A 144,179-nucleotide genomic window follows, 5' to 3' on the forward strand; every position below is an offset into this window, starting at 1 on the left:
CGAAGGTGGAATGAAGGTGGCCAAAGCTACCCAAGTCGCCACCGAGTGGGACCCCTGGCTCCTTTCCTGGCTCTGGTGGAAGGCCCAGGGAGTCCAGAAGGGCCACTGTGATGGGTTCTGCCACTGCGGCAGCCACGGTGCTGGGTAAACCCATCTCTCCCACCACAACCTGGTGTGACGTTATTGATATAATCTGGGACCATATAGATCATTGTTGCAACCAAGGTCCTGTAGTGGCACGCAAATCTTGTATAAAGGGGGTCAAATGGGGTGTCTAAGACAAGGTTATGGTTTACTGGTTATGATTAGGCTGTCTATATGTGTGTATCAATTTTGTAGTTGAAGTCATGAATATTGGCTCTATACTGTCTGTATTTCAAACTTATGCTATGCTGCTGGGTGACATCCCAGACAAACTGGTGTTAGCTCTGCCTAGCCTGCTTGATGGCCCATTAAGGACCATCAGCTATACAATGGACCCATTGAGAGAAGGCAAATATGCCTTGAGCAAAGTATGCAGGAACTTGCCCATGTGACTCCAGACTCCATTTTGCTGTAATTTTCCACAGTAAGAACAAAGAGGTGTTCTTACACCTGGAAAAGACTATATAAGGCTGATGCCTCATCTCCATCTTGTCTTCAATCCTGCTTCATACCTCTGGAGGAACTTTGCTACAAGCTGAAGCTTTGAACAAAGGACTGAGGACCCATCCCAGCGGGGGATGTATTCCAGAGACTTGATTTGAACCTGCAGTTTATTCTATCGCTGCTGCAAGCCTGAACCAAGAACTTTGCCATTACTGTATGTAATTGATTCCATTTAACCAATTCTAACTCTCATCTCTATCTTTTTCCTTTTATGAATAAACCTTTAGATTCTAAAGGATTGGCAACAGCGTGATTTGTGGGTAAGATCTGATTTGTATATTGACCTGGGTCTGGGGCTTGGTCCTTTGGGATCAGGAGAACCTTTTTCTTTTACTGGGGTCTTGGTTTTCATAACCATTTGTCCCCATAACGAGTGGTACTGGTGGTGATACTGGGAAACTGGAGTGCCTAAGGAGATTGCTTGTGAGACTTGCGGTTAGCCAGTGGGGTGAGACTGAAGTCCTCTTAGTCTGGCTGGTTTGGTTTGCCTTAGAGGTGGAAAAAACCCCAGCCTTGGGCTGTAACTGCCCTGTTTGAGCAATTTGTCCTGAGTTGGCACTCTCAGTTGGGTTCCGCCAGAACCGCATTATCACACCTGGACCTCCTGCTCCTGCTCTTATCGGAGAGGTAGGAGTCTGACTACGAGGTCTCTGAAAAAGAAGACCACGGAGGAGCCGTACTTCGGGGCATTGATCGTTGGGAGCTCAGGGACCGACTGGGCTCTCTCTCCGGAGATGCTGGTGCCGGAGGATGCTGTGGAGAAGGAGAGCACCGGGACATCATCGCTAGGGGGCAGGGTGGTGCTGATGGCACCGGTGTCTCCTCCGTCCTAGGGGGCAAGAATGGCGCCGTGAGCCGCAGCAAGTCCTGAGCTGCCTCAAAAGCTTCTGGTCTCAAGGGGAGCAGCAGTTGCTGGCTACTAGGGTCTGGCGAGCACGGTAGGCCTGGACTCAACTGCCTTATCTGGGCAGGAGTCGACGTGGCCCTGCCCGGGAATCTGGTGCTGTGGCCCAACTGGGGCTCACAGTCGTCAGCTCCTTGGATTTGGCCGGGGAAGAATGATCCCTCTCCAGCTTCTTTTTCTTCTGAGGCACCAGTGACTGAGACCGGTGCATACCTGCCGACTGGCCGCGGGAGGAGCTGTGCCGGTGCTGAGTATCTCGGGAAGAGTCCTTTCTTGGCACCAGTTCCCGGGATGACGGCACTGGGGCGCTCCGCGCTGACGAGTATATGCTGGGTGCGGGGTCCCCTGACTCTGGGTTCGAGTGGGGGTGGAGAGCTGCCTCCATAAGGAGAACTTTAAGCCGCTGTTCCCTTTCTTTAACAGTTCTGGGACGGAACTCACGGCAGTTTTTACAACGGTCCTTTTGGTGACCTTCCCCATGGCACCTTAAACAAGCGGCATGAGGGTTGCTCTTTGGCATGCGCTTAGCACAGACCTCACAGTCTTTAAACCTCGAGGACTGCGGCTTACCACGGCTCCGGGGAGTCAGAAGGGGGGTGAAACCCCCCAACTAACCCTAAACTAACTATAAACAACTACTATACAATAACTAACTACAGACGAACTATATACAAATGACAAAGATAAAGGTGCTTGCTAAAGCAAGGGCTATGGGACGTTCCAGCTAACCGTCACTGGCAGTAAGAAGGTACTGAGGGGTAGCGGATCGGCAGGGCTCTATATTGAGCACCATGGAGGCGTGACTCCAGGGGGTGCCCAGGCTGACCCGACGGATGCTGCTATGGGAAAAAATCTTCTGGCTACCGTGCATGTGCATTCGCACACACCTGATTGGAATTCACATGAACAAGCACTCGAAGAACTGTACCTTCCCCTGGGATAATGACTGAAGACTATGCTGAATATTATTTGTTTGGATTTACTCTGATTGAGTTGGCTTAAGGGGAAAGGGATTGATTTATGCTCTAATTTGCAGAAGGATTTTAGTCTTTGTTTTATATTTGACAAAATTACTAATGGGCAAGAAAGGACATCTCCTTTAGGAAGAGGGCTTTTGGATTACAGGACACTTATCTGAATCTCCCAAAAGCTTAGAAACTGGGAAGGAAGGCATCTCATCCACAACGTTTAATGTATAATGCTCAGTGAGTTACAAGGAAGAAATAAGAAGTTGGCAACCATAAAAAGCGAGTCCTAAATCACAAAATTAAACCTGTTACCTGAAACCTTAGAGAGTTTCCTTCAGACTCTATTGACAAAATAACACATTTCTAGCTCCTGTTAAATCTCAGATAACCAGAAGATGGCAGATCTGTATAAGTGGCAATGGGGAACTGAATAATATATATCAAACATTTTTCTGGTGACTTCATTCATCTTTCTCTGCACATCCCCCCAGGGTTTGTTGGGTTCAGGGCAGCAGCTGTGGCACAACGCACATGTGCAGCAGTTCCGCGCTTGTGCATTAGTGTACAGAGCCTGGGGAGGCAGGTTGTTCAGAGGGGTCACAGCACCTGGCTTTGCCCAGCCGGAGGGGCTCTTCTTGGGCTCACATCACTCTGGTCTCCCACCTAGTTTGATGCACGTGGAGGTATGGGGGAAGATAACCCTGCCTGACCTAAATAGCGCCCCTGAAATAAATCCCTTGAGACTGTTGGAGTGGTGCAAGAGGAAATATATGGGACCTAAAAAGTTTCCTTGGAGGATAATGGGAATAATCTTGTCTGGCCTGGAGGCTAAATAGATTTCTTCAGTCAAGAAGAACAGGAGACCGTGCAGGAGACTAAATACCCTATCTCTCCCTGTTGCGGTGCATCCCTGCCCTATAGCACTCCCTCTCTCAGTTTCACTATTCTCAAGGCCCCTCAAGAATCCCACAGAGTAATACCATTTTAGGATCTCTTGCTTAATACCCCTCCTTGGGGCTGGTTTATTACCAAAACGTTATTCAAATAATCCCCAACGTAAGTCCCAATCATAGTCCATTTCCCACATCCAGCATATAGAGTCCTTAAAATCCTGCTCTTCCCAGCGGGAACCTGCACAGTCTCTCTGCTTGAAGATCTTCCTCACTAGGGGTGCAACCCTCACTCCCCCTGGACTTCTGGGTCCAGCTCTCCAGCATGGAGATGTCAGCAGATAAGTCTGCCACTCCCCTGCCTTCAACTCTCTGGCTCTCAGCTTTGGCTGTCCAGGTTAGAAGTCAGCAGGCATATCCCTCTGTTGCTCTCTAGCTTTCAGCAATCCCCCCAGAACCACATACAGTTCAGCCTCTTGGCTCTCATCTGCAAACCTCTCATTCCCAGGCAACTTTCACCTGTCCTTTTCTGACTGACCAGGCAGCTGTCATCTGCCTTTTTCCTAACTGATGCTCAGAGAGCCCCAACCCACCAGATCTGTGTGACCTGTAGTCTCTCCTCTTAGACTCAGGGTTGTACACAGACCTCTTCCTTGGGGCCTGTGGTCTCTGAGAGCTCCACTTCCTTAGGAGAAGTTTTATCTCTGTGAGCACCTCCCTCTAACTGAGCCCTGATGGCCTTTTAACAGGTACAGGTGCTCGTTATTCAATTAACTGCCTAGAAAGTCTTGTTCTCTTTAAATTGGCTCCGCACAGGTAACCCGGGCTGGATTCCCCTTAAAGGGGCCAGCAACCCCATGACACTCCCTTAGTGTTCTTATAGTGGCTGTGCCTAAAACTTTCCAATTTTGCCTTTGATAATTTTACCTCAGTATTTGCAATATTAGTAAGATGGTAAGCAATTAGTCTCTTAGCACAAACACTGTCCATTCACCAAGAAGTGATCTTCCCTGGCTTCGCCTTCCTCAGACTTTATAGCAACTTTAGTAGTGGACTATACCCTTACAACAAGAGGAGGACTGTCTTGCAATCCCTTTCTCTTGTTCTCCCTCATAGATTGACTCAGGAGACAGAGAGGTATGCCTAGGAGAAATACTTCTGCTGTAAACCAACAAAGAGGAGGTAGAAGGCTTTTTGTTTGAGAAGCTGAGGGGACCCAGACACTATTTGTTGAAAGATATATACCTGTGCTGAAGAGGATAAATATAGAGAGATATTCATTATCGGTACCCTACTGGGAGAGACTTGGAAGCCATTATTAATGGTGAGACATCCACAAAAGGAGGAATGTTATGTTTGCCAGTGCCAAAGATCACATCTTAGCTAATACAAAGGAACCACACTTCAGGTCAGATTTAGTTGAAGGAGCAGTGGCTGAGTCAGAAGAACCAAGTCTCTTTAGCCTCCTTTTAGCCAATACTGGGGATGGTGATCAGTGCCAAGTCAAAGGCTTAGACCGATGTACTTTTTCTATCGGAACTGCTGACTGACCCAAGGAGACCTGTATCATGCTCTCAGATGAAGTGTGAGGTTTTTTGGCAACCTATGAGACCCAAGTGCTAGGGGTAATATCCTGGATTACCAGAGCACTAGCCAAATACTACTTGGGACCACCAGAGACTATTTCCATTGAGGGGGCTTCAGAATCAGAAGCACCCTCCATTGACTGCTCCAACAAAAATAATTTCAAAGGAGCTTCTTGGGCTTCGTGTGTGTGTGTTTTGGAAAGACCTGCATATTGAGCATTTGTCTGGAATACAGCCTTCTCCAAGACAAAGACATTTAAGATGTCCATCATTTAAGTACATAGCTATCTCACAAGTAGGAAAAGTTTTAAACCCTGAAGTCTTTGCCTCAGTCGTGAGGCTGATGACTTGGTACAGAAGTATAAACTAACAAAAAATATTTTTTTTAAATATATTGCCAATGGGCTAGAAAAAATATGTAACAAAAAACAGCAACGAAGTGTGATGGATCTTCTAAACAGGGGACTACAACTCCCATCAGCACCCTCCCCACTGCACATCCCTTCCTCTTGGCCAAATAAGGGGAAAAGTCCTACCCAAGGAAGTTGCTGGAGATGATGGCCATGTGGCTAGCCAGGATCTACAGAGAAACTGAAGCAGCAGCCACATGGCAAGCAGGGAGCTGGAGAAAAGCTGAATTCAGAGCGGGATCCCCAGGAACCATATGCAGAGTGGTGTGTGGATGCAATAGCTGGGTGCAGGTCTGTGTGGAACTTATGGGGGAGCAGCAGCAGGGCAGGAAGTCAGAGCAGAAGGGCCTCAATGAGAGAGACGAACTGAGCCTGGCCTGGAAACCTGCAAGTGCCCATTGACTTGGAATAGAGACATGACTGGAGAGGGCACCCCAGGCACCAGGCCTGAAAAGCCTCGACTCTCAGCTGGACTGCCAAAGAGACCCAAACAAGAACTGCTATAGGATATTTTGAACTGTAACTATTTAAGCCTCTGTACCTAAGGTATCTACAACCTTTCCCTCCCAGCTCTAGCTCTTAGCCATGTGTCTGAGTGGTTACTGGGACTCACCAGGGCTAGCACATACAGGGCTTAGCTGCAGTAGCAACTACAGTGTTTTTCTGCGAGTTGTGATACACCTGACATGATACTGGCAACCTAGGGATTTGGTGTACTGAGCAGCTCCAATCATTACAAAACGAACACTAACTAAGATGGAGAGCTATGGGATAGCAGTCAGACACTGTGGAGATTGTCTTGCTGCCACAGGCGTTAAGAAGGAACTGAGAGATGGTTGGGTTTGCTCTGCCATTTATGCCTAAAGGTGTGTATATGAGGGCATGCAGGGAACAAAATGCCCCCCCAAACACTGCTGGGCAAAAGAATCTAATCTTGCATGTGTACGCACAGTCAAATCGTCACTTTGGCTGCTGTGGGATCCCCAGTCTCTTTGTTATTGGGGCAGGAGTAATAAAGTGTTGTTATTCTGGTTATGTAAATCAAGGACAATAGAACTGTACTTGGCATTTTATGACTGAGGGACTCGCCCTCAACTAAGCAGCACTCGCTAGGCAAGGGACATGGGTTCCAAAGCCCAGTGAATTGAGAGAGGCTGGGGACAGGTATTTGTACCTGGTAGGGTGGGGCCCTTCTGAGGGCCCTAAACACCACTTTGACCCCTCCTCTCTCCAGTGTGCAATAACAGAACTAATTTAGACTCAATTAGGAATCTTGTTACATGCTGCAGAGCTGAAATCACTGATACCTAGGTCTAAGCATTAGACCTACTTTGGGCTAGTGGTTCTGATGCAAGAAGACTATCCAGGTGTACCAGCAGTGAGGCTCCCCTACTAACAGCAGAAATCACTGAGAGCTGAAATCACTGACAGCTGTGTTAAGTAGGGGGGGCCTGAAGACATATTGGTGAGCGGCTAGCAGAATGGCTAGTGGAGAGGCGCAGCCAGCAGCGCGGCTGGAGGAGAGGCGTGGCTGGTGGTGAAGACTGGAGCAAAACCCACAGAGAGGCGTGGCAATTGGCCGTCAAGGGCCCGAGCAGCGGAGTGTGAGAGGTGCCTCCATACTTCCCCCCTTCCACCCAGGCTGGGAGGTAAACTCTGCAGCTGAACTTCTGAACTCTGGGCCTGCACTGACCAAGGACAGCAACTGTGAGTTTTGGGTTGCTGGACTCAAGAACCAAAGGGAAAGGACACAGCCCAGTCTACTTAGGGGTGGGGCTTCTGGTTCATGGTTTGTGTTTATGAACCCTAATTGTGGTGTTTTCCCAATTTAATGCTAAGTTGTTTACCTCTTGTTATTAAAGATTTTTTGCTACACCAAGGGTATGTCTACACTACGAAATTAGGTCGATTTTATAGAAGTCAATTTTTAGAAACCAATTTTATACAGTCGATTGCGTATGTCCACACTAAGCGCATTAAGTCGGTGGAGTGCATCCTCACTACCGTGGCTAGCATCGACTTATGGAGTGGTGCCCTGTGGGTAACTATCCCACAGTTCCTGCAGTCTCCGACGCCCATTGGAATTCTGGGTTAAGCTCCCAGTGCCTGATGGGGCAAAAATATTGTCACGGGTGGTTTTGGGTACATGTCGTCAGTCTCCCCTCCCTCTGTGAAAGCAACGGCAGACAATCGTTTCGTGCCTTTTTTCTGAGCAGACGCCATACCACAGCAAGCGTGCAGCCCGCTCAGCTTAGCTCACCGACACTGCCGCTGTTGTGTCCTGGGTGCTGCTGGCAGCAGACGGTGCAATAGGTCATACACCATTGTCATACACCGCTTCCACTGCAACTCTGCTCTGCTGCTATTGCCTCAATAGCGAATTTCTCCATGTTGTCTGCCATGGGCTCCCAGGTACATGTGTTCTTCCTCGGGAAATGTGCACGGTGCTAACCGTCGTCCTCTACCGCTTCCGCTGCAACTCTGCTCTCCTGCTCTTGCCTCGATAGCGAATTTCTCCCTGTTGTCTGCCATGGGCTCCTGGGTGTGTTCTTTCTCGGGAAATGTGCGCGGTGCTAACCGTCGTTCTCCACCACTTCCGCTGCAACTCTGCTCTCCTGCAGACGCCATACCACGGCAAGCATGGAGCCCGCTCAGCTCACTGCTGCTGCTGTGAGCATTGTAAACACCTCACGCATTATCCTGCAGTATGTTCAGAACCTGCAAAAGCAGGCGAGGAGGCAACGACAGCGATGAGGACATGGACACAGACTTCCCTCAAAGCACGGGCCCTGGCAATTTGGACATCATGGTGTTAATGGGGAAGGTTCATGCCATGGAATGCCGATTCTGGGCCCAGGAAACAAGCAAAGACTGGTGGGACTGCATAGTGTTGCAGGTTTGGGATGATTCCCAGTGGCTGCGAAACTTTCGCATGCGTAAGGGCACTTTCATGGAACTTTGTGACTTGCTTTCCCCTGAAGCGCAAGAGTACCAAGATGAGAGCAGCCCTCACAGTTGAGAAGCGAGTGGCGATAGCCCTCTGGAAGCTTGCAACGCCAGACAGCTACCGGTCAGTCAGGAATCAATTTGGAGTGGGTAAAATCTACCGTGGGGGCTGCTGTGATCCAAGTAGCCAACGCAATCACTGAGCTGCTGCTATCAAGGGTAGTGACTCTGGGAAATGTGCAGGTCATAGTGGATGGCTTTGCTGCAATGGGGTTCCCTAACTGTGGTGGGGCGATAGACGGAACGCATATCCCTGTCTTGGGACCGGACCACCTTGGCAGCCAGTACATAAACCGCAAGGGGTACTTTTCAATGGTGCTGCAAGCACTGGTGGATCACAAGGGACGTTTCACCGACATCAACGTGGGATGGCCAGGAAAGGTGCATGACGCTCGCATCTTCAGGAATTCTGGTCTATTTGAACAGCTGCAGGAAGGAACTTACTTCCCAGACCAGAAAATTACCATTGGGAATGTTAAAATGCCCATAGTTATCCTTGGGGACCCAGCCTACCCCTTAATGCCCTGGCTCAGGAAGCCATACACAGGCACCCTGGACAGTAGTAAGGCGCAGTTCAACTATAGGCTGAGCAAGTGAGAATGGTAGTAGAATGTGCATTTGGACGTTTAAAAGCTCGCTGGTGCAGTTTACTGACTAGGTTAGACCTCAGCGAAACCAATATTCCCATTGTTATTGCTGCTTGCTGTGTGCTCCACAATATCTGTGAGAGTAAGGGGGAAGACATTTATGGCGGAGTGGGAGGTTGAGGCAAATCGCCTGGCGGCTGATTACGTGCAGCCAGACACCAGGGCGATTAGAAGAGCACAGCTGGGCGCCCTGCGCATCAGAGAAGCTTTGAAAACCAGTTTCATGACTGGCCAGGCTATGGTGTGACAGTTCTCTTTGTTTCTCCTTAATGAAAACCCACCCCCTTGGTTGACTCTACTTCCTTGTAAGCCAACCGACCTCCCGCCTTCAATCACCACTTTCAGAGCCAATAAAGTCATTATTGTTTCAAAATCATGCATTCTTTATTAATTCATCACACAAATAGGGGGAAAACTTGCAAGGTAGCCCGGGAGGGGTGGGTGAGGAGGGAAGCACTGGGTGGGGTGGTGGATGAGGGGAGGAGGGAAGGACAAGGCCACACTACAGTTCAAAACTTATTGAATGCCAGTAGCTTATCGGTTGCTTGGGCAATCCTCTGGGGTGGAGTGGCTGGGTGCCTGTAGCCTTCCCCCTCCCCTCCCCCGTGTTCTTGGGCGTCTGGATGAGGAGGATATGAAAGTTGGGGAGGAGGGCAGGCGGTTATTCAGTGGATGCAGCAGGGGGTTGTGCTCTTGTTGGCTTTCCTGCAGCTCCAACAGACGCTTCATCATGTCTGTTTGCTCCCCCATTAGCCTCAGCATCGCGTCCTGCCTCCGCTCTTCGCGCTCACTTAATTCTTTCCTGGCCTCTGCCACTGAATGCCTCCATGTGTTAAGCTATGCCCTATCAGTGCGGGAGGACTGCATGAGCTCAGAAAACATGTCACCGCGAGTGCGTTTTTTTTTTTTTTTGCCTTCTAATCTGCGATAACCTCAGGGACGGAGATGATGGGGGAGCGTAGAAACATTCTACGCTCTACGATTCTGGGGGGACTTTGTTTTTTGGTAGGCTTGCCTCAGCTCCTTAACTTTCATGCAGCACTGCTGTGTGTCCCTGTTGTAGCCTCTGTCCATCATGCCCTTGGAGATTTTGGCAAATATATTGGCATTTCGTCTCTGCCTGCACGGATTCTTCTCCCCATACAGCGATCAGATCCAGTACCTCCTGTTCGGTCCATGCTGGAGCTCTTTTGCGATTCTGGGACTCCATGGTCACCTGTGCTGATGAGCTCTGCATGGTCACCTGTGCTGATCAGCTCGCTACGCTGACCAAACAGGAAATGAAATTCAAAAGTTCCCGGGACTTTTCCTGTGTATCTGGCTAGTGCATTGGAGTTCAAAGTGCTGTCCAGAGCAGTCACAATGGAGCACGCTGGGATAGCTTCCGGAGGCCAATACCGTCGAATTACATCCACACTACCCCAAATTGGACCCAGCAAGGTTGATTTAGCACTAAACCCCTCATCGGGGAGGAGTACAGAAATTGATTTTAAGAGCCCTTTAAGTTGACAAAACAGGCTTGGTCGTGTGGATGGGTGCAGGGTTAAATCAACCTAATGCTGCTAAAATCAACCTAAACTCGTAGTGTAGACCAGGGCCAAGACTCTGTGCTTGCGAGAGGGGAACTATTGCCTCTTTGAGGCACCCGGGGTGTGTGTGTAATTTTCCCAGGTCACTGGGTGGGGGCTCGAGCCGGTTTTGCATTGTATTCATAGAATCATAGAATATCAGGGTTGGAAGGGACCTCAGGAGGTCATCTAGTCCAACCCCCTGCTCAAAGCAGGACCAATTCCCAACTAAATCATCCCAGTCAGGGCTTTGTCAAGCCTGACCTTAAAAACCTCTAAGGAAGGAGATTACACCACCTCCCTAGGTAACCCATTCCAGTGCTTCACCACTCTCCTAGTGAAAAAGTTTTTCCTAATATCCAACCTAAACCTTCCCCACTGCAACTTGAGACCATTACTCCTTGTTCTGTCATTGTTGAAAAGGGAACCCCTATGTACTGAACCCGGCCCTTGTTGCTATCAACTCTGCCTGGCAGAAGGATTACACATGCATGGGGTGCATGTGCACCTACAATGGAGTCTAACTACAGTGGACAAATACTTAAAGGAGTGTTGGACTGACATGAAATACTGAGTTTGTTGTTGGCAAGGTCAAATATTTGTGCCTAAAATTGGACAGTGGGATGGATGATTTAAGATTATTAGGAAAGTCTGTACAGTATTGCCAGTGTTATAACTATAGCAATTACAGTGCATATAGCTACTATGTACTGTATAATTGATATAGTTGAATACAAAATTTTAAGATAATTAGTAGGGACTTTGTGCCTGATTCTCCTTTCACTCACACCAGTTTTTACAGTAGTGAAATTCCATAGACTTCAACCATGAGCTGAAACAGGTCCATGCTACTTCTTCTGTCTCCTCAAAAGTTGAATTTTAAGTCTCTGTACTCTTTTCCCACCATGAGCTGGGATGTTCTTGAATGACTTACCCTTCCAAGGATCTGTCCAGAGTCCAATCAGGAGATCGACGGAGGGAACGTTCAGGTGATGATGTCCTTAAAGTAGAGCTTAATTGGTATGTAGTAGTAAGACTCTGGCGACGAAGCTCTTGTACAGCACGTTCCCTAAATCAAAATGGTAATTGATTTTAAAGGAGACATTACCAACTAAGAAGCAAAGCCTCTCTACAAGACTCTACTTTAGACCCAAAGTAGTCTTATGTTATAGTATGGTGTGCAATAAAAAGAGGGTGCATAAATGTTTGTCAGCACAGTTCAATGGACAGCACTCAACCTCTAAACCAGAAAGTTGTAGTTAGAAATACAGTAGAACCCTGTTTATTTGACCCTCCATTATCCGGCTCTCCATATTATCCGAACAACTAGCGCACACAGGTCCAGAAGTGGGTGATCTCTTCTGTGGCCACTAGACAGCACTGTGGCCTCACACTCTCTTATTCTCTGGATCAGAGGTTCTCAAACTGTGGTCCATAGACCACCAGTGGTCTGCGAGCTCCATTCAGGTGGCCCGCGGATAGTTCCCTCTAAATTGTGCCCCTGGGCAGCCGCATACAAGAGAATGAAGGGCCACCCACCTAATTAGTGGAGCCGCACAGGCGTGGCTCCACTAATTAGGTGCCTGGACCCTGGAGAAGACACACATGTAAGGTGAGGTGATGGCCTTGGGGGGGGAATAGGGAGTAGGTGGGATGGGGCATTGGGGCGAGAAGAGAGGATGATGGGAATTTGGGATGTGCAGGGCAGAGGCGGCTAGAGAAAGAGGTGATTTACCCCAGCTCCAGGGCTGTGGCTACCAAGGAGAGATGGCCCTCCTTCCCAGCCTCAGCTCTGTGGCGGGGGAGAGACCCCCCTCCTTCCCAGCCCCAGCTCGGGGGCTGCCGTGGCGTGGGAGGGAGGGAACATCCATCGCGTTAGAAAGGTAAGACTACTGATATTAAAATATGAGTTGTGTGCTTTTATTTGTAGAACAAAAAAGTTAATTATTAAGGGTTTTTTTATATAGCGCTTTTATCCAAAGCACTTAACAACAGTTAGCGAACGGTACAAAGAACATTTAGAAAGATCATTAAGTGGTCCGCCAAGACCCTCAGCAATTTTCAAGTGGTCCGCGGAAAAAAAAGTTTGAGAACCACTACTCCGGATTATCCGAATTTTTGATTAGCCGGTCTGGTACCAGTCCCCCAGTTAGATCAGATAAACGGAGTTCTGCGGTATTCACAGAATCATAGGATATTAGGGTTGGAAGAGACCTCATGAGGTCATCTAGTCCAATCCCCTGCTCAAAGCAGGACAGACACTAACTAAATCATCCCAGCCAGGGCTTTGTCAAGCCGGGCCTTAAAAACCTCTAAGGATGGAGATTCCACCACTTCCCTAAGTAACCCATTCCAGTGCTTCACCACCCTCCTAGTGAAATAGTGTTTCCTAATATCCAACCTAGATCTCCCCCACTGCAACTTGAGACCACTGCTTCTTGTTCTGTCATCTGCCACCACTGAGAACAGCCTAGCTCCATCCTCTTTGGAACCCCCCTTCAGGTAGTTGAAGGCTGCTATCAAATCCCCCCTCACTCTTCTCTTCTGCAGACTAAATAACACCAGTTCCTTCAGCCTCGGCTTGTAAGTCATGTGCCCCAGCCCCCTAATCATTTTCGTTGCCCTCCGTTGGACTCTCTCCAATTTGTCCACATCCCTTCTGTAGTGGGGGGACCAAAACTGGACGCAATACTCCAGGTGCGGCCTCACCAGTGCCGAATAGAGGGGAATAATCACTTCCCTCGATCTGCTGGCAATGCTCCTACTAATACAGCCTAATATGCTGTTGGCCTTCTTGGCAACAAGGGGACACTGCTGACTCATATCCATCTTCTTGTCCATTGTAATCCCCAGGTCCTTTTCTGCAGAACTGCTGCTTAGCCAGTCAGTCCCCAGCCTGTAGTGGTGCATGGGATTCTTCCTTCCTAAGTGCAGGACTCTGCACTTGTCCTTGTTGAACCTCATCAGATTTGTTATGGCCCAATCCTCCAATTTGTCTAGGTCACTCTGGACCCTATCTCTACCCTCCAGCATATCTACCTCTCCTCCCCCCCCCCCCCCCGCAGCTTAGTGTCATCTGCGAACTTGCTGAGGGTACAATTAATCCCATCATCCAGATCATTAATAAAGATGTTGAACAAAACCAGCCCCAGGACCAACCCCTGGGGCACTCTGCTTGATACCGGCTGCCAACTAGACATCAAGCTGTTGATCATTATCCATTGAGCCTGACAATCTAGCCAGCTTTCTATCCACCTTATAGTCCATTCATCCAATCCATACTTCTTTAACTTGCTGGCAAGAATACTGTGGGAGACCGTATTAAAAGCTTTGCTAACATCAAGATATATCACGTCCACCACTTTCCCCGTATCCACAGAGCCAGTTATCTCATCATAGAAGGCAATCAGGTTGGTCAGGCATGACTTGCCCTTGGTGAATCCATGTTGACTGTTCCTGATCACATTCCTCTCCTCCAGGTGCTTCAAAATGGATTCCTTGAGGACCTGCTTCATGATCTTGCCAGGGACTGAAATGAGGCTGACGGGTCTGTAGTTTCCCCGGGTTCTCTTTCTTCCCTTTTTAAAATATGGGCGCTATATTTGCCTTTTTCCAATCGTCCAGGACCTCCCCCGATCGCCACGAATTTTCAAAGATAATGGCCAATGGCTCTGCAATCACATCAGCCAACTCCCTCAGCACCCTTGGATGCATTAGATCTGGACCCAGGAACTTGTGCATGTCCAGCTTTCTAAATAGTCCTTAACCTGTTCTTTCACCACTGAGGGCTGCTCACCTCCTCCCCATACTGTGTTGCCCAGTGCAGCAGTCTGGGAGCTGACCTTGCCTGTGAAGACTGAGGCAAAAGAAGCATCGAGTACTTCAGATTTTTCCACATCATCTGCACAAGGCTAGGACACATACCCAATACACTAAAGAGAAATTGTTCTGCACTATTAGAAATATTTATCTGCTAGAAGAAATACTAAGCAGAAGATTCTTTTGCACTGCTCTGGTGGTTCCTCAGACCAAAGCTAAAAATTTCATAATAGTGAAGGTAATCCCAATCTCTCTCTTGGCTAAATGTTCTCTTTCTTGCATTCCTCAGGGTTCTGCAAGAGCTATTGCAGAGCACATAATGGCTGCTCCAGTTCCCTACAGACAATGCAATATGGGTCTCTAACACATTACTTTATAAAACTACTTAATTGTCTGAATTATGAAAAATATTATAAAGCCCAAATGTTATTCTATTCACTTTACTGTTGCCAAAAGTCAGGATTTCCGGATATAAAATATACTGCTGGCTGTGGTACACAAGGAACAGAACACACCGGTAGATTAATGCAATATAAAACAGTATTAGACAGATATTGGAGGTATGTTGTTCACAAAATGATTTATTAAAGCAAAGATTCTGATTGATACAGCACAGGTTCAGAATTATGGACTCTAGGAGAACTCAGAATAACTGTATTAGGACTAGTTTACCATACTATCCTCATTTTATCAAATTATAATGTCTTCTAGAACAGTGGACCCCAAATTGCAGGGCATGTCCCCCTAGGAGAGCATGGAGGAACATTGAGGGGGGCGCATGTGGTGCCCAGGCCAGTCCCCACAGGGGGAAGGGAAGGAGCACTACCCAGCCTCTCTCTGCCTCCACCCAGCTCTGCCCCCAGCTGCAGCTTCACTTCACCCCCTGCTCTACCCCAGCCCAGCTCTGGCCCCAGATGCAGCTTCACTCCGCCCCTTGCTCCATCCCCAGCCCAGCTCCAACCCCAGCCACAGCTCCACTCCGCCCCCTGCTCAGCCCAGCTCCATCCCCAGCCACAGCTCCACTCCATCCCCTGTCCATTTCCAGCCCAGCTCTGCTCTCATTCCCTCTCTGCTCCCAGGCCAGCTCTGCCTCTCGCCCCAGCTTCTTTCCCATCCCCAGTTCTGCCCTCAGCTCCACCTTCAGCCCCAGCTCCTCTGCTGAGCCAATCGTGCAGTATGGAGGGGAGGTGTGGACAGATTCCATTACTGGGGTGGAGGGAGGGGATGCGACAGGAAAACTATAGGCACCACTGTTCTAGAACAACAAAACTGACTTCAGAAAGTGAAATTATGCAAGAATACCAATATTGTTTCAGATAGCTGAGGCACATGATACAACTGCATAACTTGATATGTTGTCATTGTTTACATAAATGAATTTAAATAAACCTGTGTGTCTTATCAGAAGGCTTTTATTACTGTACTGATTTATCATAACCAGGGACCATGGATTTCTGAGATATTTCTATGTTTCTTTGTGTGGCAAGCTCATGTCCCCAAATCAAAAGACAACAGGCATATTAAAGACATGTTTTACTACTGTAGTGTCAGCAAAAGTAATAAAAGTCAATTCTGTTCCTTTGTTTTCAATTTAAAAATGAGGTTAACCCGTGACTGTGTGTTTTGAAAATGTATAGCCCACGGTCAGTTTTAACTTTAATTTATAAAGAGATAAAATAAAATAAAATAATATCAAAAGGTTGACAACTGCTATTTGCCACACATTTCTTTATAGGAGAAGCTGGTGAATCTTCATTGTTTTTGAAGATTTTTTCAAAATACTTCAGAATTTCCTGTATTCCTTCCCAACCCCTCTATATCCCCATTACATCTAACTCCTTTCCTCCTCCTCTTCTTTCTCTAGCCCTCCTCTCCTCCACGCTCCTTTTTCCTCTTTCTCCTCCTTTCGACTATCTTTGCTCAGATTAGCTAGCACTTCCAAAGTAAAGGTGGGGAGGGCGTTGAAAGAAAGCAACTGAGAACTGTTAGGAGGTTGTTTTGTTTGAAAAGCACTGGTATTGATGGATTAGGATACAAGTGTTACAATCTGATCTATTTTACATAACTATAGTATCAGAGGGGTAGCCGTGTTAGTCTGAATCTGTAAAAAGCAACAGAGGGTCCTGTGGCACCTTTAAGACTAACAGAAGTATTGGGAGCATAAGCTTTTGTGGGTAAGAACCTCACTTCTTCAGATGCAATTAATACTTCTGTTAGTCTTAAAGGTGCCACAGGACCCTCTGTTGCTTTTTACATAACTATAGGAGCATTATGGGTAACAGTTTTTCAACTAACATTTTCCAGGTTCTAAACTAACTTTTTGCAGATTTTGCCGTGGCCTCAGTATCAAAATAAACACGGACCTTGATTTGACTGCCTTTAAATTAATTACACTGTGGCAGCACACAGGCATTGAACCCATATCCCAGGGTATTTCCTTAAATACTCGGCCATCTTTCTTCTCAATTGGTCTAACTAAATTAGTCTAACTACTATATTATACTTCATCTGAAATAATACAGGGAATTAGGAGTAGTACAAAAACATACACTTGCCTTTCAAAGCGCTCTGTCCCCAGCTGCCTTTTGGTGATATCTAGCTCAGACTCTAGCTGAGTTGTTGTATTTCTGAGCTGAGCAAAATCTCGACTCTGGATAGCACTGTAAAGTACATAAAATTGTCATTTGATTCAGAAAAAAGGGGCGATTATAACCTTCCAAATATATGAATATACACAACTGATTAGTTATCAAGGGCAGCATTAGAGTGCAGTTCACATGAACAGTTTTTAAAAGGAGTTAAAAAAAATCTAAAGGGGAAACATATTGTATGGTACAGCTGCTGAATCAAAAGCAGGTATCAACTCTTGGACTTCTTCCATTTTTAAGAAGTTATTCAGGTGCTCTAACTGCTCAAAAATGCAAGTAAATAACCAATATACGTACATAAATCCCAAAGAGAGACAAAAATCACTTCTGCTCAGATAATCAAATAGTTTTCTCTCTTGGTCATTTACTCACAGTTTATTCTCAGCCAGAGAAAGCTGCTCTTTAAGAAGCTGAATTTCAGATTCCTTTTCTTGTTTGGCTATCTGAGACTGAAATTCTTTCTCTCGGTTGGACACCAGCAAAGATTCCAGGTTTTTCATAGAGATTCTTTCATTAGCTAGTTGTTTCCTCAGGAGTTCTACTTCAGAATGAGAAGACTCCCATTCACTCTGCAGCTGAAAGACAAAGATTTTCAGGTTTTCCATTTATACCTATTTAGCCTATTGACCATTCTTTAATATACTGCATTAATTTAAGATTACAGGATGGCTGCTGAAACCTAAATCATCTTTCCAGGTCTCAAATGCCCAACTTTCTACTACCCAACAGTCAAAAACTCCAGTTCCCTCTCCCCTCAATAACTTTTACAATGCAGTTCTATATAGGTCAATACAAAAATCTGCAGCACACTGAAAACTGAAAGTTTGGAAACAGCATAAACTTAATATGAAATAAATGGTATAAGGCATACTGTAATATGAGGAATACTGTAATAACAGTATTATTCATGATCACTTTAATTCATAAAAATTTCCAATTTTGAATATACTTCATGCTGCCATAGAATTTCCAATTTGTTGCTGATTTTTGCAATGGAATGCTGTAAAAAGTAGGGACCTGTGTGGCAGAGTACACATAGCTTTGCGTAAAGTGTACGTTAAACAGTGTGCAAAGCTAGAGACAGTTTCCAAACTTCTGTCCTTCCTCCAAAAACACTTCCCAGAATCTAATATACATTCAAGTTGCTTCCTTCTTTTCTGGAACTTTTCTCCCTCTCCACAATCACTAACAGCCCTCCTACTTGATGAGCTCATGGAAGGATCCAGCAAGTCTGGTAATCTCACATTACATCTCAGACAGCTTCAGTCAGACCTCATATATAGAGGGTAGTCAATAGGCAGACCACGGGCCTAATCCGTAGAGTCCTGCAAATCCGCAGCTATCCGCATTATATCCAAAGACTATTTTTGCGGATCGCGGATTGGATGCAGATACAAATTTTGTATCTTCATAGGGCTCTACTAATCTAGACTGCCAGATGCTTTTGAACAGACCCCAAAATCTTTTTATTTACTTATTATCATAATTTTCTCTGGAGTTTGGACCTTGACCAAGAAATTTGGACCTTGACAAAAAATAATTGACTACCCCCGTCATACAGTATAAGGCTTCCCCTGCACATCATATCTGAGTGTCCATTTGTTCTTTTGCTGGGGGCCTGAAGGACATTCACCAACTCACTGCTATGGCAATGTGCTGGCTATCAAACTTAGATATAAATTTGTAGTTGTTGCTACCTACCTACATCATACAAAAGAAGAAGAAGAAGAAGGCTTCCTCTATCAGAAGCATCTCAGAATGTACTGCACACTTATGATATGAAAAGCCTGCAGAACATGCAAGATTTGACTAGAACAATTGACCTATAGCCCAGCAAAGAGACTACCAGACCTCACAATGTTATCTTCAAAGGTAGCGGGTCTGTTATGGAGGAGAAGAAAGATAAAGGAGAATGCTGGAAGTCAGGGAAGGAAAAGAGGAATGATCTAGTGGTGTTGGAAGGAGGGACAAAAATAAAAATAAAGAAAGGATGATACAGGGAATGACACAGAGGAGGAATTATACTGAAAATATTTGAGTAGTATGAATAAGTGTCCATATTCTTCAGAGCTTATCCAAACTGAAGCTTTTGAAGTTTGTCTATCACCAACTTTAACTTCACAATGCTTGTGAAAATCAGGGCCAACAGAAACATACTATAATTATCAAGCATACTAAATAACCTTAGGGACAAGACAGCCTATACTCTACATCCTACAAGAGTCAAGTTTGGGCATCTCAACATTCCCTCTCGGAAACTTCTGTGTTAGCAGCCAGCTACTCCAAAGGAAGATGACACCAGGTGTACGGATTTAAAATCCAAGGCTCACATTATCATAAGTGACTAAGTGATTTTAGCTGCCTCAATTTCCGAGGTGTCCAATTTAAGACACCTCAAAGGGGCCTGATTTTCAGAAAGTATTGTATTTTCAGAGTATCTTCCCTCTGAAAACCTTTGGACATGCTTCAAGTCATCACCAGTCCTTTTGAAAATTTAGACCCAAGGCACCAAAAAAAATTTCTCTCTCTTATAAACTGAAATGTAATTTTTACATGTAAACTGTTCTTCCAGTACATATTATTTTACATACCCTTTCTACTTCTTGTGCTGTAGAGTTTAGTTGCCGATTTAGTAACTCTTTGCTAGAGTCTAATTTAATACAAAGCTCTTGTGTAGATGTGAGATCTGCAAGTATGGAGACTTTCTCCAGCTGCACATTCTGAAGCTCCTCTTCCATTTTCATAAGAGACTTGTTTATGGTAGAAATCTGTGACTTGTAGGCTTTTTCTGTTGTTAAGTGCTGCCAAAACAAATGGTCTAAGATAAGTAACAATTTGTACTGAAAATTATTTAACACTATCCAAAAACCTGATCTTATTAGAAAACAATCCATACTGTTTTTGAGAAACTTCCTATGGAAAATGAAAAAAAAACATGCACATTCTTTTGTAAAACGTCAGAACTTCTGAAAGATTCTAGAGTAAGTTTTAAAATAAACTTTTCACACCCCTTGTATCGAATAACTAAAAAAAAATCTTGTTTCTGATCATAAAGTTGTCACTGACATTTTGGAATCCCTATTTGGGATTTTGCAGTGCCTGTTGAGTGGATATCTTTAAAATTCTGCTTTCAGCCTTACATTCAGTTTCATAACAGAATCACTTATCTGAACAATAAAATAAATCCCGTCTTTCTATGTATAGAAAACAGACTGAAAAGGGAAAAAAAATCAATGATTATTTAAGATATTGTGAGTAATACTTACATTGCTGTCACTTGTAAAATGAGGCACTCCTATAGAAGTGACCAAAAAAAAAAAAATCACACCAAAGAAGCATTCCCAAGATGACAGCCACAGGTCTTCTCACTAACATCCTTGTTTAGGGCAAGCACATCCTGGTTTACCAGGTATGTCCATGGACGGTGCATGAATCGCCGGCTCAGGGAGGCTAGCTCTCAGCCCCACCCCTTCCGCCCACCCAAGGCCCTGCCCCTTCCACTCCCACCGGAGTCCAGAGGCTCTCCCCCCCCAAGTGCGGTCAACATCCCAGTCCTGCCCCAGGCTAGCCCCCTAGCCCCGGAGCACCAGGAAGGCGCGCGGCCACAGCCTCCCCAGCTTGGGAGGATGGGCAGTCCCAGCCCCAGAGCGTGGGAGGGCAAGCAGCGCACCGTCACAGCCTCCCCAGCCGGAGCACTGGGAGGCTGGAGCAGTACTGGAGCCGCTACACACAGGGAGCAGGGGGTGGGGCCACGCCTGGCTGTTTGGGGAGGCACAGCCTCCCCCAGCCTATGCAAACTGCCACCCATGGGTATGTCCCAATCTGAGGAGGCAGTGCCAGTGTCCTGCCCAGTTCTAGTGGAACTGAGATTTTGTTCCAGTTTTACTGGATCACCCAAACATTTGGTCCCACATTGTTAAAGGTATTTAGATGTTGCTACGCTCAGCATTGTAACTCCTAACTGATTTAGGAGCCTAAATCTCATTTTCAAATGGGAATTAGGCTCTTAGGAATCTAAATTCCATCAACAGCCTCCTAAATCAGTGGCTAACAGAATTCCAACCCATGCTACTACAAGATACAACACGGTCCAGGATTCTTCATAAAATTGTGTCTCTTATCCCACCTGTCCTTTGCAGTATGCAGTAGAAGTAGGTATTATACCAAATCTTTAAACAACTGCAGAGTTAAGATATAGCCAGGCATTGTTTAGGTTAGGGTGATTTTTAAGATACTATGCCACCTTACTTGCTCAATCTCTATTTCAAGGGACTCCATTCTTTCTTTCAGCCTGCGGCTCTCAGACTCTGTACTGAGGAGCATCAATCGGACAGAGCTGCAATCTCCCTCTGCTTGGTGGAATTTTGTTTCCCAGCTTTCTGCCTGTTCACTGGCTCTGTGGTAGCTCTCCGAAAGTTCAGAGTTCTCTCTCTCCTAAAATACAGAATCTGATTTTTTAAACTGATCTTCTGCATTAAGTAGGACAAAATAAATATGGGAAGCATAGTATCTACAGGGATGACACAAAGAGTCTGCCCTTTCAGCCAAGACATCAAATAAAAGGTTTCTCAAGAGGCAGAATGTTTTGTATCTGCTTACATTTATCTACTAGCTGCATTTTTAAGTTAAATGATAAAAATGAATTTCTTCAATACAGTGATATGCGTCATTCATGTTTTAAATTAAAAATTCCTGAACAGACAAATGATTGGAATAATTCCCTATTCCTGCAGATAAATGATTTTCAACTCTGTATACTGAATCCTAGAAATACCATTAAGTTACAAGTTCTAACATTTATAGATATTATTGAAATATACTTGGAATAGTTCATAGTGAGAAAAAAATGTAGTGAATTGTTACCACTTCATGGACTAATGTCAGCACTATTACTAATGGGGGCTGTGTGCCCATTCTGTTGTGTACAGCACTCCCCAAAACAATGGAGGCAAAGAATACCATGGGAGCACACAGATGATTGAGTTCAAGCATTCGCAAAAGTCCCTGGACAGTGATTAGATGCTACATTTCAGTCACTATTGATCCAATCTGGTATTAAACCAATGACCTGGAGATACAAGACACCCAGTCCCTGCATCATATAGTACCCCATCTTATGAACTTTGAAAAAAACCCGAACCACAAAAAAAACAGTAAAGTACACTTCTTCCTTGCTTGCCTAATGCAAAAGAAGTAAAACTGCAACTCAGCTTTTGTTACCCATATAGCTTTTTCTATCTGTCTCACCTACATACAAACACTTACTATAGAATTCAATGTGCTCTTCAGTCTGGCAATATCTGAGCTTGAATCCTGCGCTTTCAACTTCATATCATCAAGCTCATTATGACACTTTGCAAGTTTTTGGTGTAGAATCTGTGAAGAAAGATATAGTTTTTCCACAAGGTTAACACTCTTTATGCCTTTAGTTTCTTATTCCATTTTACTAGCAGGTAAATAGTGAATATTGCTTTGATGCATAGTTTTTTATGATTAAAAGTTGCAAAAAAATTATAAACTCAAACATTTCAGCTGTGCAAACACATATCAGAAAAATATTAACATGATGATTAGACTTCTAGTTAATCTTCACAGATTAACTTTTATAAAAAGTTTAGGAGGATATTTGAATCTGTTACAAAACAACATTCTGCAAAAAACATACATTAGCCAACTAAGACAAAAACAATTATTTATAAAAAGGAGCAGAGGTAACTGGTGCTAAAGCTCTTCAGCAAAAAGGTAGGGGAGAAGAGGTCAGCTCTTTGATAGGATTTTAAAAGGTTCTGATTTATTTGTGAGAGACAGTCCAGGATGAAACTGTTCCATAGGGCAAGAGCAAAATGATTAAAGCTACAAAGCACTTCCTGCTGGTCCAATAAAAGTTGACCGATTACATAATGCTGGCTTTCTTCCTTACTTCCAACTGCTTCCACAGGCAGCCTGACTCATCACTGCAAAGAAAAACCTGGAGCCCTGTAAAAGTAACTAGAAACAAGAAGGAGCAGCAAGCTTTGCTGTCTGTCAGTTGGTCTACACACAGAAATTACACCAATTAACAACACTAATAACACAGCCGTTTAAGAATGTCCACAGAAGGAGGGGTTGCACTAATTTAACAAAATCAATTTGGAAATATATTTAAATCAATGCAATTTCTGTGGGCAGATTAGGCCTACGTTAAACCACTGCTACTTAAGAAGAGAAGAGGAAACAGGAGCCTCCTTCAGCTCCTTTCTATCAAAACTATCTAGCACAAGCAAAAATAACTCTGCAGTGAAGGGGAAGAGGAAAACACTGAATGCTGGAGATGTCCTCTCAGCCATGGAGGAAATGGAGTTCCAGAGATTCATAGCCCCTTTAAAGGAATCACTGGAAGTTTACAGGCGTGAGCAAAAAGGCAAGAAAGAAGCAAGGAAAAACAAAAACAAGAAGGCAGACTTTGAGGAACAAGACAAGAGCAAAGAGGAGGAGAATGATGATGATGATGATCAGATGGAGGAGGAGGAGGAACAAAATGCTGATGAAGAGGAGGATAACTGAGCTTCCTGGAGAGACAGACATGCACATAGGTTGGGCTCTGTTCCTAGGGATATAAATACTGTAAATAAAAAGAAAGAATGTCAACAAGAGAAAAGAATAAAACGTTCAAGACATCAGAGAGAAGAGAACACCAGGTGACTGGGCAACATACCTAGAACAGTGAACCAAGTTGCAGGAAAGCATCTGCAGAGCAAAGAGGACAACCAGGCAACAGGGGAGAAGATGACCATACATGAGACAAGCATGTGCAAGAGAGAAGAGGAGCTAAAGGAACAGAACACTTGGGAGGGAAAGAAAGATGACAGTGTAATACTTATTTTTAAAAGGACAAAACGTTTGTCACCTTAAAGGCAACTAAAATACCAAATATTTTCTTAATATTACTTTTCCATGTATGCAATTGGTGTAGTGGCTCCTCAAGTTACCTCTCTGTGATCCACCCTATGAAAAAAATTGAGAATCCCTGACCTAGAAACTTATTTCACACCACTTGCAGATGAGGTATAGGAGAAAACAGGACAGACAGGACAGAGCTGAGATTAGAAACCAATCAGAAGATCTGAGTTTAGTTCTTTTGCATATAATAGCACAGAAATTACATGCAACACTTTGGGAAATATGCAATTTTACCTTTCAGCCTAGGTTTCTGTACATAGATATACCTGATTTTCCTTCTTAACTCTATGAAGTTGCTCCTGCAACCTGTCATTCTCCTGAGCTAATGATTCTCTGTCCCTGCCAGTCTGAGCAAGTTCATCATTGGTTTCATCCAGTTGTTGACGCAATCTGGTGATATCCTCCTCACAGATGCATAGAGCTTCAGTAGACTGTCTATGCAGCAAATAAGGCAGGATGTAATAAATATTTCAATATAACAATAATAATTAGCCTAACAAGAGTGATATATTTCCAAGGAGTCAAAGAGATTACAAATAAACATTAAACAAAAACAGGTATAAAATAGAAAGTCACATTTAATAAGGTAATAAACTAATAATAATTTATTTGTTAACACATTTAGATTTCAGTGGCTAGTGTGATACAGCAGGGCCAAAGAGCAGCAGGAGAGTGATTTTTTTTTTTAAAGTAGCTCCACATCCCACAGGAGAGTGATCTTATTGGGTGCTGGGAAGTGGGTGGGCACAAGCTCACCCTCTGCTAAAGGCCCCTTCCCCAGCCTGGGGAGGAGCTACGGAATCCAACTCAACTAAATACAGGGGACAACGAAAAAACAAAACAGGAACAGGTGTGGGGGTCAAAGGGCCAAAACTAGGGAACCGGAAGGGGACACTGAGCAGAGAACCCTGGACAGTGCCCACTGCTCCTCAAAAGTGTCCAAAGGAGCTAGCAGACGCCACCCAGAGGAACTCTGCCCGGATGCGTGAACGGATAAAGGAATGAAAACAGGCCCCACAGTTGCAGAGCCCCCCCCTCAGCCAACCTCCTCTGCCTGGTGTTATAAATGGCCACCTTGGCCATAGCTAGGAGGAGGTTGACGAGGAGGTCCCTCGACTTCATGGGGCCATGGATGGGGTGTGTATAAACAAACAGGTGCAGGGAAAAGTGCAGCCAGAACCTCAACAAGAGGTTTCTGGAGGTGCTGGAAGAGGGGCTGCAACCTGGCACACTGCAGATAGACATGCGCCACGGTCTCCCTCACACCGCAAAAAGGGCAAGCATCGGGAACAGGGGTGAACCACACTAGGTACATGCCCGTGCTCACTGCTCCATGAAGGAGCCGTCAGCTAACGTCCCTGGCGGGCCATGGAACCAAGATGGAATACAGGCTGGCCCACTGGGGTCCCTCATCCGAGACAGCTGGTAGAAGGTCCCGCCGCTTGATGTTGGGGTGGGACACGAGTGTAAGGAATGAAAAGTGTGGAGCACAACTGTGTAAAGATGGTCCCATGGTGTGGTTCGGAAGCGAACCAGCTGCAAATCGTGCAGCCGGCTCGGGGTACAAAGGGGTGGGGGCTGAGAGGGCTCAAGGGGCAGGGGCCTGATGAAGAGATCTGGAGGGCCTGGGGTGAGGGGCAGGCGGGGGATACCCTCTCACAGGACCCGCTTGAGGAAAGACCTAGAAGTGGGCTATAAGGCTCCCTCCACCTCCCAAAGTATGCGCCGGGAGGTACCAAGGGTGGAGAGCCCCATGCTTCTGCCGAGCGCATAGGGATCCACCCAGTCCCCCCGGTCGTAGTCCAGGAGGTCTCCGATTGTGGTAACTTCTGCCAGACCAACCTCTGGCACACTGAGGGTGACACTGCCACCTGCACATGAAGATGAAGATCTGCCCCCCTCGGTGGCCGCCACGGACCTGGTAGCTGAAACCAGCTTCCAGGTCCAGAGGAGGTCCTGGAAGAAGCCCGGCAGCTCGGAGAGGTCTCGCGGAAGACCTCTCGGATAGAGATAAAAGAGCTGACAGTCATATTGGAGCCCTCGGAGGTGGTGGTGCAAGGCGTGTGCCAACGTACTCCACGCCGAGCTATCTGCACCATAAAGGAGTCTCTGCAGGGCCTGGAGGCGGAAGACGTGGACCTGGTGTGCCTGCGCAGACCTGTCCTCCCTTCTCCAGGGGAAGATGCAGAACCCCCGCAGAGACCCAGTGCAGCCCTGGGCCAAAAAAACTCCAGAACCAGCTTCTGGAGCCGGGCCAAGAACCCCAGGGCTGAGTACAGGGTGTTGAGCCAGTGCCAGAGCATGGACAGGACTAGCTGATTGAGCACCAGTGCCCTCCCCGAAGGGAGAGGCACCGGAGCAGTCCTGCCCACCTCCGTAACTGCTCAACCACTCTGCCCTCCAAATTGTGCCAGTTCTCCAGCGCAGAAAATTAAACACTGAGATAGAGCAGTGGACCCGCGCCCCACCGAATGGCCTGAAGCGAGGGTGGGAGGGAGCTTGCCTGCCACCCGACCATCAGGCCAGAGCTCTTGACCCAGTTGACCCGGGCGGAGGAGGCCGCCGAGTACAGCTTGGCAGGCCTCCACCCACACCAGGTCGCCTGGGTTCTGGACCATGAGGACCATGTAATCGGCGTACGCTGACAGGACCAGCTGCATCTCTGGCTCATGGAGCACCATCCCTGTCAACCTCTTTCAGAGGAGGTGGAGGAAGGGCTCAGCTGGCCTGACAGTGGGCAGCCTTGACGCACTCCTCGCCGGAAGCTGACGGGTTTGGTCAGGGTCCAGTTGAGCCTGACCAAACACTCCACAAAGGTGTACAGCACCTGGAGAAAACCCACAAATCGGGGCCTGAAGCCAAACACCCACAGACTGCCCAGGAGATACCCATGGTCCATCCGGTCAAATGCCTTCTCCTGATCCAAAGACAGGAGGGCGAACAACAGACCATCTCTACGCCCAAGCTCAAGGAGATCCCGGGACAGTGTAGGTCTGGTCAGGATGGACCACGTCCGCCAGCACAGACCTCAGTCGTAGCGAGATGACCTTCGCCAAGACCTTATAGTCCGTGCTGAGGAGCGAGATGGGATGCCAATTTCTAAGCTCGCGGAGCTCCCCCCTTTTCGGAAGCAAGGTGAGCATGGCTCACCTGCACGACAGAGAGGGGAAACCCACTCCCCAAGGACTCAGCCCAGACGTGGCAAGGTCCAGGCCAAGGACATCCCAGAACATGCAGTAGAACTCCATGGTCAGCCCGTCCATGCCCGGAGATTTATTGGTGGGCATGAGATGGAGGGCTTCCAAGAACTCGACCAGAGTGAGAGGCAGCTCCAGCCGGTCTCAGTCACCCACGCTGGCTGTTGGGAATTTGTCCCAAAGCACCCTGCAGTCATTGGAGTGGGTCAGATCCACGGAGAAGAGGCTGGCGTAGAAGGCCCTGGTCCTCTTACGCATCTACACCGGATCCGTGAGGGGGGCACCGTCCTCCGCCAAGAGGCGCATGATGTGCTTTTTCGCCCCCCTCTTTTTCTCCAGGGCGTAGAAGAAGTGGGAGCTGCGATCCATCTCCCACAGGAGACAGATGCAGGATCGAACAAAGGCACCCTGGGCCCGACACAGGAAAGTGGTATATAAAGATGGGAGGTATATAAACCCCAGGATGATCAGAGCCTTATTCCCTGTGGACTGCGGAGAGATTACTACAGGTTAATTAGAGCACCTGGAGCCAATTAAGGCCCTGCCAGAGGCCTAATAAAAAGCCCTGCTTCAGTCAGATATGAGAGGGGAAGGAGAGCTGACTGTAGTTTGGAGGAGTACTGTTGTTGACCAGAGGATCAGAGCACCAGGGGAAGGGAAACCCTGCTCAAGCAGAGCAGGGTGATTCCCCAGGCGCAGAGGACCAAGAGAAACCCTGCCCAAGGGGAGAGAGGTCAGGAAGCCTGGGAAGCTGAAGGGGAAGAGTAGAAGCTAGCCCAGGAGAAAGAATTACAGCTTCAAGTGCTTAGTCACTGTCCATAGGGCCCCTGGGCTGGGACCAGGAGTAGAGGGCGGGCCCGGGTCCCTTCCCCCCTCCTTTTCCCTCTCCCATCAGGGCACTAGCGGAACCATCAACGCCCAAGAATAGGGTTCAAGAGGTGGTGCCCTGACGCATCACACAAAGGAAAAGCACGGGACCCACCATAATAGCGTTGACCATTTGCCACACTAGGCTAACAATGCAATATTTTCACAGATTTTATAGTAGTCAGACTAAAACCTCTATGATGTTGTAACTGGAATCTGAGACTTACTTTGATGATTGCTCCATCTCAGAAATGAGATCCCTCAAACCTGAAATGGTCTCGTCCTTGAAAAGAGATTAAAAAGTTCAGTAAACCTGTTTCTCCCCAGTTAATAAATGAAAAGGATTGAGCAAAATCAGAAATACTGCTTTTCTGGCTCAGTTAGCTCTTCAGTATTTCAGTGCTTGATGTAATTGTCTACACTGAAACTCATTCTGGTTTTGCAAAACTTCACCTACTTGCCACTGGGGAGTGGAGGAACCAATAATATTAACTTCTGCAGAATCTAAACTTTCTTTCCTTTTTTTTTTAGAACTTACATTTCCTCATCCTCCATGGTTACAAAGATAATCTCCTGAATGTGAACCAAATGCTAGCAGACACAGTGCTGTCTTCCCAAGACTGCTGACAATTAGCACTATCTTCTCATAGCTTTCCTATAGTGCAGCTAAATGAAAACTAACTAGAGTGTCAGCTTTTATTGCTGCCATTTAATTCTGCTGACAGCCCGGAAAGCAGGGATACCAACAATAATCAAATCAATTTCATTTTGCTGCAGAAAGAGGAGGCTTGGAAAGAGGACCCAAAACTGGATGGAGACACTTTCCCATATTGGAGCAAAACATGATGACCTTGCATGCTGATTCACTGGTACAAATTCATTGATGATTCAGGGGCCCCATTCTCTTCAAAGAGAAACAATTCTTAAATGAACAATCCTTTTTCATAAAGCTTTAATGTCAGGAAAGTTGTTGCCTATGCTGTTAGCTTACAGACCATTCTGCAAGGTACTGAACATCCTTAAAATGATTTAGTTAAAACTGGTGCAAATCCCTGTGTAGACAACTTTATTATACTTTAAGAGTGATTTATTTCAATTTAGGTTAAACTGATGCCAAATCAACTTAAACTAAACTGAACACGTCAAAACTGAAATAAGAGTGTCCACACAGAGGTCTGCACCAGTTTTAATTAAATCAGTTTAAATTCATACCTTAAATTAAACCAGTGCAATTTTCTCATATAGACAAGCCCTTAGGGTGCAAAGGATGTTGTTATTCAGAGCCAACTGCAATAAAAGAGGGCAATGCAATTTTGGGCTGAATAAACAAAGGCACAATTCATGGGAGAGGGAGGAAATAGACCCTTTCTATATGGCTCTGGTATAAACAAAGCAGGAATTAAGTGTTCAGCTAGTCAATCCCATCTTTTGGGGGGGAGGGATAGCTCAGAGGTTTGAGCATTGACCTCCTAAACCCAGGGTTGTGAGTTCAATCCTTGAGGGGGCCACTTAGGGATCTGGGGCAAAATCAGTACTTGGTCCTGCTAGTGAAGGCAGGGGGTGGGACTCGATGACCTTTCAGGGTCCCTTCCAGTTCTATGAGATAGGTATATCTCCATATATTTAAGTGTCCAGAACTGGAGGGAGTTTAGAAGAGAGCAATAAAATGATCATGGTGCTGGAAAGAGTTAGAAGGAAAGTTTAAAAGAGATAAATATGTAATACTTGGTTACATAAAACTGAGAGTATGTGATTGTAGTTCAGACATACTCATGTGAGCTTTACCTGAGACTAGCATTGCTAAAAATAACAGTGTAGAGGCGGTGGTATGGGTTTCATTGCCCCACCTGGAAGAGAGGGTTACTCACCTTCTGCAGTAACTGAGGTTCTTCGAGATGTGAGTCCCTGTGGGTGCTCCACTTTAGGTGATTGTGCGCCCTGCACCTATAGTTGGAGAATTTCGACAGCAGTACCTGGCTGGGCTGCACATACGCTCTCCCTGTCTCGCGCCTGCAACGGCAATTAACTAGTGCTGTGCAGCTCCCCCACCCAGTTCTCTCTCTATCGCAGAGGACTTACTTACAACTCTGAAGTAGAGGGGAGGGTAGTGGAGCACCTACAGGGACTCACATCTTGAAGAACCTCAGTTACTGCACTATGTGAGCAATCCTCTTCCCCCTCCCCCCCCGAGTGGAGTCCCTGTGGGTGCTCCATTTTAGGCGACTGTAGAGCAGTGCCCCTCAGGGGAAAGGAGGGACTTCGGAGTTAGGTCTGAATGGACGATAAGACCATGTGGAGTGTGTTCTAACACATGAGGGGGGTTATAGGTCATGTTGTTGGTAACAGAGCTGAATGCAATCTGAAATCCATCTGGAAAGTCTGTGCTTAGAGATGGGTTTGCCTTTGGAGCGGTCCACGGTGGAAAGGAACAATCTAGGAGTTTTCCTGAACAATCTGATCCATTCAAGATAAAGAACTAGCACCCTTCTGACGTCCAGGGCATGGAAAATTGCTTCTTGCCTGTCCTTGTGAGGTTTAGGGAAGAACGTGGGAAGATGGATAGGTTGATTGATGTGGAAGGAAGAAGGGACTTTCAGCAAAAATTTGGGGTGAGGTCACTGACCTTGTTTTTGGAAAAAAACTGTATAGGATGGTCCAGCCATAAGAGCACCAATTTCTCCCACGTCTCGCAGACATGATGGCAACTAGGAAGGCCACCTTCAAGGAAAGATGTAGAAGAGAACACGTGGCCAAAGGTTCGAATGGGGCAATTGTGAGAGATCGAAGCACTAAAGTCAGGTCCTATGGGGGCACTGGGGCTCTGGATAGAGGTTGCATACTCCCTGGAGGAATCTTTTGGTAACTGGGTGAGCAAAGACTGAAACGCCGTCCACTTTGTCATGGAATGTTGTAATGGCTTCCAGATGCACCCGCAGTGAAATCATTAAAAGGCCGGCTTTCTTAAGGTACAGCATGTAGTCCAGGACCACTGGTATGGTAGAGGTGGTGGTGCTGATTTTTTTATTTAGGCACCACATGTGGAATCTCTTCTGTTTGTGGAGGTACGCAGCCGGTGTAGAGGGCCTTCTGCTGTTTAGCAGGATGTCTTTAATGTCCTCAGAACAAGTTGTCTCCTCGCCCTGGAATCATTGAGGAGCCAGGCTGTGAGATGGAGTGACCCCAGGTTTGGAAGCAGAGTCTGACCCGTGTCCTGAGAGAGGACATTTGGAAGAAGCAGGAAGAGACGTGGGGGGCATGATGACATCTGTTTCAGGTATGGGTACCAGGTTTGTCTGTGCCATGCTGGTGCTATCAGAATGACTTTGGCTTGATCGATTCTGATCTTGTGCAGGACCCTGGACAGCAATGGGGTGGGAGGAAAAGCATACAGGAGGGGTGCGTGCCATGAAATGAAAAAATGTGTTGCCGCTGGATCCTGATCCCAGTCCCACGCTGAAGGAAAAAGCTGGACATTTGCTGGGTTTTTCTGGCATATAGGTCTATTGCGGGGCACTCCCATAGTTGAAATATGACTGGATCACGGAGGTGTTGATTTCCCACTTGTGGTCGTTCGAGAACCTTTGACTTAATGCGTCGGCCATGATATTCTGAGACCGAGGCAGGGAGGTGGTTGATATGGTGACATTGTGTTGTATGCACCATGTCCAGAATTTTATGGCCTCCGTACATAGGAAGTGGGATCTTGCTCCTCCCCATTTATGTGGAACATGCAGGTTACATTGTCCGTCATGATCTGTATGTTTTTGTCTTTGATCAGAGGCATGGAGTGTGCACAGGGATTGTGATCTGTGCGTAGTTCCAGTACATTGATGTGGAGTGTTGATTTGGAAAGAGACCATCTTCTCTGTACTGTGAGCTTGCGTAGGTGGGCACCCCCACCCCAGTAGAGAGGCATCCATTGTGATTATCAATTCGGGAGGAGGCTGAAGGAAAGGGACACCTGTGTAGATGTTGTGCGGGTGAGTCCACCATTGTAGCGAGTCCTTGACCTTCATTGGCATACTCAGAATTTTATTCAAATTGTGTTTGTGTGCCATGAACACTGTCTTGAGCCAACTCTGCAAGCAGTGCATGTGCAGCCTGGCATGTTTCACCATGTATGTGGTCACCACCATGTGACCTAATAGCTGAAGACTGGTCCTGGCCAATATCCTTGGGCTGTGCACTGAGGTACTGATGAGGTTCATTAGAGTGGTGAATCTCTGAAAAGGTAATGATGCGGGTATTTCTAGAGAATTTAGGTGCACAATGATAAAGTCCAGTTTCTGGACTGGCATTAATGTGGACTTTTGGATATTTATTTGAGACTGGTGAAGAATGACATTGTCTGGTGCATGGCTGCGACGGCTTCTGCCCAAGTGTGAGCCTTGATTAGACAGTCATCTAAGTAGGGGTATATCATGACCCCGTGCTTGCGAAGGTGAGTTGCTGCCAGAGCAAGGACTTTAGAAAATGCTCAAGGAGCCGTGGAGGATAGTACTGTATATTGGAAATGGTCCTGTCCCAGTACGAACCGAAGAAATTTCCTGTGTGTAGGGCATATAGTAATGTAAAAATATGCATCTTGCAGGTCGGGGGCTGCAAACCAATCCCTTTGCTCCAGTGCTAGAATGATTGTAGCTAACGTAACCATCCTGAATTGTTGTGTTCTGACGAATTTATTTAGCTTCCTGAGATTGAAGACGGGTCTCCATCCTCCAGACTTCTTTCAGGTTAAAAAATAATGGGAATAGAAGCCCTTCCCTCTGTGATGTACCGGAACTGGCTCTACCGCGCCCATTTGTAGGAGATGCTCCACTTCCTGTCTCAGGAGGGGCTCCTAATAGGGGTCCCTGAAGGAGGACGGGGAGGCAGGGTGGATAGAAGAGATGAAGAGGAACTGGATGGCATAACCAGTCTTGATGATTTCCAGTACACATCTGTTGGAGGTGATGGTTCACCAGTTTGGTTAGAACGGTGTTAGACAATTGATAAAGGGATGGTTGGTGGGAGGTAGCGTTGGCAGCAAAAGTTGGGGGAGGTCTGGCAAGCCCTTGACCAAACCTTCAAATCTGCTGTTTAGAGGTTGATTGTTAAGCTGTGGTGGCTTGGGAGGAGCTTAGTCTGCGTCTGGGTGGTCTCTGTCTGTGCCTCTGGTTATCCTATTGTCTCGGCTGCTGTGTGTATGGGGCCTGTCTGGGGCGCTGTGATGTATAATACCTGCCTCGTTTGCGTTTTGTTGCAGGTGTACAGATGCCAAGAGACCTGATCGTGGCCCTCAAATCTTTCAACGAATGGAGCAACTTGTCGGTCTTGGCGGCGAACAGTTTTGGACTCTCGACAGAAGGTTCTCCACAGTGGCTTGGACCTCCCTAGGGAAGCCTGACAGATGAAGTCAAGAGGCTCGGTGCATTACTATGGCGGTGGCAATGGTCCTTGCTGCTGTGTCAGCAGAGTCCAAAAGAGGCTTGGAGGGCAGTTCTAGCTAAGAAATGGCTCTCAGAAATGAACAATGTAAACTACTCTTTTGTCATCTAGTATGTAGTCAATAAAGTCAGAAAATTTTTAATAGTTTATATGGTCATACTTCGCCATAAGGGCTTCATAATTGGCAATCCAGAAGTGGTGTCGCTGATTAATACGCCTTGCGACCAAGTAAGTCCAGTCTTTTCCACTCTTTATCATAAGGGGTGGTTCTAGAGTAATGCTCTTTGCCCCATTCGTTAACTGCATCGATTGCCAATTAATTTGTCTGAGGGTGTATGAATAGAAATTCCATCCCTTTTGAAGGGATGTAATATTTTTTGTCCACTCTCTTACATGTGGCTGGGATGGTAGCAAGGGTCTGCCAGATATTTGCGGTGCATTCCATGATTGCTAAGTTAATCGAAAGGGCAATCTTGGAGGAGGTGGACATGTGGAGTATGTCCAAGAGCTCGTGGATGTGACCCTGAGACTTCCTCTAGGGTTATCTGGAGCATCGTCGCTATTCTTTTGAAGAGCTCCTGGAAATTCCTGAAATCATCTCCAGCAATAGGCGTAAGGGGCATAACAGTCTCATCTGGTGAGAATGAAGTGCAGGTGGCAGGAGCTGCCTCCTGAGCTAAAACTTCTTCCGTCTCCTCAAGGCTCTGTTCGGGAGGGGCAGCTGGTGGCACTGTGGATCTTGGTGAAGAGTGCCTATGTACCTCGCAGTGCCACTTAGGGGTTTGGGGTAAAACTGTCTATAAGCTGCCCCTGGGTCCCAGAATGCCCATTGAGGTGGTAAGGGCATATATGGGGGCCCCAAGGGGTGACCATACCACCCTTGCAATTCAGACCCTGGCGGAGGCTTAGGACACTCCTGATGTGCGGACTGAACTCTGCCTTGCATAGGTGAAGAGTGTTGGGAGGAGAGAGCCTCCCCTTCCTCCTCCTCACTAGAGAAAGGAGAAGTGGCTCTAGTTGGCGGAGTGAGCAGTAGTGAAAGTACCGAAGCAGTATCGGAACTGAAGAGAAGTGATTCCGGTACCGGGGCAATTTTCAGATCCTTCAGAGCAAGGAACTGTTGAGGCTGTGGTACCATTTGAGGTACCTGTGTGAAAAGTGGTATAGAGAATAGGGGACCTTGTGGTACGGGTAGGAAAGGAGCTGACAGATAGTGTGGCAATGTGTGGTGCAGTGTCTGTGCTATTCAACATAGGGCCAGCAGGTGGTGCTGTTGCCTTTTGTACTGCAGAGTTGCTCCATACCAAGCACTTTTTCTGTGCTGCCTGTGCCGAATGGAGGAGGCGGTCTTCTGCCTGCCCTTCTTCTTAGAGCCTGCCCGCTTAGGGTCTGCGGCTGTGACGGTACCACCAGTACCGGAGGTCCTTGCTGACTCAAAGGTACTAAGCTGCGGGGTGGTTGGTACCGATCTAGTGGATAGAAGTGGGGAACGTTCCCTCTTTGACGTGGTCTTGGTAGGGTTTGTGTTAGTTCTCCTCTTTCCAAGTACTTTAGGAGACAGGTCCCTTTCTTGTGGTGTGGAGGAGAGGGGTCTGTCGGAAGCCGCCTATGGTGATAGGGCGGCAGGAGAAGTTTGTTAGCTCGGGCCTGAGGCAGGACAGAGGGACTTCTCCAATAGGATAAATTTCAGTTTAAGGTCCCTCGCTTTCCTAGTCCATGTCTTAAGATTGTGGACTGGCAATGGGTGGACTTCTGGGGCACATGAGTTTCCCCCAGCCACCGAACACATTGCAAGCGTCTGTCAGAAAGCAGAATTGCCTCACAAGAGGAGAGGCAGCGTTTAAAGCCAAGTGACCCTGGCATTCTGAGGGAAATTAATGTGCCTTAAGGGGACGAAAGGAAAAAAGTTTTGGATTTTTTTTAAAATGGGGATAAAAAGAAATAAAAGGTTCTTAACCAACTAACCTAACTGCACTAAACTACTTGACTAAACTAAATCTGAGGTAAAGCGAGTACACACGCTGCTGGTGCTCCGACTCAGACCACGGGAGATTGAGAAGGAACGGGCGCGGGGGAGGAGCCACACATCACTAGTTAATTGCCGCTGCAGGTGTGAGGCGGGGAGAGCACATGTGCGGCCCAGCCAGGTAGTGCGGTCGAAATTCTCTGACTAGAGTCGCAGGGCACACAATCACCTAAAGTCGAGCACCCACAGGGACTCCACTCGAAGAAGAATTCTGGGTACCTACTTGCATTGCGGACACATCTACACTGCTACTTTTAGCAATGCTAGCATGGGTATATCTACCTGGGTTGCAATCACACCTTGGACTGCAGTAAAGACACACCCCAAGGGGAGATGTTGAATGCTTGAGCCCTGTGAAGGGCCCATTTGTACTACAAACTGGAAATATACGGTAACCATTTCAAGGGATAACGAAGTTGTAACTACATCACCAATTTGGTTGTATTTGTTACATAAATGGGCCCTAGAAGAGAAAATAAAGTCTGAATTTCAAGAAAAAGTTTCTGAATGTGAAACTTATTAGCCTGTTAGTCTGCTTCACCCAAGGAAAGTGGTGAAAATCCCATCTCTTGGCATTTTTAAAATTAGACTGTACAAAACACTAAGAATGGGGAGCTCAACACTGGCCTAACTCAGTTGCTATTGAAGTCAATGGGAGTTTTTTATGGACTTTAATGGGAGCAGAATTTAGCTAACACTGAGCACTTTTGAGGATCCCAATGATGAGGTGGGGGATCCTAAAGGGTCCTTTGCATATATAACTATTATGAAAAATGTTTTAAAACTAATGAATCAATAATAAATTATATAGAAATTTACTTGCAAGAACATACTTTCATTGCCAGGGTTTCTTGAAAGGAAGAAATTTTCTCATTTTTTTCATCCACACATTCTTGTAAAGAGTCCTTTTCTGTATCCAGTTCAGCAATAGTTTCTTTGAGAATATGGACTTCTTGTTGTTGTGCAAGATTTTGTTTCGAAAAGTTATCTGCACATATAATCATAAAGGCCTCATTTTTATTAACTCAATTTAAAATAATTATTTTCCATTTCACATAGCTTGATACACTTCTAAACCACAAGAAAACACAACTAAGGCCAAGAACCAGCAAAGCACTGAAGCATGATGATAGGGACAGAAATAGTCCCACTAATGTCAATGGGACACCAATGTATACCCCAAATTAAGAAACATGGTAAAAAAACTAAAAAAGAGCCACCGTGGCTTAACAACTATGTAAAAGAAGCAGTAAGAGATAAAAAGACTTCCTTTAAAAAGTGGAAGTCAAATCCTAGCTAGGAAAATAGAAAGAAGCATAAACACTGCCAAATTAAGTGTAAAAATGTAATAAGAAAAGTCAAAGAGGACTTTGAAGAATGGCTAGCCAAAAACTCAAAAGGTAATAACAAAATGTTTTTTAAGTACATCAGAAGCAGGAAGCCTGCTAAACAACCAGTGGGGCCCCTCGATGATAGAGATAGAAAAGGAGCGCTTAAAGACGATAAAGTCATTGCGGAGAAACTAAATGAATTCTTTGCTTCAGTCTTCACGGCTGAGGATGTTAGGGAGATTCCCAAACCTAAGCCGGCTTTTGTAGGTGCAGGGCCGGCTCTGGCTTTTTTGCCGCCCCAGGCAAAAAAGCCTCCGGCCGCGCCCCCCCCCCCCCCCCGAGTGGGGGGGGGGGGCGGCCGGAGCCCTGGGAGGAGGGCGGAGTGCCCGGCTGGGGCTCCGCTCTCCCCGGCGGCCAGAGCGCCGGGGGGAGGGCGGAGTGCCCGGCCGGGGCTCTGCTCTCTCCGGCGGCCAGAGCGCCGGGGGGAGGGCGGAGTGCCCGGCCGGGGCTCTGCTCTCTCCGGCGGCCAGAGCGCCGGGGGGAGGGCGGAGTGCCCGGCCGGGGCTCTGCTCTCTCCGGCGGCCAGAGCGCCGGGGGGAGGGCGGAGTGCCCGGCCGGGGCTCTGCTCTCTCCGGCAGCCAGAGTGCCGGGGGGAGGGCGCAGTGCCCGGCCGGGGCTCTGCTCTCCCCGGCGGCCAGAGCCGGAGCGCTGCGCCGCCCCCTTCCAGGTGCCGCCCCAAGCACAAGCTTGGTGGGCTGGTGCCTGGAGCCGGCCCTGTGTAGGTGACAAATCTGAGGAATTGTCACAGATTGAAGTGTCACGAGAGGTGGTTTTGGAATTAATTGATAAACTTAACATTAACAAGTCACCGGGACCAGATGGCATTCACCCAAGAGTTCTGAAAGAACTCAAATGTGAAATTGCGGAACTATTAACTAGGGTTTGTAACCTGTCCTTTAAATCGGCTTCTGTACCCAACAACTGGAAGTTAGCTAATGTAACACCAATATTTAAAAAGGGCTCTAGAGGTGATCCCGGCAATTACAGACTGGTAAGTCTAACGTCGGTACCGGGCAAATTAGTCGAAACAACAGTAAAGAATAAAATTGTCAGACACATAGAAGAACATAAATTGTTGGGCAAAAGTCAACATGGTTTCTCTAAAGGGAAATTGTGTCTTACTAATCTATTAGAGTTCTTTGAAGGGGTCAACAAACATGTGGACAAGGGGGATCCAGTGGACATAGTGTACTTAGATTTCCAGAAAGCCTTTGACAAGGTCCCTCACCAAAGGCTCTTACGTAAATTAAGTTGTCATGGGATAAAAGGGAAGGTCCTTTCATGGATTGAGAACTGGTTAAAAGACGGGGAACAAAGGATAGGAATTAATGGTAAATTCTCAAAATGGAGAGGGCTAACTAGTGGTGTTCCCCAAGGGTCAGTCCTAGGACCAATCCTATTCAACTTATTCATAAATGATCTGGAGAAAGGGGTAAAAAGTGAGGTGGCAAAGTTTGCAGATGATACTAAACTGCTCAAGATAGTTAAGACCAAAGCAGACTGTGAAGAACTTCAAAAAGATCTCACAAAACTAAGTGATTGGGCAACAAAATGGCAAATGAAATTTAATGTGGATAAATGTAAAGTAATGCACATTGGAATAACCCCAACTATATATACACAATATGATGGGGGCTAATTTAGCTACAACAAGTCAGGAAAAAGATCTTGGAGTTATCGTGGCTAGTTCTCTGAAGATGTCCACGCAGTGTGCAGAGGTGGTCAAAAAAGCCAACAGGATGTTAGGAATCATTAAAAAGGGGATAGAGAATAAGCCGGAGAATATATTATTGCCCTTATATAAATCAATGGTACGCCCGCATCTTGAATACTGAGTAGAGATGTGGTCTCCTCATCTCAAAAAAGATATACTGGCACTAGAAAAGGTTCAGAGAAGGGCAACTAAAATGATTAGGGGTTTGGAGAGGGTCCCATATGAGGAGAGATTAAAGAGGCTAGGACTTTTCAGCTTGGAAAAGAGGAGACTAAGGGGGGGATATGATAGAGGTATGTAAAATTATGAGTGATGTGGAGAAAGTAGATAAGGAAAAGTTATTTACTTATTCCCATAATACAAGAACTAGGGGTCACCAAATGAAATTAATAGGCAGCAGGTTTAAAACAAATAAAAGGAAGTTCTTCTTCACACAGCGCACAGTCAACTTGTGGAACTCCTTACCTGAGGAGGTTGTGAAGGCTAGGACTATAACAGCATTTAAAAGAGAACTGGATAAATTCATGGAGGTTAAGTCCATTAATGGCTATTAGCCAGGATGGGTACGGAATGGTGTCCCTATACTGTTTGTCAGAGGATGGAGATGGATGGCAGGAGAGAGATCACTTGATCATTACCTGTTAGGTTCACTCCCTCTGGGGAACCTGGCATTGGCCACTGTCGGTAGACAGGATACTGGGCTAGATGCACCTTTGGTCTGACCCAGTATGGCCGTTCTTATATTCTTATGGACTACTCGCATACTTAAAGCCTGTGCTTGAGTGCTTTGCTGGATCAGGGCCTAAGCTACTAAAGACTCGATGCAAATTTACCCCCTTTTAGGGTGTTTTTTTAATTGCAAATATTAAGACAATAATTATAATAACTCAATAATGTAAATTGAAGTGCCTAGGAAATAGGTTTAAAACAACAGAGCAAAATGGAGTGCAAATTACAATATGTAAAGCTGGGTATTATTAAACTTTCTTGTCCATGCGCAAAACATTGGTCTTCTCTGTTATGTTAAGAGAAAGGCGTTTACTTAAGAGAGAAAGATCTATAAATGCTAATTATAAACCAAAAAAGGACACTGAGTATTCCACACAAGAGTATTCAGAATGAGTGACTAAAGAAAATTAACAAATTAATAATAAAATGTCATGTAAATACTGCAAGACACTTTTAGTAGGCTGTAACTGAATTATATGACACTAAGGGTAAGTCTACACTGCAGATGGGAGCATGCGTCCCAGCAGATAGACAAATGCTACTCAAGTTAGTCTCTAAAAATAGCAGTGGGGCCACGGCAGCATGGGCTAGCTGCCCAAATACAATCACCCCAGACCCCCTGGGTATGTACTCAGGTGGCTAGCCCAAACCACCTCCTGTGCTACTGGGTCCACACTACTATTTTTAGCGTGCTAACTAGAGCAGAGCTAGCGTGTGTCTCTCTATTAGTTCTGGAAAACACGCTCGCAGCTGCAGTGCAGCTACACACATACATACGTACTCTATGTAAAGCAAACATAGATCATGCTCTATCTATAACTTGTGAGAAATTATCAAAAGTTTTAGTAGTTAAGAAATAACTAATGAAATGTTTTTGACACAATGAATGCCTACATGCATATGTATTACACACAAGGCAACTAAATTAAAAAGAAAAGTATTGAGGCTGCAAAGTCAAGCACTCAATACTCCTGGGGGAATTCTGCGCCAAAAAATGCAAAATTCTGCACCAAAAAATGCAAAATTCTGCACATTTTATTTGTTAAAATAATGCAATATAATCACATCAGTTCCACTTATTTTGGTAATTTATTTAAATTACCATACAGAAAAAAAAATCACAATAACTGTTCAGCATTTCCTAAACACATGAAAGTTAAATTACAAATACTTGGTAACCAAGACCCTGAATTCCAGTTATAATCCTGAATTTTCATTTAAATTGCATTACTTTTATTTTGGTGTTCTGTAAAGTAGAATGTCACTTTAAATTGCTCAGACTTCCACACAAGAAAGTCGTACAGTTTTGCTAATCATTGTCCTGCATTTTTTTTAATGGATAAGTAAAATAGATCCTGAGCTGTAATCTAACCCAATTGTGCCTCTCTGGCAAAGGAAAAAAAGCAAGAAAGCACTTTGACCTTCCTAGCTGAGGATTACATTACTGTCATTTAAAATAAATCTCCTTTACACCACTCTGGCAAGGTAAAGGAGCCTTAATTGACTAAGAATGGGAACATTAGCAGCAGAGGTGAAAGAAAGCCGGTCCGGTATGGCGTACCGGCAAGAGCCAGTACGCCGTGCTGGACTGGACTGGCTTCCCCAGGCTGGCGATTTAAAGGGCCCGGGGCTCCTTGCAGTGGCTGGAGCCCCGGGCCCTTTAAATCGCCTCCCGAGCCCTGCTGCCGGAGCCCTGGGTTAGCAGCAGTAGGGCTCCGGCGGTGATTTAAAGGGCCCGGGGCTCCGACTGCTGTGGGGACCCCTGGGTATATAAAGGCCCCGCTTCTTCTGGTTGAGGCCACGCCCCTGCTCAGGACTCCAGAGTACCGGTAAATCCTTTAAGTTACTTTCACCCCGATTAGCAGCCTGCCTGTTTAGTTGTTACATTTTTGCTCTGCCTGAGGGACAGAGCCTGCTTCACACAACCCTATGTCTCCAAGCCCAGGATGCAGCAACAGCAACGAGAGGGACACAGTGAGTCTCTCTCACCCATTCGCACACAGACAGGTGCTCAACCCCACCCCCTTAATGTCTCTCCATGGACTCATGCCCAGCATCCCTCCTCTCCCCTGCGGTGATCTGCTCTCTGCTGCCAGCTGCTCCCAGCAGACGTGCCTGGGCTGCTGCTGAAGGGGCGTGTATTCCCCACAGATTTCTTTGCTGTCCCATTTTTCTGCGGGGGAGCCAAGAAATGAATTCTGCACCCCCGCAAGGCGCAGAATTCCCCCAGAAGTAACTCAAAAGTTATGACAGACCAGAATTAAGGTTGCCTGTGCTACTTTAGTTCAGTCTCCTTATGCATACATATTATCATACATCATTTAGTTATATTATTACAGTTTTTCCCCTGCTTCATTCAGTGTACAGAATAAGGGGTGCTCACTCAGTGAGCTGCTATTCAGTATTTGTTTTCTCCTTGTTGAACAACATGTGCTCCCAAGACTGAATTACTGCATACTATTCATACTCTGCTTTGAAGAAATTGTTATTAATTTCCCCCTGAGTTTTTCTATGGCGCTCATCACTACAGTATTCGAGTGCTTCAAACATTAATTTATTTTTACAACACCCCATCTCAGCACCTGGCAGGATTGGGAGCTACAGTTTGTTAAGCAAATATTACTGATGAGCCCAAACAAATCAAATGGGTAACAAAACTTATTGTTCAACTAATAATATGAGTAGTTTATCAGGAATAACTTTATTGATAACCATCTTAATTATGCTGGTCTGAGAGACGGAGAAAAAACCTTCTAAAAACAGAAGATAAGTTATTTGCTTTTTGTTGATGAAAGTAAGAAAAAAATTTGTTGATGTACCCATATGCTTTCCTCTAGCCATAAAATATAAAACTACTTTAATTTTGAATTTCTGGTGACGAATTAATTGTTTTGCCTTTGTACTACTGGAACACTTAAAATAGTATAAAATAAAATTGTTGATTAAACATTACTTTTTATATAACATGGAGGAAGTGAGGAAGAGAAAGCAATACTACCATTAATTTTAACTAAATATCTAACTCACCAATTTTTTCATCCAAAACCATAATTTTCTCCTGGGTAAGTTGTAATTCATATTTTTTTTTAGCAAGATGTCGCTGCGTCTCTGAAAGACTCTGTTCTGTCTTTTCATTTAATAAGCTGTAGAAGTATTAAGAGTGACAGCTTTAATGCAAACGTATATTAATATGGCTTTTCTCACATTCTGTAATGTCACCACAACTGCCAAAGTTAAGTAAATCAGCATTTCTTGAGATATTTCAAGTAATCTCGGATATTGCACCAACATTTATCTTAGTCTATCTTTAATTATGAACGCTGGTCTATTCCTGTGAAGAATCCCACAGAATTAGAGGTGTTTTGAGAGACTGGACAGCTCAAAGGATTAGAATAAGATAAAAAAAGCTTTTAATCAACTATAAGCTCTGATTAGAAAATGCCTAAGACTGGGATGGGCAAAGTTACAAACTGTTATAAATCATGACTGAGATGCACTGATAGAGCTAGATCAGGGATAGGCAACCTATGGCACGCGTGCCGAAGGCGGCACGAAAGCTGATTTTCAGTGGCACTCACACTGCCCGGGTCCTGGCCACCGGTCTGGGGGGCTCTGCATTTTAATTTAATTTTAAATGAAGCTTCTTAAACATTTTAAAAACCTTATTTACTTTACATACAACAATAGGTTAGTTATATATTATAGACTTATAGAAAGAGACCTTCTAAAAATATTAAAATGTATTACTGGCATGCGAAACCTTAAATTAGAGTGAATAAATGAAGACTCAGCACACCACTTCTGAAAGGTTGCCGACCCCTGAGCTAGATAGTGAAGCTTATACCTGCTCATACTGTGCTTTGGAACTGGAAAGAGCTATTAGTGCTACTTTGAAGGTATAACAAGAACAATCTTAAAAATAATTGAAATTAAGATAAACAACACAGATTTTTTTTTTATGGTGCTCATGAAGCTGAGATACTAACAGGAAGTAGCAGTAACTTTAGAGCAGGGTTTCTCAGATGTTTTCATAATATTGGGCCACATCTTAAAAGAGAGAGAGTGTATCATGGGCCAGCCCCACTCGCATTCACAGTTCTGTGGAGCAGCTCTCCTGTCCATCACAGATCTATATGTAACAGTGCAACATTCACATGGCAACTACAGCAATTACTTGTAAGTAACAGTAGACATGTATCTGAAGTATGTTTAAGGGGAGTAGATTTTTTACCGTCTTGGAAAAGAATCACAAGATCTTTCCTTCCAATGTGTTCCCCTCGCTCCTGTACATGCTTCTGTGCCACCTTGTCCTCTTCTTCCCCAATTCTCTGCACATGCTTCCTTTTTGTTGATCTTTCTCCCTTGCCACCTGATTCCCCTCTTCCCTCCTGCACATGCTGCCTAAATTGCCTTCTTCCCTGTAGTCCTCTCCTGAGGGTGGCTCATGGCTCTTGTCCCACTAGTGGCTCTTAGTAGTGGCTAGAAGTTTCAGTCAGGCTGGTAGCTCCAGTCCTTGAAAGAAGCTCCAATATCATTTCCTCCTCTTGGAGCCTCTCTCAAGGACAGAGAGAGGACAGCTTGAGGAGGCTGAAACCTGGCTATTACATGAAATGTATGTTTGTTTCTGTATTTACTTCAATTTATAGAAGTAAAGAAAGGTCTTAAGGGAGTTACAAAACTTAAATATAAAATTAGCTGCTGGCAATATCCAACAAAATGTAACCCTTAAACACTCCTAGAAAAATCCCTAACCCCACATAAACCTCAATCCCCATCAAATTTCACCTTTTGCAAAAGCCAGAGAAAATAGATATGCCTTGCAGCATGCTCTGAAGGTCAACAAACCTAGGCTATATCAGACCAAGGTGAAGGCTGGGGAAGGGAGGAGAGCTGATTACAAATCTGAGGGCCCCTCATGAGAACAGTCTGTCACAAGCTCCTTCTCCTTTAAACAAACAGAATAGCTTTGACAAAACAGTGGATATATGCTTATTTTATAATTGCAGTAGTTTTTATGTATATGCTTTTATTTACCTTAGTGAAGCACATTCTGCTTTTTGTCTGCTGAGCTCACTTTCTGAATCCAGTGCCCTTCTTGCCAATATTTTCATCTCCATTTCCACAGAATCTATGGTCTCTTTCATCAGTGCTATCTTTGATATTTGTTCCAAACGTTCACTGTCAAGCTATAGGAGTAAAATGACTAGACATTAAGAACTGCCGGGAAAAAAATAGTTACTAACCTTCTTGTAACTGTTGTTCTTCGAGATGTGTTGCTCATGTCCATTCCAATTAGTTGTGTGTGCGCACGCGTGCACGACAGACGGAAGATTTCCCCCCTAGTATTATCCGTAGGGTTGGCCTGGACACCCCCTGGGGTCATGCCTTCATGGCGCTCGATATAGGGCCCTGCCAACCTGCCACCCTCTCAGTTCCTTCTTGCCTGCTACTCTGACAGAAGGGTAAGAAGGTGGGGATTGGAATGGACATGAGCAACACCTCTCAAAGAACAACTTTTATGAGAAGGTAACTGTTTTTTCTTCTTCGAGTGACTGCTCATGTCAATTCCAATTAGGTGATTCCCAAGCCTAAATTTGGAGGCAGGGTCGGAGCTTAAATGTTCGCTGACTGCAGCACTGCTTACCAAAGGCTGCATCGTCTCTGGCCTGCTGGGTAATGGCATAATGCGATATGAATGTATGAACAGAGGATCACGTCGCCACTCTGCACATTTTCTGGGTTGGAACGTGTGCCAGGAACGCTGCTGATGAAGCCTGTGCCCTGGTGGAGTGTGCTGTGAGCGGAGGCGCAGGTACCTTCACCAGGTCGTGGCATTCCCAGATGCAGGACGTGATCCATGACAAAATCCTTTGGGAGGAGACTGGAAGCCCTTTCATTCTGTCTGCTACCACGATGAACAACTGAACGGACTTCCGGAATGATTTGGTTTGCTCAATGTAAAAGACTAATGCCCGGCGAACGTCTAGCAAGTGAAGTCTTCGTTCCCTACTGCTTGTGTGCAGTTTAGGGTAGAAAACTGTGAGAGAAATGTCCTGGTTGACTTGAAACTGGGAAACAACCCTAGGGAGGAATGCTGGCTGGGGTCTGAGCTGAACCATGTCCTTGTAGAACACGGTGTAAGGAGGCTCTGATGTTAAGGCCTTGAGCGCTCCTGGCTGAGGTTATAACTACCAGAAACACCACCTTGTACGAGAGGTAAAGCAGAGAGCATGTTGCCAGCAGTTCTAAGGGCGGCACCAGATTGAGGTTCCAGGCCGGGACCGGCTGTCGGACATGCGGATATAGCCTGTCGAGACCTTTCAGGAAATGGTTGACCATAGGGTTGGCAAAGCCCGACCAGCCCTTTCCACCTGGATGGAAGGCAGAGATGGAGGCCAAGTGAACCTTTATTGACGACATGGACAGCCCCTTCTGCTTAAGATGGAGAAGGTAGTCTAGTATAAGGGAAATAGACATGAGCGTCGGAGACAGATGGTGTTGCACTGACCAGATTGAAAATCTCTTCCATTTGGCCAGGTAGGTAGCCCTAGTGGAGGGTTTCCTATTGCCAAGGAGGATTTCTATGACCGGGTCCGAACAGAAGAGCTCCATCGGGTTCAAGCCATGGAGCTACCACACCGTGAGGTGCAATGACTTGAGGTTCGGGTGCTGGAGACGGCCATGATCCTGAGTTATCAAGTCTGGGAAGAGGGGCAACGTGATTAGGGCTTCCACGGACATTTCCAGGAGAGATATGTACCAATGTTGATGGGGCCAGGCTGGGTCTATCACTATCACTGAGGCCTCTGAACTTTGAGGAGCACCTTGTGAACGAGAGGGAAGGGAGGAAACGCGTAGAGGAGGTGGTCCCCCCAAGGAAGGTGGAATGCATCCATGATGGAGCCTGGGCTGTGATTCAGGAAGGAGCAAAACTGCTGGCACTTCCTGTTGCGTTGCATGGGATGAAAAGGTAAGGCAGGATGGATCCAGTCTTTGTACTGGTGCGCGGTTCTCGTTCGCACCTTCAAAGGGCCTGCTTCTGGCCTGATGAGGGTTTCAACTGGCCAGAGCCCTGACCAAACGAGGGATGAGGTCTCTTCCTGGAGTTCCTATTTGTCCTCTGCAAGCTCTCCTGCCTATTCTGCGGGAGCTGAGGCCTAAAAATGTTTCTGCTGTGTGGCGGGAGTGAGAGTACACCTTTCTCCCGAAAAGGTCCAATTTTTTGGCCTCTCAATTTTTTGCGGAGGGCCCCTGGTATCCCTGGTGCTCGCAGTGGTTGGCCGCATCCACTACCAGGGAATCCGGCAGGGTGTGTGTATAAAGATGTTAAACCCCCTTGGAGGGGACAAAATACCTCCGCTCATCTCTTAGCGGTAGGAGGCAAAGAGGCCAGGGTCTGCCACAGGGTCTTAGTGACTTCACTGATAGTCTTTATCAGTGGCAGCGCAATACGGGATGGTCCAGGAGGGGAAAGGATATCCACCATAGGGTTGCATCCTCCACCACTTCCTCTGTCTTGATGTTAAGGTTCTGGGCCACCTGTCTCAGCAGCTGTTGTAGAACCCTGCTGTCCTCCAAGGCCGGAGCAGTCGATGTGCCAACCACTGCCTTGTCCGGGGAGGAAGAGGACGAGAGACTGACTGGAGCCAGAGCCTGCTCTCTCCCGTTAGCCCCTCTGGGGTCCCAAAGAGCGAGGATCTCTGGTACTGAAGCCGACGGGAAGGTTCCTGGAGCCAAGAGCGTCGGTGCCGGTGCCTCAGATGGTATCAGTGCTGGAACAGTCAATGCTGGTATCATGATCAGCTGCATTACCATTGATGTCCCTGGTGCTGAAGGTGTCTGCGGCAGCCCAAAGGATTCTGAGACTACCAACACTGACCTGGATCCCTGGCTCTGGTGATAGGCCCAGGGTGTCCAGAAGGGCCACTGAGGTAGGGCTTGCCACTGACTCGGCCACGGTGCCAGGTAAGGCTGATGGTCTCTGCGGGATGGGGACCTACTGCTCCTACTGGAGCATGATAACTCTGCTTCCGACTCTGAAGTCTCCAACTGGGACAACCACGGAGGTGCAAAACCCCTTGGTGCTGGGGATCGATACCGCGAGCTGTGGGACCGGTACACACAAGCGGCAGGTGCCAGAGAGCAGTACGCCAGGGATGGTGCACATAGACCCATCATCGCCAGCTTGCCCATTGATTGCACCAGGGCCCGAACCAGTGCCAGCGACCTCTCCCACCTTGGAGGGGAGGTTGGCGCCATAAGTGCCAAGAGACCCGACACAGCTTCAAACGCCTCCAGTGTGGAGGGGAGCTGCAGGTCTTCATTGTGGCGGGCTGGCAAGTGATGGGGGTCCGGACATGACTGAACCCCCGCTGGGGCAGGAGTCGACAAAACCCATGGCGGTTGAGCCGCCTGGTCCTTAGGCCTGGCTGGAGAACGACCTCTGTCAGGTTTCTTCTTCTGAGGTACCGGGGATTGTGACCGGTGCCTCACGAAGGTCTGTGGCATGGCTCTGTGCATGGAGCTATGGTGGTGCTGAGGGTCTCTGGAAGAGTCCTTCCTTGGCACCGGCTCACGGGTCGAGGGTGCCGGCGCACTGCATACCAAAGAGGAGGTGCTTGGGGCTGGCTCCAGAGCGCTAGGGTTTGACTGGGGTCAAAGAGCTGCCTCCATGAGTAAAATACGGAAGCGCTGATCCCGGTCTTTTAGACGGGAGAGGTCCTAAGACAGAACCCTCTGCAAATTTTGCAGCGCTCCCTGAGATAACCCTCGCCGAGAGACATCAAGCACAGAGTGTGCGGATCGCTTCTGGGCAGACCTGCAGCAGTCTATACATGCCTTGAAGCCTGGGGACCGAGGCATGCCCCGGTGCTGGGGGATCGTAGTGGGGGGAGAACCCCCAAAGGAAACTTAAGAAACTACCACTAACTACTAATAACTAACTACGACTATATACAATGGAGAGAAAGGACACTGCCAAGAAAACGTGCTTGCCAAGGCAAAAGCTACGGGACGTTCCAGCTAGCCATCACTGGCAGCAAGAAGGAACTGAGGGGGTGGCGGGTTGGCAGGGCCCTATATCCAGCGCCAAGAAGGCGCAACCCCAGGGGGTGCCCAGGCCGATCCTACTGATACTGCTAGGGGAAAAATCTTCAGGCTGTTGTGCACGCGGCACGCGCACACCTAATTGGAATTGACATTAGCAATCACTCAAAAAAGAATATGTCTTATATCGAATATTTCTTCTGCTAGTTCAAATTCTACTCTGATTTGTACTGTAAATCTTTTATTTGAAAGGCAGATCTCCATAGCATCTTCTGTGCTCAGGGCCTGATTCAAAGCCCACTGATCAATGGAAAGAAATTGGAGTGTGCGTCTCATCTTTCTTGTAGTATATCTATGTATCTGACATAGAGCAGCACTGGCAAAACTATACTATTTGCCTGAGACAGATGATAGAAAGAAAGTGAGAGTTACTGGGTCATATTTTTCAGCTCTAGTAGTAGGTTGCCCCGCTAGTGGAAATCTTGGTTTGGTGCTTATGCCCAACCATAAAAGTCATATGGTGCCTAAAAGAATTAAAAATCACAGAGTTGGATGATATAGCACAAGGTATTGTAACATGATGATGATGATGATGATGATAATAATAATAATGAGTGAAAGAATCACAGTGCAGTAAAATCACTGCATCAAAAATGTAAGACATAGCTCTCTCCTGAGCAAAGACACCCAGATAGATTACTGTAGAGCATAAGGCTCCAATTTAAGTTTTATTAAGCTATCCCTGTAGTTCCCTCAGTTCTGTAGTCCAGAAACAAAGAATAATTCCAGAATCTCAATCCCTGCAAACCACCATTAAAATCAGATCACTTCAAAAAGATAACAGGTTGATTAGTAAAAAGTTTCAGCTTAATATTCAAAGAAATCACCTGCTCTAATCTATTTAAAGATTTAACACTGTAAGAAAAAAAAAAAACCTATACAAATTCTCCACCTTCTTCTCTCTCCTAGTTTACTGATTCACTACGTTACTCTAATCAATGGTCAAACCATTTGAGAGCAAATCAATAGGACTCCTGTACATTCAGCAACTTTCTCAACATTAAAATCACAAGACCTGAATATTGAAGTACCAGCCTCCATATTTATCAAGTGAGTTGCAGAAAGAAAAGGGTGTCTATTAACCAAGGGGATTCCCAAGAGAATGAAGAGTACAGAACAACTATTTAAACTTGTAAATCAGGGCTTAAATTCTCAACAATTATTTTCCAGAGCCCCCTCCCCCACCACCAGGGCTCCTGCGGGTCTGAAGCCCCGAGCCACAAGGCTCCCGCGGGTTTGAAAATATTTACCAGAGCTCCGCTGTGGTGGGCTCTGGATGAATTTAAGCCCTGCTTGTAAGTAAATGTTCAGTTACTGGTATATTAGAATCTCACTTTGAGAGCAATACAAGCTTCCATTACATTCTTCAATGTGGATGAACTCAAGTTTTTACTTCAAACACTATAATCTCTGAAACGATATATTTAATATGTACATTTTCTTTATTAATGTTTTTCTTTTATAAATTAAGGACTCAATCCAGCAAACATTTTACTCATCTGAACAATCAAATTGACTTAAATGGGACTATTCAGGCATGTACAGTTACTCATATGTGCATTTTGAAAAACGGGCCCTAAAACTATACCCGCAGATCTTTAACCACAAATGTCACCTTTATGACATTAATAACAATTCTATATGTAAACAAGACATATTTTCCTTACATCTTGAACTGTTGATTCCAGCTCTTCAATTCTCTGTTCCAGGTGAGCCCTCTCATTAAATGCAGTCTCCTGGGCAATCTGTTTCAAACAATAACAAAAAATACATACAAAACGTTACTTTTAAAGTTCATTGCATACATTTAGTTTAACCACATATTGGATACCACATTGCAAACTTAACTATACTACGATGCTATAACAAGCTGGGATAAAAATCAAACCTTTAACCTCTCCCTGAGGCTATCTCGTTCTGTGGTCATCCTTCGGAAGTCAGAAAGAGCTGTATCCCTTTCTGTCTCCACACGCCTTAAGATAGCCTGGGCTGTCACAGTCGTTTTAGGAATCTTGGGGGATTTGATAACATCTCGGCGAAGTCGGGATATTTCTTCCTGTGCCTGTTATTTTTAAACACATGTGAAATGTGAAACAGATAATGTAATGTATTATGGACTACATATTTTACAAATAAGGCTTGTCAAAAATTTTCCATCAAAACTTTAACAGAAAATTGGATTTTTCACTGAATGTTTTTGCAAAAAAAAGTCTGCTTTCTGCAGAAAATTGAGATTTTTTCCATTGAAAAACGAAGCACCTGAACATTCCAATGCTGCATCACCTGCTCTCATCAAGAAAGACTATGGTGCATCATGGGAGATATAGTCTGAACTGGAAGCTTGGCCTATAGAAGAAAATAGAAGCATGAGGCACCAAAACTACAACTCCCATAAGATGCTGCAGTGGCATGTCCAAATCAAACTATTTACATTATTGGCAGAAATATTTCAGTTTTGGATTTTTCAAAAAGTCAACATTTTCACAAAAAATTCTGACCAACTTTAATCACAAGACATGTGACTAGTGATATAAGTGCACCTCAGCAACGTTGTGGGTAATGAGGTCAAAGTCTGAATGCAATGACTCATGTATATATTCTTCGATTCAGGAAAGCATCCTTATTCAGGACAGCATTTATGAATGAGCTTAAATTGAAGTCAAGGGGACTTAAACACCTGCCTAAGTGCCATCCCGAAAAGGGATAAACCTCAACCATAGAATCTTCCAGAGTAGATGAGACCTGAATTTCTAATGCAAGTACAAGACTAAAATATTTTTTCCTTTAAAGTGTTTCAAATATTTTTCCACTATCTTTCTTGCTCCTGTGAATACAATTACCTGATCATAAAGAATGATGATTTTGTCTCTCTCAGCTGTTAGAACCTTGATGTTACCCTGAATTTCTGCCATGTGGCGCTCATATTTTTCCAGCATTGACTTAAGTTCTTCACGTTCTCTGAATATTTTCATAACTTCTGGATCTAAACTCATTCCCTTAAAGAATGTCAAAAAAGTTTAATGATGAGAAACAAATTTGCACACATTTCCTAGTACTTTAGGTTTTGAAACTACTACTATACACACACAATATAGAAAGCCCAGCCCTGAACAGATTCAACACAATCAAAACTAGATGCATATGCATTTTTATCAATGTTATATACTAAATACAAACACTAAATGGAGATTGGAAATCTTTCATGTGCAAAAACTCAGTCTTAATCTGACTCAGTATTCTCTACTCACTTTATATCATGGAACTAAAGGGTTTGATTCACCTTGTTTTGGGCTAGTAATTGCCTAACTATCATAAAACTATTTTTATTAAACACCTTATGAAGTATTTAAATGTAATCACAGTAAGCCTTAAGAAGTGTTTAAGGAGATGTAAATCTAGAACAAGGCAGTGTTTAGCTACGTGTGAATTGCCGGAGGTTGCCATCCATTTTCATAACTAATAGACTATCTTATTACTGAACGTGGATTTGGAGCCACATCCTGTGTTAGGGATTTCAGTACAAAATAAATGCATGACTGCTATACTATAATGTATTCCAAGCTTACCTGGATAGGTGAAGAATGTTTTGAAATGCTGCTACGAGTGGGGCTGTGCTTAGGACTTGAAGATGTGTTTCGAAACATCTTCCTCAAATTCTCAGCTTCACTTTTATAATAATCTCTGTCCTCCTCCAATGTCTTGATAAAGGTATCAAGTCTTGAAGGAGACTTCCCTAGTGTTTTTTCAGATTCTGTTTCTAAAATAACCTTTTAAGTGCCAAAACAAAAAATGTGTTCATTGAAATATAACATTTTAAAATGTAATGCACTTATATTTCAACACAAAGTGGATAAACATACTCTTCAAAATATTAAAGTGAAGTAACTGCTTGAGGATATTGGCACTTTCACATTTTGAAACATTTTCCCAACTATGAGTATGTAATTCTACAGTTGATCTAATAGGATGTTCAGTTATTTAGTTTCTTCCATCTTAACTACTTTTCCTTTTACAAGAGTTCTCCTTGAAACTTTCAGCATCTTAAATATAACAAAGATTGTGTACTTAGATGGCAACTTGAGAATGTTTCCTGCTTAAAAGGTAATCCTGAGCTAAATAAACTCCAAGACAAAATGGGGAAGTGATGATTAACCCTTGATACATTACCACCAAGTTAACAGGAAGCACCATTAAAGTACTGACCTATATAGCAGTGTCTAATTATTATATTATAACTAGGGCTGTCGAGTGATTAAAAAAAATTAATCACAATTAATCACGCGATTAAAAAAATTAACTCGATTAAACAATAATAGAATACCATTTATTTAAATATTTTGGATGTTTTCTACATTTTCAAATATATTGATTTCATTTGCAACACAGAATACAAAGTGTACAGTGCTCACTTTATATTTATTTCTGATTACAAATATTTGCACTGTAAAAAACAAAAGAAATAGTATTTTTCAATTCACCTAATACAAGTACTGTAGTGCAATCTCTTTATCATGAAAGTTGAACTTACAATGTAGAATTATGTACAAAAAATAACTGCATTCAAAAATAAAACAATGTAAAACTTTAGAGCCTACAAGTCCACTCAGTCCTATATTTTGTTCAGCCAATCGCTCAGACAAACAATGTTTACATTTGCAGGAAATAATGCTGCCCGCTTCTTGTTCACAATGTCACCTGAAAGTGAGAACAGGCATTCGCACGGCACTGTTCTAGCAGGCGTCGCAAGATAGTTACATGCCAGATGCACTAAAGATTCATATGTTCCTTCATGTTTCAATCATCATTCCAGAGGACACGCGTCCATGCTGATGACAGGTTCTGCTTGATAACAATCCAAAGCAGTGCGGACCGATGCATGTTCATTTTGATCCTCTGAGTCAGATGCCACCAGCAGAAGGTTGATTTTCTTTTTTGGTGGTTCGGGTTCTGTAGTTTCCACATTGGAGTGTTGATCTTTTAAGACTTCTGAAAGCATGCTCCACACTTCGTCCCTCTCAAATTTTGGAAGGCACTTCAGATTCTTAAACCTTGGGTCGGTTAGAAATCTCACATTGGTTTTGCAAACCTGCAGCGAAAGTGTTCTTAAAACGAACATGTGCTGAGTCATCATCCGAGACTACTACAACATGAAATATATGGCAGAATGTGGGTAAAACAGAGCCGGAGACATACAGTTCTCCCCCAAGGAGTTCAGTCACAAATTTAATTAACACATTTTTTTTAACTAGCATCATCAGCATGGAAGTATGTCCTCTGGAATGGTAGCCAAAATATGAAGGGGCATACAAATGTTTAGCATATTTGGCATGTAAATACCTTGCAATGTCAGCTACAAAAGTCCCATGTAAATGCCTGTTCTCACTTTCTGGTGACATTGTAAATAAGAAGCGGGCAGCATTATCTTCCATAAACATAAACAAACTTGTTTGCCCTAGCGATTGGCTGAACAAGAAGTAGGACTGAGCGGACTTGCAGGCTCTAAAGTTTTGCTTTGTTTTGTTTTTGAGTGCAGTTATGTAACAAACAAACAAAAAAAATTGACATTTGTAAGTTGCACTTTCACAACAAAGAGATTGCACTACAGTATTTGTATGAGGTGAATTGAAAAATACTATTTCTTTTACCATTTTTACAGTGCAAATATTTGTAATCAAAAATAATAATATAAAGTGATCAGTGTACACTTTGTATTCTGTGTTGTAACAGAAATCAATATATTTGAAAATGTAGAAAGACATCCAAAAATATTTAATAAATTTCAATTGGTATTCTATTGTTTAACAATGAGATTAAAACTGCAATTAATCACAATTAATTTTTTGAGTTAATCGCGGAAGTTAACTGCAATTAATCAACAGCCCTAATTATTACTACTACTACTAGGAAAAACATGAGGTGGTCATATCTGGTGTTGGTAATGGATGGTGAATTTTGAGGATGGTAGTAAACTGAAGTGTAGGTAACTATGTTAATTAAAGGTCATCTGCAAAGAAAAAAAACGGTGTGGGTTTTTTTAGATGTGTAAAGAAGATCTACCCATATTTTTCTGCTTGTTTTTTTACTTTAAAAATGCCAGGAATGTCAAGTAACATCTTCCACCTCTTCCTTAGTATTGAGGGGGAGGGGGGGGGGGAGTGTCAAGCCTTTATTTGAGCAGGCAGAGGTGCTGAGTCTTTAACAATGATATCTTTTCTCCCAAGTATTTCTAATTAATTTAAATTTAAATAGATGTTAAACTGAATAAGAATAACTCTCTCTTTCACTCAAGTTTGACCTGATTAGAGTCCTAATAGGTTTATATTACATCAAGCTCCCCAGTCATCTACAGAATCTTTCAGGAAAAAAGGATAGACAAAACCTGATTTTCTAATATAATAGAAATAAAGTGGGGAAGAAGGCCTGAAAGGGTTTTTTAAATATGCACTCATTGTTGTTGGATGATAAACCAAATGTTTAGTTTTACAAGTCACCTTTAAAAATTGTTGAACATTCATGAAATAAGATCTGTACATGGTTTGTGTTTTGGCTGAGAAAAATCCCATTTCAATACGAGTTAATTTTATCGCACAGGTAGATACATGGTGCTATAAATACATGTCTCAATTTAGCACAACTATAACAATACAAAAAGGCTATTTTGCTTGGCAATGTTCAATGACAAGATCACAGGAAAATCTTTCATGGGGCCCAATTCATGGGGCTCTTAATGCCCGCAATTCCTACTCACAGGATCAAAGCCACTAAGGCCCTAATCTGGCAGTGAGATCTGCAGAGGGGTCCTTCTACAGGGAGCTCATTAAAGGACTGGGGTCTAAGAAGCAAGTGTAATTACCAAAAGCCTTATACTGTAGGCATGGAAATTTGTGAAAAAGCTTAATACTGTAGTATGGTAAGAGGTCCATGTGATCTTGATAAATTCAAAAAATTACTTCCCAGTTAAATGAAGGAGTCTATTAATTATACCAATTTAATCTGGAAGCAAATAATATACATCCATTTTGTAACTCAGAAGTTTTTGTTGCTGATAAATTGTTTATTAGACTTTTATACAAGTCTGTGTATATTTCCAAATATCATTGTTCAACGTTATGGTTATCAACATTTGGGGAAAAGAGAATATTAAAATAAATATCTAAAGGATAAAATACTGGCTGTGTGTATTTCACATATATGCAGAATTCTGTTTTAGGAGTATTCAGAGCAGTCAAACATTTTGGATTTTGTAGAAAAGTTAATGAGACTCTCAAAAACAAAAAAAAATTCCAAGTGAGTTGAAAGATAAAGGATATATTATAGTCTATTTAAAGAATGAGAATTACCAATATACACCAAAATGGAAATATTCTCCATAATCTTTCTGTTTTATTGAACCAGTAAAAACCAAAAGACAATTAAATGTACGTATACTAGCATTAATTGCTCTTTGAAAGTAAAAAGCAACAGAGAGTCCTGTGGCACCTTTAAGACTAACAGATGTATTGGAGCATAAGCTTTCGTGGGTGAATGCCCACTTCGTCGGATGCATGCATTCACCCACGAAAGCTTATGCTCCAATACATCTGTTAGTCTTAAAGGTGCCACAGGACTCTCTGTTGCTTTTTACAGATCCAGACTAACACGGCTACCCCTCTGATCTTTGAAAGTAATAACCTACATAAATACATAGCTGTAAAAATACTAAGAATACATATATAACTTACAGATCTAAGTATTTTGATTGTGTGCTCCAACTTTCTAATATTGTTTTGCTGGCATCTAATTTGAGTCTAGAATAAAAAGTAATACAGATTACATTTATTTATTTTCAGGTAGTAAACTGAAAATACAGCATTTTTTGCCCCATTTTCTTATTCTTTTGAAGCATCTAATTGGAACTCTCTTCCAGGTTGGTTGGACTGGAGACATGCTATTTAAGAAGTTGAACCTTTAAGAATTAACTAGAACACAAATGTGCAGTCAATTAGTACTTTGCCTGCATAAATTGTACAGGATCAGGACAAAGAAGGAGCAGTGTCTGTCTGGGTGAGCAAAAAGAAAGTGCAGGATCCCCTTTTACCAGATCTGCATTTTCAATAAACTTTTGGAAATTGGACCAGTTTGAGTATTCCAAGGACTAAGAAGATAAGCATGTAGATACGTTAATCACACATGCATAGTTCAGCCTACCTTCCCTCTGAACACTGCTAATACATCACACTAAATGTACTATCCATGCACAAAGTGTGATTTTTCATCACTCTGTGAAATCAAAAGCAATTTTCACTGGAATACTCAAAAGCACTTTTCTACTACAACTATTACAACTTTTATCCCTCAACCATTTTGTCACAGGAGTGGCCATATAAAAAAAAATAGCAAGGATGTATGCTACTTTCTTCCTCACAGCACCCCCCATAAAATGTTAATTCCAGCCATTTTAAATGGCAATATTCCAGTCATTAATGCCCCAATCTTGCGATCAGTTCCACACAAGCAGACCCTTCAGTGCACGGCACTGAACCCAACAGGACTTCTTACAAGCACAAGAGCCTGCTCACATGGATACAATGCACAATTGGGGCCTTCATGGATTTTCTGGTTCTAAAATAAAATTACAAAATCTGAGGCTCTGGATGTCTTCTCTCATGTGAGATATTCTTCTTCTCCCACCAGACGGGCCCAAAATTTAGTTAAATATTTGGGACTATTTCATCTAATTTACTACAAAAACTCATTCTCTAAATATTCACCCTACGATAGATCTTCAGCTTGTGTAAATTGTCATAGCTCCACTTATTTCAGTTGATCTGTGATAATTTACATCAGCTGAGGATCTGGTCCTCTTTTTAATAAATTCAACAAGCTCTAGAACACTAGTGTTCTCCCTCTCACTTTCATATACAGTTAACTGAAATGGTACTCTTTCCTCATCTGCTGAATAAATTCAAGATACAAGATCTCAAAAGGTTCAGTCATATACTTGAATAATTTATTTAGGGTAAGGAAAGGGTTCTTGTATTGCTCTGGAACGAATTAAGTTTTTTATTTTGAGCTCAGAGAAGCCAGTTTTTCATATTTCAGGCTCTATGGCAGCACTTCCCAAATGTATCATATTGGCTATAGTCTTAACAGATACAGCGGTACTTCCACAAATCATGAGATGTGTGGCAGCCTCCTCTTGACCTCTCTTCCCCCATTTAAACGTAACTCTTGTCCTCAGACATTCAGTTTAACCCATTATACTAGGAGCCCTTTTCAAGACTTATCAGGTTGGAGTGTTCCAATCTTCATTACCCATTACTCCCTCTTTCCTTTATTCATTTTTAAGTTTTAAAATGAGTAAGATTTTACATTAAAAAATAAACAAAAATCATTTACCTTCAGGCAGAAACCATGGCTATAAAGTTTCATCCCAAAAGGTTAAATTTTATAAAACTTACTGGCTCCCCCTATAATATACGTATTCTGTTTAGCATTTAATACCTTTGCTTCCTCAAGCTCCTGGTCAGCAGTATCCAAGACTAATTCTTTTTCTTTTTCCAGCTGTTCAGCTAGTTTGTCAATTACAGCAAGTTCTTTACACAGATACTCATTCTTATTGGTCAAACTGTCCACCTGACTCACCACCACCTGCTTACTATCAAGCAGTTCCATAACATGTTGCTTTAAATCATGGTTTTTCTTCTTCAGATCGTCAATCTACTAGGACCAGGAAGAACAAAGACATTTTACTTTTCTTAATCTTAAAAGATATAAACTGGAGGTATTTCACAGCAGAAATATTTATTTACACTTTGCACTCAGTTTAGTAAGACAGTGACAAGCCCAAAATTTTCATTAATTTACACTAGTAGCATTTTGTAGAGACGTAAATGACTATCCAAGGTAAAAGGCAGTGAAGAAACAGGCTCCTAATTTCCACCCTAAAATTAAGCAATCTGCTTCTGTTTATTTCTCTTATCCATCCTAGTTGATTTCCTTTGATCAGCAGCTCCACAGATTCTTTGGCTGTCCTCTCCATGTGATGTGTAGACCATTTGTTGGTCTCCCAGTGTGATATGTAACCCCCAGTGTCCCCTTGACCACCCTCACAAACTGAGCTGCTACAGTAGCATTCCTCTGATAATGCTGGGAGAAGAAATGGCTCTCATGCTCTGCCTGAATATCAATTAGTCTTCCTCACCAAGGCTTTGCAAGTATCTTTTCCACCACCTGCATGTGGGGTCTATGTGTTTCCTGTGTGGTAAAAGCCAGCAGGGATGTACTAGGTTCATTATTGGTGAAGACTGTTAATATCCCCCTAAAGGGGAGGAGGACAGGGTACCTGATGTTCTTAAGGAAACTGCTTAAGAAACAATAACATGTCAATGATCTTGCCACCTATTAACTTGCTCTGACCCGCTCACTTTTGGGAAAGGTCCCTGAGAAAGTTGTGGCAGACACCCAGGCAATCTCTTGAGTCCTCAGATTTCAGAGATCTCAGTCCATCAGGCTTTAGACCTGGTATGATATAAAAACTGCACTGGTTGCACTGGTGAATGATTTCATAGTAATTGATAAGGATTAAGTGTCCATGCTGATATTATTGGATCTGTCAGCTGCAATTAACACCAATCACCACAATGTTTTATTGGGATATCTGCAGGCATGAATAGCAGTCAACAGACCTGCCCTTGAATCATTCTTATCAGGGAGGTCCCAAAGAGTGGTTTGGGACAAAAGTTTGTTCCTTCTGGAGGGTTCTGTCAAAATTGGGATTTTGCCAGTGCTAATTTTGTCACCCCGTTGTTCAACTCATATACAATATTAACAGAGTTAACATGGAAATATGAGTTGCAACAACTGATGAGATCAGCTTCATATTTCCCCCACAACTGATCCAGATAACCCAATGCAGTTATGAACTTGGAGAATGGATAAAGGTAAAGTGGTTGAGTCTTAAACCAGACAAAACCAAAAGTAGTGTCAGCAAGGGCGATATCTGCACACTTGGTTGAGGGAATACATTATTTTTTTAAATGGCTTTCAAGTTATAACTATAACATGACCAACATTTAAAATTACAAAAATAACAAAGGTGAAGCCAGCTGCTGCTTGACACCTTCATACCTGAAATAATTAACCACAGTAAAAAAATTTCCCTTACCCCACACAAACAACCTATATCATCCCCTTTATCCCCCAAACCCTGGCTAAATAGACAGGCCTTGAAGCATGCTCAAAAGGTCACCATATTCAGGCTGTTTTGGGCCATGAAGGAAAGAAGTGTTCTCCAAAGCTGAGGGCTCTAACAGAGAACACCCTGCTGGCATCTCCCTCTCCTTTATATCAACAGGATTCTAATTTGAGCAACTGTGAGAAAGTGAAATAGGCAGTTTTTCAAGTACACAGGATCCAAACCATTTAGGGTTTTTCATATAAAAAGTAACACCTTACATTCTACCCAAAAGCCAAAAGGCAGATAGCACAGATCACGGAGCACAAATGTCACATGCCCCTACCAAAATTCTGCATTCTGCACCAGCTTCATTTTCCAGGTTGACTGAGGTACAGCCTCATGTAGACCATGTTACTATAACAAACTTGAGATGACAAAGGCACAAAAATGGTAGCAGTCTCCTAGTCATAGGAGGATGGAGAAAAACATTCCTGGGCAATATTACTATAGGATAATTCAGCAACAGCCAGCAGTCCAAAAGCACCTGTAGATTATGAACTCTAGAAACAAATGGCAGGCACACATGCTAAATATGAGGGACAGATATAATATACACAATAGCTTCTGATTTCTTCTCCCAACCGACCAGCATCACTTCAGCTTTGTCCAATTTGAACCTCAGCCAGCAAACTTTCCTCCATGCTCCAATTCAACCCAAGCACTGAGCCAGGAGTTCAACAGCACCGGCTGCTGGATCAAGTGAAACAGGGATATGACGCTGGATATTATCAACATATCAGTACTGCTACCCATACCTCCTCCCAGCTCCAATATACATTGAATAAAAAGGAACACGAGATGGAACCAATTGTGAAACTCCAAATGACATCACCCTAAGGGTTGAAGGGCTATTGCCCTTCACAACTATCAGAGAACACTAAATAAGGAAAAGATAGTATCATCTGAGGAACTGCTTGTCCATTTCCGTTAGTCTGCAGATAAGTTACTACTACTCTGTGATCAACAGTATAGAAAAACAGCCGATAGACCTAACAATATCAGTATGGAGATCTCAGATTATCCATGAGTAGGAAATCTACCACCACCAATACTACAATGGCAGCTTCGGTCTTGCACCAAGGTACATATCTAAATTGACAAGGGTCAAGAAGACTAGGTATTCTGAAGATTGTCTCACTATAACATTCTATCTAATTTTAACCAAAGACAGAAGATTAGCTACTAAACAGGAGACAAATTGTTACATCAAATGCTGGTTTCTTGAGAAAAAGCCAAGCAACAGCTTTCTTAAGAGACACTGGCATTCTACACTCTCTCATTTGACAATATCCACCAGCAATGGATCAAGTTTTCTCTCTTAGCCTTCCCAGCCAGGTAGGACACAGGTTCCAAAGATAGGTTGTGGGGTCCCAAATCTTCTAGAGTCTCTAGGGTGACCAGGTGTCCCGATTTTATGGGGACAGTCCTGATTTTGGGGTCTTTTTCTCACATAGGCACCTATTACCCCCCAACTCCTGTCCTGATTTTTGACACTTGCTATCTGGTCAACCTAAGTGCTTCACTGATTGTTACTGACCTAAACTCAGCAAGAGAACGCTTAGCCTTTGTGCTCTCAAAACACCATTTGTGATTCAAATTACTTATGATTCAAATTAGCAATCTTGGAATCATATTAGCACTCGGGCTGTTTCTGGAAGATAGAATAGCACTTGTAATTAAAAAAAAAAAAAAAAAAAAAGTTCTTTCACCTGTGCCTGCTAGAAGAGAGTAACGTTTCCAGTGCTGACCTTGCTACCATCAGCCACTAGACTACTAAAATGCACTGTACAAGAGGCTGCATACTGGAACCATTTGTAAGCTTGAGCTAGAGCAAAATGCCACTGCATGCATATTTAGAGATGTGTCACATAGTGCTCTTATAACAACATTCACAGTCGGTGGCTTCCAATAACTTTCTGAATAGAGTACAAGGAGCTGCTTTTAACATATAAAGCCCTGCTTGTTTCAGGGCCTAGTTAACGGAGTGACCATCTCCCTCCCTATGCCACAGTTAAGATCCGCAATGGCACCTGAGTAGGGTTGCCAGGTGTCCGGTTTTCGACCAGAACGCCCAGTCGAAAAGGGACCCTGGAGGCTCCAGTCAGCACCGCCAACTGGACCATTAAAAGTCCAGTCAGCGGTGTTGCAGGGCTAAGGCAGGCTAGTCCCTACCTGTCCTGGCACTGCACTGTGCCTCAGAAGCGGCCAGCAGGTCCGACTCCTATGTGGGGAGGGCCACGGGGCTCCGTGCACTGCCCCTGCCCCAGGAATCGCGGCCAATGGGAGCTGGGGAGCGGTGCCTGTGGGTGAGAGCAGCTGTGTGGAGCCTCCTTGCCCCGCCCCCCGCCTAGGAGCCGGACCTGTTCCTGGCAGCTTTTGGGGCACAGCGCAGCGCAGAGCCAGGATAGGCAGGGAGCACTGCTGATCGGGAGCTGACCGAGGTAAGCCCGCACCCCAACTCCGAACCCCAACCTCCTGCCCCAACCCTGAGCCCCCCCCCAACCCTGGAGTCCCCTCCTGCACCCCAAACCCCTCATCCCTGGCCTCACCCCAGAACCCATACCCCCAGCCCAGAGCCTGTACCCCCTCCTGCACCCCAACTCCCTGCCCCAGCCCAGAGCCCCCTCCCACACCCTGAACCCCTCATTTCTGACTCCACCCCAGAGCCCACACCCCCAGTTAGAGCCCTCACCCCTCCCGCACCCCAATCCCCTGCCCCACCCCAGTGAAAGTGAGTGAGGGTGGGGGGGGGTGAGCCACCGAGGGAGGGGGAAATGTAGTGAGTGGGGGCAGGGCGGGGCCTCAGGGAAGGAGCAGGGCTAGGATGTTCAGTTTTGTGCGATTAGAAAGTTGGCAACCCTACACCTGAGCTGGAGCTTCCTCAACATAAATAAGGAATTCCTGGAAGTGTATCCTCGACTCTAGAATTAGCGTCCCATCTTGCTAACCAGACCATGAATTTGTTAGCATCCAGACATGCTACAAAACCCCTTTTTTCTCATAGGCACTTAAGTAGAGGGGCTGGAGATTGAGCATGGTTTAGGAGTCTTTTGTATTAACTGGAAAATGTGTAATGATAATTTAATGACTGTGTGCATTAAATTTGGGGAAGTGCCTGCAACTCTACAGACCAAAAAAAAAAAAAAAAAGTATTAACTCTACAGCCCAATTATATCAGTCTAAATGCAACATTGGTAACTACTTCACTGCTAATGATTTCAGCTGAAACATTTAGATATTTGGGACTGTGAACAAGTCTTGGGTGGATAACCATCATTTCCTCCTAATCTGGCCATTAGTCCTAGGAAGACTCCCCTCTCTCCCAATAACAGAGAGATGAAGGAATGACAGTAGTTGACCTCAAATGAATATACACAAAGTCACTAACTAAACTATGATGTTTTTTGTTTTGTGAAGTTCCGTCAATATTTAAGGATGTTAAGTCACGCTGACATATCATCACATACTGACAAAACGCTATGATGTAAATGATGCAACATAGTCAGGATATCATGCCATAATTGATTTGGTTCTGCAACTCTATTCAGTAAGAAAAGGCTTGCCAGCTCTACAGACTGTGACACTGATTTAAAGAACAGATGTTATTGCTGAGTTATCATTTCATGATATAAAATTATCAGAATTCCTGTTCCTTACAAACTGCCACCAAAGCAAAAAACAAAAAGTAGAAAAATAAAACAACCTTTAAATTCAGTTTATGGATGACTTTGTCTGTGTTCTTAGCCTTTCCTTCCAATTTAAAAGGTTTCTCACTGTCAGACACTGGATCCCTTATATTAAAATGGTCTTCTCTTGTTGTTACCTTTTGGGGGAATGGAAAACAGTATAAGTACTTCTGTGGAATGAATTTCTGCATGCAGTCATGAAGTGTGACCTTTGAAAATGGGAGAAGACATACTCCTGAAGATATTTCATAACAATATTTCCCCTTAAGGTACTTAACGCTGCACACTGAGAGAATATCCTGAGATAACACTGTTCATGGATGCACCAGAGAAGCTAAAGATAAAAATGAAATGTACAAAATTTAAAAACAAACAAAAGGTTTTAGGTTAGTCTGGTAGTTTAGTGAAATTGTTCTACAATCCCATGCAAGACAGCTAGATTTCATTACTGGTCTCCTGCTCCTCTGGCCAGGGAGCGTGGGGGGAGAGGGAGTTAGCAGTAAAGCATATAGATTTTCCGTTCCTTTGACAAGTTTAAAAAGCAAGAGTGGGGAGGATCTTGTTTCAATTGAGTCTGACATTATTAATAATTAAATTGATGCCAATGTTATCTACCATCTTTTACATATATAACAAAATATCAAACAAAAAAGCAAATATAAAAAATGTCAACAAGCAAAACCCAAAAATACATTAAACAAAGTGGAAAATACATTTGTTTTCTTTAAAAATATATATACACCACTAGGGCCCCACACTACAAAGGCCTGATATTTTGATGTGGAAAACTAGTAGCATAGAAGCAATAAGACTCAACTCTGAAGCTGAGAGTAAATTGCAGTAAGAAGAAGAAACAAAATTCTATAAATGAGTGAGTGTAAGTATACAAAAAGCCTTACATTTAACTTAATTCTACAGTTTAGGTTTAGGCAGTGTAATGGCCTGAATAAAGCAGTAATCGAAGAAGAATAAATATAATGAAAACAAGCTTCATATTTCTGAACAGACTGTACACCAGAAAGAAAAAGTAGGAAACCTGGCAAGAAAGCCATTACAACAGTCAAACCAAGAAATAACTGAATCATACATCAATGATTTAGTAACAAAGACAAAAAATTACAAATATTAAAATCTATACATTTTAATTATTGACTTAATATGTAAAACATAAAAGTCAGAATTAAACCCAAAAATTGTAGAAATGGGAGTTAGGGCTTGATCCAACACCCATTGAAGTCAACTGGAGTATTTCCACTGACTTCAGTAAGCACTGGATCAGACCCTTAATGCAGAAAATAAAATAACTAAGTTTGGAAGCAAAAAAGTTTTGTTATTTTTATTTTGTCCATATTAAGCAATAAAAGCAGCTAGTTGCTGTCCTAAAAAAATAAAGAAACTAAATTAGCTATGGTTTGCATATAAATGATACTTAAAAGCATCAGACTAAAGGGGAAAAAAAGCAGTGGACCCAAAATAGAACCTTGCAGAATACCCACTGACAATTCATAGGAGAGAAACAAATTCCTGCTGTAAAATCAGAAGACTGATTACTGAGGTAAAACTCCAATGATATACATACCCTTATGTTGTATATCAAATATATATCCTGATCCTGCAAACACTTCCACAAGTGTGTAACTTTACACATGTGAGTAGTCCCATTGACTTCAGTGTGTGTAAGTGTTTGCAGGACTGGGCCCTCTTACATAATTGAAGTGCAATGCTCCTATCAGTTGTGTCAAATATGATAGCAAAAAAATAAAGAGAAGCCAGCTGGAGACACCCCAGGGGGAAAAGGGTATAACACACAAACAAAGTGAACAATGTAGTGGCAGAAGACATCATATTAGTTTTACAATTGTTTTTAAGAGGGGTTCCTTCTGTAGGGATAAGCTAAATGGAAAGAAAAGGGAAGGAAATGGAATTGAGGGGGATGGGGCAGGGAAGAAACAGATAACAGGAGTAGACCTGAAGAGACTGTGAGAAAGAGGTTTGGAGCAAACAGCCAGTTAAAACAGGACAGAGAAGTTCCAGTCAAAACAACTGTAGAAAGTTCTCTAAAAGTCCAAAAGTCCCTGCTTCTGCAGCTACTCCTACCAGCTGGAGTAGTCCTGGAATAGCCACTGGATCTAGCCCTGAAAAAAATCAAAACTGTCTTGTCTATTTAGATTGTAAACTCTTCAGGGCAGAGACTGTCACAGTGAGGCCCCATTCTTAACTGGCCTTAAAGCACTACTACAAAAAAAAAAAAAGATTAATAGTAATTAATGATTAATAATAAATCCAAGAATCTCAAAACAGATGACAAACTATTTGAGGCAGTAGTGGATAGATTATTATAATCTTATAAAACGACAAATTTGGTAAAATAATCATCTCTACAGAATCATATTGAAAATTATCAGGAAAGTTATTGTCATAAAGAGATGGCAAAAACTGACCACATGTTCTACTCATGTGGGGAATTCTGCGCCACTGCGCGTGTGCCGAATTCATGTCCCCCGCAGATTTCTTTGCTTCCCTGCAGAAAAATGACTTTCTGACAGGGAAGCTGCAAGAGCAGTCACACACCACTCCCTAGCAGCACAGGTACAACGTTTCAGGCACCCAGAGCAGCCAGCAGAGAGGTAAATCACCGTGGGGCTGGAGAAACCCCACCCAGTGGCTCCTACCCTAAACCGGGATCAGCTGCTAATCCTGCCTGGGCTGGAGGCAGGAGAGGATGAGACTGCCTCTTCCCCTGCAAGGAGCGGCTGCGACTGTGTCAGACCCACCCCCAGAAATCTCCCCCAGCTGCAGGAAGCTCAGCATCCTCCCCTGCTTCCTGCCCCCATCACTCCTCAGCTGTGGAAGGAGGGGTCACTGTATGGGGAGCTGCTCCCCCATCCACCCAACCCCTGTGCATCTGAACCTCCCATACCGAGACACCCTTGCCAAGCCTCACCCGGTACATCCAGAACCCCCCTAGACCTCCATACCCGAACCGCACCCCACCGAACCTCAACAGCTGCATCTGGAGCCTCCCTGCACCCAGACCCCCTACCTACGGAACCCCAGCCCTGCACCCCAACCACCCCCACTGAGCTCCCTGCACTCAAACCCACACCCTGATGCCCCATCCCCTGCACCACTCTGAGCTCCCACATTCAGACCTTCATGCCACTGACCACCAACTAGCTGCACCCCACCAAGTTCCACTCCCCCAGACCCCCACCCCCTCTGAGATCCCCACACCCAGACCCCTCTGCTGAGCCCCAACAACCTTCACCTGGAAGCCCCTGCAGAGTCCCATTGCCCCTGCACCTGGAACCCCCACAATGAGCCTTTGTGCATCCATATCCCCTCACTGAGCTGCCTGCACCCAGATTGTCCCACACAGAATCCTCTCACCCCACACCTGGATCCCCCCACACTGAGCTCCTCCATATTTGGATCCTGCCTGGTTGAGCCTACCTGCCCCACACCTGGTGCATCTGGCACAGAGGGGCATGGCCCCAAGGTGTTTCTGGGGCAGGTCCAGGCCTTGTGCTATGTCAGGGTTGGGTGCAGCCTCACCGCTGAGTCCATGTCCTGGAGGTGGGGGGGACTGCAGGGTGATCTCCCACCTTTGTGCAGCCAGTGGACTGCGCTCCCCACTGCCATGCTGGAGCCTCTGCATTTATTTATTGACAAATAAAACGTGCAGAAATTTAAAATATTGTGCACAGAATTTTTAATTTTTTGGTGCAGAATGCCCTCAGGAGTAATGTTCAAACAGTTTTTAGACAAACTGAAAGAAAAAAATAGGACAAATACTAGTAATTAAGGGTCTGATCCTGCTCTCATTAAAGTTAATATGAGTTTTCCCAGGGATTTCAAAGAAACAGGATTGGGCCACAAATATGGGTGGGACAAATTGGTTCAATTAAAAAAAAATGTGGTCATGCTGTGGAAGGAAACCTAAGGATATACTGTAGATCACAGACAACATGCACCCTGATCTCCTACTAATGGGCACATAAAATAAAAATCGGTTAAGTGAATGTAAAATAATAGTATTTTATCACAGATTACAATGAAAGATATTAGATGCAAAATAATGCATAAGGGTTAAAGTCTGTTGCTATAAAAATCAACAGAAAATTCACTGGATCCAGCCCTGAAAAAAGCAAAACTAGCCTTGCTCTTTTTTTTTTTTTTTTTTTTAAACTTAAAGGTATCTTTGAAAACTAACAAATTTGGGATATAACAGAACCTGAATATATATGCCTTTACCTATTTTTTATAAGTCTATGTCAGATCTATTTGACCTTAAAAAAAAAAACAAGTGAAGCTTTGCTAACCCCTTACTGAAACTTGCTAATTTATGTATGGTGGGGTAGGAAGGGAGGGATAGCTCAGTGGTTTGAGCATTAGCCTACTAACCCCAAGGTTGTGAGTTCAATCCTTAACAGGTCCATTTAGGGATCTGGGACAAAAATCTGTCTGGGGACTGGTCCTACTTTGAGCATGGGATTGGACTAGATGACCTCCTGAGGTCCCTTTGAACCCTGATATTCTATGATTCTTGTATAAACATGCTACCCACTGTCTTTAGAAAGTAAATATACCAGAATACCTTTATGCAATAACCTTTCAGAATTCTCTTTGCCTGGGCAGTGGTGGGTGCTTGGAAGGAGGGGGCACGGAGCGGTGGAGAGGTTAACCAGTACATAAAATAATTTTCCATCCTGTCAAGTATGAGGGGGTAGCCGTGTTAGTCTGTATCTACAAAAACAACAAGGAGTCTGGTGGCACCTTAAAGACTAACAGATTTATTTGGGCATAAGCTTTTGTGGGGTTTTTACCCACAAAAGCTTATGCCCAAATAAATCTGTTAGTCTTTAAGGTGCCACCAGACTTCTTGTTGTTTTTCCATCCTGATAGTTGTAATGGTGGGCAAGCAGCTTTTGTGCCTGGGCTAGGAAATTCTGATATTCTGCAAAACCGGTGCAGATTTGATAATGGCTTTTTCTTTTTAAAGTAAACTACACTATCTGCACGGAAGTAGTCTATACACTAAATACACCTAGATTACGCGTTTGTAAAAATAAAGAAAGCTACCCAGAAGCTAAGGGCACTTAGTGTCAAACAAAGCCCAACGTCTCTCCGTGCCCCCTGCCTGTCAGCCGGAGTCAAGCCGTCACCATGGTGATTGCGGGGCCAGCCCGTGTCCCGGGTCCCCAGCCTACGCTCAGCCTCAGCGCCCTGTGCTCCGACGGCCCCGCGGTCACCAGCAGTCGGGGAACCTGCGCCTCGCGCCGGGTCTTGGGGGGGGGGGGAGGCGAGGGGTCTTCCCAGCGCAGGCTGCGCGAGCCCAACCCCAGGCCTCACGCGCCCGCCGGCAGGGCAGGAGGGGTCCCCGGCTCCCACCAGACGGGGCCGCCCCCCCCCCCCAGCTGACCCGGAGGGTCTGTACCTGCGCGGGACACGCCGCTTTCTTCCTCCTGCGCCCCGGGGACCTTCTGGCGCTCATGGCGGCGGCTCCCCCGGCTCTGGCCGGACTCCGCCGCCGCACCCTCGCACTTACCCGCCGTGGCACCCGCTTCTCCCGCTCCAGCCCCGCAGCCCAATCAGAGATCCGGCGCCGGCTCCCCCTGCTGGGCAGGGCGGCCTCGCCTCGCAGCCAGGCGGGAGGAGGTCTCGCCTCCCGGTCACCCACAGCTCACTACCCCGGGACTCCTGCGCCCCCCACCCCCGGCGCTTCTCTCGTTACCTGCTGCATTAACCCCCTCGCTCCCCTGCGCTCCTCTCCCGGCCCCTCCCCCGCCCCGTTCCGAGGCGCGCGCTCCATCCCCCCCAACCGCCGCTCGCGCTCGCTCGCGCACACAGCGGGCGGTGAAGCGCGCGCTCGTCGCGTGCCCTTCTGCCCCCCCCAGCCCACCTTCACTCACCTGCCTTCACGCGCGCACCGGGCAGCGCAGAGCAGCCTAGGAGCCGCGCTGCCGGGCGTCAATTGATAACCCCCCTTTCCAGAGCCAGGGAGCTCGCTGCAGCCAGTTAATGCCCGGGGCGGCCAAGCTTACAGGCCCACCTGGCTCAGAGCAAGCGCAGCCAGCGGCAGTGTTAAACCATGTGCCAAAAACCCCAACCTGAATGCCCCCCCACACACAATTGCACCTGCCGGTGTAACGACCGGCTTGGCGCAGCAGTGAATTGCCGAGGGAGTTTCCACCGCAGCATTAATCCCCTTCACACTGCGCCCAGCCCAGTACCCGCGCTGCTGTAGACTAGTTCGGACTGAGACGCGTTTTCTGTTTCAAGGACAACTCCTAAGTGCTCCCCACATGCATGCTCATATTTTTTACTTTAAATTTGCTGTCAATGGGGTGAGGGGGGAGTGATGGGTAGTATTAGTGGTCCAGATATGGGGTCATTTGAGCAAGGGGCTCCTGAGAGTCAGCCTCCACCCCAAAAAAACCTCCAGCGTTTTACAAAATCAACAGACCGTTATAGCGTGTGGTTTTTTTTACTGCACACCTGAGGCTTAGATGATGGCTCCAGTTGTCCCCCAACTTATCTCAGGCTTACAAGCAGGCTCTCCAACCAGCCCCTGCATGGGAAAGCTATTCCCAGCTCCTCAGGCACGCACCCCCTCTGGAATATAAATCCAAAATTATACCATCTTGCGCAGCACAAGGAACTGTACAGCATAAGCTCATAAAATTCGCCCTCTCCCTCAATGTGGAGAGGAATATGCAACAGCCTTTTGCCCCTGAGTTAGGATTCCCACACACTGGTTTAGATAAAGCAAAACCAAGTTTATTAATTACAACAAATATATTTTAAGTGATTATAAGGGATAGCAAACAGATCAAAGCAGATTACCTAGCAAATAAACAAAGAACACAAACTAAACTTAATATACTAAATAGATTGGATATGAATAGCAGATTCTAACCCTAAGAGATGATACAAGCAGGCTGCAGATTTTTAAGAGGCAAGCTGCACTTGCTTTGCAGCGTGGAATCCCCAGGTGTTTCATTCACAGGTTAAAATCCCTTTAGCCTGGATCCAGCACTTCCCCCAGTTCAGTCTTTGTTCCTCAGGTGTTTCCAGGAGTCTTCTTGTGTGGAGTGCAAAGAACACCAGATGATGTCACTCCCCGCCTTATATAGCTTTTGCATATGGTGGGAACCCTTTGTTTCAAAGCTTGATTCCCAGACCAGTCTGCGGAAAAACACTGACATGCCAAGATGGAGTCTAGAGACGTGTGATCTCATCACATGTCCTTGTAGAGTCATAGCAGCCATCACTCACAGGCTGTTTGGAGTGCTCACAGGAAGGCTTACCAGATGGGAGCTAAACTTTTCCTAAGGCTATTGTTTTTTCCCTAATGGCCTATTGCACTGAATAGGCCCTTCCCCACCCACTATCTAGACTGAAAGCATCTTGTCTAGTGGGCATTACCCAGATGTAACTACATTTGAAATATAGATACATAGTCAATATTCATAACTTCAGATACAAAAATGATACATGCATACAGTACAAATAGGATAATCGTGTTCAGCAAATCATAACCTTTCTAATGACATGTTGCATGACTTATCTTGCATAAAATACAATTATGTCATAATCATATCATAATATCACTGCAAAGAATACGGGGTTCAGTGTCACACCTGTAATTAGGTAAATATGAAATTTTACAGTGCACCCTAAACTATCAGGTTGAAATCCTGACTCAACTGAAGTGTGAGAGAAATAACGCATATTGGAATACAGACCTTACATAAACTTTAATTATTTTTGTTTCCTTACATGGGTTTCATCTTGAGGTTTTAAAGTAACTTTTCCTCTGTCAAGATGAAACTTTCAAAGATAAATAGAGCCCTGTGCAGATACAAATTTATATTTGGGGATGCGGCTATCCACAGATATAAATCGGTATCCACGGAACTGCAGGGCTCTCCCAGGAATGGCAGCAGCAAAAAGAGCATAATGTGGGGCCACTGCTCCCAGAAGCCAGCGCCCTGTGCCAGCAGCTCCTCCGGCGCGGCTGTACCACCCCCAGCCCAGCCCCCAGCCCTTCCACACATCAGTCTGCATCTCCTGTCTGGGGGCTTGCACGCTGCTTGAACACAAGAGCGCGACCAGGGACAGCTGCCAATGAGCCAGGTGCCCGCCCCAGTGGGCAGGGCTGGGGGAAGTTTAAGTTTCTAAATTATCTTGTTTGCAAGTAGAATGACATCTAGTCACAAGATGTTCAAATTTATTTTTAAGTTTTCTGATGGATGAACATTGAGTGGTTGCTAGGTCTTTTCAATCAGTTATTTTTATAGGATTTTGGGTTGAACTTTCCATAAATTGGTGATATAATGCCATATTAAAACTGTTTCACCTGAACAAGGCTATGTCAGTGTCCTCAAAAAGTGATCTTGTGTTCTGTATTTTTGATATTTGGGGTGGGGGGTCATGTACTAACAGTCTCAGTGGTATGCAAATAGAATATTTTTTAAATTGTTGGCTTAAGTGGAACTTTTTAAAGTTGATCCAAGCTAAGGAAGCCTGATTGGACCAAGCTGCATGGTGCCAAGGCAGACCTCGCACCTGATTTGTCCAAAGTCCTTGGAGTAAGGTGCTGCAAGGCAGAGTGAGTGAAGTTTGCAAACCATACAAATCAAGAGTATGTCTGAGAAGCCTTGCCTTTCGGGTCAGTGAGCCACCTGAAGGAAGAACAACGTTCCAGAACCTCTGAGATTGATCATCTTTGGGAGAGGAAGTCACAACATCAATGGACAGCCTACACCAGTCTTTCACCAGTCTCTCCCTTCACCTGAAGGAAGCCCACTAACGAGACATTTGATGCTAACATCATTGTCTGGCTCCTTGACTACAGTTCCACCTCCTATTTCATAAGAGTCCAGAAGATTGTGAGAACTGAGGAGTTCACAAACTCCTTGTTACCTTAAGAATCTTATTTTTCACTTTTATGTTTGCATTCGTTGTTATTATTAACTGGGAGACATCTCCGCCTTTTTATTCTCTAAATTTTAGGATGTGTGAATGTATGTGTGAATGTGCACCCATAAAGTCCATACAGGGAAGGTTCCAGAAAGTACATTCCCCATTTTTAAACAGCCCTAAACACAATCTCATAAAGATAATAAAGCGTCTTTGTATTCTGTATTTAAAAAGCCCAAAGAAACTCACACTGTCATATGTCAATTTTGGTACCTAAGAGGTGTCAAACTTCTGCTGATCAAAGTTCTTTATTAGTCTGTATTATAATATCTCTGCTGGGGGTGGTGAGGAGGAAAGGGTTAGCCATTGCACAAGAAGTGAAATCTAAGGAGGAAGCTTAATCATTGGCCTGGAGGTTATGGTTCAGACATTAGATAATAATTTGGGTTCAGTATCAAAATAGTTAACCAGCTCCAAGTTACGGATGCAATTGACTTGGATTAAATTCTTTAGTTGGAGTTTATACTCAAATAGCCAGCTACCTCCTTGGACACCATATTAGAATTTACAAAGATTGATTATTTGTTATATTAATTTCAGGATTCAACTAATCTGATTATTTGATTCCAATCCAATATTGAGACTAATTTGTTCATTTGACCTTGATTTGATAGTTGTAGTGTTTTATTTGTAGTTTAGTATTATTAATAGTAGCTTAACTTTAGTGATATGTTTTCGATATTTTATGTTTTGCTTGTTTAATAGTTTTTATAATATTTATAGAACTGACACTGAATCACACTTCTTTCAATAAGCAATTTGGGTCCAGAACCTTTGAGTATCTGGATAGATATCAGCTGGTCAGCCTAAAAGCCTAATCAGCTCCCCCAATAAACCTTTGGTTCTCACAGAAGTCAATGGCAAAACTCCAACTCACTTCAATGGGGCCAGTATTTCACCCCCAAAGTCCTGCTTTGCAATGGTCCCTGAGTCAGATCAAAGCACTCGTGTGCCATGACATTGAGCCCTCTTTGTGGCTCCACTCCAGCCCCATCGCTCCATATGGAGTGACAGTGGCAGAGAAGGGGAGGCTCTGGCAACTTTAAAAGAGATTAAGTGTCATAAAGTATAAGGCCAGAAAGGACCACCAGGTAATTTAGTGATCCCCTGTGTATCACAGGCCACCAACACCACCAAGCACCTGTGCACTGCACTGAACAACCGAAATTAAACCACAGTATTACAACACACAGGAGATTAGACTATTATGTGCCACAGGAGAGAACAGGGGGGACTGAAGTGCACCAGTGTCCAAGGCCCCTGCAATGGCAGGGAAATGATTGAGATACACCCAGATAACCCCAGCAAGTGACCTGCATCCACTTGCTTAAGAGGAAGTTAAACAAACCCCAAGGTCACTGCCAGTCTGACCCAGGGGCGTAGCCATGGATGGGCCTGTGTGGGACCCAGTCAACCCACTTAGCATCCAGGGACACTCAAATCGGAGCTGGAGCCCCCCGAATCCAGAGGCTGGGACTCCCAACCCCAGCTCAGTGTCCGTCCGGTGTCTGCCCAGCCGTGTCCCTCACCTGCCAGTGCTGCGCGCTGCTGCCCCGGTCTCCAGCCCCAGTGCCTGGAGTGTGCCTCATGGGGGCAGGTCTGGGTGGGGCTAGCACTGGGGCCGGAGACTGGGGCAGCAGCGCATGGCGCCAGCAGGAGAGGGGCGCAGCCGGTCAGACAGACACTGACCCTGGTTGGGAGGGGTGGGCGGAGGTAGAGCCCTGGCAGGGCCCCCCTCCATCCCATGGGTGCGCCCTGCAGCCTTTGTGCCCTGGGCAGCCTCATCTTCGGGTGCCTGCTGAGCGGTAAGGGCCAGCTGGAGGGGGTGGGGGAGATGGGTCCCCCTCCCTCCTGCCTCCCTTCCTCCCATCCCCGTCATTGCCCAATCCCCCAAAAGTCGGGGCCCACCCAGTTTTCCTGTCCTAGCTATGCCACTGGTCTGACCTGGGAGAAAATTCCTTCTCAATCCCACATATGGCAATCAGTTAGACCCTGAGCATGTGAGCAAGAACCAGCCAGACAAGCAGCTGAGAGAGAGAATGCTCAGTGCCACCTTAAGGCCCTGGCCCTCCCCACCCAATGTCCCATCTCCAACCCTGGCTATCTCTGATGTTTCAGAGGAATGAGATTAAAAGAACCCACCCCGAATACACTGAGGGAAAAATCCCTTCCAGACCCCTGCAGGTGGCCAGCTGAAACCCTGAAGCATGCTTTTAGGAACATAAGACACAAACTGGAATTGAGCCCCAGGCCCCAAGAGCTGTTAAGCCCTGCCCCCTACCATCACAAGTGTTAAGGGACAAGAAGATTTGTCATTCCCCGGGACCTGTTGCACCATTAATGCCTGCCATTGTCCAGAAAAGGTGTGAAGGCGGAGTTCCTGACAGAGACTTCTTTGGAGATTCCAAGAGCTGGGCTAATGGAGAATGGAAAAGACATGCCTCCTCCATCTCCACCTCCAGCAGGTTTTAACACAGGAGTTTGTATCCAGGAAACCCTGCTTGGCAAACTGTCTGCCACCAGCCACCACTGTACAAACACATACCTATATTTAGACAGAGATCACTCCCTTCTGGGGATTAGGAGCTAGCAGCACCTTTGAAACACTTCTCCACCCACAGACAATGGGGGAAGCCAGAGCAACTAAACCTCAAGAATCCTCCACCAGCACCAGGAAGCGTCTTCCTTTCACCGTTTTCGTCTCTGACAGGTCAGGCATCATCACTGCTTTTCATCTCTGTCAGCTGTAGCAGAAATTGTCAGATAAGAAAATCTGCATTATCTAACATTGTCTAGTCTCTGAAATCGAGATGGAATTACAGGACAGGATTTCATATCCTTCCCCAAATTCTTCACTATGAAAAATTCATTTGTAGGGGGAAAATATATATCTTTTGTTGGAGCTTTATTCTTGTATTTTTGATTTTTTTTCTCTAAGTGAAATCTGGTTAAATTAATACCTCTTAAAGGAATAATGCTGTTAAAAGAAGGCATTTTCTGTGCACCAACCAATATGTTGTGAGGAAACGGAGACTGGAGACTATACACAAGAGTGTTTTCAGAAGGGGAAGAGGTGACAGAGAGGGAAAGACATAGTCGAGATGGTGTGATTAATTGTGATCTGTGAGGGCTATAGTTGAGAAGTAGGAAGTTAAAACTGAGTTTAGCTAGGGTATCAGTTAGGGGAGATGCTTTTGTTCACAGAGGATATGGAACATAGTGGTGGCTTTGACCTAGCCTTCACATATGAAAATTGTATTGAGAGAGAGAGAGAGAGAGAGAGAGAGATTCATATAAAGTCCAGTCCCTATTGACTGGAGAGAAGAGATAGTTAATTACCTCTTTATGTGTGCACTTTATAATTTTGGAAGGCATTCTTAGATGCCATTTGATGGAAGTTTGCTCCCCACATTGGTCTAAAATAGCCCCAATTTGGCAACTTTTCTAGACACTGCAAACAACATCTATTGGAGAGCCTGTTTGGGAAGGACTAAGGGTATGTTTCCCAGAATGACGAAGAGGTGGAAAACATTTTTTTTGTAGGTGAATTATTATTTTAAAGTTGCTGAAGTTTTGTTGTTGTATCAGTTGTGTTAGGGTACCTAGAGCCTTATTTATGCATATTTATTATTATATTATTTAAATATAAATAAATAAGAACCTACACACATAAACAGATAAATTTAGTGGTAGGAGAGATTGAAAAGGTGCCAGCTTACATATGTGGTCAAAGAAGAATGAGGCCATTGGATTCAAAACAGCACTGAAATAATATATATTACTGATTTTCCAAATTAAGAAGGTAGTAAACCCCTCAGATCACTCACTGAAGAAAATAATATTATTGTTATTAGATCTATTGGCAACCAGGTATGTTCTGACCCCTCCAAAAGCAGAAAGAAGATACAACCCTACTCTGAGGAGTTTATAAGCCAAGACCCAATCCTTAAACTAATCCCTTATCGATGTAAGCTAAATTGATATAAGACACATTTAAATAAATGTAAGAGTCCACACATGGTTGTCCCACAGTTTAACTAAATCAACTAAAAATACACTGTTAGTTAAAATGATGCAATTTTTAATATAGGCAAGATGTAAGGTGGGTACTCCACATACCTCAATTATGAGTTCCGACTTGCTGTACATCTGTACCCCTGTGTTTGCAAGAAAATAAGTGAATCCATATTTCCAACATCATAACATTAATTTCAGTTGAGAATCAGATTTCTTTACTAGGTTTTAATTTGTGTTAAATGAGTCACTCCTCATATTGTATTTTTTCCTAATCTTTTTCTAATATTTTTTCTAATATTTTGCATAGGATTGTTACAACAATCAAGCTGAAGAAAAGCATCCTAACTGACCCAATTCTTTGACCTTCAAGAGACTTTCTTGTATGTTCGTATGATTTGCATTGTAATTGCACCATGGGCTTCTGCTTCAGTAAATCCAATACTCCAGTATTCGTCTTACAGAATGATCCAAAAGTGGGGAATGTTGAAGAGGATTATTTGCGACAAAACCCTGAAGAAATCCATGTAGGAGTCAGGACTCACTTATTCCAAAATACAGAAAAAATTGAATTTGAAGAAACAGAAAATAGCATTAGAAATAATGCAGAAACTCACACGGACTCTTATTCTGATAATGCATTGCACTCTGTGACTTATGTTAAAGAAACTGATGGTTTAGAAATGACAGATGTGGAATGAGGTTTGATGATATAATTCAGGACTTGATCCAGCCTGAACAAATTAATATGGCATAAAAATATTCTATTTAGTCTACCAAATAACAAATAAAAACAAAATAATGTTTAATAGCTGAGTCAAATAACCATAATCGAATACACTTTCGATTTCAAGATCTATTATTTGGCAATCTTTGGAGTAATTTTTACCATTGTTGAAAGTTCCCTCTTCCCATCCACCACAAATCAAATGTCTTAGAGCATATTCTTATTTTGGGGAGTATGATGGGATGCACAAACCCCACATTGGGCCTGAAGATGTTAAACGACAATACTGGGCCCAAATAGCTCTTCCCCTCCAGCCTGCAAAGCATGCTCCAATTGAAGAGGAAATTTAAAACAGAGCAACTCAGTTCAGAAGAGGGAGGCTAGGGCGGAAGACAAACCTACTCTGAAGGCTCCTGGACAAGTGTACCAAAGAAACCCCCCTGTGAAGACTAAGGCCTTGTCTATACTACATAGTTTTGTCAGCAAAAGGCGGCTTTTGCTGACAAAACACTGTAAGTTTACATGCTACAAAGCTACTTTTGGCGGCAAAACTTTGCTGTTTTGTAGACAAAATAAAATCGCCTTGACGAGAGGCATAAAGCTTTTTGTGGCAAAGTTAAAGCAAACAAAGCATCAATGCTCATTATGTCGATATAACTGGTCTCCCCCAGTATCCCACAATGCCCGCCGTGTCCGCCCTGCTCACTGTTTTGAACTCGGCTACCCTGCAAGCAGTGTTCCCTCTAATTTTTCCTACCCATGTGCGGAATGAATTTTGTTATGTGTATCAATATGAAGGTGATGTGTGACCTCCAATGTGGAGGTGATGTGTGACACATCACCTTCATATTGGTGCACATAACAAAATTCATGTGGTGGGGGTGGGGCCAAGGGGTTTGGAGTCTCGGAGGGGGCTCAGGGCTGGGGCAGAGGGTTGGGGTGCAGGGGTGTGAGGGCTCCGGCTGGGGGTGTGGGCTCTGGGGTAGGGCTGAGGATGAGGGGTCTGGGGTGTAGGAGGGTGCTCCATGGCTAGGGCTGGGAGAGAGGACTCCCCCCAGCTCTCTCTCCCTGCAGCAGCACCTGGGCCTCTCCCCACCGTGGCAGCACCGGGGCTGGGGCTGGAGGATAGGTGCCCCTCCCCTGGCAGGTCCAGGCCAGGGCTGGGTTCGGGCCGGGGGAGGAGTGCTGCATGTCTGTCTGCCTTGAAGAAGTGGGGGATGGAAGTCTAGTCTCTGGCTTAGGCTGGACTCCCCTGGCTACTGAGTTCACTAGCAGTCTCTCCTCTTAGGCCACCTTCAACTTTTTAAGTTCCCCTTCTCCAAACAGGGCATGCTCTGCAGGTATGCCTAATTTGCACTGCCTGAGTGCAGGGATGCTCATTAGGCTAACTATCAGTGGGATGGGGGCATGTCCCATCGCATTCTACCCTCCCTCTGCCCCTCCACCTCCAGTCCCTCTCAAGACCAGAAAAGTTTCTTGTTCAAGCATCAACCCAGTCCCAATCTCTCAGGGGAAAAAGAAAATCCGCATCTGCATGCTCCTTCCTGTCTCGGTGCTCCATGTGGAAGCTAGCTATAAGGCTGAAGTGCCAGATACCAGCACATAATCCAGGGGTTAGAGTCCTTCGAAGAGTGTAGCCAGTGTAAGGGCACAGTCTGTGACTAGGGAGAAAGGACTACCCAGCAGGTAATACATGAGGGTGTCCACAGTCCACTTTATTGCCAGAGCTTCCTTCTCAATAACAGAATACGCTTTCTCCCTGGGGAACAACTGAAGGCGAAGAGCAGAAAAAGTCCTGGGAGAGCACTGATCCTAGGCCAGTGTCAGATGTGTCCATATTCATCACATTGTCTCAACAGACCTTTTTGGTATCTTTGCCCTGTAGCAAATCAGTCAGGGGTGCTGCGATCGATGCAAAGCTGGGAATGAACCAATGATAATATCCTGCCAAGCCCAGGAGGTAGCATATGTGTCTTTTCATCCAGTGTGTAGGGCAGGAGTTTAACACATGGACTTTATCTATCATTGGTTTCACAAGGCCTCCTTCTTCCTGATACATTAAATAAGTCACTTCTTACACTTGACAGGTTTAGCTGTGAGACTGGCCTCTTGTAGGTAAGTTAATACTGCTCTTAGGTGACTGAAGTGATCTTCTCACATATGGCTATAGATCACAATGTCGTCAAGGTAAGTCACAGCGTATTGCTGGTGGGTTTGAAGGATTTGATTAATCAGATGCTGGAAAGCCACTGCAACTCCTTGCAAGCTAAAATGGCATGATTTTAAAGGGGAAATAGCCAAAAGGGGTTGAGAATGCAGCCTTCTCCTGAGAGGATGGAGACAGGGAGATCTGCCAATCGTTTTTTGTAAAGTCCACCATGCTGAGGTATCATGCTAGGCCAACCACTCTAATAACTCATCCATGCGAAGCACTGGGTGAGTGTCAAACTTTGTGATGGAATTGACCTTACGAAAGTCGATACAGAATTGGACCAATCGCTCTTGGATTCCTTGATGACCCCCATTCTCAGCACTGCCTGCACCTCAACTTGGACAGTGTCTCACATCCTCCTGAGTAAGGGCCATGGATTCTTTCTAATCAATTGTTCTGGTGCAGTCTCCACATGATGTTGTATGACATGTGTTCTCCACATGTGGGAGGTCAGACAAGGTTCTCCTTTGTGAAAGTGCTCAACTTCTTAAGATGTTCCTGTAGTTGAATGATGTATTAGGTTTGCTCTGAGGATGTTTGCATCTTGCTCCTCACAACACATCCAAGATTCCCTGGGGCTTGCATCTGTAGAATAGTACAAAGAGTGAGAAACTCATGGAGGCTTGACTTCTTGAATGGCAAATAGAAGTGGTGGGAAAAGCTAGTCCCAGTGCCTAGCCTGAGCACCAACAAACCACTTCAACATCTCTTAATGTCTTATTAAATCTTTCCACCAGGCCGTTTGCGAATGGTACACCGATGTCCTCAGGGCCTTGATTTTAAGGCGGGAGTATTGCTCATGCATCACCTGCAAGGTGAAGTTAGAGCCTTGGTGTAGGATAAGTATAACATTAAAGTTATGTGTTATAAAGAAAGGCCCTGATTAGCAAGTAGAAGGAAGGCCTTGAAAATAATAAGTAATAAGGCCAGAAGGAATAAAGTACGGAGGATGTCTGGTGCAAAGAATAACTAAAGAGATAAGGGGAAGTTTCTGAAAACAAGGTCCCTGATCACTAGGGATGACTGCAGATGGTTTTAAATCAAACAAAGAGTCTGTCTTAAAATGAACCAAAACAGCCCTTCCCCAACCCACACACCAGTGTTACAACCTGTGTGAACCCAGGTGTAATGGGAAAACTGTTGGATAGCAAGTTGGAGGGGAGGAAAGGCCTTGTGAAGAAAGGAGGTTGTAAATTTTATCTGGATTAAGACTAGAAATAAGAGTGAACTGTCTCTAATTGGTTTTTAGCTGAAGTCAGTAAACTGTTTGTTAAAGGGTATAAAAAGTAAACTCTTAAAGGGTTCATTGCTAATACCTGCCTGATCACGCTGAAGCCGACTAATATGGGTCTAAGCACTCCTGGGTTTATCCCATTTGTAAGTATCTTGACCAAATGCTTATAAATGTTTTGTCATTGTTTGGATGTAGTAAATTGTTTATTATTTAGGATTTTTAGGCATGTTTAGAGCAATTGTGTAAGTACCAATTGGCCTTCAGATTTAATAAAGGAATTTATGGTTAAATTGGTGTTTGGTGATTTCCCATATTAATATTTTAAATTATTAATAATTCCAACACCTGGTCAATCAATATTTCCCACGAGAAGCTGAGCCAGGCAAAGAATTTCATAAGCTCAAGAGCAATCACTGTCACCATAGCTGAATGTGAGGGTATGGCTTCAGGGTAGTGAGTGGCACAGTCCAAGTATATGCTGACTTCCTGAGGAGCTCTTCTCTGAAGGCCTCACCATAACCATCCCTATTCTCTCAAATGGGGTTTCCACTAAGGACATTGAGACCAAAGGAGCCTTTGGGACAGTCTTAGCTACCACATACTGACACTCAGGGCAGGAAAAGGAATACTCCCTTATCTCATGGTACACCCCGGCCAGAAAAAGTGACTCAGGACCCAGTCCAGGGTCTTCTCACATCCTAGATGTCCATGCAGGGAATACTGTGTGCCAGCTGGATTACAGCCACTTACGGTACCAGTAGTTGAGCTCTTATTGCTGCTGATTGCAGGTATCATTCCATGTGACAGAGCCTCTCTTTCTCCAGCACAAAATGGGAGTACTGCCCCAGGCACTGGGAGTCTGCTGCCTTCCCATCTACAGACATCACCTGTTTGTAGGCATGGCTCAGCGTTGTGTTGTCATGCTGCTCTTGGACGAAGCTTCCCCCTTTGTAGTAAGGTCTCAAGGTCCACAGCCAGTGCTGGCCATCCCTGTGTCTCTCTGGCTGTCTGTGGTCCCAAGAACGTCCCTTCCTGAGGGTCTTCAGAGTACCCCAGGCCCACTAGGTTGATGGGGTCCATAGACCAGGGCCTGCCCTGGGGTTCAGTTGTGGAATGGATAAAATCATTAATAATTTGTGAAAAGGCTGACCAATCTCAGCCTATAATCACTGGGTATTCTAATTTCTCTGCTAGTTAAGTCAGTGTGGGCCCCCACTGAGACAGGGCTTTGTCTCCATGTATGCACTGTAGGCAAATTGTCCCCTCTGTGTCAATTGTCTCACCCACTAGGGGAGCTTGTATCACAGTTTGGTTACACTGTGCCCATGAGCCCCAGTACCTCCTTCCCTTGGACCAATAGCAGGTTGGTCAACTTGGGGGGAGTCCGCCTATGGACCCTCTCTTTTGCCATACAACCCCCTATGTAGTTGCACTCCATCAATGGGCACTCTTTCCTCATGTGCCTGTGCTGCCCACAGGCAGGGGTGTGCGCAGGAATAAAAATGTGATCGCTTTTGGAGACAGGTTCTGTGCCCCCGCCATGGCCCCGGGGCCAGAGGAGCTGTCAGCTCCTGCCCCAGGGCCAGAGGAGCTCTGTGCCCCTGCCAATTATTGGGGGGACATGTGCCCCTGCTTGCCTTCCCTTGTGCATGCCCCTGCCCACAGGAGTAGCAGGTTACCAAGCTTGGGTCTGCAGGCTCCTTTCTGACAGGGGACATATTTAGACTACGAGGGAGACCTTTGTCTGAGCTTAAGGATTCCAGCCCAGTTGTCTGTGTCACTGGTCAGTTATCTGGGTGATACTTCATCTGAGCTCAGCCATGGACCCTTTGACTGCGAGAAAATTATCCATCAGCTGCTTCATGTCTGACAACGACTCAGGGCAATGCCAGAGAACCCACTCCCAGCCCCTCTCTGAAAGTATGGGCATGAGCTGCTCTATGAGAACCAACTCTGCAACTTGAGTCCTGGAAAGCTCCTTGAGGGGAAGCCAACGCCAGCAATGCTCTTTTAAATCTTGCCCTAAAGTTCTGCCAATGTGTCTCTTTGGTAATATCCAGAGACTCTAAAATAGCAATCTTCACCCAATTGCAGTCTCTAGCCTGCTCTGAGCCAAGGTTACAGCGAGCCAACTGTGCCTGTCTCATTAGGGAGGGAGCTAAAAGAACGCCTGAATCTCCAGAGGTTATTGAGATGCTAATGCTGCCCTCTCAATGGTAGTGAAGAATGCCTCCAGAGCACTGTCAGGGCCCATCTTATTTAATGTCTGGCACAGGTGAGAGAGTTCCTCCTGGTGTATTGGGCCCTACCAGGCCTCCCTGTGCAGGGGGTGGGGTTTTTAACTGTGGCAAAAAGTCTCTCTGCAGTTCTTGCTGGTAGGTCACAATCTCTTTCAGCAACTGCTGCTGTGCTGACTGGGCCTGCTGCTGGGCCATCCACGGCTGCAACATCTGCTGCTGGTATTGTTGCTGCTGGATGGCCTGCTGCTGTTGCCATTCCACCATCTAGCGCTCAGGATCCATCTCAATTGATGCCCCCTCTCCAAGGACTAGCACAAAACCTGTTTCTCTCTCAAGACATTGTATCAGGCACGGAGCATCATGCCTGCATCCTTCACCACACGTAGTCAGCTGTCTCTCAGCCTGGGCTCAGCTGTCACCTCTTTACATCTCTTGTTCTTGGAGTCCCCACTCCTGGGCAAGCTCACTGTCCCCTGTGGCAGTTGAACTCACTCCTGGGTTCCTTTCTGAGTCTAATTACTCCAGTCCCTGGCACTGTTACTTAGGTCCAGCTACAGGGCACAGATGGCCAGAGCCCCTCTCAGGGCTGCATGTCCCTCTGCCCTAAACAAGGGGAAGGGGAAGGAAAGGCTAGTCACTGCCTTGGGGTGTGCTCTTGATGTCAGATATGAAGCAATCGCTTTGTGAGAAGTATTCACTCATGGTGGATAGGGTGTTTCTGTCTTTTTTTTTTTTTTTTTTTTTTTTAGACAAACTACAAAGGCTTGTCTCTGACCCCAGCAGAAGTTGGTCCCACGGAACAGACGCTATCAGCACAACCCTGCCTCGCTCACAGAAACACACACAGAGCAAAATCCCTTCCTGCCCCTGCCGTGCGCAGCCTGGTCTGCCTCGGCCCCCCACCCCAGCGCGGCAGAGCTCCCCTCACGCGGCGCCCGTGGAACCAAGGGCAGCTCAGCGCGGCCCTGCCTTGTCCCGCCAAAGGCCCCGCCAGCTCACGTGACCTACAAGGCCGTCTGGCAACCCCCCATGCGTGGGAGGGACGCGGTGTCTCCTCTTCTCCCTTCCCCCGTGTCACCGGGCGATTCGCTGGGGGAACGTCAGGCCCCAGCTGCGGCGCGGGGCCGGAAGGGTTTGGGACGCGCACCTCGGACAGACGCTCGATATAACGAGCCGCGCGTGAACCGGAGGCTGCTGGAGTCTTCCCTGTCCCCGCCGTGAGTAGCGACCTGTCCCCGCCACAGGCACCGGCGCTCGGGGTTTCTCGCTCTGCTGGCAGAGCCGGGCCCGGCCCTACCCTGCCGCCCGCCCCTTGTCTGCGTCCCAGCGCTCTGCGGTCGGAGGGTGCGTTACAGGAGGGCACGTCCCGTCCCCCCCACTGCCCCCCGGGGCCGGTAGAACGTCGCACGGCGCGTTCGGTCACCGCGGAGCCGCGGCCGCTCTCACCCCGCAAAGCTAAAATCGCCCCGGGCGGGGCCCCTCCCTCACGCGCCCGCCCTGCCCGCGGCTAATGGTAGCGGCAGGACTGGGCACGTAACTGACCTATGCCCGCTCCTCTCTAGTGCGATCCCTGAAACAGGGTGGGGGCATAGGGACAAGGTGACGCGTTTTAGCGTCAAGGGCAATTTAAATCCTACACTTATTAGCTGGACCACTTTACCGACGTCTTAAAAAGTTAACCTGCATATTTATGGTAGACTAGGTTGTTAAATACTTTTACTGCTCCTGAGGGAATTCCGTGCCAAAGAAATAAAAATTTTGCATACATTTAGAAATTTTGCACAATTCTGCGAATTGTGTTTGTAAATAAATAAATGTGGAGGCTCCAGCAGGGAAATGGGGAGCCCAGGCCACTGGCTGCACAGAGATGGGAGATCACGGTACAGCTCCCCCTCGGACAGGGAGGTGAGGCTGCACCTGACACTGACACAGTGCAAGGGCTGACCCTGCCCCTCCAGGCCAGGCACACCAGATGTGGGCAGGCAGGCTCAGCCCAGCAGGCTCCTAGGGAGGGGGGGATCCAAGTGCTGGCTGAGAGGGTTCTGTGTGAGCCAACCTGGCTGCTGGCAGCTTGGTTACAGCTGTGGGGGGGATCTGGATGAACAGGGGCTGGTTGGGAGGTTCTGGGTGCAGGGGCATTGGGACTCTGCAGTGGGGTCCAGGGAAAGGTGGTTGGGGCTCAGTGGGGAGGGCAAGGGGGTTCAGAGTGGGGCTGGGTGCAGCTGGTTGGGGCTCAGAACGGTGGGGTGCATGACCGCTCTTGTGGCTTTCCTTTGCTTCCCCAGCAGCAAGTCATTTTTCTGCAGAGACGCAAAGAAATCTGGAGCGAAGGGGACCAGGAATTCTGGACATGCGCAGTGGCAGAGAATTCTCCCAGGAGCAATGTTAATGACAGTACTGTAAAATTACATTGTAGGGGGGAAAACAAATACAATCAGATACTGTGCTTCCCATCCTCCCCCTTGCAGGCTTCTAGTAATATGCAGCAAGTGGAAACAGCCTTCTGTAGCGCCATCTTAGATATTGACAATGCACCAGTGGTGAAATGCTATCATATTTGGAAGAAGGAAATCTACCTTGTAAACACATTCAATGTGGTAGCATCACTATTTTGGTATCCTGGGAAGAAAGTGAGTACAGCATGATTGCCTTTAGTAATGTGTTTGTACTTGAGGAGTGCAGATTATGAACTTCTTATACCGAACTTTGACAGACCTGCCTCTCCTTTCACACATTATCTGATAATTTTATTAAAACCATGGTAATCCCATCATCCCTGAAGAACTGTTTTCAGTTATTTTATGTCCTCAAGATTTCAGCAGCTGGCTTCAAGTATACAGCAAACAGAGGACTCATTCTACAGTCCGTTTCTAGTGATGTTTACCAGAATTTGTCTGTGGAAGATTGGATTCATGACAACATGAATTTAGAGAACAGACAGGTTCTTTTCCTTTGGAGAAATTCTCCCACTGTGGTGATTGGGAGACACCAGAATCCCTGGCAAGAGTGTAACCTCAAGATAATGAGGAAGAAGAACATAAAACTGGCTCGAAGGAGAAGTGGGGGCGGAACGGTTTACCATGATCTGGGCAATATCAATTTTACTTTCTTCACATCCAAGAAAAAATACGAGAGAATGGAAAACCTAAAATTAGTTGTTAGGGCTCTAAAAGGCTTGCGACCCCAGTTAGATGTGCGTGCTACAGACAGATATGATCTCTTGCTAGATGGGAATTTTAAAATCTCAGGTACTGCTGCAAAGCTAGGAAGGACTGTTGCTTATCATCACTGCACTTTACTATGCAGTGCAGATAAAATAAACCTATCTTCTGTACTGAAGAGTCCTTACAAGGGGATAAAAAGCAATGCCACTCCTAGCATGCCTGCTTTAGTGAAAAATCTCTTTGAAGAGGATCCTACTTTAACATGTGAGATGGTCATGGATGCTGTTGCTGCAGAATATGCAAGATGCCATCAAATTGACCATCATATTACCCTAATAAACCCAGCTGATGAGATAGTGTTTCCTGGAATTAATAATAAAACCAAAGAACTACAAACCTGGGAATGGATATATGGCAAGACACCAAAATTTAGTATTAGCACTTGCTTTAACATGGTGTATGAACAGTCTCTCCTTGAAGTTAAAGTGGATATTCATGTAAAGCATGGGAGAATTGAAGTTTGTAACATAGATTTGCCAGAGCAGTGGCTGCCACCAGCAATGTGCAATGAACTAGAGAAAAACCTAATTGGCAGTAAGTTTTGCCCCAGTGAAACCACAGCATTAGCAAGTGCTCTGCTGAGAATATGTCCACAAAACTATGAGTTACACAGCAAGTGGAGTCTCTTATGTGAGAATGTGATGACACTAATGTGATTTTCATAATGAAAGTGTAAGTCACATCTTTGATACTAACTAGTGCATGATTTACTAAAATTGTAAAATAAAATCTGGTTATTTTCAGTATGTTGTGCAAGTTGATTTTATAGGAGTAAGCTACTACTGAAGTAACTTTCTCTTGATTTATCCACTAAAGTTATTGGAGTCTAGTGCTTTAGTTCATGACTGATTGTGTAACTACTAATTAGACTGATCATAAAACTAAATTTCATGTTGTCAGCACTGTCAACATGAAACAATTTCTCAATTACTGAAGATTAAACATGTACTTAGTCACCCAAATACATGAAGATACTTAAGACTAGATCTATATGCTAAGAGTTCACATCTCAGAGGCAGTGACTTACTGGAAAGCTATACTGGATTTGGACAGAATGACAGTTCATTTTAAAAAGACTGTAAAGCCACTAGTCTAATATGAGGCATTTTGATACGTTTTGGTAACTTCTGAGAGCTTAAAGTTAAATGTATACATGGAGTATCTGCTTTGTCTACATGTTAGGCTCTAAATTAAATTTTATTCTAGACTTTCATTTTATGGTCTAAATTAAAAATAGTAAAGTTTGCATGTTAACATCATGAAAAAAATCAGTATCAGTAAATAATGGGCCATGGACTTGCGACCAGCTCAGATACCATGCAGGAGAACTGCATTTTGATTCCTGTGTCTTGCTCTTTGGTCCTTAACTGGAAGGATAATGGCCATAAAGCAGGACCACACATTTAGATAGTCTGATCAAGTATGGCACATTCTGTTCAGTTATCTTCCATTTATCGGTATGTGGGCCCCTCAATACATGTACTGCCATTAGTAATCAAATAAGTTAATCACTGAAACAGAAGGCTTTTGAAGGCTGTTAAACTGTAGTGTGATTGCCAATTGGTATTTCACAGAGGACTCTGCACAAATATTCACTGATTTTACAGCTCTCCACCTTGTTTAGAAGGAAACAATTGGCCTTAATTATCTAGTTAAGTAAGCTACAGTTTAACATGGTGATTTCCTTCAATCCTATTGTTTTTTCTTTAAAGTATAATACTAAAGACAGTTGCCTAACTTCTGTATATTTGGATTTTCTGTGTTGAATCAAAAACATTTAAGTTTGTGGAGTGCGTACAATTTACAGAAACGTAACTGGTCTCCTAAGCACTTGTGAACTTTCAGCACTGCTAATTCATCATATTTGATAGAGTAGAACCTCAGAGTTTACGACCACCTTGGGAATGGAGGTTGTTTGTAACTCTGAAATGTTCGTAACTCTGGACAACATGTTATGGTTGTTCTTTCAAAAGTTTAGAATTGAACATTGGCTTAATACAGCTTTGAAACTTTACTATGCTGAAGAAAAAAGCTAATTTTAACCATCTTACTTTAAATGAAACAAGATCGGAAACAGTTTCCTTACCTAGGGCAATTTTTTTTAAACTTTCCCTTTTTTTTTAGTTTACACTTAACACATTACTGTGCTGTACTTGCTTTGTCATCTCTGCTGCTGCCCGATTGCGTACTTCCGGTTCCAAATGAGGTGTGTGGTTGACCAGTCAGTTTGGAACTCTAGTGTTCATAACTCTGAGTTTCTACTGTACCTTGCTTTAAAGTGTTACCCCACTTAGTTTAGAAATTCTATCAATTCAAACTGCAAGTAATCAAAAATATAAAAAAATATAGTTTATTCCATAAAAAATGTACACTGCATGTAATTGAGAGAAATTAAAAGCAGGCATTTAAAGCTTGTAAAAGCAGTAATTAAATAACAGAAATATTTGGTCATGTTTTCTTTGTATGTTTAGTATGAAAGACATCCACTGTTGTTTCATGACATGGTCTCAAATCAAAATCACAGTATCCAAGGCAAAAACGACCCTACAGAAAGGAACACAATTTTAGAATAAGCCACTCTGTAGTTCAAATTCATTCAAAAGAAAAAGACACACATACCTGTGGTTTCTTAAAATAATCAAGCCCTCTTCCAATCTTAATCATCCATCCATTGTTGAATCTATTTAAAAATTCACAAGGTTATTCCATCTTCACAAGTTTACAAACTGTGGGTACATTTAACATAATTAGGAAAAAAAGACCTTAGTCATATCTACAAGTTATGCAAATTGCTCCTACCATTTCAATCACAATTTCTAGCTAGAGTAGATGTCAACTGTATAATACAGTAACTCCTCACTTAAAGTCGTCCCTGTTAACGTTGTTACATTGCTGATCAATTAGGGAACATGCTCGATTAAAGTTGTGCAATGCTCCCTTCTAACGTCGTTTGGCAGCCGCCTGCTTTGTCCACTGCTTACAGGAAGAGCAGCCCGTTGCAGCTAGCTGGTGGGGGCTTGTAACCAGGATGGACCGGCAGCCCCCTAAGTTCCCGATGCTGCAGCCACCCAGCAGGCTATCAATCCGCAGTTCAGCTGTCCCTCCCCCCACTGCCATGTGCTGCTCCTGCCCTCTGCCTTTGAGCTGCTCCCAGAGACTCCTGCTTGCTGTGCAGGGGGGGGAAGGAGAGAGGCTAATGTCAGGGTGTCCCCCTGCTCCTGCACCCCACTTACCCCTTCTCCATATAGAGCAGGGAGGGGACACGGACAGAGAGAGCTTGGGGCAGCAGCTGCTGTCTCAACTTCCTGATCCACTTAAAAAGACAATGCACTTAAGAGTGGGGTCAGCTTACTTAAAGGGGCAGTGTGCATCTCTCTCTCTCTCTCCCACACACAAGGTGTGTGTCTGTCTGCTATGCTGTCTCCCCTCCCTCCTGTTCGTGCTGCCTTGATGAGAGGCTACATTAACAACAATGTGTTAACCCTTGAGGGCTCAGCCAAGTGCTAGTTCATCATTTAGCAGCAAGGCATTCCCTGGGAAATATCCCTCCCTCTTCCACCCTCTAACTTCACCACCTCAACCAAGCTTCACAATCATCATAGCTGTGAACAGTATTAAATTGTTTGTTTAAAACGTATACTGTGTGTATATCTATATAATATATAGTTTTTTGTCTGGTGAAAAAAATTTCCCTGGATCCTAACCCCCCCAGTCACATTAATTCTTATGGGGAAATTGGATTCGCTTAACAATGTTTCGCTTAAAGTCGCATTTTTCAGGAACATAACTACAACGTTAAGCGAGGAGTTACTGTACAACAATGTCTTGTTTTAAAAACTAGATCCCAGCGGTCCCAATGTTGAACACAGTATAAAACTATGAAGAACTTACTTTACTGGATAAAGTATCTGCCTTCTGCTTTGAATGACATTTGTAACCATGGTTATAAATAATTTGTCAGGATTAAATAATTTGAAATTAATTCGTTTTCTGCATCACCAACCTTATTTCTCGATCATGAATTGAAGATGAAAATGAGACATTCAGTGTTACTCCATAGTTCTTTAGTGATTGCTTTATTTCTTCTAGACTACTTGTCTGCTGACTCTTTCCACTGCCCTGTTAAGAGTAAAAGTTGTTTTTTCATGTTCCAATTGTGTCCATTTATCTTCTTCAATTCATTAACACCACTTTGTTCTCATACTTTTTTTGCCAAGTCTCAAAATGCTTATGAAGGCAGATAAGTTATACTCATTTTTGCAGATGGGATGACTGAGGCACATTGACTGCCATGGCCAAAATCACATAGCAAGCCAATGACAGATTATGGACAAGGACTCAGTTCTCCCTCCTGGTCCCATGCTCTAACCACTAGATATGCTGCCTCCCCAGTACACTGAATTATCTGTCCAGACTAAGATTTGGGCTAGAATGAGTACAATGACAACGAGAGGGTTTATACTTGTCATAACCCCAAAATGTATCCAGGCCTTCCTAATTATAAAGAGTCTCCCAACAGAATTTATTTAAATGGTGTTTCTTACAATAGACAGTCAACTTGGACAATATAAACATCTTTCTTCCAGGGTCACTTCCACTTAGGATTCCACATAAGTAGAACTTGGAAAAATATTTGGAATTACACTATTCAGTGTTTATGTTAAATCCTCTTGACCTGCTTGCATCTCCTGTTGAAGGAGGGAGGGCCTCAGTCTGACAAATATTGGTAAATATGAATAATAGATGTTATACATGAAGTTTAGATACTTACTTCATCATAGGAAGTGAGGAGGTGGATAGTTTTCACTTTGCAGGGCCCCTTAACAAGCATCTCACAGAATCGTAAGAAGTTGTAGAACTGTAAGAGTTAGTTTGATTATTTAATAACTGAAAAAAATAATTATAGTTTTATATGTGAGCTACTTTCAAGATCCACTTGCCTGGTGAACGTGTCTAATGTATGGGTCCTCTACCCAAACTTCTGTAACAGTCTCATTAAGGTAGTCTTGGAAAACCTTCTCATAGCTGAAACCAGTTGCATTTTCTTCAATTTTAATTTGCTGGTGGTATTTACCATCTAAAAAAGAAGCATCCCTCACTAAACAAGACAGCGCAATCATACATATATATTCTATAAATCCTAGGTAACTGTATTGTAACTTCAGATGTACAAGTGCATCATTTCATGAACATTTAAAAAAAATGTACAGTACAACTTCATACCTTCTCTTTCTTTTTCAATATGTTTTTTAATTGCTTCAGCTCTCTCCATGTAGTCAGATATTTTTTGTCTGTAGTGAGCTTTTTTTGTTTCATCTTTTGTAGCTGTGAATCAAAAATATTCAGATTATCTCAAAAAAGGAGGACAACTACGTCTGGTAATTATTCCCCAGGATAAAAAGTCCTCTGATATTTTTTTCATTCAACAGTCTATAGGAGAGGAGAGAAATCCTTTACTGGACTTACATCCATGTCCAAGAGCCAGTCCCTTTACTGGTTAGTTCTCAATATTTTTCATTGTGTGTACCTATGCTTGGCAGAATTTGATTTTTTAAAAATAATTTTGACTGATAATATCAATGTTTATTTTAAGCACTTTTAAAATTTTCACAGTTCCAGAAAATTATGGGTGGGTGATGAGACAACAATTATTTAATGACAGTAGGTGTTGAGATTCAACAAATTAAAGCTTTATAATGGTTAAAACACAAATTATCAACATCACATGTCAAAATATGCAAATTAAATATTCTTAAGTGAAACTCTAAAGTTCTCAAGCAGAATTTTTTTTACATTATTTCTGTAAGTTTTGATTATTATTCATGGAAATACTTCGTCAGTACACAAATATTTAACGTATTTCTGGTGAAATCAACCCTTACCAACATTTATCAATAAAAATCTAAACCTTCCAAACCTACATATACCCCAGGATAAGCTTCTTGAACCACAGGGTGTGTGTGTGTGTGTGTAAAAGAGAGAAATGTGTGTGTGTGTGTGTGTGTGTGTGTGAGTGAAAGAGAGGAATGTAATAGCTATGTACTAGACAAAAAAAGTAAGTGGGGGCCACTCAAACACAGCAGCCAACCAGCCTTTTGATTTTACTAAGTTTCCAGGAATGTTCTGTTTTTCCTAGGTCTGGTCTACACTTAAAATGCTACAGTGGTGCTGCTGTAGCACTTCAGTGAAGATGCTATCTACACTGACAGGACAGGTTCTCCCCAGTGTAGATAATCTCTCATGGACCTTGTGCTATTTACAGCGGGGGTTACGTCAGTTTAACTGCATTGTTCAGGGGTGTGGATTTTTTATACCCCCTGAGTGATTTAGTTATACTGACCTAATTTCCTAGTGTAGACCAGGCCTTAGTCATTTATGAACAGTGAGGCCCAACACAGGCACATATAACTGTAACATGCCCATCACCACCGCTCTAAGGGTTCAGCACATACATGAATGTTATTAGGGCTGGGCTAGTCTACACGTAAAACACTTCAGTGGCACAGCTGTGCTGCTTCAGCGTAGACACTTCCTATGCCAACGGGAGGGGTTCTCCATCTCCCCAAAAACAACAAGGAGTCCGGTGGCACCTTAAAGACTAACAGATATATTTGGGCATAGGCATCTGAAGAAGTGAGGTTTTTACCCACAAAAGCTTATGCCTAAATATATCTGTTAGTCTTTAAGGTGCCACCAGACTCCTTGTTGTTTTTGTAGATACAGATTAACACGGCTACCCCCTGATACTTTCCACCTCCCCAAGAGGCAGTAGTGGCGCTGTCTACACGGGGATTTAGGTCAGCTTAACTACACCACTAGGGTTGGATTTTTCACACCTCTGACCAATGTAGTTAAAACAACATAATTTTCTAGAATAGACCAGGCCTTAAAGAGGCAGCACCTGCAGGTCAACCAGAGCTGGGCTCCCTCCCGCCACGCACCCTCCGCAACCCCAGAGAAAATGACAGCCCCCACCCTCAAACGTTTGCAAGCTCAGGAGACAGCAGCATGAACTCTGCCACGGGGTTGCATTGGCGCTGCGGCTCCCGACCTTTCCCGGCGGAGCGGGACGGGCAGGAAGCCAGCTCTGGGTGGGGTGGGCTCCAACACTGGAGGGGAGGTAGGGTCCAGTCCGCCGGTACCTTTCAACACCCGCAGCAGCAAGTCGATCCCCTCCTGGTAACACACCAGCGACTCCTGGAAGCGGGACGCCGAGTCCAGCTCCACCGCCCGCTTCAGCGTCGCCACCGCCGGGGGCTCCAGCGCGGCCACGGCGCCCGGACCGGCCTGGGACATGCGGGCGGGAAGCGGCACGCAGCGGGCATCGAACCCCCAGCTGGACCAAGCCTGCGCGCGCCAGCAGCAGCAGCCACCACCTCCGGGAGCCAGGCGGGGCGGGGGAGGCGGTGACGTGATTTTCAGGACCCAGAAGAACCCGAGGCGGTCGCCGGTGCCGCACTTTATTCGCTCCCCTCCCCTCGCCGGAAGTAGCCGGGGTGCGCGGTGCGTCTCGGAACCAAAGTGCGGCAGCTTCTGGGCACGGATTTTAGTGGCTGTCGGAATCCGGAAACGACATCGGGGGCCCAGATGGCGGCGGCGGTGCTGGGTTTCGTCGCTAAGAGACACCCGGGCGCCTGGAGAGTGAGTGGGGTGCAGAGCCGGGGGTTTCCCTGCGCTGGTCGTAGTGGGATTGTTGGGGGCCAGTTTCTCCAAGGGTAGGAAGGGCGGCATGAGAGCGGGACCCGGGCCTGCAGCCCCTCGCCTCCCACTGTGCAGGCTGCTGCGCTCCGCTTCCCTGGTCCCTTGAGCCCTGGTGAAAGGGTCGCAGGACTGGGGCTCTTCCCCCTCCGAGCTATCCTGGGCCGCACTAGGGCGGGCTGCAGCCTGATTGCCCCAGGATCGTCCCTCCAGACCGGGTCAGCCCCAGTGAGCTGCACTGCCTGATCGCTCTCCGAGTGCGTGTCCCGGCTCTTGTGAAGGGCCCCACACACTCCTGCCGTTCTGCAGCCTCCGTTCTAGTGAAACCAGGGATTGTGTCCTCATTTCACTAGAACACCCGGAGCAGAAACACAGGCTTTAAAAGGTTTCAAAAGTATTTGGTTTCCTTAAGCAAGAATATGCTAAATTTCTTGGTGTCAAAGCACCCACTGATGTAATAAGTGCACAGTATTGTATCGGTTATTCTGGTTGCACAATGGGACCCTGATCCTAATTCAGTCATTATACAGGTTTATGTACAATACAGATGTTAATAATTTTCTCCTTGAATAAGTTTGACAAATCATGCCATAACTTTTTTAGACTCTGGCAAAAAGCAGCGTGGAATCCCTGACATGGACAGGATGGATTCGCCATAAATTTACTAAGTCAAGAATTCCAGCTTCAGTAAGCACAATATTTAAAGATTTGAAAGCACATTTTGGGTTTGTTTATACCTTTAATTTTTTTAGTAAGACTAATTTGTAACAGTACTGAGCAATACCATTGTTAAACCAGAGAGATATGCACTCAGATTCTTGTATGAAAAGCCAGTGTCTGATTGTAGTCGAATTTATTTCTGAAATAGGGCAGTCTTGATTAATAAGCCTGTCACAATCATCTTACAAATTTGGGTCCCAGTTCTACAACTGGACCTGTCTGTGCAGACCTCTGCTCTTATGTGTTCATGTATATGGTTGAAGAATCATGCCCCCAAAGGCTAGGCTATATATGATTGGAGGATCATGACCCCAAACTTATTGTATCTTTCTGCAAACTGTCATGAGGAAACACTTGAAATAATGTTAGGTTATTTGGAGATTAGCTTTTTTAATACTATGGTCATATGTTGCTGCTTTGCCCTTCTGGAAGGGAAACTTATTAGAAATTTAGGGGGGGTTGCCACATTTTTCTTTCTAGTGAAAGACCAAAATATATTTTAAGGGAATATTTTTACACCAAGACATTGTTGGATTCAGTAACTATTGAAATGTTTAAAAATAAACAAACAAAAACATGCCTTTTGTGAACTGCTTATTTGTAGGTATTTCAGCCACGGCCTTCAGATCATGAAAAATATGGAGGTGATCCTCAGCAGCCTCACAAACTGCATCTTGTCACTAGAATCAAAAGTGGAATAGGTCGTCCATACTGGGAAAAGAAGATAATACATGATCTTGGACTGGATAAAGTATAATTTCTAAATTATTTTATTTCATGTTTATCATGCACATCAGTAAAGTAATTAGCTTAAAAATTTAGGGCAAAATTCTTCTCTCAGATCTTCACCATAGTACACTGCTTTGATATTTTTTTGTCCTGTGGGACCCTGACTCTGCAAACATTTATGCATGTCCTTAACTGTACTACAGTGAGAAATCCCATTGAAATCAAAAGGACTACTCACAATAGTAAAGTTGAGCAAATAGGTATGTATTTGCATGATTGGAGCCTAGATGTATGGATCTCCATGGATATTAATAGGAAATATGCATTTGTCAGGAAAGCAGAACACCAGCATTGAGACTGCTGTGCATAGCAGAGAATAACTTTGCCCGCTAGCCTTTAATAAAGCTGTTAAAATACCAATATATTTATGACTGCTCATTAATTCACTCTTATTTGTTGGGTCATATTAATCAGTGCTTGTGAGTATTTGGACAGTCTGGGTGTATTAGTGAAGATGTTAGTGAATCCCAAAAGTTTAATAAATTTTAGCACACTTATTCTCAATAAGTGTGAATTTCCCAAAGTAGTTTAATTTTGTGTACCTATGTTCTTCTTTTATTGATATGTGAATTCTTCAGTTGAATAAATCAGTTCCTAGAGACATAAATTGCCTTTTCAAAGTGAGTTTGTAACATTTATTCTGCATTGTTTATAGGCAAATCAGCCCAGAGTGCACAAAAATATCCCATCTGTGAATGGAAAACTGAAAGTCATAAAGCATCTAATAAGGTTTGTTAACTCTTCCTTTAACCAGCAACAATTAAAATAACTTGTTAGCATAGTCCATGTTTTAAACAAATTCTCTTGTCTGTAGAATACAGCCCCTGAAACTACCTCATGGAATTCCAACAGAAGAGGAAATGTCAGATACCTTACTTAAGAGCACAGGAGAATTAGTAATTCGGCGGCATCTGAAACCCGTGGAACAAAAAGCAATTAAGTCATAGTATGCGCTGACTATTCTCACTTTTACAAAATAAATTATTTAACGGATAAATTGGGAGTTGTGTGTATTAATAAATTATTAAAATGGAACCCAGCCTGCCCATGGGTAGCACAGCTTACTGTCTCACTATAAAAGTTTTGAGATAAGACCTTGAAACAATAGCTGGGGAGGGGGAGGAATAGCTCAGTGGTTTGAGCACTGGCCTGCTAAACCCAGGGTTATGAGTTCAGTCCTTGACGGGGCCACTTAGGGATGTGGGGCAAAAATCTGTCTGGGGATTGGTTCTGCTTTGAGCAGGGGGTTGAACTAGATGACCTCCTGAGGTCCCTTCCAACCCTGATATTCTATGGTTTGCCAGAAGGCAGCAAATGGCACACTGGGATGCCTACCCACCATGTACAGCACGTTGCATCAAAAAAAGAACTCCTGGAAAATATGTTCAGCGCAGACACAAGCAGCCAAATATGCAAGCGCATGAGTGATATACAAACTTCAGCAGCTGTATGCTAACATAACTTGTGTAGACATGGCCTGAGTGTGGGATACAGGGAGGCATCTATCTGTGCTTGCAATCTACAGCTGGGAATGCCTTTTCTGGAGTCAGGCACCTTAGATGCCTAAGCTGTTGCTTGAGAGGACAGAAGTTAAGCACCTGCCTGACTCCCACAAAAATGTATGTATGGGGGGGTTAGAGGAGGAGATGGCAGGTGCCATCCTTTGTCCCAGTGTCAGAGCACTCACCCAGAATGTGGGAAACTGGTTCAGTTCCCCACTCCGCCTGACAAGGAGAAGGGATTTGAACAGGATTCCAACCTCAGGTGAGTGTTCTAACCATTGGACTATAGTCTCATTCTCTCTCTGGGCCCATTAATATTTAATACAACATAGAATGACTACAACAAGAGACCCACAACAGAATATGTCCTGGTGGTTAGGGTGCTCACTTGAAAGGTGGGAAACTCCTGTTCAAATCCCTTTTCTTCATTAGGCAGAGGGCGGAATTGAACTTGGGCTTCCCTCAGTCCAGCTGAGTACCCTAACCACTGGGCTCAAGGTTAACAGGAGTTGTCCTCCTCTGTTTTGTGTGGAGTAAGCCATGCTTAGAAAATGCCTACCCGATCAGGCCCTGATGCTGTTCCCCCATCTGTCTTCTGATTTGAGGATCGCACTGGGGCTTAGGCGTGAGATAGGCATCAGTATGCAGGCCCAGAGGCAAAAATGAGGTTCCTAGGGAACTTTTCAAGTGAAAATTTACTCAGTGAGTGAGTTTAGGCACCTACAGAGTTAGTTGGCAGCTCAGTGGGGGTTTTGTGGATTGCAGTGGTACCCACATTTGGGATTTAGGCACCTAAATTCCTTTGTGGAGCTGAGCCACCATCCCTTCTCAAGATGAATTATTGGGCTGGAGTCATTTCACCATGTCCATTGTGGATTTTTTTGGGGTGCAGCTGGGTAGCCACACCCTACAATAAAAGCTGAGTTAAAGAGCAAGAAGCCAATTTAGATAAACCCAAATTTTGTTTAAATGGCTTTATCAAGATACCTGAAAAATGACTGATTACATATGGGAACACAAACTTTTATTTACCTTTAAGAAGAAATGAAAGTCCTGAAAGTTCCATTTCTGTGCTCCTTTTTGGGTACACTTATTACTACCAGATTGTCTGGAAGTTAGATCGCATGGTGTTTGCAGCCTTTGATAAAGTTCTATTAAACTATGTGGATTCTTTAATTGAACACAGAACAGATAAAGAATAATAATGTTGACTACACAAGAGGTGCTTTAGTGCAAAGCTCTCAGAGAGCTGTTCTGAACCTTTTTCAACTTGAACCCCCAAACCATACACTCTTGCCTTTGACCCCACCCCCAAGCCACCAACTTTTCTCTACTATGACTCCACTACATAACCCAGAGTCTCTTGGGCTGTTTCAGCCAAAACATCCCAAAAAGCATACATAATCTGGTAATTGTTTTTTAAAGTTTATTGTGCCTGCTTTAAACAAAGGGGACACTTATATTCAGTGCTTATAAATTTGATGTCATTTAAAAAAATTCTAACTATATGTTCTTACTAAAAATTATGTATTGATCATTCTACGAATGTGTGTGTGTGTATATATATATATATATATATATATATATATATATTCAGTAAACTTTTACTGCAACAGTTTTGCATTTGGTAGGTTCTAATAATTTGGTTATTAGAGTTAAGACTTCCAATTTTAATAACCTAATATAATCTAACCTAATCTAGTATAATTAATATATAATTTTTCATTTTTAGAAATTATTTCTAACCTAAACTAAAAGCCTCTTGGAGTTCTTAACTTATTTTTCTATTTCCAAGATTTATATAGGAAAAGTAGTATTTTTTAAATCACTCTTTGACTACACTACTTTTAGAAACTGTACTCTATACAAGTGCTAGTTTCCAAATCCCTTTCTCTCCAAAAACTGAGCTCTTGCAATAACATCATTGCTGTAGTCATTATTTGTTGTGCCAATATCCATTCTGTCCTTGCTCTGGACACTTTTAGGTCCTGCATTATATGCAGAAATTGAACCTGAGATGAAAAAATAGATATACTTAAAAAAAACTTTTCTTTTTTAAGAAATAAAACTAAAGCCCCCACAATGCACCTCAGAAGCTTGTTCCTTCGGTGTGGAGTTCCCTTTTGTTCTATAAACACCTTTGGCAAAGTGGGACCCTAACAGCACTCCAAGTCAGATGGCAAAGGGCTCCCAGCTATGCAACAGTAAATATTAACTGGCCTTACAAGCTTTGTACACTTCACACTGTTGTCATGATATTCATTTAAAAGGTGTCTTGTAATATATCACTTGCAAGCTAATAACATGCTGGTCATTAATATAACTGTGAAATGTATGTAACAAAGCTGTATGACAGTATGGATAATCTCTGAGACTATCTTATGGAGTCTGTAAACAGACAAAGGAGGCAGTCTGTATCTAAAAAGGTATCATGTGAAGCATAGGCACCGACTCCATGGGTGCTCTGTGGCTAGAACACCCATGGAAAAAAATAGTGGGTGGTCAGCACCCACCAGCCACAGCTGTTTGGCCGGTCCCGCTGATCAGCTGTTTGGCGGACGTAGGGGGCAGAGCAGGTGTGAGAAGAGGCAGAGTGAGGGCGGTGCCTTACGGGAAAGGCGGGGACAGGCAGAGGTGGAGTGAGGGTGGGGCCTTGGGGGAAGGGGCGAAGTGGGGCGAGGCCTCAGGGAAGAGTGGAGGTGGAGCACCCACCCGGAAAAATGAAAGTCAGTGCCTGCGATGTGAAGTATCATATGAAAACTGGTAAGATGCTAGTCCTGAAAATAATTGCATGGTGTACTACTGGGTGTATAAATGTGTGCTGGAAATATGTTCTTAAAATATGTTTGGCAGACAGTGCATAAAGCCCAGCTTCCCCTAGACAAAATAATTTGTATTTACATGTCTGACCAGCTTGATCACCAAGAACAATGAAAAGTATATTTACATAGAAGGTAAACGAAGCTAGCAAGTGGGGGAGATAACCGTTGAATGATCATGATGGGGAATGGAGTCTGCGCCCCCAGGAAGCCTTCTTGGCTCTTGAAACAGACAAAAAACATTGGGGAAATACAAAGGGGGTAAAGAGACAGTCAAGTCACCCATCATCTGGGAAAACAAAGAAGCTGTCACTTTATATTGATGAAAGATGGGTCCTCCTGCAAAACTAGTTGGAGAATGTTGACAACTTGGTGTGAGTAAGAAACCATGCTAGGCAAGCTGCATCTTGCTAGAATGAAGTTTTAGACATTAGAATGCAGGTTAGTTTTGTTTGTAACCCTTTTGTATCTCTCTCTTGCTTGAAATCACTTAAATCTATATTCTTCGTTAATCTTATTCTTAGTTTTACTACAAACCATCTCAGTGCTGTGCATGAAGGTGGAGGGTATATCCCAGCTGAGCTAACAAGCTGTTGTGTGTACTGACTCTCTAAAGCCTAACATGTCTAGTCACATGTTTGGGTCCTGATGCTGCTATCAGCTTGGGCTGGGCAGACTCCTGTGGAATCCCACTGAAGTCATCGGGGCCCTGGTCTCACAGAGTGAGTAATAGGGTCAGGGCCTCGTTGGGATATGTTAGCGTTAAGTTAAGACCTGGGAAGCTGCTACTGTGCTGACATGGCATTAGGGAATAAAGGCATAAGCAGGCAGTATTTCTTTGTTAAATAAATAAGTTGCCATATTTTTTCCTTCCCTATTGCTTGTAAGAATTGATAAGGCCTGCAGCTGCATGAGAAATGTAGTTGTTTAATGAATACCCTTTGTGTAAAAGAAGGTAAAAGTAATATTATCTCCCCCTCCCTTCTTTCCCAGCTACACAAGTGAGCCCTGGGTCATGGCCCCTTCCTCCCTCCCCTGAGAACTGCTCGTGGCCCCTTCCTCCCTCCCCTGAGAACCGCTGATTCGGGAAAGTTGTAGCAACAAATTACTGCAAAGAAATGTATTTTCAAGGAAAAAACGCCTGTATAACATGTATAATGCTGCGAACAATAGATAGATAGGGGTGGGTATACTAATAGTGTGGGTGTTCCTATTACTTAATAAGGGTTTTGGGGGTGTTATAACGGATGTAGGGGTTTACATACTAACAAAGAGTATGTTGTAACTAATCCAGTGCTTACTCGACAATTGGGTTGAGGGGAATAAGTATCGCAGTAAAGAAGCCTGTACTCAAATCCACCTCTGGGTCAACCTGCTCCTTCTTCTAACGTGTGTGTGTATATATAATATATAATATATATAATATATATATATATTATATACACACGCACAAACCAAGTCACAACAGATCAGTTCATTTTGGATATCTATAAAATAGATCAGGGTAGAATAGCATTACTAGTTTAAGCAGTCAAATGAGACAGGACTAATTTGTTTACCTATCCCTGAACTTTGGGGAGGGACAAAAGGTGTCAACATTTTGGCCTAGTCAGCTTGGTTAGGTGGCATCTCTGTAACAAATTTTAATCAGGATATAGCTAGGTCGGGGACAAGTGGCTGGAAAGAGCCCTTTCTTTCTTCTTTTTTTTTTTTTTTTGTAGTGTAATTGGCTCACATTATGACTTGTTTTTAAACTCAGCCATCTAAGTAACTAATTTTATAAGGTGGGATGTTTTCCAGCTTATGTATCTCATACTTGACCTTTATTCTAAGCCTATGAAGTGTTTTGAAGCGGATAGTTGTTCCGGTGTACACTGTGGGAATTTTTTCTTTATTGCCTTTACATTATCACATCGCTTCTCGGCTCTCTGTGAGCTGAGGGGTGAAAACATTATCTACTATCTGCTCTTTGCTGTCCCATGTACCAACAGGGTTATGGGATCATTTATCAACCTAGAAGAGTCAAACAAAAGTCATAGCATGAAAAGGACTATTTTTTTAACTAGGATTCTTCATCTCTTTTAAAGGCATATAGCTTTTATTACATTTTTTTCTGCTCTTTTTTTCTGTGGGCCTAATGTTCACATCTTTGCCTGTAGTGAGTTAGTGACTGATGCAGAGACACAAACACAGGGAGGGGAGGAGAGGGGTGATGGCTTTTGTAAAAGTTCAGGTCATAATGTGGAAAGGAAAAATTCTGGAACCTTACTGATTAGGATATAACTCAGCAAATAGAATAGACCAAGCATATAGAAGTTAATAATGGTTCAGGCTTTTCCCTGCCTTCTATCCCATTGATTTCAGTGGGGTTGCATGGTACATACAGGAGAATTTCAGTAGATATATTTTAACATAGCTGCAGCTAGAGGGTCGGAGCTTAGCTAAAAATAATATCTTACAACAAAGGGCTAATATCACTCAACAGAACCACAGAGTAGGATCAGTCAATTAGAAACCCAGCCTGCCCCCAGTGGACTCTGGGAAGCAGACCATGGCTATAGTACAATGCACTCAGTCCAAGCCCCGACCACAACCTTCATCTTTCCCCTCTACTGTGATATGGGAGCAGGGTCAGGGTAGATCTCTTATGCCAGCTTTGCCCTGGTCAGTGTGGCCCACAGCATGAGGGTGTTCTTCAGGGAAGGGCAGTTTTCAGGAGCATTTTAAAGCCTTTTAGGCTTCCAGAGCAGCATAAAACTATCTTAGGGTATGTCTACACAGCAACTAGACCCCCATGACTGGCCCATGCTAGCCGACTCAGGCTTGTGTGGCTTGGGCTGCGGGTCTGTTTCATTGCAGTGTAGACTGCTGGGCTCAGGCTCAAGCCTGAACCCTGGGACCCTTCCACCTCGCAGGGTCCTAGAGCCTGGGATCCAGCCCGAGCCCAAAAGTCTACACTGCAATGAAACAGACCCGCAGCCGAGCACCGCAGCCCAGAGTCAGATGGCACCGGCCAGCCGTGGGTGTCTAGTTGCTGTGTAGACATATCCTAAGTATAACTGAGAATCAGGCCTAGTGTGTTTCACATAAATGTTTTTCAACAAACCTTGAAACTAGTATGATGTGTCTGTCAACACCATTTACTTTGCTTTTTACTATATTTTCTGTCCCCTACCCTTTATCTGCCTTTGTCTTAGAATGTACTGTCTTTAGGACAGGATTGTCTTCCTCTGTGTTTAAAATGACTAGCCCTTTTGGGGTGTCAATGCAAAATACATTATAACAACTGGCTCATTCATAGTTATGAGATTATAAATGGGAGGAATTAGCCAGACAGTGATCTTCCCATGATGACACACTCCAGGTTTTGGTAATTGTCATAACTATAAAGGGAAGGGTAACAACCCTCCTGCATACAATACTGTAAAATCCCTCCTAGCCAGAGACACCAAAATCCTTTTACCTGTAAAGGGTTAAGAAGCTCAGGTAACCTGGCTGATGCCTGACTCACAGGACCAATAAGGGGACAAGATACTTTCAAATCTTGGTGGGGGAAGGCATTTGTTTGTGCTCTCTGTTTTGGGTGTGTTCGCTCTTGGGACTAAGAGGGACCGGACATCAATCCATGCTCTCCAAATCTTTCTGAACAAGTCTCTCATATTTCAAACTTGTAAGTAACAGCCAGGCAAGGCGTGTTAGTTTTATCTTTGTTTTCTCAACTTGTAAATGTTCCTTTTGCTAGAGGGTTTACCTCTGTTTGCTGTAACTTTGAACCTAAGGCTAGAGGGGGTTCCTCTGGGCTCTTTGAATCTGATTACCCTATAAAGTTATTTTCCATCCTGATTTTACAGAGATGATTTTTACCTTTTTCTTTAATTAAAATTCTTCTTTTAAGAACGTGATTGATTTTTCATTGTTTTAAGATTTAAGGTTTTTGGATCTGTGTTCACCAGGACTAATTGGTGAGGGTATACTCTCAAGCCTACCCAGAAAAAGGGGGGTAAGGACTTGGGGGGAGGAATTAGTCTCAAATCTGCCCAGGAAAGGGGGGGTTAGAGACTTGGGAAATATTTGGGGAAAGGCAGAGTTCCAAGTGGCTCTCCCCTAAGATTTGGAACACACTTGGTGGTGGCAGCTTACTGTTAACCTAAGCTGGTAATTAAGCTTAGCGGGCTTTCATGCAGGTCCTCACATCTGTACCCTAACATTCAGAGTGGGGAGGGAACTTGACAGTAGTAGTGAGGATTACCCTGCAAAGAGAGCCCCAGTCATTTTTTAGGATTCTTTTATGAGGAGGAGGAGGAGGAGGAGCTGGCTATGATTTTTAAATTTACTGACAAATACCTGCATCAAACCAAATCCATTTTCCCTGTCACTCCAGCCATCTTTTAGGGCATTTCCAGCGTGAGACTCTCGAGACATGATAGCGCCAGTCAAAAATGGAGGTATGCACTTTCATGCAGTGTAATTGTAGCTGTGTTGGTCCCAGCATATTAGAGAGACAAGGTGGGTCAGGTAATATCTTTTATTGGATCAACTTCTGTTGGTGAGAGAGACAAGCTTTCGAGCTGCACAGGCATGTCCATGCATGACTCAGTTTTTACCAGCCAAGACACATTCCTGGGAAAGCTCAGATGTGGATTGGCATCTTCAAGTTCATTGTTGGCTTAAGTGGTTCTTGATTGGGCACTTAATTTGCACTTTTCTCAAGAAGCTGACCAAATGCTCTACTAGGCTAGTTAGAAATCAAGCAAGTATACAGCCAATATTCCTAACTTCAAGTACAAAAATGATACATGCACACAAATAGGAGGAATGTATTCAGTAGATCATAACCTTTACATAGATATGTTGCATGGCATATGTAGCATAAAACATATTCTAGTTATGTCATATATACATTCATAAGCATATTCCATAAAGCCTTATGGGGTACACCATCACAAAGACTTCCCTGTTTCTTCTAGTGCATATTTATACATTCTAAACTTTGTCCCTCTCTTTTCTCATGGCATCATAGTTTGATGGCAGCAAAGTAAGTTTACTCACCTGGATCAACTTTTTCAGATTTTAAATAATATGAAGAGCACATAGTGACATAACATTCAAAGATCACATTTTATAAATATCTGCAGTTTTGCCATTACCTCCATGCCAAAGCCAGCCAGGAAAACATACAGCAACCCACATACAGAGAAATCCATACCCAAGATTGCAAATTAGCTTAAAAGACACAGAAAAGCAGGTAGGTCTCAAAGACAAATTGCAATCCTCTGTGCAGCTCTGAAAGGAAAAAAAATAGTGTGGATGTGACTAAAAAGAAAAATTCTATTCAGAATTTCAGAGCACCATAGAAAATGACTCCTGAGCACACAGGTGCTGGCTTCCTCCTTGCTCTGGGGGTGCTCAATCCCCACTCAGCCCCAGACCCCGTCCCCACTCCACCTCTTCCACCAAGCCTCCACCCTCGCCCCACCTCTTCCTGCCCCCGCTCTGCCCTGGGCCCCACCCCCACTCCACCTCTTACCCCAAGGCCCCACCCCGCCCTACCTGTTCCTGCCCAGTTCTGTCCCCTCCCACGAGTGCGCCCTGTCCCCGCTCCTGTCACACCCCAATGGCCCCCTCCCCCAGGGAGTCCCCAGGGAAGGCAGATCAGCATTATATGTGCCTAACGCTGTTGCAAGCATCGCAAAGCATTTTGGGGAGGGTCAAAAGTGTGTGAGTGGGGAATGGAAGATTCCTTTACAGGAATACGAGAGGCCAAGGGGGGGGGGGGAGAGGGAGAGAGAGAAAGAAAGAAAGAAGCAGAGAACAGGTTAACTCGGCACTTTAGCTAGCTCTGTGTGAAGATAAGACGCTGGCCCAGGCCCAAGGTCATGGGCTCAACGAGAAATCTACAGACAAAAAATCTACAGCTGCCCAGTCGTGAGAAGAGGAGAACTAAGTGGAGCAGAGCTGCAAAGATACCAGTGAAAACAGAGCGAATGAGGTGGCGACGGTGAAGGCCAACAGAAGGGAAAACAAATTCTCCAGAGCCGGTGTGTTTTGGGCAACCAAGAAGGCCACGGCAAGCCGATTGGGACTGATACAAAGAGCACCAGGCACAGAGGGCCCTGGATGACGACACCCCCAAAGAAACCCAGGACTTAAAAACCTTCCCGAGAGCTGGAGCAATTTGGAGAACACAGCAGATTCTTGGATGACCTGGGCCCAGGACAGCACTCCCCGTCCACACCCTCCCCCTCCCCCCCGCCCTCTTCTGACGTTACACCTAGACTTGGCCAGTCTGGGTCGTGCTTGGTGTGAGTATGAAAGTGGGTTAGGGTTTGGGGCTTGCGACATTAATGCTTTCTTCCTTCCTTTGAGTGACGTGGAAGCATTTCCAGCACTCTCCGCTGTTATTTTATTATTTTATCAATAAAGCTTTAAAATCTAGACACTTGATGCGTTTCATCATCTCCTCCCCAAACGATCTTGCGACATCAGCCTGATCACCTGACGCTCCAGGCAGATTGGTAACAAAAATCTGTCATACTCCTCATCCTCCCTCCAGCCCCTCCTGCATGCTGTGGAACAGCTGATTGCGGTGTGTAGGAGGTGCTGGGATGGGAGAGGGGGAGCTGTCTGCCAGTGGGTGCTAAGCACTCGCTATTTTTTTCCGTGGGTGTGTCCTGATCTGAGATAGAGAAACTGAAAAAAAATTGAATAAAAGACAAAGGAGAAGAAGACGGAAACTGGAAGAGTGTCATGTAACTTTTGGTGTTAAAGATGAACAGCAAAGAAGAAAAACAGGTTTGTACCCAATTTTTGCTACTTTATGATTATAAAGAAGGCTCAACATATTTCTAAAGTTTTTGTTGGTTATGTTTTTTTACATAAGAAATTCAGATCCAGCCTAGCCTGGAAGATTTTATGATAACTGGAGAACTAGTGAAATGGTGACCTGCAAGAGCAGAGAGTGAAAGCTGAGCAGTTGAGGCTTGACATAATTTTTAGACATCTGTTTTAAAATGTTGAGTTTTTATTTTGTTATTATTCTCTAAAGCACCTATATACCTTCAATGCTTAATGAACATTTTGGATAAGGGAAGTCTTTCTTAAAGATTGAACCTTAAGACTTCCTAGAAGTCCTCCAATTAAAGTTGGGGAAGATCAAATGGCAAACGGCATTCCTGATACTTCTAAGGTATAATAATAATGATTAATAATCATATCAGAAGAAAAAATACTTAAGAACGTAAAACAAATTCTTTCGGGCTCTCTTTATATGTCATGAAGAATGGTATGAGCCTAATTTTTTCTTACAAATTCTTCATAGTCACCTTTAAAATGCCTCAAAGCTGCATTCATTTTTTAAAAAGTTGCCCATGGCAGGGTCCCAGGAAACACACTGCCAGCTTTGGAATTTAAAATTGCCAGGAAAAATTCAGTGATCCTGCTTTCTTTCCTACCTCCATTTAATTCTGACTCATCTGTAAAGCCATCAGAGGTCCACACCTCTCTGAGTGTTATGTGCTTCTCATCTACTGCTTCTATACTTTCTTCCATTCATCCTTTTATTCTAGTCCGTTTTTTTAATCTATAGAAGAGAGGCCTGTGTTGAAGCCCTGACTTGGGCCCCCATCAACTGGCACCATGGCACCTAATCTGTTTTACTTACATAGGGCAAAATTCTACTGTTGCAGCCGCACACGCTTCTCTCTGAAAAGTGATTAATGTGAGGCTTTTATATTTAGGCCTGCCTCCTTGAGTTCTGACAGCCCAATTTCCAAGTGTTCTTTGTGATCAGCCCAGGTGGTGCTGAACACTGCAATGTCATGTACATATGCTCTTGCACAGTTCTGTAAACCATTTAACACTAGGTGACCAGCCTCTGGAAGGTTGCCCCAGCATTAATTAAACCAAACGGTAATATTGTGAATTCATAGAGTCCTTTATCAGTGATGAAAGCGGATTTTTTCTGTGCATCCTCATCCAAAGCAATCTGCCAATAACCTCGAGTTAAATCAAAAGAAATGAGATATTTAGCTTTGCTTAAAATGTCAAGCATATCATCATTTCTAGGCAGAGGATATACATCTGGTACTGTAACAGAATTGAGTTTTCTATACTCAACATAAAACCTTACAGGGTGGTCTTTCTTAGGGACCAAGACCATAGGTGATGCCCAGGACTCTTTAATTACTCCCAGGTCTAACATGCTTTATATTTCTGCACAAATTTGTTCTTGTACCTTGCCAGTGTCCCTGTAAGGTCTGCTGGGAGGTGGCTGTTGACCTTTTGTAATGACCTTATGAGTTAGCAAGTGTGTCTTCCCTGGCTTGTTAGAAAACACCTCTGTGTATTTTTGCATCGATCATAACACCTCTGCCTTTTAAACTGGTGTTAACTCACTGCATAAATCAATGCTTTCCCGAGTTGAGTCACTTTGATATTCAGCCATCAAATCAATGAGGTGATGTGCCTCAGTTTCCCCTTCTACACAGCAGGTCATGTTTACCATGGCTTCCCAGCTGTGATAGATGTTAAGTCTGTTTACCTGTACTAGTTGTGAAACAGCATTACCATCAGGCTGTTTAACATGATATGTATCTTCATTTACTACTTCTATGACCTCAAAGCATCCTTCCCAAGTATTTTACGTTTTGTTCCTTTTCACGGGGCTTAACACCAATACCAAGTCTCCTATTACAAAAGAGCATTTACAAGTATTTTTGTCATACCACACATTTTGTTTAGATTGACTGTCTTTGAGGTTAGTTTGAACAATACCCATCATGTCTTTTAACTTTGTCTGAACCTCTGCACATATTCAGTCACTGGCTCTTCCTTTACTTCAGTGTTCCCTTCCCAGGAGTCTCCAATGAGATCCAGGGGTCCCCTCACTTTCCTTCCATATAGGAGAGCAAATAGGGAGAACACCATTGATTCTTGGGATACCTCCCTGTAAACAAAGAGCAGGAATGGTAACAATTTGTCCTAATTCTAACCCCTTTTATTTGCATACATTCCCAGCATGGATTTTAGGGTCCCATTGAATTTTTCCACCAAACCTTTGTTTCTGGGTGGTATGGGGCAGTTTTAAGTTGTTTCATCACACAAAACTTCCATAGCTCGCTGAATAGCTGTGACATGACATTTGATCCACGATATGATAAAATCCTCTTTGGGAAAACCAGTTCTGCTAAAGATAATGAGAAGGGCTCTTGATACAGTTTCTGCTTCAATGTTAGACAGAGCTACTGCTTCAGGAAATCTAGTGGCAAAATCCACCACCACCAAGATATACTTATTACCTCAGTGGGTAGGACATGGCCTAGGGACACAATGTCCATTGATAACCTTAGAAATGTCTCCTGTATTACAGGCAAGGGATGTAAAAGAACTGTCTGGGTTCCTGTAGGCCTCTTCCTTTCCTGACATAATTCACAAGCCCTGCAATAGTCCCATACATCATTCTGTATTCCTGGCCAATAGAAATATTTCTTCTACCTGTAATAAGTTCTCTGTACCCCCAAGGGACCAGCAAAAGGACAGTCATGTGCTAACAATATTAATCGTCAGTGATGCTGGGTGGGCACAATCAATTGCTTATAGGGCTGCCCAGGGCTTTTGTTCTTTCCCAAAGGGGCCTCCCTAAGCAATTTCCCATCTTCTTCAAAAAACCTCTCTCTATTTTCCCTTCCTGGGACCCCCTCTTGGACACACTTCCTTATGCTCTTTAGAGTGGGATTTTCCCTTTGCTCATCTGCAAAACACTGACAGATGACAATTGGAAAAGCTTCTTCAGTTACAGGCATCACCTCCCCTGTCCCTGGTCCTGAGGTTGTATTGCCTTTATCCACTGTGCAGGAGTTAGCCTCAGCCCCCCGCCACTGCCTCACACACACACCTGAAGACACTGTTTCCTTCTGCTGCAGAAGAGTCAGAGACCTTCTCTATTTCCCTCAGCAGTTTTGGGGATTTTACCACTCTCCTCTGGGATCCCAGCACAATAGCCCCTTTTGCTGCAAGTTACCACATTAACAGCCTTAGCCACTTGAAAAAAATCATTCCCAACAAGCATTTCAGCAGAGATATTGTCCACCACCCCCACAGTCAAATCACTTTCTAAACCTTCTCATTCCACATGCACTTTAGCTAAAGGCACAGGAATCCTAGATCTTCCTATTAACACAAGCTCTGCCATTTGACCAGGTAACATATGAGTCTCTTGGACCACATTCTGCTTAACCAGAGAAATCTGTGCACTGGTATCTCTCCATCCTATGCACTCCCTATCATTGATCCTGACAACCTTAATATGTTCCCTATCTGGCTCTGCAGGGCCAGTCCCCACAAAACTTGTCATGCAAACTGCAGGTGTTTCTGGGGTTTCTGTGCTAATGACAGCTACATTCACATGGACTGGATGGGGCTTAATTTCTTTCAGCTTAGGGCACAGATTCCTCAGTTGCACAGTGGAGTTACTCTGGTAACACCTCTTTGGGCCTTCCTCCTTCACATGAGGTTTGTGGTGGAGATTGCCAGGAGACAAATAATTTTGTAGTGGTGAGTTCTTAGGCATCAAACTGCCCGTTTTTCCCCACAGGTGAAATGGGATTCCCCCCTTTACACTGGATTTCTGCCCCTCATTCTGTACTCATTGGACAACTGGGCTTGCTCAAAGGCATCAGCCAGTGTAGCCATTTCTGCTACAGATTTATCCCATAGGTCTTGAAAAAATGGTAAGCATAAGGATATAGACTGTCACAACACCTTTCATTTGGGCCAAACAAATCTGGGTTACACCTGTGACCTGGAGTGCTTACAAGGTGAGTCTACTGCAGACTCTTATTTTCAAGAATCTTTACACGAAAGTCAGAGGACACTACTGAAAAAACATAAGCCATTTGATATTTCTGCTCATGGTAAATGCACAGATGAAAATAGCGTGGTGAGTAGGAAAAAAGAAATATGGATATTTTTCAGGTATTTCTTGCAAGACCACTAGGAAACATCATTACACACACTTCTGTGAATCTGAAAATAGACACAAATGCTCATGTTTAACTTTAGATGAAAGTTTTGACAATGGAGGCTAATGGTATGAGAAAATCATGTGTGATTGGACGGATGGAATCTAACAGGCTATATTCTGAGTTTAATAATGCTCAGTAATGTTACCTTTTAGGTTATTTTTGTAACATATGTTCATGAAGCCCAGAATGATCACTTGGGTTTTCAAGAACATGGAATACTGTGAGTTTTCTAGCATGACAGTGAGATTGAGGGAGGTCTATATGCCAACATGAATTGTTTCTTTTCTATTGGTAGTAAAGTAGTCTTTCCACTGATGGCAATGGACATTGATTCAGGCCCTTGCACTCCTAAATTAATTGACCAGATTTTCAAAAGTGCTCCTTATCCAGTCAGTCCCCTGAACACTGGGAGCTAGTGGATTCTGAATGCACTCCAGAAAAAGTGCTCAGCTACAGATATTGAAATCAAAAGAGTGTGAGACATGCTGTACTAGATAGAACTAAGGTTTTCTCACGTAGTTTATCACTCCTTTTCATTTCATGAGGTGTTAAGGCCTTTGACAGCAGAGAAAAAGCCATAATCTCATGTAGCACAGTTTGTTTTCATTCAATTCCCTTAGAAGTTTGTTGATCTGCTTTAAATATTGTTCTCCTTGTGACAGCACCCACTGCTCCTGCCTCTGTTCCAGTCCACAAACTGCTCAGAGCCCCTTCTACTGGTCAAACAGCTTGTGCAGTTTCTTTACAAGGTGAGTTCCCACCACTTTCATACTCTATACAGCTCTGCTCCAACAACCCTGAGAAGCCCACCAGCTTCTGCAACAAGCAGGGAAGAATTATCTCTTTCCCCCACCCCACTTCTTTCCTGTGCCTATTTGTAGCCTATATTGGCTTAATTAGTCTTCTAGCTCTCCTACCTTCACAAATTAGGCACAGCCCTGTTTAAACAGCTCCATTCTGCTTTGTTTGATTGGAGCTGCCCTGACCAGAGCACTGGCTCAGCTGTTCTTGCCTAGCACTGTGTCACAGTCATTATCCAACTTTTGCTAAGGTGCAATTGAAAAGATGCTGATTATTTGAGTCTTGCTTCATTTCCTAGTCTTTGGTGGTCATGAAGCTGGGAATGGGCAACAGGAGATGGATCACTTGATGATTACATGTTCTGTTCATTCCTACTGAAGCACCTAGCATTGGCCACTGTCAGAAGACAGGATACTGGGCTAGATAGACCTTTGGTCTGACCCACTATGGCCGTTCGTATGTTCCTAATGAGATTTTTTATTCAATTTCCATTTGAATAGTTCTGGTTTGATTGAAATCATTAATCCCAGGCTCTAGGAATTTCTATGATTAATGAGGGAGGGATAGCTCAGTGATTTGAGCATTGGCCTCCTAAACCCAGGATTGTGAGTTCAATCCTTGAGGGGGCCATTTAGGGATCTGGGGCAAAAATCTGTCTGGGGATTGGTCCTGCTTTGAGCTAGGGGTTGGACTAGAACACCTCCTGAGGTCCTGTCCAACCCTGATATTCTATGAAAGTACATGCAGATAAAACCCCCTCATTCAATAAATTGACAGATGCTTGTTGTGCTGCAATGAAAAAATAAATTGTCAAACCAAATCACAAAGCCTGGAAATACAGGCTTCCTTCTTTGAAGAGAGTACTTTTTATTTCTTAAGACAATGACCGATATTGAAATTTGCAGATGTTTAAAATTTGGAAGGCAGAAGACTAACGATAGCTAGACAGAGCAGCTTTAATAACTCAGAGAAATAATCAGATGTGGTAGAATATTATTAATATTCCCATCACTATTTCTTTTGGTATGATACAATGTTTAACTACCTGTAGAATTTAAAAATCTGGTGCCTGAGACTGCAAACCCTTATTTAAGCAAGTCTTCCCACTGCTGACAATGGGCTATTTGCATCATTAAGGTTTTGCAGGTTTCAGCTTCTAATCTCCCCCAAATATATAGTATCTCTCCTGAACACCTGAATGATTATTGTAAGAGCCACAATGTATCTGAAAAGCAGAGAATTCCCAGATTCAGTATCCGTTTCTCTTATAATACTTGGCTCGTGCAACAACATCATTGGCATAGTCATTGTGGGTTGTGCCAATATCCATGTTTGGATAGGTCTGGACGTTTCCTAGTCCTGCATTATAGGCAGAAATCCCACCTGGAAAGAAACACCAAAATAGCTAATGAAGACTTAAAAGAAAAACAAACCACCATTCCAGACAGAGCTGTCTCGTTTTTATCTAGTGTGTTTAAAACAAAAAAATTGGGAGTGGGTGAACTGCTTTATTACAGTGTGCAGACTTAACTACGGGTGTGTGAACAGTTTGCATAAATTCCTGAATTCACCCAAAAATCAGAGGGAATTTGGGATTTTACATAAACAAATGACTGTAGCTTAGTGGTGAACCTTCAGTATGCATTTGGCTAACCACATTCAAACAGAAGACTTCAATCTTTGAACCAGACCTGTTCTTAATAGACTATAAGACCCAATTGCCTTGTTTACTTTTCAATCAGTCCTGAAAATGACTGCAAGGGAGAAAGTTAAAACATGACCTTACACTCCATTCTTCTCCCCTTCTCTGCTCCATATAGTACTGCACAATTTTGCAATCCCCTGATGAACTGTCCAGTTCCCAAAAATGCACCTCCCTCCTACACACCTATAAAAATAGAGGGTGAACTTCTGGACTTTTTCAAATAAACTGCAAAACTGTCATTGACTTCAAAGGCACCAGGATTTCACTCATGATAAAATAGTAGAGGCCCAAAGGTCAATATTAACTAGTATTTTGGGAGGCTTTATAAACATTCCCCAGGCAGCCTTGGAAACACAGCACACAACATTGTGCTAAAGAATGGGACAAACTGTATGAAACTGACTAATCTAGTTTCACGGCTCAAGCTATGGGAAATCAAAAGTAGACCTACACCATCAGTGGTGAAAAATTATATGAGATTCTTTTAAATGCTTATTATTCTAGAGTATCATTAAGACAATAAAGTTTTAATAGGATTTTTGTTCTAGAGTTTCCCTCAGCTCCTGGACTGAATGCTGTCTATACTATACCTTTCAGCTGTTGGTCCTTTGTCCAACCGGGGAACTTTTTCTGGACTCCTTGAATCATACTAACAAGGATGCCAGTCCCCTGAAGGACATGTTCCTCGCTATTCCATGCTCCAACCACTGTATGGTAGCGTCTATCAACCTAGAAGAGCCAGAGAGAACATTACTTCTTGAAAAGCTTACGTGTTTTTGCAGTTCTTCCCTCTCAACATTCACTACATGATTTTATTTCTCAAAGTTTGTTTGATAAATTAATCAATTTTTGCTCTTCACTACAGCACTGACTTCTTTGTGCCAACAATTCAACCTCTCAGATTGCTGGAGAGAATTGCACGGAGCGGAAAGAGATTAGAGGTTTTATTCAGACTCTCCTCGGTTATAGATGGATTCCAGGTTAATCTCTAAATCCTTAATGAAGCAGCCCAAATCTGCAGAAATTGGAACCATTACACGGTCAGGTCATGCATCATTGGAAGTAATATTTGATAGTTGGGCTCATGGGCCATGGAGCCGAAGGGGTCGCTGAGGCCATGGCCTGACCACTTTTAAGCAAGTACATCAGGGATGGGCAACTGGTGGCCCAGGGGCTTCATCCGGCTGACCAGATCACTGTATTTGAGCGGCCACCACTCATCTTATGGCAGGCGATCCAGCAGCACCAGGGCCAGGAAGGAGACGGGGCATCACCTTGCCCACACACATCTGGGTGCATCATGTGATGCTATGATGAGAGCCAAAGAGGCAAAGTGGAGAGCTGGGCCTACTCATGTGGGACAGGAGCCATGGGACTTGCTCTCTAACCTGTTCCCACTGGATTTTCCATGATCAAGATGCAATCCCGCTGTGTCACACCCTTGGGGACAGGACCTGACTGCCCCTCCGTGATACACACTCCAGGTGCAGGACCCGACCTTCCCTCCCTCCCTCCCCCGCTTCATGCACCCCTTCACGCTCAAAGCCCTTCTACTCTATTACTCGCCTTTGTGTAAAGTATAGGATTTTCAGTTCTTTGTAGCGTCTTAATAAACTCTGGGGAGGCACACACATTTTTTTCTTTCACTTAGGGACACTCCCTCTGAAAATGTTTGAAACTCTTGGCTTAAAAGGATTTAAGAGCAATGTATTATTCCTCCATTATATTTAATCAGCAGAAGAGAGTTGCACACTGTAATGAAATATGTGCTACTTTTGCTGCTTATTCTAAAAACCTGTATACCTCAGATACTCCAAGCTATGAAGTTACTCAGAAATATCTGGAAGTAGCAGGCTTGCCAAATGGAAACAAAATTGACAAAGAGACTTTAGATAAAGAAATAGCATAAGAAACAATAGAAGCAATAGAAAGTATGAAAAGTGGTAAGACTCCGGCACCTGATGGCTTTCTGGCTGAGTTTTATGAAGAATTTAAGGAGGTATTAGTGGGTCCTTTGTTACCACTCAAGAAAGAGATTTTAGAGTCAATGTGGATAGTTCTCTGAAAACATCCACTCCATGTGCAGTGGCGGTCAAAAAAGATAGAATTTTAGGAACCATTAGTAAAAGGATTAATAATAAGACAGTAAATATCATCATGTCACTACATATATAAATCCATGGTATGACCACATTTTGAATACTGTGTGCAGTTCTGGTTATCCCCTTGTGGCACTCTGTACTTCAAAGCAGCACCCTGGAACCCCTATATTCACCACTGTCATGTAATTGTGATATTTCATACAAAGCATGCCATGTAAGACATCATATGAAAGGTCATGATCTGCTGAAACCTGTTGTTCTGTCCAAATATGTATATCATTAGTGTGGATGAATTTATGAGATTTTGCTGTATGGTTGTTACTGAAATATGCTGTAAATTTGCTCGTGACATACAAAAGATCCCCACCGAAGAGGCTGTCCAATGACCATTAATCAGCAGGGGAGTTGCAATCAAGGGATTTACAATTCAATAACAGTTGCCCAAGCAGCACACAATGGGGACTGCTCAACCCCATGACTCTGTTGCACAAGTCCACGTCAGGGGGATTGCCCAAGCTGGTGACTCAGCAAAGCCCACCAGGACATGTCTGGGTAAGTGTCTTCTAGGCACATGGACTAAGGATATAAAATAGGGAACAGTGGCAGCATATCTTTGCCTTTCTTCTCCCCCACCTACACTGGACGCAACAAGAATGCTGAGAAGACAGAGACTTCATCTGAGCAGACTGGTCCAGGCTTAAGGGAGAAGCCTGTGTACTAAGAACTGTAACATCCAGTGGGGTGAGAAAATTGCTTGATCTAAATACTACCTAGTGTAATAAGGTTTAAGATTTAGATTGTATGTTTATCTTTTGTTTTCTGTGATAACTCTCTCAGACCTTTTATGCCTACCACTTACAATCACTTAAAATCTATCTTTCTGTAGTTAATAAATCTGTTTGATATTTTACCTAAAACAGTGTATTTTGCTTAAAGTGCTTGGGAAACCTCAGCTTAGTTTATAGGGGCTTGTGCATGTTCTCTCCACATTGAGGGAGGGGCAGACTGGGTTATAAACTTACACTGGTCAGGCTTCTGACCAGGGCAGAATGGTACTGCTCTGGGGTGCAAGGCTGCGGAGCTGGGGGGAACTGGCTGGTGCCTTTCTCGGTGATTCTGGGAGCATTCATGCAATCTAGATGGGTATGAGGCTCCACATGCTGTTGAGCTGAATGATAGCAGCACCTGGAGGGGTTTGCTGCTTGTTACTGGCAAAGCATTGTGAGAGACAGCCCAGGCTGGAGAATTAAGTGGCATAGCGGTACCCCACTTCCAGGTTGTACCCGGGGGATCCTGTCACATCCATCTCAACATAGATATACACCGCTATCTCGATATAACGCGACCCGATATAACACGAATTTGGATATAACGCGGTAAAGCAGTGCTTCGGGGGGGCCATGGCTGCGCACTCTGGTGGATCAAAGCAAGTTCAATATAACGCGGTTTCACCTATAATGCGGTAAGATTTTTTGGCTCCCGAGGACAGCGTTATATCGAGGTAGAGGTGTATATCCTTCTTACTGCAGCAAAAAAGACTTTTGTTAAAGCAAGTTATTCATGACATTTAGTGATTTTACAGGTTTCAGAGTGGTAGTCGTGTTAGTCTGTATCAGCAAAAAGAACGAGGAGTACTTGTGGCACCTTAGAGACGAACACATTTATTTGAGCATAAGCTTTCATGGGCTAAAACCCAGTTCATCGGATGCATGCAATGGAAAATACAGTAAGAAGATATATATACCCAGAGAACATGAAAAAATGGGTGTTGCACATCTACCAGTGTGATATATGCCATCATGTGCCAGCAATGCCCCTCTGCCATATACATTGGCCAAACCGGAAAGTCTCTACGCAAAAGAATAAATGGACATAAATCAGACGTCAAGAATTATAACATTCAAAAACCAGTTGGAGAACACTTCAACCTCCCTGGTCACTCAATTACAGACCTCAAAGTTGCAATACTCCAACAAAAAAACTTCAAAAACAGACTCCAACGAGAAACTGCTGAATTGGAATTAATTTGCAAGATGGACACCATTAAATTAGGCTTGAATAAAGACTGGGAGTGGATGGGTCATTACACAAAGTAAAAATTATTTCCCCATGCTAATTTCCCCCCCTACAGCTACTCACACCTTCTTGTCAACTGTTGGAAATGGTTTAATTATCACTACAAAAGTTTTTTTCTCCTGCTGATAATAGCCCACCTTAACTGATTACTCTAGTTATAATTAGTTTGGCAACACCCATTTTTTCATGTTCTCTATGTATATATATCTTCCTACTGTATTTTCTACTGCATGCATCCGATGAAGTGAGTTTTAGCCCATGAAAGCTTATGCTCAAATAAATTTGTTAGTCTCTAAGGTGCCACAAGTACTCATTCTTTTTAGTGATTTTACAGTTAGTTACCCAGGGTACAAATACTAAGGAATTCATACTGATTTCTAAAGCACTCCTAGCTTAATTTTCATATAATAAAGCAACACTCAGCAAGAGGATGTGAGTTAACATAACCCTTAAGCATAATAATATGCACGAATATATGCATGTGCAGCTCTTAACTCATTGAAGCTAAATAAGAGCTTCATATTTGCAATGTTGTTGTAGCTGTGTCAGTAGCGTAGCTGGGGGGAGCAGGGGGAGCGGCCGCTCCCCCATTTAGCACATTCTCCAAAGTGGCACCTTGGGCGTCCACTCCGTGGGTGCCCCGGTCCTCGCCCTGCCCAGCTCAGCTCACCTCCGCCTCCTCCCCTGAGCGCGCCGCCGCGTTCTGCTTCTCCCCCTGGCTCCCAGCGCTTGGGCCGCAAAACCGCGTAGCAAGCCTGGGAGGGAGGGGGAACACGGCGTGCTGGGGAAGAGACGGGGCCAGGGCGGGGATTTGGGAAGGGTTCCAATAGGGGCAGGGAAGGGGTGGAGTCGGGGCGGGGCCTGGTGAGGGGTGCTCGGGGAGGAGGCGGGAAACTGCCAGGTACGCTGAGGGGCCAGGCAGGCAGGCAGGGGAGGCGTGGAGGAAGGACGTGAGGCTCGCCCGCCAGCCTCGGCTAACTGCAGGTAGGGCTCGGGGGCGTGCAGTCTGAGGCAGGAGAGCTGAGGCGCCCTGCCTTTGCCCGCCGCCGCCCAGCCCCTGAGCTCTCCCTTTCCTGCCCCCCAGGCAGCGTAGCTAGGGCGGGAGCAGGGGAAGCACCTGCTCCCCCAGCCCAGAACTCGCAGGGCCGCCGAACCTGCACATGTGCCGCTCCGTCCTTCGGCGGCCCTGCTCCGCGGTGCCCGAAGTAGCAATGCTCCGCCCGGCGCTCCGGCCGGGGGAGCGTGGCCGGGACTCAGGGCGCTCTGCCCGGGACTCCGGCCCTGAGAGCCTGGCCGGGGGTCTCAGCGCTCCGGATGGGGCCGCGGGCTCCCGTCGCTCCGGCCGGGGGAAGCGGGGCCGCCGAAATAAGAATAATTTTGGCGGCCCTGCACATGCACCGCTCCGTCTTTCGGTGGCATTTCGGCGCATGCGCAGGGCCGCCGAAATGCCGCCGAAGGACCGGCGCCTTTTTTCTCCGCCGCTCCTCCTCGGGAGCAACCCCGGCTACGCCACTGGCCGTGATAGCCCAAGCCTATTAGAGAGACAAGGTGGTGAGGCAATAGCTTTTATTGGACCAACTTCTGCTGGTGACAAGCTTTCGAGCTGCACAGAGTTCTTCTTCCGGTTTGGGGAAAGTACTCAGAATGGCACATAACACAAGGTACAACAGATTTTTTAGGATAAGTAGCTAACACACATTCCAAGAGACCATTCAAGGCGAAGTGGCCCATTAACACCTCTGCAGTCAGAGGGCAAAAAAGAGGGGATAATGGATTACAGATTGTTGTAATAATCCATAAATCCAGAGTCTATATTAGCAGCACTAATGTGATTGCTGTGATTGGATCATTTTTAAAAAATAGCTAATCATATTTGCATCCATTTTGAATGTTTCACTTCTACACTCTTCGCCCTCAAAATCATTACCTTTAGTTTACTGATTGGCACTTCAGAAAAAAAGGAAACTGCTTTTTTTAGTGTGTTAAAAATGTGATGGGTCTGTTAAACAGGACTACAACTCTGATCTTCCTAACTGTCAGGGTGGTTAAACACTGGAATAAATTGCCTAGGGAGGTTGTGGAATCTCCATCTCTGGAGATATTTAAGAGTAGGTTAGATAAATGTCTATCAGGGATGGTCTAGACAGTATTTGGTCCTGCCATGCGGGCAGGGGACTGGACTCGATGACCTCTCGAGGTCCCTTCCAGTCCTAGAATCTATGAATCAGCTCTTCCCCACTGCATATTCCCTTCCTCCTGACCAGGTAAAGGGAAAAGTCCCACACCAGGAAGTGTCTGGGCTCTGTTTGGGATCAGCAGTTGTATATCTAGCCAGCAGCTCCAGAGAAGTGGAAGCAGCAACCGCATGGTAAGCAGGGAGCTGCACTGCAGAGAAGCCAGATACAGAGACAATTCCCCAGGAATAGTATGCAAAGCTGCGTGTGGAACTGGCTGTGACTACTGGATGTTACAGCTAGGTGCAGGGCTACACGGGACTTATGGGGGGAGCCGCAGTGGCTGGGCAGGGAGTCAGTGAAGAGGGGCCCCAATGAGAGACACTAACTGAGCCTGGCCTGCAAATCAGTAAGCACCCATTTGCTTCAAATAGAGACTGGACTGGAGAGGGCACCCCAGGCACTAGGTCTGAAGAGCCCTAACTCAAAATTGGACTGTGCCAGAGACCCAAACAAGAGCCGCTATTGTTTACTCTAAATTATGCATGTTTAAGTCTCGTACCTGGGTTATTTCTAAACTTCCCCTTTCCTGCCAGCCCTAGTAAAATACCTTTTCCCTTAGCCACATGTCTGAGTGGTTTTTGGGACCCACCAGGGCATGTGCCTACAAGGCCTAGCTGCTGTAGTACCTACGGTGCTACCTCAAAATCGTGTACGCTACTGGCACCTTCCGAGTTTGGTGTACTGCATATCTGAGCAGCTTCAATGTTTACAATTGTTTTTGAGGAGTAAAACAATGTGTCCCAATACTCAGTTAAACTCAGTACTCAGTGTCTGAAATGCAGGCACCAATCACTCAGTGTTGTTAAACTTCAGAGTGTTTGCTGCCTTTTGGAAGGCCTTATACAATTCCTTACTTCACAATATGAATTCTAGTAACTATTTGGCCTCATTTTAATTGCTGTTGTAATTAGAATTTATTAATAGCTTCTCCTGTTAAATTAAGTCATTAATAGTCATCTTGACCTGCTGCTGCTGTGTACAACCCCCTTTTATCCTATGACAACATCCTTTACACACACTGTGCAAATGTTTGCCATTTTTATGACTATTTCTGTGTGCAGATTGGAGGCATATTATCAACACCTAGTATCTTTTCCTTCCCTTCAATTACTTTGGTTTTCTGTAGAGAAGTCCGAATAAACTACAGATGCCTCATTGCTCACAGGCACACTACAGCCAAGCCAATAACAACCACTTCGGGATAAATCATGTAGGGCCATATTTTCTGTTGTATTGCTGGATGTCTAACATGTTTAAGGGCACTGGAGATATCCCATATACTGAAAGCCAACCAACAAACTCTCATAACGTTGTATGACATCTACTGGCTACAGGCTGCTCTTAAATTAGGACCAGACAAGGGGCTGCTCTAAGCTATGTCTGTAGCACAGTATTCGCTTCTTACCAGGGCCAGCTGTAACTTTTTTCCCGTCCCAGGCAAAAAAGAGCGCCACCCCGCCGTAACACCCCCCCACCCCCCAGTGCCGCGCCGCCGACCCCCCCCCCGATTGCCGCGCCGGGCTGCCGAACCCCCCCCCCCCCTCCTGAGTGCCGCGCCGGGCCAAAAACCCCCGAGCACCGGGCCACCGAAACTCCCCCGAGCGCCTCGCCGGGCCGCCCAAACCTCCGCCCCCCCCCCCCCCCCCCGAGCGCCTCGCCGGGCCACCCAAACCCTCAGAGCACCGCGCCTCGCCGGGCTGCCCAAACCCTCGGAGCACCGTGCTGGGCCGGCCAAACCCCCACCCCCCGCAAGTGCCGCGCCGGGCCGCCCAACCCTCCGCCTTCCCCAGCGTCGCGCTGCGCCGGCCAAACCCCCGCCCCGCCCCGGAGCGCTGCGCCGGCCAAACCCTCGGAGTGCCGCGCCGGCCAAACCCCCGCCCCCCCCGATCACCGCGCCAGGCCGCCCAAACCCCCGCCTTCCCCAGTGGCACTGTGACGGGTTGGATCACAGAAAACCCTTTGCGACTGCCACCTGATGTGCCTTGACTACCTCTGAGTCTGTTTTCCCTGCCAGCTTAGACTTCAGGGCCCTGCCTGGTTTGAGCCAGACATGCTAGCCTGCTACAAACCCAGACCCGAACCATGTCCCCCAAAAGCTGCAGACTTAACTGAAAACAGCTTAAGAAGTGTTCCTGTCTCCAAAACTCAGATGCCCAACTCCCAGTGGGGTCTAAAGCCAAATAAATCCGTTTTACCCTGTGTAAAGCTTATACAGGATAAACTCATAAATTGTTCGCCCTCTATAACACTGATAGAGAGATATGCACCGCTGTTTGCCCCCCCCCCAGTATTAATATATTCTGTGGGTTAATTTATAAGTAAAAAGTGATTTTATTAAATACAAAAAGTAGGATTTAAGTGGTTCCAAGTAATAACAGACAGAACAAAGTGAATTATCAAGCAAAATAAAATAAAACGCATGTCTAAGCCTACTACAGTAAGAAAACTGAATACAGATAAAATCTCACCCTCAGATGTTTCAATAAGCTTCTATCACAGACTGGATGCCTTCCAGTCTGGGCCCAATCCTTTTCCCGGTACAGGCCTTGTTCCAGCTCAGGTGGTAGCTAGGGGATTTCTCATGATTGCAGCCCCCTTTGTTCTGTTCCACCCACTTACATATCTTTTGCATAAGGCAGGAATCCTTTATCCTTCTCTGGGTTCCCGCCCCTCCTTCTCAATGGAAAAGCACCAGCTTAAAGATGGATTCCAGTTCAGGTGACATGATCACATGTCACTGTAAGACTCCAAGATTTCATTCCTCCCAGCCTGACTCACAGGAAGGCCTGCAAGCAAACAGAGCCATCTACAGTCAATTGTCCTGGTTGATGGGAGCCATCAAGATTTCAAACCACCATTAATGGCCCACACTTTGCATAATTACAATAGGCCCTCAGAGTTATATTTTATATTTCTAGTTTAAGATACAAGAGTGATACATTTATACAAATAGGATGACCACACTCAGTAGATTATAAGCTTTGTAATGATACCTTATAAGAGACCTTTTGCATGAAGCATATTCCAGTTACATTATATTCACACTCATTAGCATATTTTCATAAAATCATATAGAGTGCAACGTCACACTCCTTTATTATATGACAGGCCTGGGTTTGTTGAGCCTGCCCCAGATTCTCCTGAGCAAAATGTGATACACTATCCAATCATTCAGACATCTGTACTATGTATTAGACTACATTCTGGGCCCAGGAAGGCAGCTTCTCCCATGTCTCTTTGAGCAGGTTTAGGATTCTTTGGGGTTGTTGGCCATAATGTAATCTGAAAGGGGGAAATCTTGTCGATGCCTGTGGCACCTCTTGTATTGCCAACAGAAGGTATGGCAGGAGTTGGTCCCAATTGCAAGGGTCCGTATTTACAAACTTTTTAAACATATTTTTTAGGGTTCGATAAAAATTTTCCACCAGGCCATCCATTTGGAGGTGGCACACTGAGGTCTTGAGGTCCTAAAGGTTTAAGCTTTAGGAGAGTCCATACATCCCTTAGTATCTGAGACATAAAGTTTGTCCTTGGTCCATGAGAATCTCGGAGGGTAAGCCCACCTGAGAGAAAAGCTAGACCAGTTCCCTCACTCCAGTTGGTGCCATTACTGAGTGCCTGGAGACCATCTCTGGGTATCATGTGGCATATCCACCATGACCAATATATGTTGGTGTCCTCCTGCACTTTTTTCTAAGGGCCACACAATGTCAACCCCTATCCTTTCAAAGGACATATCTTTGAGAGGTAGGGAGGACTAAGGGTTCTTTTCCCAAGCCCTTTAGTGAAACCTATTGACAATCAGGACAGGATGCACAGAAGTTGGCCTTATAGAGCCCTGGTCAAAAGAACTGGCCGTATAAGTGGTTTAATGTATTTTCCCAGCCAAGCTGGCCTGCTGATGGTATTGAATGTGCCAGCTATAAGACCTCTTTTATGGCCTCCCAAGATACCAGGAGCTGGTAGCAAGCTTCTCTGTTTTCACGTTAAGATCAACCTGATAGAGCATGTGAATTTTTAGCTCAAAATGGGGAATTGCACTGCTTGTGTTTCCTGGATAACCATTCCCTCTATCACTTCTATCCGGGTATATGACTCTCTCAAGGTGGTGTCTTCCTTCTGCCCATGAAATCATGGGCCTGCATTAAACAGGATAGCTCTAAGTCAGACGGGTGGTTCTCCAGTAGGGGTTCTTCCTGATCAGAAGATGTCTCCACCTTTTGGCTGGATATCATTCACCCGCTGAGTGGGCTCCCCTAGTGCCGTCTCCCCTGTAACCAGGCTTTCCCTTCCTCCTGGCATTGTCTTCTAGTCTTTTTATGTTTCCCAGGTTGAGCAGGCCCCTCCCAAAGGCTGGATTTCACTGTCAGAAAAATATCTTCCAGCTGCTGGGAGGGCTGTTTCAGCCAGAACAGCTTGAGTGCAGAACCTGACTGAGTGGATAGCAATGAGGGGAACTGTTGCCAGTCTCTCATGATTAAATATTCTAGGGCAACCCCTTCATTATGCCAACCTGAATTCTTGCTTTGTGGTTGCTGACCTTCAGCTGCACCCACACTGTGGGATAGGAGTGGACATCTCTATGTCCACTGGTCACCTTCACAGGGTAGTTATATTGGAGGGCACTAGGATTGAACGACTCTGGAATTAAAGTTTGGGAGCACCCTGAATTCACCATAGTGCACCTCCTCCCATCAACTTGTGCTACACCTGCCTTATGACACGGGTCCAAGTCAAGGCCATCACTACTATTCCAAAACCCTACAATCTAGGAAGTGACACTCCATGACTGACTGAGTTGCCCTGGCTTTCCACAGCAGAAGCATATCACTGGTCGTTAGTAGGCTCCGTCTGACCCCTTCTCTTTGGCTTTTCTGGATTGGGTCCATGGCAAGATGGTCAGCAACCACCATGACAGAGGCTTCAGGGACCAGGCCAAGTCCCGAGGGGCTTCCCTCTGAGTTTTTTCAGAGCTCCAGGGTCTCCTTCCTCGGAAACTGGGTCTTCCAGTTGTCCGACCTCAACCAAGGGATCTGACTGGGCCAGGTGGCCAGTAAATAATCTTTGATAAGCTGGACTATGGTGGCAAGCAAGTTGGGGCTATTGCCATTGAGCTCATGTTTTAATTGCTCTTGGCAATATATCTAAGTCCTCCTCTAATATTACAGCGTCTATAATCTCTGCAGTCACGTGGGTCCCTGGATGGAGCCATTAGGTGGCCCGGTCCTTAAGACATTGGACTACTGCCTGCATATAAGCCCCTGAGGCAAAAGGCTTGGACTGGAATCTACACCACTATGTTTCGTGGCCAACCGGTCAAGCATGATGGCTTTCACTGCATTATAATCTCTAGCTGTTTCCTCATCTAGAGCATGGCAGGTCACCTGGACTTCCTTGGAAAGGAAAGGGCCCAAGCGGATGGCCCAGGTTTCTCTACTCCAGGATGTGGTTGTGGCCACATGCTCAGATGTGACCAGGTAGGCCTGCGGGTTGTCATGGGGCCCCATCTTGGCCAGGGGTATCCCTGGACTGGGGTTCAACAAATTTGGAGGGGCTGAGCTAGTTAGCCACTGTAACTGTGACTCCTGAAATTGCGGTTCCTGTTTCTGCTGCTAGTGCAGCTGAAGCACCTCCAGGAGCACAGCCTGATGTTGCTGGGCAGCCTGCTGGGCATCTTGTGGACTTTCAGCTAGTAGCTGCTGATTTTCAGCAGAGCTGTGCTGCTGCTGGGATAGACGTCGCATCAATTCTTCAATTTTTAAATTTTCCCCCTGCCCTTGTTTCAGTGGCCAACCCTCAAAAACCCACTTTGAGTACCAAGTTGTAATGGGGCCCTCACCTCTGGAGAGCCTCTGAGCAGCAGGGTGCAGTATCACAGTCCTTTTCTCACCTGGCTGACCCCAGCTGGGTCTCTGGGCCCTCCAGTCAAGTCACAAAGTCCAACTGGACCCCTTCCAGGCTATTAAAGAGGCCAATAAATAAATGGTCTATCTGCCTTCACTAGGGTCTTCAGCCGCAGCACTGAGCCCTTTAAATTCAGCCCTTTGTTCAGGCTGCCAAAGAAGTTCTATCCCCTTCTTGGGATTTATGCCAGTTTACCTGTGGCCAATAGGAGCACCCAGGGCTGCCCATTATAAACAGCAGCCACATATTTCTCAATTTAGTTAGTTGCTGCTTCTTCCTATGCCTCTTCCTACCTAGCCCTTTTAGCTTCACCCTTATCTCAGGGTTAAAGTTCTTAGGTCCTCTCTCTCCCTGCAAACCCAGCTATGCAAAATGCAGCCAGAAAACAAACCTGTCCATCTCTCCAGTTCCTTTGGCCAGAGAGGAGCACCCTTCCTTACCCCTCTGGTCCCAGTCAGGCACTGAACTGCTAAGGCCAGGCAGCTACTTTTATCTGGGCCAGCAGGGCCCTCATTGGCTGTTGCTAGCCCTTCTAACCCATGGAGGACTAGGACTCTGTGGCTTCCAAAATGACCACTCTGGAGATATATCTCTAGGCAAGCTTGGAGCATCCAACTCCACTGCTCTTGTCCTTCCAGCTTGTCCCTTCTTGGAGTGGGGTGTAGTAGGACTGCAGGGCCACCAGAACAGCACTGCAAAGGTCGAATACACCCCGTTGCAGAGACAAACAAATCATGGGCTACATCTGTGATCTGGAGTGCTTACGGGGTGGTTCTACTGCAGACTGTTGTTTGCTAGAATCTTTACATGTAGATTAAGAGGATGCAAGTGAAAATACTTATTAAGCCATTTAGTATTTCTGTGCATACTAAATGCACTGGTGAAGATGGTTTTCCATTTAGGAAAAAGAAATACGGATTTTTGTTGGTGTTTTTTGTCAGGTATTCCACCAGGAAACATGGTTACACATGCTTCTATGACTGTGAAGATAGACACTCATGGTTAACTTTAGTTGAAAATATTGACAATGGAGACTACTGGTATGAGAAATTATCATGTTTGACTGGACAAGTGGAATCTAACAAGCTATGAGTTGTATTATAAGTTGAATAATTATCAGTAATGTTACCTTTTAGATTGTTTGTTTGTTTGTATAACATGTCCATGAAGCCCAGAATGATCACCTGAGTTTTCAGGAATATAGAATTCTACAAGTTTTCCATCTTGGCAGTGAGATTGATGAGGGTCTATATGCCAACATGAATTGTTTCTCTTCTGTTTATAGTACAGCAGTTTTTCCATTGACTCAATGGACATTGGTTCAGGCTCTTAGGGTCCTAAATGAATTGACCAGCTTTTCAAAAATGCTCCTTATCCTGTAGCTCCCATGTACATTGGGAACAAGTGGATTCTAAATGCACTCCAGAAAAAGTGCTCAACTGCCGATCTTAAAGTCAAAAAGAGTGTAAGACATGCTGTACTGGACAGTACTAATGTTTTCTCAAGTAGGTTATCACTCCTTTTTATTTAATGAGGTGTTAAGGCCTTTGAAAGCAGCAAAAAAGCCATAATCTCAGGTAGCACAAATTTCTTTCATTCGATTCCCTTTGAAATTTGTTTATCTGCTTTAATGTATTCTTGTCGTCATCAAACGTTTGTTAATGCAACTGAAAAGATGAGCTTTGGAGTCTTGCTTCATTTGCTAAACAACATTTTTTATTCAATTTTAATTTGCTTATTTCTGTTCGATTAAAAGCATCCATCCCAGGCTCTAGGCATTTCCATGAAAAAGTAAAAGATGTGTCAGTGAAATCCCCACATACAATAAGTTTACAGACCTCTGTCCAGCTGCAATGAAAAATAAATTGTTGAACTAAATCACAAAAAGATTGAAAATACGTTTCCTTCCCCAAAGAGATTACTTTTCCCTTTTTATTTCTTAAGACAACAGCAGATATTGAAATATACATATGATTAAAAATGGGAAGGTAGAAGACTAACAATAGCTAGACAGAGCAGCTTTAATAACTCAGAGAAATAGAATAGGATAGGATATTATCAATACTCTGGTTAATGTTTCATTGGTTAGATAGAGACCAAATGTTTTGAAGTTACCATATGATATAACTAATGTTTACTGATTGCAGAATTTAAAAATCTGGTGCCTGAGACCGCAAACCCTTATTGAAGCAATTCTTCCCACTGCAGTCAGTGGGCCTATATGCATCAATAAGGATTTTCAGGATACAGTTTTAATCTTCCCCCAAACATACAGTATCTCTAATGTATGTCAGACTGATAGTCATATGCACCACAATTTATCTGAAAGAAGAGAACTCCCAGATTCAATATCCATTTCTCTTATAAAACTTGGCTCGTGCAACGACGTCATTGGCATAATCATCGCCAGGCATGCCAATATCCATATTTACATAACTTCGGACATTTCCTAGTCCTCCATCGTAGGCAGAAATCCCACCTGAAATGAAACACCAGAGTAGCTAACACAGTCAATATAAACTAGATTTTTTTGGGGGGTGGGGGTGAGGATTATAAATATTCCCCATGCAGTGTTATAAACCCATCACACAACACTGTGCTAAAGAATGGGACACTGCTCAAACTAGGGGAAATCAAGAAGCAGACAAACAGCATCAGTGGTGAAAAATTATATGAGATTCTTTTAAATGCTTATTATTCTAGAGTGTCAGTAACACAAGAAACTTTTAAACATGATTTTTGCCAGAGATTTCCCCTTAATTCCTATACAAATCTACACTGTACCTTTCAGCTGTTGTTCCTTTGTCCATCTGGGGAATTTTTTCTGGATTCCATTAATCATACCAATAAGGATTTGTGTAGCATCAAGGAGATGATCTTCACCATTCCACCGTCCAACAATACTATGGTTGTTTTTATCAACCTAGAAGAGCCAGGGGGGAAAAAGGATGTGTTTATGCAGTTTATTTCACTCTCAATATCCTCTACGTGATTTTAGTTGTCAAATTTTGTTTGCTAAATCAGCTTTTGGTCATTAATGTCCATGGATCTTCACGGCACTTTCTGTTGTGCCCCGAGCACAGACACTGAGGGATAGTATGTTGGACTGTGCTAATGAAAAAAGACTTATCTTAAAATGCTGCTTCTTTTCCATTTCAAGTTGTAGTTATGCATTTGGCTACCACTGCTCTAGTGTCTAGTGCTGCAGTATGTGGGCCACACTTCCTGACCCATGGAGGAAATTAAGGGCTTTATCCAGAAAATCTTTACTTCTCATCCTTAAAGGTTTTAGTCCTTCTGAGTAGTCTCACTGACTTCATTACAAACATATAATGCCACAGATGACAAGGGCCTGGCTAAATTCAAAGAAATGCAAAAGTTCAAAATGAACCATAAAATTACACTCTGTTCTTTTGTTGTTGGATTGTCACTGACAGTCTTATCAGAAGTAGTATGTACATTATGGTGTTAGCCAGGTGAATATTTTAAAATCAATTATTATCACCAAGGACTCAGTGGCATGAGATTGTGGATAAAGCCTGCCCTGTCATTCTGAGCTTGCCAGTTTTCACCTAGTCTTTTTGTCTGATGCTTTCTCCCTAGCTTGCTGCTGCCACTAAGTACTTCACTTTTCTTCTATAGAAGGGTAAAATGCACGGCCTCTTCAGGGACTTCCATTAACCCACAGAATTAACTGATGTTCAAACTGAAGCACAAGAATCAGCCTCTATAACCCCAGGTCTGACATATGCCAGTGCAATGTGTTGCTGCCTCAGCAATAGTTAATTTTCTAATAGTAGGGTGACCAGACAGCAAGTGTGAAAAATCGTGACAGGAGGTGGGGGTAATAGGGGTCTATATAAGAAAAAGACTCAAAAATCAGGACTGTCCCTATAAAATTGGGACATCTGGTCACCCTATCTAATAGTGTGCTGAGTATCAATCTCAGCCTGAGCTGCACTAGTGAGAAATGAAGCAGGCTCTCTCTGTTGAAACACTTGTATATACAATAGTATTTTATTCCTAGTTTATTGATCATTACTGACCTGCATCAAACCAAATGCATCGCCCCAGCCAGCCTTTAGGAGAGTTCCAGCATGTGACTCCCGAGAGATGATACCAGCGATCACAGCTGGATCTACACATTTTTTTCCTCCAGCGCTCTTAATGATGGCTTTATATTTGTTCATATTATTTAAGTCCCTCTCAGCAATCTTCTCTGATGCAGGAACTCCTGTAGTAAATGTAAAAGTAAAGGTGTTTTCTTTAAGATTATTAAGTCAATGTGAGATTTCAAAAGCCAAGAGCTTTGTTCTGCCATCTGAGAGCCTTTGTGAGAGTTATGTGCGTTGTGAAAGCAAGGCAAAAAAGAATTTTGCCTTGTGTAATTAATGCGTAAAAGATGGTTTAATTCCTATTTCTTTAGGTCCCAAAATGAAGGTGAATGGGCTTGGGAAGAGTTGGAGGGGGGAGCATGCTCAGCCTCTCAAGAGAAACTGATAGCAACCTGTCGGTGTCTGCAGGGCCGGCTCTAGGTTTTTTGCCGCCCCAAGCAAAAAATTTTTTGGCTGCCCTCCCACCCCCAGCCCTGAGCTTCCCCCCGCCCATCAGTGCCCCCTCCCACCCGCACCAGCACTGGGCTCCCCCCAAACGTGGGATCCGCTACCAGCACACGGTGGCCGAGCCCTGGCCCAGCCGCGACTCTATCCCCATGCGGGTGGAGCTGCTGGGCGGCGCGGAGCGGGAGTACTTCCAGGTGGCGGTGCGGCTGCAGGGCGGCGCGGAGAACACGGCCCCCTCCATGGGCTTCGTGGCGCTGCTGGTGGCCGAGGTGGATCAGTTCATGCTCACCGCCCTCACCTCCGACATGCTGGTGGCTAAGGACCTGGAGAGCCCCCCGGACCTGCTACTCTTCAGCCTCACCGCGCCCTGGCCCAGCCCCGGCGGGCGGGAAGGCGAGGATCTCCGGCTGCGGGGCTACCTGCTCAGCACTGACGAGCCCAGCTAGCCGCTCACCTCCTCACACACTCCGGGAGCCCCTCTCGCCGCCGCCTGGGCTCGGCTCCAGGGGACCCCGCTTCCCTCCCTCCCCAGCTCCTCACACACTCTGGGAGCTCCTCTCGCCACCGCCGCAGCCCAGGCTTGGCTCCAGGGGACCCCGCTTCCCTCCTTCCCCGGCTCCTCACACACTCCGGGAGCCCCTCTCGCCGCCGCCCGGGCTCGGCTCCAGGGGACCCCGCTTCCCTCCCTCCCCGGCTCCTCACACACTCTGGGAGCTCCTCTCGCCGCCGCCGCAGCCCGGGCTCGGCTCCAGGGATCCCGCTTCCCTCCTTCCCTGGCTCCTCACACACTCTGGGAGCTCCTCTCGCCGCCGCAGCCCAGGCTTGGCTCCAGGGGACCCCGCTTCCCTCCCTCCCCGGCTCCTCACACACTCTGGGCAGGGCCGCCCAGAGGATTCAGGGGGCCTGGGGCAAAGCAATTTCAGGGGCCCCTTCCATAAAAAAAAGTTGCAATACTATAGTAACATGTATTTGGAAATGTAAAAAATAACTAGTGAAATACATTCTAAAATTAATTTGTAATAATTTGAAAATACACTAAATACATTATTTAAAAACATTAAATGCTTTAATGGTATGTATACATTTGCAATTACATAATGGGCTGTTGCTGGGTGATGGTGATGGTTGGTGCCAATGGGCTGTTGCTGCCTATGGGTGGTGCTGCTGTTGCCCAGGGCTGGGTGGGGAGCTGGGCTCTGGGTTAGGGGGTGCCCGGCTCACAGGGCTGGGCTCAGGGCTGTGGGGAGATGGGGTTGGAGGGTGTCCGGCTCAGAGGGGCTGGGCTCGGAGCTGGGGGTCAGGGCTGTGGGGGGTTGGGGTCAGGGGGGGTGTCCGGCTCAGAGGGGCTGGGCTCGGAGCTGAGGGTCAGGGCTGTGGGGGGATGGTGTCGGGGGGTGTCCGGCTCAGAGGGGCTGGGCTCGGAGCTGGGGGTCAGGGCTGTGGGGGATGGGGTCGGGGGGGTCCTGGCTCAGAGGGGCTGGGCTCAGAGCTGGGGGTCAGGGCTGTGGGAGGATAGGGTCGGGGGGTGCCCGGCTCAGAGGGGCTGGGCTCGGAGCTGGGGGTCAGGGCTGTGGGGGATAGGGTTGGGGGGGTGCCCAGCCCCTTACCATGCCGCTTACCCACTCTCCTGGACAGCGCTGCAGCGGCGTGGTGTCTCCAGCGGGGCCTTCTTTCCTGCCGCTCAGCCGCAGCTCACAGCCCCGCCCCCTTACCAGCGGAGACGCGGGGGGATGGGGGAAGACGGAGGCGGGGGAGCCTCCGACATACTCGTAGAGGCCACTGCGGGGCCCGGGGCAAATTGCCCCACTTGCTCCCTCCCCCCGGGCGGCCCTGACTCTGGGAGTCCCTCTCGCCGCTGCAGCCCGGGCTCAGCTCCAGGGGACCCCGCTTCCCTCCCTCCCCGGCTCCTCACACACTCTGGGAGCCCGGGCTGCGGCGGCGGCGAGAGTCTGTGAGGAGCCGGGGAGGGAGGGAAGCGGAGCCCGGGATGCAGGGGGGGAGGAGGGGTCCTGCTGCCGCTGCCGCTCCGAGTCTCCCCAGGGCGGCGCGGCGTTTCCCCGAGTGGGCTGTGCAGGGCGCCGCCGGGCTGGGCAGGGGGCGCAAATCCCGGCTTGCGCTGACAGGGCGAGTGGCTGGGCCAGGGCTGGCTCCCGGCAATGCCACCCCAAGCAAAAAAAATAAAATAAAAAAGGGGGTCCGGAGTGTCGCCCCTTAGAAAGTGCCGCCCCAAGCACATGCTTGGAGGGCTGGTGCCTAGAGCCGGCCCTGGGTGTCTGGACAATGCAGGAGTGATTTTGAGAGGAGCTGAGAGAACTCACATCTACCCCTCTGTGGTCAGAAGGACAGGACTGTAATATGGGGTTTCAAAGTTGAGAGGGGGATTCAAAATGGTGGGATTCTTAGGGACAGACGCAGAAGACTTATGTAGAGGGGGACAACTGCAATTTGAGACAGTAGTTCCCAATAGTTGCACTTTCACCTCAGTTTCTTTTGGAGTCTCAGCACTATTTCATGCTACATTAGGAGGGAATCTCAATCCTACCCACAATAGAAGGGTTTGGCATTAAGTCCAATTTTATTTGTAGAGTAAAAGAATAGGGAGCTCCTTTGATTTTCCCAACAGTACCAGATAAACTATTGATCTGATATGCAAGTAGCTGGTGTAACATAATGAGGACTAACCAAGCGAATGGGATCCAGAATTTATCAGTACCACTCCCAGCTCTGCCACTGATTTGCTGAACAGCCTTGGGAAAGTCACTTGGGTCAAATTTTAAAAAGTGACTGTTAATTTTGGATGCTTTCATCAGAGATACCTTGGGCCTGATTTTCAGAGAATCTGAACATTCACAGCTCCTGATAAGTTTAATTCGAGGTGCTTGTGTGAGCACTTCTGATAATTAGGCCCTAAATGTCTGAAGTTGGACACCTAAAGAATCAAGCCACCTGTGTAAACATTGACTTTTTAATTTCTGGACCATAATCATCCCAAGGTTTTATTAAGTCTTCCTCTCTGTCTTAGTTTCCTCATCTGTGAAATGAGGAGAATAATACTAGCCAATCAGAATGTTGTTGTGAGGTTTAATCAATTAATGCTTGTAAAGTCCTTTGAAGGTGTAAAGTACTATGGATCATTGTGATGACTCTGTTTGATGATATACAGCAACAAAACGGCAGAGTTAGACTCACCACAGTATGGTAAGCGTTCTGCTTTTGTAGTTCTACAGTGGTATCAACGTTGTTTATGTTACCAAAGCATCCAGTCTGACTCTCAGAAGTACCTGAAAAATTAAATGCAGATATTTTACATTAAGCACCTATTGTGAACATAAATAAAGCTAAGAGAATTCAAAGTCATAAACCAGACTCTGGTCCACTCTGCGATAGGGTACGTTCCATTGTGGGTTGTTTTGGAAAAAGATCTCGTGGAGAGGAGGACTTGCTAGCCAGAAGATACTGCCTCAGTTGAGGGGGAAGGCCTGTGTAAAGAGATGTGTCTTTCACTGGTCTCTAAAAGCGGCCAGACATGAAAATGTCCTGACCTCTATACCCCAGTGCTCCTCACTGAGAACACCTGATTCTCACTCCTTGCAAGAGTCATCCTTGGTACTGAAAGCTGCATTGTCGAATACAGTTTATGTATATTCCATTTGCTATTGCACCAAACTCATTCTTCCATCATAATTAGGTTTTGTAGGAGTGGTCAAAAAAATGCCTTAATGTCTTATATCTCCCCATCCCTACAATCATCTCTTTACACTGTTGCTTTGGCAGCGAGCTTAGTGAAATAGACATGGACCTCAAACTCACCCAAAAGGGCAGCAAGGCCCAGGATCATCAGCGTTAGTAGCATGGGGACAGTTCTTCTCAAGCACCCAAGAGAGTCGTAAAATAAATCCAGGTCTGCAGAGAAACCAAAATATCTAAATGTACAGTACCGCTGTGAAGAAATACAAAGAAATGATGGGGTGCTTTTTTCACTGAATGTGCAAATACTGAGATAGAAGGGAATTTTGTGTATTAGTGTATAAATACTGGGACTGAGGGCACAATAATAACTCTGCCTCTCTTTGACACAGCATACAAATAAGGTCATTTCAGTGTAGAAAAAATCTGAGAGAATCAACACAGCAAGTTGCAATAATTTAATTTTGATCATATTCATAATGTGCCTCTGTAGCATCTTACTCGCTTACTTCAAAATACAAACCCCAGTAATATTTGATCTGGAATTAGTAACATTCATAGTGTTCAAGGTGACCTGCTGCTGCTACAAATGCACCTTTATTCTATGCCAGGGTCCCCTACACCCACTGTGCAGTTGATTGCTAATTGTTATTGTCATTTCTATGAGGCAGAGCACAGGAGATTATCACCTCCAACCTTTTTAGCAGCTCCAGGACTCTGGTTTTCTCTAAAGTAATCTATAATCAACACATGCCTCATCTCTTCTATTCACTGTACAGCAGGGACACAGTAATAACCACTAAGGGTATATCTACACTATGAGCTAGGGGTGTGATTCCCAGTTTGCATAGACATTCTCTTGCTAGGTCTCATCAAGTATATGCTCTAAAAATAGTGATGTAGCTGCAGGAGCACAGTCAGCGGTGAGTGGCGGCATGGGCTAGCTGTGCTAAGTACATACCCATGGAGTTCAGGCAGGTTTTTACTCGGCACAGCTAGCCCGTGTGGCTGCTTGCCACTGTCCATGTTTCCATGACTACACAACTGATTTTAGTGCCCTAGAGCGAAAAGAGTGAGTGATTATGTCTATGTGAGCTGAGAATCACACTCCTAGCTCATAGTGTAGACGTTACCTAAAGGACAAATCCTGGAGTCTTTACTCAAGTAGAACTTATTTGGTCTTTCATTACTACCCAAAGGATTTTCTAATGAACAGAATTCAGAATAGCTCCCACTCTGAATTAGCTTAATATTTTGCTCACCTGTCTTCAGCTTCCCTTCTCCTAGAAGATGGATGTTTTGAGGAGCTTTATGTATGCTAGACGGTACTTCCCTGTTTACTCAGCATGTTCTTCTGGTATCAGATGTGATCAAATTTACTGTCAAGTTTCGTAATGAAAATAAACTCCAGTGTGTGCCCTTGTGGAAGTTGGCATGAGGGCAGATGTAATCTTCCACTATTTGGCATGATTCAAATTTCAAAACAAACAAAAAACTCCTCTTCTCAGCAGTTCTCCCCTCTCCTGCTTCATCTTTCTCTGATTTCACAACCTCCTCCCTAAATGGTCTGTGGCAAAGTCCAAAGCAAAGACAAGGCATTCACCCTCCCTGGGAATGTTTTTCCCCAGTCTGGTTCTGGTATCACAGACCCTTCTCAGGAGATTCTGTGGGAACAAACTAAATCATTTTCCCTCCCTGGCAGGAACAACTAGTTACTAGAGGGTGGGACCTCACTGCACACATCAATGGCTCCCTACATTCCTCCATTCCCCCCAACCCTTACAAGTTATCCAGTGGGATGTCCACCTTCTTGGCTAACACACTGGAGGTTGAACTGGGGACCTCTAGAGCTAAAAGCATCAGCTGCTACAGATTGAGCTAAAGCTTTGTATTTGGTGACTGTTGCAACTCATCTCCTCTGTTTACTGGGCACAGAGGGGGACCTGGAACACGCTTATCAGAGGGTTACATTTGCACCCTCACACCCCTCTCTATTGCAGAGACATGGTGCAACCCTCCCTCCTAACAATCAGGGACTGCGTATAGTCCCCTGTTCTCCCCTTCCCTTCCACACCAGGAGCTCTGGGAGTCCCTCATTTCCCCCCAGCCTCCAGTGTAGGAAGCTTCCTTCCTTCCTTCAATGCTCCCCGGATTGGACACTCTTGCGCTCTCCCCCACTATAGAGCAGGCTTTGGGGAGGCAGTACGCCAGGCGGGAGGAAGGGAAGAAGCTTCCTCCTCTCTCTTCTGCCTTTGGCTTCCCCTGTTGGCTGAGCATCCACCCCACAGACGGTAGGCAATTCACAGAAGAAAGAGCATGGAGCAACTTTTTAAATGCAAATGGCTTTTCTGCTTTTCCCAGAAATCAGTAGGGCTCTGTTCATTGATGACTAGCATGTTCCCTGAGATATTGGACGTGATTGGATGTGATGTTCAAAAGTTATCATGTTATATCATAGAATCATAGAATATCAGGGTTGGAAGGGACCTCAGGAGGTCATCTAGTCCAACCCCCTGCTCAAAGCAGGACCAATTCCCAACTAAATCATCCCAGCCAGGGCTTTGTCAAGCCGGGCCTTAAAAACCTCCAAGGAAGGAGATTCCACCACCTCCCTAGGTAACGCATTCCAGTGCTTCACCACCCTCCTAGTGAAATAGTGTTTCCTAATATCCAACCTAATATCCTGACAGAGAAATAACATTGAGTTGAGTGCAGGGTCAATTATTAATGATGAATATCTTGCTTAAGGCAACAAAACAAATATTTTAAGTTTAGCTGAAATAGTGGACTGAGGAGTTATTTTTGCCCTGCTCTTTTATTACCTAACTCGTGTGAGGGAGTGAAAACACCAGTTGACTCCAGCTGATGCAATCTGTTCTATTGACATTGGCTTTGCAATACTCATTCACTTTTGGCCACTGTTGGGGTTTTTTTTTAAACCCCGAAGGCGGGAAATAGTAATTTCTGCCATGCAACAAGACTACATCCAATTTCTGGAATAATGCAGAAAGGTTTATTTCAGCACATCTCTCAGGAGCAATGGGTAGAAAATTGCAGGCACGTATATTTGAGTGTACAATGCAGGCACCTTAGGCATTTCCATGATTCATGGATTTTTAGTGATTTACATTATGAAATTGAGACACTCTCCTAGATTTCTTAATCAAAAAGTGTTGCAACTTATATAAAATACTTCTGTTAAAGTTATCAAACCACCCACAAATAAAAGGGTGGGAGCCTTGTGGTTAAGACTGTATAGCCTCTAGAAAGGTGGCCTCTGGTCACCGGCTCCCGTCTCTGCAGCTTGGTTCTCTTAGCCAGGGCCGGCTCCAGGCACCAGCCGACCAAGCACATGCTTGGGGCGGCACCTTAGAAGGGGCGGCCAATGTTGGGGTGGCGGGGGGTGCTCGCAGTGTTTTTGTTTTTGTTTGTTTTGTTCGGCGGGGAGGCGCTCAAGGTTTTTTGTTTTTGTTTCGGCCGGGCAGCGGCGCTGGGGGGTGTTTTGGCGGCGCGGCGCTGGGGGGGGGGGGGGTTGGGCGGCGCTCGGGGGGGGCGGGGGCTTGGGCGGCAGGGCACTGGGCGTTTGAGCGGCGCGGCGCTTGGGGGCGGAGGTTTGGGTGGCCTGGCCTGGCCCGGCGCTCGGGGGGGGGGGGGGGGGGGTTTGGCCAGCCCGGCGAGGCACTCGGGGGTTTGAGCGGTGAGGCGCGGCGCTCTGGGGGTTTGGGCGGCCCGGCTAGGCGCTCGGGGGGGGGGCGGGGGTTTGGGCGGCAAGGCACGGCGCTCCGGGGGTTTGGGCAGCCCAGCGAGGCGCTCGGGGGTTTGGGCGGCCCGGGGGGGGTTCGGCGGCGCGGCGCTGCGGGGACGGGTGTGGTTTGGCGGCCCGGCGCTGCGGGGGTGTTCGGAGGCGCGGCGCTCGGGCGGGGCGGGGGTGTTACAGCGCGGCGGCGCTCTTCTTTTTTGCCTGGGGCGGCAAAAAAGTTAGAGCCGGCCCTGCTCTTAGCACAGCTGTGCATATTGCAAAACTGCTATACTTCCTCTTAGTTTTTATCCATGAAATGCTGAGGACTGAGACAATTTTGATTATGTACCTTTATACATAAAGTTTACACTGACCCAGCACCAAAAAGTACTGACTATACATTAAACATAACTGTACATAGTTACTTGTACTAGAGGGTCTCTCACTTCATTACTTCTGTAGGCTGAGTTCATTGTACACATCAGGGGCTTCTTGCATCCCTCCATTCCCCCCACCAGCTCCTTATGTGCCACCCTCCCACTCCACCCCATGTCTAATTCAGGAACTCCATGCAAACCACCCACTTGCTTATCCCTTGGACTGTGTGTGGCTCCCAAGCTCTCCCTCCCCTCTCATTTCAGGGTCTCTCTGTATCCCTGACCCTCATACCAGAGACTCTGCATAAGCCCCATTTTCCCACATTTCCCCCATGCCAGGGACTCTGTGTACCCCCCATTTCCCCACTTTCCCCCTGTGATGGGGTGTTTGCCCCACACTAGTCCAGAAAGCGTTAATGTGACTCAGAAGGGGCTAATTAACCTGACAAGCGTCCCCTGAGGGAGAGTTAGGCTCGAGAGGAAAGCGCTGATTGAGGATGGAGCCCAGTTGGACAGGAGCAGGCCTGGCTAGTATAAAGTCAGGACATTTCCAGCAGAAAGGGGCTGTCGTGTGGAAGCCTGCAGTCATTCTCTGGGCTTAGAGAGGAAAGAAGGAGAAACCCTGGGGGTAGGGTGACCAGATATCCCATTTTTAAAGGGTCAGTCCTGTTTTTTGGGACTTTTTCTTATATAGGTGCCTATTACCCCACACCCCCTGTCCTGTTTTTTCCCCAGTTGCTATCTGGTAACCCTACCTGGCCATTTCTCTGTCTTCTCTGCTGGCTCAGCATCTGCCCTGGAACTTTCAGGCGGCCGTCAGCAGGGAGAGCACAGGGGCGGCACAGACCTTCCTGAAAGTGGGGGGGCTGGGGCCCCCGCCCCCTGAGGTCCCGCCCCACCTCTTTCCCAAAGGCCCTGCCTCTTCCCTTGGAGGCCCCGCCCCTCCCCTTCCCCTGGAGACCCCACCCCTGGCCAAGCCCAAAGCCGGAGCCCGGGGTGGGCTGGGAGGGCCGAAAGAAGCCCACTCCCCATATCCCTGCCCCCCGGACCCAGCACCCAGGACAGGTGGAGGGACCCAGGCTCCCCACAGCTGCCCTCACAGTGGCTCTTACCCTGACCCCGCTCTGGCCAGGGGGCAGGGCCTTGGAGCCACAGCCCAGCCATGGCAAGAGCTGTGCGAGCAGCCATGGGGAGCTGTGATGCAGACCCTCCACCTGCCTTGGGCAGGGAGCCTGGGGGGCAGGGACATTGGGAGGGGGCTGCTCTCGCCCCCACCCGCACCGCGGCAGGTGGAGGGTCTGCCGTAGCTCCCCACAGCTCTTACCATAACGGGGCTGCAGCTCTGACTCCGAGGCCCTGCCCCTCGGCCGGAGCCAGGTCGGGGTAAGAGCCATGTGGGTAGCTGTGGGGGAGCCAGCGCATGGACCCTCAACCTCCACATGCCCTTGGCCAGGCGGGGAGCCCGGGGGGTGGGGACACGGGCAGTGGGCTGCTTTCATCCCCCCCTACCCTGGGTGGGGGATCCGGGTGGCTCCCACAACTGCCCAGGGTCCCTGGCTGGGCTCAACCAGCTGCTGGCCTGGCCAGGGGGTGGGGCCTCGGGGGGAAGAGGAGGGGAAGGCGGCGGAGTCTGACCTGGTGAAAAGTGGACAAGCGAGGCCCATCCACTTTCAAAAAGTGGCCCCCTGCCCCCACATTCTGGCGCCACTGGAGCAAGGAGCAGCTTTTTAACTGCAAATGGCTTTTCCCGTTTTCTGATTTTTATCATAATCTGTAGGACTCTGCCCACTGATACCTAGAACACTCCTGGAAACTTTGGAAGTTATAACGTTACAAAAGTTATCACGTTACACCCAGACAGGCAAACAGACAACAGTAGTGCTGATGTTCCAGGAAAGCCCCACAGGTCCAAGCAACAGCGCAGGGCACCTCAAAGATTAATGGAACATTGTTGGTAAGTTTAGTTATTAGGTTGTTTATAGGTATTTGTAATTTTGTGTTACATTAATGTTGGTTTTCTTAACTGTTACTGTTATGTTTTGGCTTGGAAGGAAAGATGTGGAATGGGGAATTGTGCCTTGAAGGACTGAGCTTGTCCAGGTGGAGTGCTGTGAAGCTTTTGTTATGCACAGACGTTTGGAACAGGACACAAAATAAGGCAGAGCTCTTGTAAGTTTCTTAAGCAGTGAGGCCCAGATCCACAAAGGGACTTAGGCATCACACCTAACTTTTAAGCACCTAGAAAAACACTGGAACAGCAATGCAATTCACGAAATGTGACTTAGGTATTTAGTCTCCTTATACAATGCATGGGGAGAGATAGGTGCTTTAGAATGCAATCCACAGAAGCCAGCACACTAGGTAGGGAGCTGCCTAAGCTGCTCAGTGGGTGATGCTGAGAAGAGGGGTGTGTCTTAGCCCTGGTCTACCCTACGAGTTTAGGTCGAATTTAGCAGTGTTAGATCAATTTAACCGTGCACCCGTCCACAAGATGAAGCCATTTTTGTCGACTTAAAGGGCTCTTAAAATCAATTTCTGTACTCCTCCCCGACGAGGGGATTAGCGCTGAAATCGACCCTGCTGGGTCGAATTTGGGGTAGTGTGGACGCAATTTGACGGTATTGGCCTCTGGGAGCTATCCCAGAGTGCTCCATTGTAACCGCTCTGGACAGCACTCTCAACTCAGATGCACTGGCCAGGTAGACAGGAAAAGCCCCGCGAACTTTTGAATTTCATTTCCTGTTTGGCCAGCGTAGCGAGCTGATCAGCACAGGTGACCATGGAGTCCCAGAATCGCAAAAGAGCTCCAGCATGGACCGAACAGGAGGTACTGCATCTGATCGCTGTATGGGGAGACGGATCCGTGCTATCCAAACTCCGTTCCAAAAGACGAAATGCCGGAATATTTGAAAAAATCTCCAAGGGCATGAAGGACAGAGGTTATAACAGGGACCTGCAGTAGTGCCGCGTGAAGCCTACCAAAGAACCAGAGAGGCAAACGGCCGCTCCGGGTCAGAGCCCCAGACATGCCGCTTCTATGATGAGCTGCATGCCATTCTAGAGGGTGCCCCTACAACTACCCTACCCCTGTGCTTCCCTCCTCCCCCACCCCTCCTGGGCTACCTTGGCAGTTATCCCCAGAGGTGAAAGTAAGCCGGCAGGAGCCGGTTTGCCGTACCGGGGTGGCCCGGCTTCCCCAGGGGGCAATTTAAAGGGCCTGGGGCTCCCAGCAGGGGCTGGAGCCCCAGGCCCTTTAAATTGCCTCCAGAGCCCCACTGCTGGAGCCCTAGGATAGGGCTGCGGGGCTCTGGGGGCTATTTCAAAAGTCCGGGCCCTTTAAATAGCCCTGCCACCACTACTCCAGGGCTCCAGCGGCTATTTAAAGGGCTGGGGCGGTAGAAGTAGGGGAGCCCTGGGCCCTTTAAATAGCCCCCAAAGCCCAGGGATAGCAGGGGGATCCAGGGACTATTTAAAGGGCTTGGGGCTCCAGCTGTCTCTGCCGCCCTGTTCCTTTAAATAGCCGCCGGAGTCGCGCTGCTTCCCCAGGGCTCCCGCGACTATTTAAAGGGCCGGGGTGGTAGAAGCAGGAGAGCCACGGGCCCTTTAAATAGCCCCCGGAGCCCAGGGATAGCGGGGGCTCCAGGGGCTATTTAAAGGGCCCAGAGCTCCAGTTGCCTCTACCGCCCCGGTCCTTTAAATAGCTGCGGGAGCCCCGCCGCTTCCCCAGGGCTCCCGTGACTATTTACAGGGCCGGGGCAGTAGAAGCAGGGGAGCCGCGGGCCCTTGAAATAGCCCCCAGAGCCCCGGGCTGCTGCTGCTGCTACCCCGGTGGGGGGGGGGCACTTACCTTACAGGGTGGGCTGGGGCTGGCTCTGACTCCCTCAGCCATGCCCCTTCTGCTCTAGGCCCCAGAGCTGGCCCCAGCGTACCAGTAAGTCACTGGACTTACTTTCACCCCTGGTTATCCCCCCATTTGTGTGACAAATTAATAAAGAATGCATGAATTTGAAACAACAGTGACTTTATTGCCTCTGCAAGTGGAGATCAAAGGGGGGAGGGGAGGGCGGTTGGCTTACAGGGAAGTAGAGTGAACCAAGGGGGCGGGTTTTCATCAAGAAGAAACAAACAAACTTTCACACCGTAGCCTGGCCAGACATGAAACTGGTTTTCAAAGCTTCTCTGATGCACAGTGTGCCCTGCTGTGCGGCTGCGCGTAATCAGCATCCAGGTGATTTGCCTCAACCTCCCACCCCGCCATAAACATCTCCCCCTTACTCTCACAGATATTGTGGAGCACACAGCAAGCAGTAATAACGATGGGAGTATTGGTTTCGCTGAGGTCTAACTGAGTGAGTAAACTGTGCCAGCACGCTTTTAAATGTCCAAAGGCACATTCTACCACCATTCTGCACTTGCTCAGCCTATAGTTGAACTGCTCCTTACTACTGTCCAGGCTTCATGAGCCATGGGAGCAAGGGTAGCTGGGGTAGGTGTGACCGCGTGGTGCTGCCGACTGGGAGAGCAGCCTAAGGCAGAAGCCTCCAGCTGGCATGATATTCCAGGCAGGACTGAATCTCCATTAGACGAAACTTAAAGAAGAGAATGACCTGGAGTCATTCCCATGTCTGCCCAGGCACCCCCGACCAACCTAACCGAGGCCGGCCAGGAGCACCCACGGGATGATGACAACAATGGCAAGGCAAGGCAAGGCAAGGGGATGCTGCTGTGTAGCACTGCAGTACCGCGTCTGCCAGCAGCACCCAGGAAACAAACGGTGACAGTGAGCTGAGCAGGCTCCATGCTTGCCGTGGTATGTCGTCTGCACGGGTAACCCAGGAAAAAAGGCGAGAAATGATTTTTTGCCGTTGCTTTCAAGGAGGGAGGGAGGGGGGCCTGACGACATGTACCCAGAACCACCCGCGACAATGTTTTTGCCCCATTAGGCATTGGGAGCTCAACCCAGAATTCCAATGGGTGGTGGAGACTGTGGGAACTGTGGGATAGCTACCCCAGTGCAACGCTCCGAAAGTCGACACTAGCCTCAGTACTGTGGACGCACACCGCCTACTTAATGTGCTTAGTGGGGACACACACAATCGACTGTATCAAATCGATTTCTAAAAAATCGACTTCTATTAAATCAACCTAATTTCGTAGTGTAGACATACCCTTAAACTCCCCCCTCTCTTGGAGTTCAGGGCCTAAACTCTGGGCTGGAGGGAGGCACCTATTTCTGCTCACAATTCACAGCCAGGAACCACTCTCCTGGAATCCGGTGACTTAAGCACCTAAACTGATCCTTGTGAGTCAAAATTAGGTGCCTGCCCAACTCCAGACAAAATGGCAAGGAGAGGCCTCACTTTAGCCCAGTAGATTCGGTACTCAGCTAGGATGTGGGAGACTCCTGGTTCAAGTTCCCCCTCTGTCTGATGGAAGGTATTCAAACAAGGATCTTCTATAGGGTGACCAGACAGCAAATGTGAAAAATCGGGACAGGGGTTGGGGGGTAATAGGAGCCTACATCAGAAAAAGACCCAAAAATCGGGACTGTCCCTATGAAATCGGGACATCTGGTCACCCTAATCTTCTACCTGTCTGGTGAGTGCCCTCAGCAGTGGGCTATGAAATAATCTGATGGGGGAGGGAGAGTATCTCTTGTTGAATTTGTTCCATTTTAATTGAATAGTTCAATATTAATTGGGCCAGAGAGAAAGAGAGTGAGGTTTAAAATAACAGAAAGACTATACCTATGTTTACCTTACCTAGAGCCCTAGGCAGGCCTATCTTACCCCAGGTCCCTAACCTGTGGGGGTCTGGGGAGGGGTCAGTCTGTTCCCCTTAACTTACCCTTTCCATGAGGGATTGACTTTTAAACCCTGCCAAATTTCTTCATTCTCTCAGCTCACATGCTTGGATCTGCTGCCCAACACCAGTTTTCTGAGCTCTGTCAGGGGTAAAGCCAGAGTGTCTGAAATGTTTGTTGAGGAGGGTTTATCTGGATTCATTTCCCCCTTCCTGGATGCATTTACTGACAATTCTGCTTTGAATTAACTCAATACATACATACAGTATTGGGCCTCCATATAGTTTCACAACATCTCTCCAAGGAAACTACTGATTTTTTGCATAAAATTTAGACTACAGTACATAAGAATTGCCACACTGGATTACAACCAAGGTTTATGTAGTTCACTATCCAGTTCCTGACAGTGGCCAGAACCTAATGTGCAAGAGGGAAGTGTAAAAGCCTGGTATAGATGTATGTGGTATAATCCACTCCCACATATACGGACCCTGGACTTCAGAAAAGCAGACTTTGACTCCCTCAGGGAACAGATGGGCAGGATCCCCTGGGAGAATAACATGAAGGGCAAAGGGGTCCAGGAGAGCTGGCTGTATTTTAAATAATCC

General features: G+C 45.3%; 4 protein-coding genes and 1 pseudogene across 4 annotated transcripts; 2 read left to right on the plus strand and 3 right to left on the minus strand.

Moving 5' to 3' along the window:
• Window positions 1–10,132: 10,132 nt before the first annotated feature.
• TSGA10 (testis specific 10) lies at window positions 10,133–68,887 on the minus strand. The gene is made up of 20 exons (XM_065418360.1): window positions 68,831–68,887; window positions 63,411–63,530; window positions 57,973–58,188; window positions 56,211–56,276; window positions 52,056–52,256; window positions 51,330–51,485; window positions 50,378–50,551; window positions 50,157–50,234; window positions 44,419–44,570; window positions 42,412–42,527; window positions 36,384–36,538; window positions 28,325–28,380; window positions 24,300–24,468; window positions 22,360–22,470; window positions 21,343–21,528; window positions 19,686–19,895; window positions 17,467–17,669; window positions 17,002–17,106; window positions 11,562–11,696; window positions 10,133–10,319 (listed from the first exon to the last, which is right to left on the minus strand). The coding sequence occupies exons 1-20, from the start codon at window positions 68,885–68,887 to the stop codon at window positions 10,133–10,135; spliced, it is 2,853 nt and encodes a 950-aa protein (XP_065274432.1).
• Window positions 68,888–83,955: 15,068 nt separating this feature from the next.
• On the plus strand, window positions 83,956–86,763 carry LIPT1 (lipoyltransferase 1). Its single transcript, XM_065417484.1, has 2 exons — window positions 83,956–84,022; window positions 85,091–86,763. The coding sequence occupies exon 2, from the start codon at window positions 85,564–85,566 to the stop codon at window positions 86,683–86,685; it is 1,122 nt and encodes a 373-aa protein (XP_065273556.1). The 5' UTR covers window positions 83,956–84,022; window positions 85,091–85,563; the 3' UTR covers window positions 86,686–86,763.
• Window positions 86,764–88,365: 1,602 nt separating this feature from the next.
• MITD1 (microtubule interacting and trafficking domain containing 1) lies at window positions 88,366–93,325 on the minus strand. The gene is made up of 7 exons (XM_065423265.1): window positions 93,172–93,325; window positions 91,253–91,354; window positions 90,970–91,106; window positions 90,801–90,887; window positions 90,033–90,148; window positions 88,649–88,709; window positions 88,366–88,573 (listed from the first exon to the last, which is right to left on the minus strand). Exons 1-7 carry the CDS (start codon window positions 93,323–93,325, stop codon window positions 88,478–88,480), a joined length of 753 nt encoding a protein of 250 aa, XP_065279337.1. The 3' UTR covers window positions 88,366–88,477.
• A 268-nt stretch (window positions 93,326–93,593) lies between these two features.
• MRPL30 (mitochondrial ribosomal protein L30) lies at window positions 93,594–96,227 on the plus strand. Its single transcript, XM_065419928.1, has 5 exons — window positions 93,594–93,670; window positions 94,331–94,414; window positions 95,052–95,198; window positions 95,892–95,965; window positions 96,051–96,227. The coding sequence occupies exons 1-5, from the start codon at window positions 93,617–93,619 to the stop codon at window positions 96,181–96,183; spliced, it is 492 nt and encodes a 163-aa protein (XP_065276000.1). The 5' UTR covers window positions 93,594–93,616; the 3' UTR covers window positions 96,184–96,227.
• Window positions 96,228–127,748: 31,521 nt separating this feature from the next.
• Window positions 127,749–133,818, minus strand: LOC135895256 (lysozyme g-like; annotated as a pseudogene).
• Window positions 133,819–144,179: the final 10,361 nt, after the last annotated feature.

Source organism: Emys orbicularis, chromosome 1, assembly GCF_028017835.1.
Source record: "Emys orbicularis isolate rEmyOrb1 chromosome 1, rEmyOrb1.hap1, whole genome shotgun sequence".
NCBI lineage: Eukaryota > Metazoa > Chordata > Testudines > Emydidae > Emys > Emys orbicularis.

Bases quoted from the DNA above. Each gene is read 5' to 3' on its own strand.
- TSGA10 (XM_065418360.1), bottom strand. From the start codon at position 68,887: ATGAGCGCCAGAAGGTCCCCGGGGCGCAGGAGGAAGAAAGCGGCGTGT. The intron at 52,257-56,210 runs GTAAGTTATATA...GGCACTTAAAAG, and splicing joins CAATCAAAATACTTAGATCT to GTTATTTTAGAAACAGAATC. The intron at 17,670-19,685 runs GTATGTAAAATA...TTTGTCTTTCAG, and splicing joins CAGCACAAGAAGTAGAAAGG to CTGCAGAGTGAATGGGAGTC.
- LIPT1 (XM_065417484.1), top strand. From the start codon at position 85,564: ATGGTAATCCCATCATCCCTGAAGAACTGTTTTCAGTTATTTTATGTC.
- MITD1 (XM_065423265.1), bottom strand. From the start codon at position 93,325: ATGTCCCAGGCCGGTCCGGGCGCCGTGGCCGCGCTGGAGCCCCCGGCG. The intron at 91,355-93,171 runs GTACCGGCGGAC...TTTGATTCACAG, and splicing joins GCTGCTGCGGGTGTTGAAAG to CTACAAAAGATGAAACAAAA. The intron at 91,107-91,252 runs GTATGAAGTTGT...CTTCTTTTTTAG, and splicing joins TATTGAAAAAGAAAGAGAAG to ATGGTAAATACCACCAGCAA.
- MRPL30 (XM_065419928.1), top strand. From the start codon at position 93,617: ATGGCGGCGGCGGTGCTGGGTTTCGTCGCTAAGAGACACCCGGGCGCC. The intron at 94,415-95,051 runs GTAAGCACAATA...GCTTATTTGTAG, and splicing joins AGTCAAGAATTCCAGCTTCA to GTATTTCAGCCACGGCCTTC. The intron at 95,966-96,050 runs GTTTGTTAACTC...TCTTGTCTGTAG, and splicing joins GTCATAAAGCATCTAATAAG to AATACAGCCCCTGAAACTAC.